At 39.0% G+C, this 124,658-nt stretch overlaps 3 protein-coding genes across 3 annotated transcripts; 2 read left to right on the forward strand and 1 right to left on the reverse strand.

The window, feature by feature from the left end:
- The first annotated feature begins 18,785 nt into the window (after positions 1-18,785).
- On the forward strand, positions 18,786-42,664 carry LOC139313676 (sodium-dependent neutral amino acid transporter B(0)AT1-like). Its single transcript, XM_070939105.1, has 12 exons — positions 18,786-18,987; positions 26,781-26,921; positions 28,609-28,746; positions 30,896-31,077; positions 32,937-33,047; positions 34,733-34,845; positions 36,149-36,277; positions 36,606-36,762; positions 38,046-38,250; positions 38,823-38,982; positions 39,674-39,836; positions 42,452-42,664. The coding sequence occupies exons 1-12, from the start codon at positions 18,786-18,788 to the stop codon at positions 42,662-42,664; spliced, it is 1,914 nt and encodes a 637-aa protein (XP_070795206.1).
- A 12,212-nt stretch (positions 42,665-54,876) lies between these two features.
- Positions 54,877-88,564, forward strand: LOC139313677 (sodium-dependent neutral amino acid transporter B(0)AT3-like). The gene is made up of 12 exons (XM_070939107.1): positions 54,877-55,030; positions 61,972-62,112; positions 64,622-64,759; positions 70,660-70,841; positions 71,252-71,362; positions 74,664-74,776; positions 75,449-75,577; positions 81,431-81,587; positions 83,150-83,354; positions 86,134-86,293; positions 87,586-87,742; positions 88,391-88,564. Exons 1-12 carry the CDS (start codon positions 54,877-54,879, stop codon positions 88,562-88,564), a joined length of 1,821 nt encoding a protein of 606 aa, XP_070795208.1.
- A 1,883-nt stretch (positions 88,565-90,447) lies between these two features.
- TERT (telomerase reverse transcriptase) lies at positions 90,448-120,930 on the reverse strand. The gene is made up of 16 exons (XM_070939108.1): positions 120,694-120,930; positions 117,364-119,239; positions 116,722-116,914; positions 114,510-114,699; positions 111,777-111,959; positions 109,203-109,364; positions 107,299-107,394; positions 104,927-105,012; positions 101,015-101,128; positions 99,196-99,267; positions 98,261-98,449; positions 97,060-97,186; positions 96,750-96,811; positions 94,603-94,727; positions 93,588-93,704; positions 90,448-90,551 (listed from the first exon to the last, which is right to left on the reverse strand). Exons 1-16 carry the CDS (start codon positions 120,928-120,930, stop codon positions 90,448-90,450), a joined length of 3,933 nt encoding a protein of 1,310 aa, XP_070795209.1.
- Between the last annotated feature and the right edge of the window lie 3,728 nt (positions 120,931-124,658).

Below are 124,658 nucleotides of genomic sequence, written 5' to 3' on the forward strand. Positions count from 1 at the left end.
GAATCACACAGCAAATTAGTTCTTTAATCTCAAAACATCAGTATTACAAAAGAGCGAGTGTTCTCAATATGAATACATAAATACATATCTGCATTTATTGCAATGGAATTCCCAGGAATAATTCAAGAAATTGCAGTTGATTATCCAACCCCCATTAATGTTCTTTTGGCACCAGCATTTTTTATGATGCAAGATTTTTAAATCAAGATTCCAATATAATTAGTTATTTCACTCTATGATAACCTGTAATATTTATGATTCATTTTATAATGAAATGAATTTTAGAGGTTATTTTCTGGATTTGCAGGATATCTTAAACAATGAAGTATATAAAAATATGGGACAATTTAAAAATCAATATAGAAATTTGATTCTGTGATATAAACACATCTTTATTGAAACCTTTTCCCTCAAATGTATCCAAGACAAATTTTAGCTTGATAGTATTCATATTCATCTGGATATGTTCTTAGAATTTAAAATGAAACTTAATTTTTAAGGAGTGCATTATGAATAAAAATTATTGAAATGTTCATTCTTTTTTAAGGTATGAATATATTACCTTTTTTCTAGGGGGAGTCTATAAGAATATTTAGTAACATTTTTTGCTCTTTATATTTTTGCAGCTCATATGTGTGTCATATATTATGTATAAATTTGTAATCTATTACTGATTTTATCTTCAAGTATTATGTATATTTTAGGTGAAGGAGACTATAGGGATTTCTATAACTCCGTGAGTATTGCCTCCCAATGTTTGAAAAATAAGATGATTTAAGAAAAAGGTTATGAGTGCCCATTGGAATTCATATCTAAAGCTGTGGTGGTGCAGTGGTTAGAATGCAGTACTATAGGCTACTTCTGCTGCCTGCCAGCTGCTTGCAATTTGGTAGTTCGAGTCTCACCAGGCTCAAAGTTGACTCAGCCTTCCATCCCTCCGAGGTCGGTAAAATGAGGACCCAGGCTGTTGGGGGCAATATGCTGATTCTGAGAGGGCTGTAAAGCACTGTGAAACAGTACATGAATCTAAATGCTATTGCTATTGTTAAATAAAAAGGGGAGAGGAAAGTGTTTATACATGTATCTAAATTATGACTGTGCTTAAAAATAAATTCACTACATCAGAGATGCTGCAAGTCTTAGGTGGATTCCCAAAATTGTCCACAACTTTCTGCCAAATTGTAACTATGGATAAAATTATAACTTTTATATGTCAGAAATAGATAATTGAATATATTGAAATAAAGCAAATGAAGATAATATGATTATTTTATTAAGAAATATTACACATTATATTGAATCAAATTTAGTTTTATTCTGATTTCAGTTACTTTCTTGTTTGACAGTAGCCATGATTGGAAATGTAGACTTCAAACCCTATTCAAATGCCAAATCTGCCTTTCAGACCAAAAGACCTTTGTTCCATTTCAATTAAAAATGATTGTTATTTTTTGAAGCCTTATAAAAATAATGCCTGTAATTCTGTGTCTTGTTGCTCTTAAGTTATTGTTTGAACAACAATTCCACAGTTCTAGACATTGTAAATTCAGAAAAAAGGAACATTTCAAATGTCATGCTCTATATGGCCACTTCATATGTAAATGGATTTATCTTTTGGTGGAACATGATCATATCATATCATTTCCACAGGAATATTGTAATTTCAAGGTAGTCATTTATATACAGATATTTTATTTGATTAATACCATGCATGTGATAAATCTCTGACATACACTTACTTTCTGATGTAACTCTTTTATATATTTGTCTTACTTTGATGTATATATTATTTGAACTGCTTCTAATAGACCTGCATTTTAGTTGCACATTGAGAATAAGCCCCATTGACCCTGTAATGTTCTGGGTTGAAAAGGATCCAAGGTAGGGTTTAGCTTATTCCTGGTTGATTCCAGAAAAGTTTTGTTTTCTTCAAAAACAAAAGATGGCCTGAGGATCAGTAGTAAAGAAGTGAGAATGTAACAGAAGTGTAGCCAGCTTGCAGAACATTCAGTGTGGGATTTCATTTAAAATACTAATAAAGAAAATTCTATTTAGTTCTTCAGATGACTGGATCTAATATATTGCTGAAGCCAAAATATTAACGCTCAAAAGATTTAAAGAGTAGAAGATGTGATTGCCTGTGAACAGAAAACAAACAATTTCCCTAACTGATTAAAGAAAAGAAGCTAAAATATTGTTTCACTAAGGGCTTGATTATAACTCTGAAAGTTGAAGTAGAGGAAATGTTAAAAATATTAACATAGTTTTGTGAAAAGATACATATAGTATTGAGAGCCAGTTTGGTGTAATGGTTAAGGTACCAGACTAGAAACTGTGAGACTCTGAGTCTTGCCTTGAATACAAAGCCAGCTGGATACCATTGAGCCAGTCACTTACTTTCAGCCTTAGGAATAAGGCAATGGCAAACCACTTCTGCAAAACCTTGCCAAGAAAACTGCAAAGATTTGTCCAGGCAGTCTCCAAGAATCAGACATGATTGAAGAAAATTTTGTTTATAGTATTAGTTAGAATGACAATAAAGAGCCAAATTAAAATGTTCTTAAATTCCTTTTTATTCTTTAAGAATGTATATTGTACTAAACAAATAACATCCACTAGGATGACATTTGTTATCTGCTAGCATAGAACTGTGCAGGTGTTCTTTTCTAAAATATACTTTATTTGTAATTAATACATTTGACAATATATTGCATTTTTAAAGACGAAAAAAAGAAGTAAATTTAGAGAGAACATAGACATAGAAAGAGCTACCAAACAGAGAAGACTGGAAGAGATATTAGAAACTTCACATACACAGCACTACATGAACAGGTTGGTAACATGCTTTTTGTCTTCTATTTGCTCTTGAAATGGTATTTAAAAGTCATAATAGATCTATTTAATGGCTATGCTAGGCTGCTAAACTAAAGCATCTTTAGGAACATTGGTTCTCTAACCCTTAGAGTAAAGTAGTTGTAGGGAATTAATAGATGTGGCTTAATTAAGTCAATCCCACATCAGAGTCTCAAACTTTAATGGAAGTATGAGGAATTGCTAACTCCAGGAACAGTCCCAATTATTAATAGCGGGAAAGAATATTACCTCAGGTATCAGGAGTTGAAGAGGTTAATAAGTTTATTTCATCACATAAACACACCCCACTAATTCCCTTCTATAATGGTATGTGGAAAAGGCCTTGGACACTGGCCAAAAGATGCTGCCATGGCAATGGTTAGATAAGAGACAGCATACCCTGCATCTATATAGTAGGTGGGGCTGGAAGTTCAGAAGACACTCTGTACTATTCAAATGCTTAATTTTAGACAGGAAATTCAGTGCATAATATAAATACTTCCATGGTTCAAAGGAAATAAAAGATATTATTTTTTAAACCATTATACAAGAAATCAACAAAGTAGAATTCCACAATTCCTGACTCATTTTAGCAAAAAACAACAACAAAAAACTACAATTGAAATCCCAGGATATCACATATCTTTAAAAAATCTACTCAAACAACTATTCATCAATATAGATTCAAGATTCGGTGTTAGATTCAAAATTCAAGATGAATTCAAGATGCATTCACTTCTTCCTGAAAATATTTATATATATATATAAATATTATATATATTATAGTATATATAGCCTATTAATAATATAGAACAGAGACAATAAAGTGAAAAGCTGAAAAGAAGTATGAGAACCAGAACAAATGAAGACACCAATGTCTAATTTAAAGTAGCAAATTCATATTTAATGTACAGCAAAATGATCACAAACAGAAAGCTCCTCAAGAATACAGTAAAGTGTCTTTTGAATGCTTAAAATGCACACTCGTGATGTGAACGTAGACTTGGTTTTCAGATATTGTTTTGCAAATTTTGATTTGGCAAATATGCATTTTATAAAAGGTATTCCAATGGATGCTTCTTATATTTGATCATTTTATTTATTTATTTATTTATTTATTAAATTTTAAATGTCTTTTTCAGAAATTTAGCTGAAAATGCAATTTTTATGAATACAAGCCAGCCGAATGCTGAATTTGGCAGGACAGCACTTCAAAAAGATATGATGTTTCCAGTGAAGGTATTGCAGAATTGCATAAATCCAGATTTGCTCTGTGAACATTGATATCTATAGAAATATCATCTTTCATCAGAAACTCATTTCTGCACTAGCAATTTCTAACATATTCTAGCCACTGTTTCTCCCCCTACATTTACACTGTAACTTTACTGAGAGTACATAATGAGATTTCATGAAGATACAGCCTGACTAAAGGATTGCCTACAACTATATAGTGGTAGCAATAGCACTTACAGTATATACTGCCCAAAAATGCTTTACAGCACTCTCTGGGTGTTTACAATGTCAGCATTTATCCCAATAATCTGGGTTCTCATTTTACCAATCTTAGAAGGATGGAAGCTCAGTCAACCCTGAGCCCTATCAGGATCGAACTCCAGGCTGTGAGCAGAGTTAGCCTGCAATACTGCATTCTAACCATGGCTCCTATATGTTCTCGCTTCAGTCTTTTCTCTTTACATATGAATTCACATATTTTCCTTATTAGTCACAATTGCAATTTATACATAAACTTCTGTGAAAAACAGGCTGCAAAAAAGGGGATATAAGAACAATCTAAAATTGGGGTTGTATCCGTATTAGAGAAAAATAATAAAATATTTATTTTTTCCCCTCAGAATCAGTCAGAAGAAACCAAGTATTCCTGCTGTAGTTCTCTCATCTCTACCAATGGTTGTAATGTAAAGGCTTTAGGTAACTAAATATGATGGATCCTGATAGGTTCCGGATGGAGCTTGGGCCATTTCCTGAGACCTTGGCTCATGACTCGGCTGAAGACCTAGTGGTGTCCTGGGATAGGATGTCCACTGGTGCTTTAGACCTGGTCGTGCCTTTGTGGCCTCTGACCCGGAGTCGAACCTACCCAGCTCCTTGGTTCTCTGATGAGCTGAGGGGGATGAAACGCCAGAAAAGATGCCTAGAGAGCAGTTGGAGGACCAGCCGTTCCGAATCCGACTGAACACTAGTGAGATCTTATATTAAGACCTACTTAGTGATGATAAAAGCGGCAAAATGTAACTATTTTTCCGCTTTTATTACATCGGCAGATAATCGCCCAGCCGCCTTGTTTAGGGTTACCCGCTCTCTACTCCAGCTGAGAGCCCGGGAAGATCCTCTGCAAGGACGAGCTGAGGATTTTGCACAATATCTGCACGATAAAATTGCTCAGATTTGGGAAGGCTTGGACTCTAACTGGGTTAATTCGGATGAAATGACGAGGGCAGATCTTGAGGACATTATCTGGGATGAGTTTGATACTGTGACTCCTGAGGACGTGGACAGGTTACTGGGGAGGCTGAATGCGACCACATGTTTATTGGACCCGTGCCCTTCCTGGCTAGTGCTGGCTACCCGGGAGGTTACACGTAGCTGGCTCCAGAGAATTATTAAATCTTCTCTGAGCGAGGGATTCTTACCTCCTGCCTTAAAAAAGGCGGTGGTGAGACCCCTCCTTAAGAAGCCCTCTCTGGATCCGGCTGTTTTAGCAAACTACCGTCCAGTCTCCAACCTTCACTTTTTAGCGAAGGTTGTCGAAAGTGTGGTGGCACGACAGCTCCCACAGTACCTGGATGAAGCTGTCTATCTAGACTCGTTCCAGTCCGGCTTCAGGCCTGGATACAGCACAGAAACAGCATTGGTCGCGTTGGTTGATAATCTCTGGAGGGCTCGGGATAAGGGATGTTCCTCTATCCTGGTCCTATTAGATCTCTCAGCGGCTTTTGATACCATTGATCATGGTATGCTGCACCGGTTGGAGGGGCTGGGAGTTGGAGGCACCGTATTACGGTGGTTCTCGTCCTACCTCTCTGACAGGTCGCAGTCTGTGTTGACAGGTGGACAGAGATCGACCTCGAGGCCTCTTACTTGCGGGGTGCCACAGGGGTCAGTCCTCTTGCCTCTCCTGTTCAACATTTATGTGAAGCCGCTGGATGAGATCATCCGTGGTTTTGGGGTGCGATGTCATCTGTACGCTGATGACACTCAGCTGTACATCTCCAACACAAACCACCCCAATGATGCCCTTGAAGTGATGTCCCGGTGCCTTGAGGCCGTACGGGTCTGGATGGGGAGAAACAGGCTTCGACTCAACCCTTCCAAGACTGAGTGGCTGTGGCTGCCGGCGTCTCGGTACAGCCAGTTAGTCCCATCACTAACTATTGGGGATGAGTCATTGACCCCCGCAGAGAAAGCTCGCAATTTAGGCATCCTCCTGGATGCATGACTGTCTTTAGAAGATCATATAACAGCCGTGGCTAGAGGAGCTTTCTATCAGATTCGCCTCATTCGCCAATTGCGTCCCTTTCTAGACCAGGACTCATTACGCACAGTCACTCAAGCCCTCGTCATTTCCCGATTTGACCACTGCAATGCTCTCTACATGGGGCTCCCCTTGAAGTGCACCCGGAAGCTCCAACTGGTCCAGAATGCGGCAGCGCGAGTACTTATAGGAGCAACATGGCGCTCACAAGTAACACCTCTTCTACGCGAGCTGCACTGGCTTCCGGTGGCCTTCCGAGTGTGTTTCAAGGTATTGGTTCTTACCTTTAAAGTGCTCCATGGTTTAGGACCTGAGTACTTACGAGACCACCTGCTGCAACCGATAACCTCCCACCAACCAATACGCTCTCACAGAGTAGGCTTACTCATAATACTATCATTAAAACAATGTCGTCTAGTAGTTCCAAGGGAGAGAGCTTTCTCTGTGCGGGCACCTACTCTTTGGAACAAAATACCCCCTGGAATACGAATAATCCCAGATCTTTGCACTTTCCGACATGCCCTGAAGACCTTTCTGTTTCAACAAGCAGGGCTAGCATAAACATCTAAATTCTATGCCAAGGTTTTAGCAGATACACTAAGTTGACTCAATTTATTATTTACTGTTTATTAAAAAAAAAAAATTATATGTATATGAAATCTTATTCTGTTCACCGCCCTGAGTCCTTCGGGAGAAGGGCGGTATAGAAATTCAATAAATAAATAAATAAATAAATAAATAAATAAATAAATAAATAAATAAATAAACAAACTACAAAGATGCAGGACTGGCATAAACACTGGGAACTTATTTTAACTGAGTAACTGTCCCAATCTTAATTGTAATAATTAATGCTAAACCTTGTGAAAATCCTTATTATTTATAAAACCAAACATGGCATGGTGGTTTAGAGCAGCGGTCACCAATTGCTGGTCCATGGACCATTGGTGGTCCACGAGAAAATTTTGGTGGTCCACAGAAAAATTATTTGCATTTTTAATATTGCACTAAATCAGGGGTCCTCAAACTACAGCCTCTGGGATGGATATGTGCAATGAACGTTCGTGTTGCTGCAGAGTCTCCCCCTTCGGGGTCTTTTTGTGCGGGTTTGAGGGGGGCAGAAATTCTGACTTGGGGTCTGCTTCAGCCTCCTGGTGTGGGGCTTTGGGCGAAGGCTGGAGGGAAGTGTCACTGGTGGCGAAGAGCCGGAGGGCCTTGTTCCAGTGGGACTGCATCATGGCCTGGAACTGGCTGACCATCTCAGCCCACTGAGCCTACAGGCACCGGTACCTGGCCTTGCACTCCCACAGATCTTCCCTATGCTTAGAAAACCTATGCTCGTAGTCCTCAGTGAGGTGCTTCTGCTGAGCCTCCTTCTTGGTCAGATCCAATTTGAACTGAGTTGTTTTGCCAACTCTTTCTCGTGGTGACTGCTTAGCTCCAACAACTGCTTCCTATTGGGGCACTAAGGTGCCTGGGGGGGGCAGGCAAGGAGGGGCTGGGAGGGGAGGGGCGAGTAAAGGCCGGCGAGGCACCCCTTGACTAAGGTGACCAGATTTTAACATTGGTAAAGAGGGACATTGTGGGCGTGGCTTATTTTGTGGGCGTGGCTAGCTGGTCATGTGACTGGGTGGGCGTGGCTAGCTGGTCATGTGACTGGGTGGGCGTGGCTAGCTGGTCATGTGACTGGGTGGGCGTGGCTAGCTGGTCATGTGACCGGGTGGCCATGGCTATGCGTATAGGGTAAGGTGAACAGATTTTAACATTGGTAAGAAGGACACCATTGTGGGCGTGACTTGTTGTGTGGGCGTGGCTTGGAGGCCATGTGACTGGGTGGGCGTGGCTAGCTGGTCATGTGACCGGGTGGCCATGGCTATGTGTATAGGGACTACTCAGAGGGCTGAAAAGTCATTTCTGACAGGTCCTCACACTTTTGACTGGTCCTCACACTTATGACCATCCTCACATTTATGCCCGTGCAGTATTCTTAACAACCATGTCACTCATTTCACAACTGCTTCTCTTCACCATGGTGACAAGATAGGGCAAAAACGTAAAATGTGAGGACAGTCGTAAGTTCGAGGACTGGTCAAAAGTGTGAGGACCAGTCAAAAATAACTTTTTCAGCCCTCTGAGTAGTCCATATGCACAAAAGGACTAACCAGAGGGCTGAAAAAAGTCATTTCTGACAGGTCCTCGCACTTTTGACTGGTCCTCACACTTATGACCATCCTCATATTTATGCCCATGCAGCATTCTTAACAACCATGTCACTCATTTCACAACTGCTTCTCTTCACCATGATGATAAGATAGGGCAAAAATGTAAAATGTGAGGACAGTCGTAAGTTCGAGGACTGGTCAAAAGTGTGAGGACCAGTCAAAAATAACTTTTTCAGCCCTCTGAGTAGTCCATATGCACAAAAGGACTAACCAGAGGGCTGAAAAAAGTCATTTCTGACAGGTCCTCGCACTTTTGACTGGTCCTCACACTTATGACCATCCTCACATTTATGCCCGTGCAGCATTCTTAACAACCATGTCACTCATTTCACAACTGCTTCTCTTCACCATGATGACAAGATAGGGCAAAAATGTAAAATGTGAGGACAGTCATAAGTTCGAGGACTGGTCAAAAGTGTGAGGACCAGTCAAAAATAACTTTTTCAGCCCTCTGAGTAGTCCATATGCATTAAAGGATACAGCAATAGAGAGGGATGAAGGAATGGAAATTAGAGTAGGAGTGAGGGTAAGAGAGGGAGGAAGAGAGGAGGAGAAGGAGAAAGGAAGAGGAAGTAGGGAGGAGAAAAAGAGGGTGGGGGGAAGAGAAAGTAAGAAGGAAAGAAAAGAGAGTGGTGGTAGGTTTGAGGAGAAAGATTGCTGTACAATAAAAAAGATGAAAGGGAAGAAAGCCAACCCCAAGCAAATATAAAGATATTAAGATTAAGAATGAATTGTTAAACTTTAAAGAATAAAAGAGAACAAATATGAATAAATAGCAATAATTAGAATTTAGAAACACACATACAAACATGCAATGTATTTTCTTTGAACAGAATATTTGGCTGGTTCACAAATTTAAACAGCGTTTAGTCATTTCAATTAAATTTACAATTTCTATATTTCCTTTTTGCCATATTTATTCCTCATCTATTTTTTAAAAAAAACAATATTACCCTTCATCCTCATCTCTAATCTTAATCAAATTCAATTTTTCCCTTCTATTCTATATTATACCCCTTCCCATTGTCATCTATTTTTATATCCATCCTCACATTGGTTAATTATGTAATTATGTAATACAGTTGTTTAATACAAATTCAACATTTTAATATAAATCAATTAGTTATATAACTATCTTTTTTGTATATTAATCAATATGAACATGAATATTCCAATTATTTCCATGCAATCCAATTTCTTACAAATCAATTAATTATATTTACCAATAATAATAAACCAAATAATTTCCCCCATATATTCCTCCAAACCACAACTTAACCATTTCTGCTTTCAACACAATATACAATTATTAATAGTATCTCAATTATTACAATTCCCTAGTTAAATAGAGCTTTTTTTCTTTTGTGTTTTAAAATCTTGAACTCTCCTCTTTTGCCCAAAATTTCCCATTGTTTGCAGTTTTGTACCTACCTTTTTTGGTGAGGAAAAAGAAAAAGAAAGAAATCTCTCTCTGCCTCATTTTGTCACGTTGCAGGTTTAGTTTCGCTTTCGCCTTTGTTTTCAGTATAGCTAGGGGGGGGGGAAATCTGCTCCAGGAACTTTTTGCAGCTAATTAACCTAGCGGAAGCTGTTAACAGGGGCTGTTTTTTCTATTTTTGCAGGCATGGGTCTATTCATTTTTTTTTTTTAACACTGATCAGCTGTAGGTCGGCCCTTTGAAGCCCCGCGGCAAGAGTTTAAAGAGTTTTTTTTCCCTCTAGCCATCAGTGGGGATTCAGGAGGCAGAATGAAAAATCGGGACTTTTTTAAAACGCCGCGGGACGCAGGACAAATTGCTCAAAAGCGGGACTGTCCCGCCAAAAGCGGGACGTCTGGTCACCTTACCCTTGACGTGAGTGACATTGAATTGGCCACACCCATCCAGTCACATGTCCACCTAGCCACGCCCACCCATCTGGTCATTAGGTAGATTATATTAGTGGTCTGTGGAATTTAAAATTATGAATTTAGTGATCCCTGAGGTCTGAAAGGTTGGGGACCCCTGGCTTAGAGTACTGGGGGAATCTGGGAACATTGGATTAAAGTTCTTTTCATGCAGCTCATGGGATGCTTTGGCCAGATCAAAATCTCTGAGTACAGCCTACTAAATTACTCAGTAAATTGATATAAAGAATTAAAAACAATGGAATAGTACATCAAATTACTGAGGAGATTAAATCTAAATGTTTGGCTGAGTTCAGCTCTAAATCTGCATAATGTTGCCTGAGTTCAATTTGTCAGATTAAAGTATAAAGGTTTACACATTTATTTTCCTTCCTCAAAGGGAAGCAGAAGACTATATATATTTTAAAAAATGTTTCCTATATAGATTGCTCATTTGTGACAGCTAATATAAATACTGTTTGCGAAAGGATCACAACCATGATAATGCCCTGTAAAATTGTGTAATGTAAAATTGAATTACCCATTCCAGCTGCTCTGGAAGCAGCTTCTGATACAGAAAAGAAATCAGAATAATTTCTGGAAGAAGATCCTTGAAGGGAGCACCCCATAAATACAAACCCCTCTTTTCTCTCTCGTTATCAAATTACTAAGTTGTACAAACTAGCAAGGCATTGATAACCCTACACATTCTTTAGAAAATATCTTTCATATGGTTTTCTTATTTCTTACTTATTAATAGGACAACATACAGAAATTAACAGGACAAAAAATGCAGAGAACTATAAACAAGAGAGACATATGCTAACTTCACAGAACAGATCAGAGCAAAGAATGGAGATGAAAAAGAAAGGATTCTTGGAAAACTTGAAAAGGTATTGTAATTTGTACCACTATGTTATTCCCTTAGAGTAGCCTTGACTAAAAAGATTTATGCATTCATTCATAAACAAGGAAGTAAATAAAAAGCATGAAGACATCTTGATTTTGGGACTGGAAAAGTATAGCAGCCAGTGGCTCTAATAAGATATTTAACTATACCATGGATAATAAGATATGTTAACTCTAAAATCCTTTGAGGCTGATAATTTAATGTTACAGGTTTTTGTGTGTACATGATGATCACAATATTTATAAAAATATTAAAAGAAAAGAATTTCTCCCCAGAAGTTTCCCCCCCAAAATCATTTTAATAATGCAGTGACAGAATATATGGAAAGAGAGCCACACAAGGGTGGGGAACATAAACTGTAAAATGGGTATTCAAAGCCTTTCAATCATTGAGACATTTTTTTAAGACCAACCAAAATAACACAGAGGAGGCTGCAAGTTTTCTAGTTCAATAACACTAATTAGTTAACCCAGTTGTTTAAATGATACAGTTTACACCTGCAAGTCAATCCTGAGATGGAGTTTATGGATGGTATACTGAATTTATGTTAAATGTTGTTAATGCAATATACTTAATCTTTCTTAGAATATTTTTAACATCCACTCCTCTAGAGCAGTGGTCCCCAACCTTTCTGGAACCAGGGACTGGTTTTGTTTAAGAAAAGGGTTTCCATGGACCGGAGGGTGGGGGGAGGAGGACGGTTTCACATGCAACCTAGATCCCGCACATGCAAGATGAAGTTTCACTTGCATGCCCACCTCTTGTGTAACCCAGGTCCTAACAGGCCACGGACCAGTACTAAACCACAGCCTAGGGGGTTGGGGACCCCTGCTGTAGAGGAAGATTAATTTTTTTTTTTAAAAAAAGAAGTTCATAACATGAATAGGCTATAAATTCGTCTCCTCTACAAGAGCATAAAACTTAGTGTTGATTTAATAGTTATGTGATAGACAGGATTATATCTGTATAGTGGGGCAATAATCTTTATGTGTATATTGCAAGTTAAAGAATGAAGATGGGATGTGATTACAGAAGCTTTACAAGTACAAATATTCTTGTATGCAGTAAAACAGGCTGCCTTCTTGGAAATCTTTGTTTTTTTAATGTTGTTGATGATCTGTGTTGAGCAATTCTCTAAATGTGATTTTTTTTGTCCCCTATCAGCGCTCTCTTTTCACTGTTTCTTTAATAAAATTGAAGGCAACAATCAAGCCTTTTGAGTCCCTTGTATAACTGCAAAGATAAGAGATGCCTCTTCAGGAATATAGAAATTCAAAAGAAAGGAGCTTCCTGTTTGACTTAATAGAATTATTTTAAAAACATTAAGATGCTTTAGGATCTCATATATGCATATTATTTATCTTATTATTTTAAATTGAAATGTTTAACATAAAATCAATAACTGAATCATTTAAAGTTTTTATTCAAATTATATTGTTAGTATTAAAATTATTTTAAAAAATAAACATTCAAATTCAGAGTTGCTCATTTTTAAGGACTTCTTGTTGAATTTTCATTGGTATAAACATACTTAAAATCACTGGCCATTCATATTACTCCACCTATACTAAGATATATATACAGTAGTACCTACATATCTGTGACACTCATCTCTTTAGGGATAGGTAACATTAAGCCAAAGGGTACAAAAGAAGTAAGAAATGGTAAGCCAAAGGATGACAAAAAAAGAAAAAGAAAAAAAAAAGATTTACATCAAACCATTTACTGTGCATCTCCATGTGTTTCTTTCATTAGAAAGCGTTTAGGCTTTTGCTACTTCAGTCTATGATGAGACCTCAAGTTCAATTCTGTAGATTTCTGCATGAGAAGTGGTCTTTCATTAGTCCAAGGACTATAATATCAAAGCTCTTTCATATGTTTAGATATATACATTTCTCATGAATGGCAAATGAAGAATCACCATCATATTGCATACATTTATTAAATTTTTTAAAAATCACTGCAAAACAGAGCTACCCTTTTCATCGTTTTACTTTGCTTATTTATTTGGCAGCATTTTTCATTAACCAGAACACTAGTATTTGGTCTTATACTAGGGGATTCAAGTCACAGCCTTTCAAGTCACCTTTGATGGCCATTACAATAATTAGGAAAGAGGAAGTCTGGGTGTGTATGTGTGTGTCTTTTGGCTACGCCCAAAAAAAGCCCTCTCTGAAAGGGTGGCTTAAATCAAGACTTGGGGTACAGCTGCTCTCTGAATGCCCTGCCTGGCTAGTTTCTTAAAGAGACTTATTAATGATTGGCCTTATTGAGATGATTGAGTAGTTGTGCTGCGTCTAGCAGGTACTCCTTTTGTTTGCACCTGGCAATGAGCTAGTGCTCTCCTTTACTTTCTCCTGGTCTCTGTAAGTCTGTCCCCATAGCAATTCTGTGTTTTGAGATGGGGGTACTCCTTCCAAGTTAAGGGACATGTCCTTACTCTTTTATTCTGTTTGTTTATTCTTTTTATTCTTTTATTACTTTAATATTGCTGTGGAATACAAAAATAAGTTGGAGGGCTGGGCACAAGATGAGATTTTGAGATCCCTGACACTTTCATTTCTGAAACTAAGCATTAGTAGATAGTATAGCTACGTAAAGTTTGTGTGTATGTTGTGCTTTGTTGGTCATGCCATGGTCTTAGGAGTAGTATACAGATGAGAGTCATAGCCCAACTAACCCCGAAGTTCTAAGATTAAAAATGCAACTACTTACCATTTACATACATACCAGTGACAAACACACACAGCCTTTAAGCTCCTGCTTCATTGCTTAACTCAGTATTTCTCAAGCTTGGCAATTTTAAGATGCATGGACCAACTCCCAGAATTTCTCAGCCAGTACAGCTGGGGAATTCTGGGAATTGAACTCTCCACATCTCAAAATTGCCAAGACTGAGAACCACTGCCCATACTCTTACTATGGTAATGCAAAAAGGAACCATGAATGCATATACTAGCCATGTTTTTCTATAATTGCTCAACCTCTGACCTATTTTGATAGTTGGCAAGAAGAATTAGTTGTATTAGTTGTATCTTTGGGGAGGGGGCTCATACAACAAGCACTGGCAATTGCTAATTATAGAGATCATTTTCAATGTTTTTTTTATTCTTACAACACTGATTTACTATATATTCCTACCACTTTCAAAACACCACTTTTATTCCGTTCCTCTGTAGATGAGAACTTCTAGGCCACTGCAAATCTGTTTCCTCACAGAATGCTTTCTAATTATCTTTACTTTTAAAAAGTAGCTATGTCATCAGAGCATCTAACATGAGAAAATAAAACATCATCATGGCTAAAAATGGTGATTTAATGATATAAATTAATAGCCTAGTTCTCCAGTAGAGAAGACTCCAATCTTTTTCTTAAGATAGAGATTTATTTTTTAAAAAAAAACCCACTCTGGAATTACTGAAGAATTGTACTGCAATCTTCATTTCAGGGGCGTGCTTGAACCCCCCCCCCCCCCACAAAATAGCCTTTTCTGCTACTTTGTACAGCATAACCAGTTCTTTTCCTATGAGAAGTTCTCTGTTGCTCTCTGCTGGCTCAGGTTATACATTTACAAAGAACAGCAGCATCATGACATCCTGGGAGTAGGAATAATAAAACACTTTATATTCTTTTCCTGGAAAAATACTAAATTTGCAAGTGTTGATCTTTGAAGAAAATGCTTCACCTAAATGAATAATGACATAGTAAGTTCAATATTTTGTGACTTCTAGTCATGAATTAGGCATTAAAGGGTGGCTGGGTGACTTTGGACCAGTCTCTCTGTCTCAGCCCAACCCACCTCACAGGGTTGTTGTTGCAGGAAAAATAGGAGGGAGGAAAGAGTATTGGGTATGATACCACTTGGAGATATTTAAAAATAATAAAGATGCTACGATATAAATAAATAAATAAATTTTGCTAGAAGTGCATATTTTGTAGTCTACATGGAATTCCAATCTGGAGCTTTTGTTGCTGTGATGCAAAATTGGATGCTTAACCCTTAGTTCGTCCAGGAGAAGCCTAATTTGTAATTATGATCATGTCGCGTCCCCCCATTCATTAAATTAGAATTACAGAATTTATACCTTTTCCTTCTATTCCATGCTGCTTTTTTTAAATCAAGTTTTTTTATTTTATATTACATACACATATCAATGTGTGAACGGTGTGATACCTGGGTACCGTACACTACAGTACAGATAAAATAGTATTATTGATCGTACGTAGTTATCACATTCATTCAGCTTATATATTTCTAGTAGTAATACACATCTATATCAAATTATAATCTTTCATTATTTCATATTGTTTAAACATACATAATACTATCACCATTCAGTTTCTAAATCTCCTTATCCTTGCACTTGTCTTATTTTATGAAAATGTGTCTACTAATATTCTCCCTTTCTCTTATTTTTTATTCTAACTTTTATTCATATCACCATTATATTAAAAGACATTCCCTTTGTATTACAATACTATCCTTCATTATTTCATTGTTCAATATTTAAATATACAATTCTAATACCAATCACAATATTATTTAAACATGCAAATTAATTCTATTCATATCTTTATATTCTTCCAATCTATATGATTCCATTATTAATACACCTGTTTATATTAAAATATTTCTTTCATAATTTTATTACTCATTATTTCATTTTATTATTCCACTGCAAATCATCATATTATTTAAATAAACTCAATAATACCATTATTTAATCTCTAATTTCCCCATTTTTTAATACTTAGTTCTTATTCTTTTTTTCCCATATTTCACTCTTCGAATCTATTTATATTAAAATACTATCCTTCACTGTTTCATTATTCAATGTTTCAATATACTATTCTAATGCCAATCATGATATTATTTAAACACACAAAATAACTCTATTCATATTCTTTGCTTTCATTCAATCTATATAATTCTAATATTAATACACATGTTTATATTAAAATATGTTCTTTTCATTATTTAATTGCTTAATGTCTACCAATCACAATGTTATTTAAACTTTCTTAGTAATTCCATCATTCAATCTCTAATTTTCCCATTTTATTATTACTTTTGTTTCATCATCAAGGTAGATATTACTTGTATATATACAAGTAATTCTTCAATCTCTTATTGAACACATTACTATCTGTTCTAATTTCTCCTCCTGCCACCATTATAAAAAAAGGAAAGAAAAAGAATTTTCTTCTTCTTTTTCCTATTTGCCTTCTATCCATCATCTCTTGCCCGCATCAATACTTTAATTCTTATTCTTTTTTTAACTTGCCTCCCATATTCTTCTCTTAAATCTTTATCTCTGTCTGTATCTGTGTCTACATCCTGCCTAGTCAATCTAAGTGTTTCTCCCATCCCTACCCTCTTCCACTGTCTAGCTTTGAAATTATCAGCCCAGACCCCTGTCTCCCTTCCCCAAGTATCTTCTTGCTCTTCCCATTCTCTTCAGATCTCTTAGAATGTTTTCCCCCTGGTTTGATTCATCAAACATTATTAATTTTATTGATGACTCCTCGTTATCTTCTTTTCAATGATTCCTCAATTCTGTTTTTCCCTCTATTCCTTTTGGTAGCTTCTTTCTTTCCAGGGCATCTTGGTCATTGCTCATTGTCCTTTGTATAATGTTTTCCAATTTTTGATCTATCCTATCCATTAATTCCATAATTGCCTTATGTTCTTTCTGTATCATATCCTTTATGCTTTGAAACACTCAGTCCATCTTGTTCAAAGTTCCGCTTGTTTCCTGCTTATGTTGCATCTTATCTTGTTTTAATAAATTCCTCTTTTGGCCAATAGCCCAAGAACCTGAGATTAATCTTCAAAGTATACATTAATCACAGTTCTTTATGTTTCATAAGTAGTCAGTCAATTCCACTTACATAGTCCAGGGAGTTATCCAAGCCTCTTTAAGTCAACTTTATAGATTCAGTCATATAATTTAACACTCAGAGGTCACTTTAATTAAGTGTCTTCCGTGTTCCCACATTTAAATCTCCAGTGGTCATAGGGTAGATGTATATAATCCAGTAAAGTCCTTTAAATGGGTATTCCCAGGCTTGTATACTTTCACCAGCAGGTGGCACTCTCAGCTTAATTTTCAATATTATTACTAAAAAGGTTTTAATTATTTTAAATTGTAATTCAATTATAGAAGCAGTGTTAATTTTTTAAATCCATAATTCCAGCATTTTAAATTGCCTCCCCAATGTCATGACTTCCCAATTTGAGAGTCCAATTTCCTACGTTTTGAAAAAAAAATTTCTCTCTCTTTAATCCTTTCCTTCCGGTCTGGTAGTTTTCTCAAAGTGTTTGATCGCCGCTTTAACAGAAAGTTCTGAGTAAATCCTAGATTTCTCTTTTGGGATAACTTTCAGGTTAAAAAAAGGTCCTCTCACCCAGTTCCACACTGTTCACCAAAATCCGCTCCAGCTCAAAGCTTAGATGGTCATCGGCTGTCCCAGCTTCATGGCAGCCATCTTAGCCTGTCTCTTCTCCATGTTGTGGCTGAGAGGGAAAGTAAGCCCCGAGTCAGGCAGGAGAGCTGCGACTCTCTGAGACCTCTCAGGGCGTTCCTCTTTGCTTCACTGCCCCTCCAAGGCAGCTTTGGCTCTTTTCAGAGCCCACCAATGGGGAGAACTTGGCATGGAAACATGGAGACCCACTTTCTGTGTCTGATCTTGCCGTGACATCAACCAGAAGTCTATTCCATGCTCCTTTTCAATGTGGATACAGCACTTCAGTATTTCTTTCCTGCCTGCTGTCTTGAGTTACATTTGTGAGAATGGAAAATTAGAAAGCAAGATAGTAAAGTGATTTAAAATCAAGAAAGGCAGTCGGGATACACACACACACACACACACACACACTTACACACTCTTTCATACTACTTGCATATTGTGTTATCTATTCTAAGAGCTAATAGAACTGCTAGGACTTCTACATGTCCCAATATTATTTGTGTATATTATACACATTAAAAAAAAGAAATTCAGTCAGGGATGAGATATTGCAGTTTATGAGGTATAATTCTGCTGGAGTAATTTTCTCCTCTCTATCTAGTGTTAACGAGGGTCAGACAGAAAGATGCAAGCAAGAAAAGCAAATCCTATTTAAACATGCTGCTTAATGTACCTTGCAGCAAATTACCCTGTGAATTGCTACTCTTCACAGCTTTGATACCAAGCAATCTCTGTCTTCAGCTGGAGCTTTGGCAGATAAGACATTAATAAGTCTCAGAGTAACCTTGGTTAATCAAATCAGTTGCTGACGCTTCTTTCCTGCCCCAAGACAGCACCAATGCGTTAGTGTCAAAGGTTCACTATAAAGAGTGGAAGCTGGCAGCTAAGACTTCCTTTTTTTGTCTAGCCCAGAACCCGTGGCAGGTTTGTGTAGAAGAACGGTCCAGCCATGGTGAAACTTCAGCTGCCAAATCCTGGTCTGGATTTGAGAATACCTTCTCACAAGGAACTAGAAACAATAGAGGCCACAGAAGCAGACTCAAGACCCAAATGGGACAATAAAGCACAGTACATGCTCACCTGTATCGGGTTTTGTGTAGGCTTGGGCAATGTATGGCGCTTCCCCTATCTCTGCCAGAGCCATGGAGGAGGTATGTTTTTGATCCCTTCAATCCTCAAAATTAACATTGATTTGATGGAAACTAAATACATTTTTGACCATGTATCACTGTGTCTATCACAACTGCAATGATGATGATGATGATGATGATGATGATGATGATGATGATGATGCCAGAGTTTAAGAGGACTTGTTATCCTGTTTCTTGGGAGATTGAGAGATGTAGTTGTAGGAGTTCTCTGAAACTGGCTTTTCATTTGCACCCATCTCATTACCTAACTGTGAGATATCTTCATTGCTATGATCTTGGAGAAGAAAGAGAGAGAAGCAAAATATGGTTTTGTACCATTTTATTTACTGAGAATGAAGTCTGCTAAATTCACTGCATGGGGTTTTATCAGTGACTTTTAACATACAAAGATCCATTCTAGGAATTCTTAGAAAATCAAGAAAGTCAGCCATAACTTTCTTCCAGTTTCTCTCTCTTTCTTCCCCCTCTTTCATTCATGTCTATAAACAGGCAGAAATGTTATTTTGTGACTTGCAAACATGAGAAAATAAAAATTGCTCTGTGAAATTTGTAATCAAGAAGTTATTCATTTTCATCAACAATTGTAGACTATCCCTCTGACATAACATCTTTATTGCATCAAACTACCGGTATGTAATGCTAGAAAGCTTTTATGATCAGTTCCAATATCTTGGGATGAGAGATAACTTTTGATATAATCACTTTATAATATTATTTATAATATTTTAAGACCAATAAATTGAACAAATGAATCTCCTTCTGTACTTCATGAAAAACATTAATAGTGTATCCATATGCTGGAATATTTCTGCTCATTGTGCTTGCTTCATATTTCTTGCCTTTTCAAATCCATTAGTGCTTGGCCAGCTGTTGTACCCTTTCTTTCCATCTGTTTGCAGTTCAATATAACGAAGTTGAATATAGTTTACAGATGGCTCCATAACTACAAATTATTACTATCCCCAACAGTGTCAAAGCCCAGTTGATATAGTGTTTAAAAGCATTGGGCTAGAAACTGAGAGACCATGAATTCTAGTCTTATCTAAGACATGAAGCCAGACAGATCACTTTCTGCCAGTCACTCTTTTTTAGCTCCCAGAAGAAGGCAGTGGCAAGCCACTTCTAAAAAATAGTGCCAAGTAAAATGTAGGAGCTTGTCCATGTAGTCACCAGTAGTCAAGATAACATGAAGGCAGGGAGAACAGCAACCACTGTCTATGGAATGAGATCTTTTCTTTGAAGAAAACAACAGGAGGATGTTAGACTTCTTTCAGATGGCAAACATACCTGTTCTAATAAATTTAGGGGGTATATGTGCTAATCTTAATAATAAATGCACTTTGATTTTTGCAGTCAACATTTTTAATGTGTTTTTGTAATTTTTGTTCTGTTTGGTTTTCAAATTTTGTTCCATCTGAGTACTGAGAAAGGTGGTGAAGTATAAATCAAATAAGTAAGTAAAATATTTGCAAACAAATTAGTACTGATATCAATATAACATGAGTTTTGAGCATTTATTAACATTGAAACTGAATGCTCACTGTTTTGCTTCAATATTATTTTCTGTTTCCAGAGATGGAAAGAATTCTCCTTGCCACTCGTCTCTTCCTTTTTCTTGCTAGATTGGCAAGATATAGATCAGTGGGCTTTCCCAGTTCAACAGGGGACAGAAATCGGATGCCAATTTCAGTCTTTCCGGTAGCTGGCACAGTTTCATGGGAATCACCGTGGGTGTGGCTTAAACCATATAGTTTGGAAAAATTTAGGGTGGGGTGGGGTGGTAGAAAAAGAACCTTGGCAGTAACTTAGCTTTCATTTGATAACTTAACAAAACATCTGAAGCTTTTAAGATTGATTTCGTACAAGTATTTGCTTGCTTTGGTTATGCATATAGAAATTGGCTGCTCCATCATTGAACCAATACGCTCTTATTTCAAACTGTGACCTAGCATTTTGAAAGCTTTCATTCAGGATATCAAGGCATTTTATTTTATTTATTTATTTATTTATGGTTTGCAGTCAGATAAAATTAATGGAATATTTAAAGCGAATTTATGCTATAATTTCTATTTTGAAAAAAATCAGTTCAGAGTAGTTCTGATCAACCTGACATTTGAAGATACAAATAGCCTGAGTTTCCAGGATCTTCATTCGGTGGACTTTGTATGCAGCAGACAACGTTTACTGTGGACTTCATGCCCATTGTGAGCAATTGATATAATTTACAACATTTGCATCATTTTATGTTGCTTGTATAATTGTACTTTTATATCAGTTATATCAATTAACCTCATGCACATTATATATAGGACATTTGTACAGTGCAAATTATCAACAAAAAGCCCATAAACGTTTTCCAGAATTTTGTAAAAATATTTCTTATTTTAACACTGTTCAAACAAGTTAACTTTATATCCCTTTCTTTTGTTTCTAACCATCTTGACCTTTAATTCATCAAGTTCTGTCGTTGGATTGAATCTCCATTCAAACTTACTTTCTCACATCTCAAACATTTCTTCAAGGCTTTAGAAATCTCTTGTAAATCCAGTGATAAATCCTTGCCCAGGTCATTTTTTACCTCTTGGTTTATCATTTGTATTTCTACTCTGGCTGCTGTCTCTGTTTTATAATCCAAAATTCTTCATTTTCTTATATTTTTACATCAGCTGCAATTTATTTAACCTTTCATTTTTGTTGGTCTTTAACTTTTTCCATTTGTTTCCTTTCCTGCCTTTTAGAATTGAGTTTCTAAAGAAATATGGAGTCTTCTTCAAGAAATATATTAATTTGTGCAGAAATTATTGTTGTCAATTTAACTATAAGCATCTCTCTCAAATCTTTAAAAAACCATCTACAGTGTCATAACTTTATCTATCATTTTATAAATTACACTGCTCCTCTTTTGGTTCAAGAATAAACAACACTTCCTTCCTCCCTCCCTCCCTCCCTCCCTCCCTCCCTCCTTCCCTCCTTTCCTTCCTTCCTTCCTTCCTTCCTTCCTTCCTACCTACCTACCTACCTACCTACCTACCTACCGGAAACTGTAGTCATCTCTATTGTCCCATTTCTATAATCACAAAGTCTGAAATTTCTTTCTTTGTTATTTTCAAATTTCAAGGCATCATCTCTTTTTTAATAGATTAAACAGTTTATATTGTTTTGTTTATTTAGTTATTTGAAAAGTTTTAGCAAAAGTCCTAATATTTCAAATTTGTCTGGTTTTAACTCATTTAAAACTTTCTTAAACTCAATTTGTATTTATTGATTTGTCATTTATTTTATATTCTTTGAATTATTTAAATTGTTGGTTATTTTGTCCTCTATTTGGGGTGAAGTTTTACTCACCAGGTAGTTTTTCAAACTAATTGCTTAGGAGACCTCTTTTAACGTTTAAATAATTAGAAATGCAAATGTATTTAGGAAGTGAGTTTAGACATATCCACTGTCCTTGAAGGTTGTTCCACAGGTCAGAATTTGATAGCTTTCCTTGGGTCCCAGGGCTCAGACCCAGGAATCAACCACTGTCTTGTGGTCTTCTTGTGAGGAACAACCATCTGAAGCAAAATTGGGCAATCTCTTATCCTCTCCTTGTCTACCTAGAGAGGTTCTGTTGGACCAGCTCCATTTTTGGTTTGTTGGTCTTAGCCACATCATTGTCTCCACTGCTTTGGAGATGTCTTAGCTTAGCATTCCCCCATCCAACAGTCTTGGCCTTTAATTGCCATCAACTAAGCTAAATACTATCTCCAATGATTTTTTTTTCTGTCAGAAATTAAAAGTAGCATTTTTTGCCTTTTGCCAGCTCAAGTGGTGCTATTTGATTTGCCTGCTGTGCTTCATTTCATTGCAGACAAACACATCCCTTAGTTGCTAGATAGTATCTGTTGTTACAGAAATGCTTGGTCCTTCTAATCACTGTCTTCCGCAGACATTTTTAAATGATGTTACACTTCCCTGACAGTACAGTTAAAAAAAGCTGTTTTCTTAAAAAGGCATTTATTTTTTAAAAAATCTCACAGGTAGAATTGATGAGAATTCGGCTTTCTATCTCAAGTGACCCCAAAAAATTGGTAAAACTGGGAAGCTTCATTTCTTTTCACTGGTCCAAGGAGGATAAAGAAATAGGGGAGTCTATCAATTTAGGAGAAGTGAGACACCAAAACATCAGACCACTGTGATCAACATGGAGAAAAGGACTGAAAAGGAAAGTGGAGAGACTGAGAATGGTTATTTCTCGGCCTTCACTGTAGCTGCTCTGCAGCATTGCATTTCATTGTACTAAGAGTAGAGATGAATTCAGAATACATTCTAACTGAAAAATCAATTTTTAAAGATGTTTAGACCTGACTTAGTAATATTAGTTCTATTATTTTGGTGGAGGATTTAAAACATTTTTTTGTAGACCTCTAAACATGGAATTATTGTCCTCGGGCAGATAAAGTGTGGTCTTAAGCTTCAGGAAATTGATCACTGCTTCCTTATTGGTGTGATATAAAAAGTAGGTATAAAGCCTGTATTAAACACCACTTTTGGAGATTGGCATAATTATTGACCACTGGCTAAAATGATTGAGAAAATGATGATATTTCAGAAGGACTCTGGTTTTATTGAACCATTTCTACTGGGCTTTTAACTGGGATTGAAAACAGTTTGATAAATTATCTATTAAATAATGGAAAGTATGATTATATTAATTTACTTTACTATTCAGAAAGTTTCAGTACCATGACCTCGATACCTTTCAAGAGTGTTTGCTAGGATTCTGCCTTGGTGACATATTCTGGAATAGTTTCATCTTTCCTGTTGGTCTGTTTCTAGTAAGGGTGATTGAGAGAAAAATATTTGATCCCTCTGCCATTTACCACAGAGATCCATCTTGTTTGAATTATAGATGAAATTAGTAATATAAATGACATCCTGCTCTATTGCCTCTAGTGTCAAAGTTTATGGCTTTAAGGACTGATGCATGAATATGTACTCCCAAAATAATGTAAGTGCACTGTTTGGGAATACTTTTTGATCTCAAGTTGTTCCTGGATTCCTTGATGGCAATTGGGGCAAAGATATGCTTGTGCAACTATAACTACTGTGCCATATATGTTTGATCCTGGGCTGATTGGATATCATAACATTTGTTTACACCTTAGCCTTTATTGTTATACAATTTACCTGGAGATACTTTCTTGAAAAGTGTTTGGAAGCTTCTTTCCAATCCTCTGCTCAGGCAGTTTTCCTGCCTGAGCAGGGGGTTAAACTAGAAGACCTCCAAAGTCCCTTCCAAGGCTTCTATTCTATTCTATTCTATTCTATTCTATTCTATTCTATTCTATTCTATTCTATTCTATTCTATTCTATTCTATTCAGGGGTGGGTTCTACTTATCTACTACCGGTTTGCGCAGAAGTGTTTTGATGATGTCAGGGTCAGTGGGCAGAGCCTCCCGCCGGTTTTACTACCGGTTCTATAGAACCAGTGCGAACCGGGGACAACCCACCATTGATTCTATTCCACTCCACTCCACTCCACTCCACTCCACTCCATTCCATTCTTCAACCTTACAAAATGGGGGAGTTAAGTTGCTCACCAGGACAAGAGATTATATTAATCACCATATTAAAAGATCACACTAATGGCAGTTGTTGGTTTTTTGCGCACAAGTTAAGGTGATGGTGACATTACCTTTTAAAACACTAAAAAGATCTCACTACTCTTGGAATATCCTATCCTTTATTAATCTTTTTAGCCATTCAAATATACAAGATAATTTCTTCTAACACTTCCCTGCTTTTAGAGCCCTATTTATTGAACACGTTAGGGAGCACTTTCCCCTATACCATCTGGACTTCATAATTGTTAAGTATTTTAATACCATTTAAATTATTGTTGTGTATTTTAGATGTTGTTTTTGTATGCCTTACGTGTTCATATGAGTAGAAAGGCAGGAGATCAATCAAATGAAATATACTGAATAAATACTAAATAGAAGGTCTTGGGGGTTATTTATATCGTATTTCAGATATTGATGTAGGGACTTAACAAAATAACCTCAATACCCTAAAGGTGATAACTCTGAGATGCAGGTACAACTTGGTCTTATTATTTATTGTCAACCAATTTAACTTCAGTTCTCCGTTTTCTTTCTTCCAAGTTTACCCTATATCAACTAGTTTTATTTCATTCATTTTTACTTTCCCCAAATTGTTTGTTACCCAGATTTTCTATAGAGAACTGAAACAGAAGAAATTCAAAAACAATGCTGAAGAGATACAGTATAATAAAAAGAGGGAGGGCCAGGAAAGGGATGACTGGAAAGGTGAAATAAGTATTCATTGACCTATAATGTTTGATGTTTCTTTTGGTTTTGCCTTTATTTGATAAAATTATTTGAGTTTATCTTCTTTTCTGATATAATATGGTTTCTTTTAAAACAGAAACTTCATCTTTATTTTGATATGATACTGTGCAGTCCTGTGGATTAGATTCTGAAACTGAATTCAAATTCTAAATTAAAAAATGTGAAAGTACAAATGCTTTACCATTGGGAAATCATTAAGATAGCCATTCAATCTTGGAAACAGATTGGATTTAAATGCGATGCAGATAGATACTGTATTCATGCTCCCACATAAAGCATCTCTCCCGAAATAACTCCCATGGCATAGTTCTGATAATTAATAGGATCAGAACAGAGATGGTAAATTAATTTTACCCTTTTCTCTTACCTTAGCTTGAAGAAAAAAAAAATCAAAGCTAATATTTATTTTGCAGGAAAAAAAAATCCATGACAAATGTCATTTTCCTTTGACATTACTAAACAAGATGTTTTCTGGTTAATAGTGCCACTGTGAAGATGAATTAGTAAGCAAGCAGGCACCTTAATCATGAAGCTTTGGAATTATTCTATCATCCAAATAGAGCCATAGCTGCAAACCATAATGTGTAGGTCACAATTATGGCGGCATAGTACTGAGTGTCACCAAGTTCAACTAAAATTTTAAAAAACCAAACAGTTCCTCGAATCACCAAATGGATTTATCCAATGTTCTTGAATGAGAATTTGAGGAATATCAAGGCAAATAATTAAAACAGACATCATATCAAATATATTTTTGGAGGTGGGTGATCAGGAGACATTCCAACGAAGGCTGTATAACATTCTATCTTGACAGTAAAGAATATGTGCATGTTCACTGACATCATGGATCACTCTTCTCCCATTTGCTATATATTTTATAGGACAAGTATACTTGAGAAGAACATATATTCCTTGAGCATAAAGTTGGCTGGAAAAGATAAGATGTGTTCTTCAACCTAATGCATTGCTGAATTTCAGTTCCTACCCTCCCTGCCCCATTCATCTGAAAGGCATTAGATTCAGAAAGAGAAGGAAAACAGGAACAGCTCTCTGGGGGATGCATACTCTACTAAAAAAAGAAGAGAAAAGCAAAAGTCATGTCCTTTTTCTTATGTTTCCCAATCCCACTGACCTATTTCTTGCCTTTTTTTCCTGATTTGTTTCACAGCATATTGAAGTCTTCAGGAGGAATTGAAGGATCCTTTGATTATTACAGTCATGATTGTAGTAGGCTGCATGCATAGATAATGCATCAAATGCTCTTCTAAAGTACCATAGTGATATAGTTTCTTTCAAACTAGAGAAGATTCAGAATAGAATTCACCAGAATTCTGTTTTTCTGCCTCTTTCATTGTCTCTCATGATCAATAAATCCACTCCTGTGCCCATTTTAGGCCAGTTTTATACAAAACAGACTCACTTTGATTGTAATTCCACAGGAGCTTTCATGATCCCTTTCCTCATCTTGCTTGTCCTGGAAGGCATCCCTTTGCTCCATCTTGAATTTGCCATTGGACAGAGACTCAGAAAAGGTAGTGTGGGAGTCTGGAGTTCTATACATCCAACCCTGAAGGGAGTAGGTAAGTTTTGAAAATAATTTGATCCACCAAGTAACAAAGATCTTTTAATCCACTCCAGGGATGGGCTTCAAAAATTTTAGCAAGGGGTTCTCTGCCTGGTTGCTGGGTGGGTGTGGCCATGGTGGGCATGGCCTAGTCGGTCTCCTGCATCACGGGGGGGGGAGTTGCCCTTCCTGGGCTCTGGAGGGCAAAAATTGCCTCCCCAGGCTCCGGAGGCCCTCTGGAGGCCTTTCTGAACTTCTGGTAGGCCCGTTTTTCACCCTCCCTGAGCCTCCGTGTGTGCCCTGCACTTACCTGCATTCAAAATGGGCCGCGTGGGGAATCCTGGGCAGGGTGGGGCAAGGTGAGCAGGGACAGCCAGGAGTGGAATTTGGGAGTTCTCCAAACTGCACAGAATCTTAGTTAGAGGTTTTCCCGAACCTCTGCGAACCCCCAGCAGCCCACCCCTGATCCACTCTTGATATCTAAGCGTCATGGGTGCACCAACTGAAAGGATAGGTGAACTAGAAACTTTAATTGAAACAAGAAAATGAACATTAGAAGAATAATGTTATCAATACAGGATTGGCGAAATACTCAAGGAGAAAAGCTAATCAAACTTATATTGTATTTCAAATGTTATATGTGAGTATGCTTAGTCATCTCTGTATTTTTTCTTGCATGTCAAGGATGAGATATCCTCATCTGTTAAACATTTCCCCAATGTATCTGTTTTTTGTTACTGCACAACGTCCACAGGGTAAAATAGTAATGAAGTTTCCATGACTGTAGATATTATAATTACTGATCTGTTTTTCAAAATAATGGTTTTGACATGGGAAATCATGGATGGAGGAGCAGGTTAAATTATTATAGTTTGGAAAATTATTTTCTATAGTTAATGTACAAAATATTTATTTTTATCTTTGTGGTAAACACTATGTATAATCCTCTTAATTTACAGCAACAGTGCTTTTCTAGCTATTTGAAATATTACATTTCAATTTCAATTTTAACAAAAAAGACGGTTGCTAAATTATAACACCATGATAAATAACATTAAAAAATAACCTGATAGCATTAAAAGTAGAATCTAATCTAAAATTTCCAGGTCATTCACTGAACTGTTTTTATCCTGATTAGCAATGGACAATAAATAAACAAGGGCTTATCACCAACCAGTAATAGTTTTTTTAAATGTTCTCTGGAAATAAATCCACCTAAAATGTTGAATTAAAATAGTTGTATATTTTCCATTTCCAGCAGCTGCTCCATGCTTTTGGCATCGCTAAAATACAGAAAGTGAATATTCAAAGAAAATGCAGTTTTTGATGGGCTAAATTAAACTGCAGTTCCATTTACAGCCTATTGCTGTATTAGTATTCCAATATAATTATTCTGAGACTGCAGCCTGTTTTATGCAATCCAATGAAACATTAGGAAAAACAATTCCATGGAGTCAGTTTTAGAGCACTAAAACCTGTAAACCTGATTACAATGGTGGAAAATATGCTGCATCTTTATTACCCTGCAAACCCATCAAACGACTCGTGTCTCAGCCTCTTTCTATATAGTATAAATTATTTACTAATCAATTCTATGCAAGGAATGGGGCCAAAACGAAACATTCACACAGATTTCTCACAGGTCTTGTTTTTTAAATTGTACTGAATAAGCTCTGCTTAAAGTTTTTCCTCTCTTCCTATAGGAATAGCAGCAATGTTTGTCTCCTTTCTTGTGGGATTATACTATAATACGATTATTGCCTGGGTGATGTGGTATTTCTTCAACTCCTTTCAAGACCCACTGCCCTGGAGCGAATGTCCACTTAATGACAGCAGAACAGGTACAGGCTGTGAATGAAATGCTTACACCAGATGACAATCCATCACGAGCAGGCTTCTCTGGGGAAATAATAATAGGAGAAAATATAATGTATATTTTGTTTCCCCCTCCCCTCCCATAACATTCAAGACTTTTGACCAAATCTGCTGGATTGGTTATACTATCCTATGAAAGACTTGCTATTATAAGTAAAAGTAATCATTCTATTGCTGAATCCTTAGCATGATGGTAATTAAATCTGGACTTTAGTATGTGTCTCGTCTGACACAATGAATAAAGGGACGGATGAATATTGATGCCTACTTAGTATGTATTGGTAATATTTGGGGTAGTGGTTGAAGTTTCTGAAAAATAACTATTATATATGTTCTGAAAGGCATTGCCTTTTTGCAACATAACCCTGAATATATCGACCAAAATCTTTCTGATAAATTTCTACCTGATCTACACTAAGTTGCCGCCTTGCATTTTCAAAGGAAAACTTCAGGAAGAGGCAAGTGATTGATTGCTATAGCACTGTGTTTTTTATAGTTACATAGATAGCGTAATTGAAGGATTATAGCAGTTATCTAAATAAGCTTAGATATTTTTAAAGCACTGACATTGTGCAATTGACAGTACATAGTACATAGTCCTACCAGAGTTATGCCTTTGAAAAGCATTCTGAAAAAAGAGAAAATGGGATTTTCAAGTCTCTTCAAGTGCTTTATTACATCAATTCATATTTGTACATTAACAGCACCATATAAGTCATTTTGTCATTGCCTTCCTTCCTTCTTAATTTTCTATTAAATACTATTCAAAATATGTTGCTCATAGAATGCCCACTCCTTTGAAATATTGATTAATAAGTTAATAACAAACTGGCTAATTCTATTTTTAATATAACTGGTTTAAAATATAACAGTGCAGAAACTTACAAGGCTTGTGCAATATAACAGGAAAGTTACCATCTATGTAAGAGAGAAATATAATTTTCAGATGCTGTCTGACCTCATCTAAAACCACATTTCCCAGCCCCAGCAACTTTAAACTGTATGGACTTCAGCTAAATCCATGTGGTTTAAAGGTGCTGAGGCTCAAAAACACTGAGCCTCATTGAAGCACTGAACCATACAGAAGATACGATTACTTCAATCCATGTAAATATAGATTAATTGAAAGTCACATGATTTGAATAAAGTAATCTGCATAAATGCTTTGACAGCTTTAAAAAAAATCCAAAGTAGCATTCCAGTGTGCATCCCCTTCCATTTCTAAGGGGACACTACAAACATTATTAGCATTATTGAGAATATATTTCAATTGAATACATCCAAAAAACATTGCAGCCAGAAAATGACCGCATGGCATGGTAATTCCCAAATTCTGCCACTATGTAGAAGGTGGCATTTTCCAATTGATAGGAATTAAATACCACCAAATTTCTTCACTCAGGCCATGGTTCAACCAGTGCCATCTAAGACATTGTGCTATCCGAAGTAGACTCAAATAGACTTTGGTGAAAGCTAGAACTTATAGTACTTTACAGGTACTAGACTGCTTCATTGTTCAAACAATATGTTCTGTCTTTATCACAATATTCCTTCATGAAGCAGTTTTTTTATTCTGTCTTCTTCAGTTGAGGGCGAGGCTTAAGAAGGCCACATTAAATGAGTTATATAAAAAATGCAAGGATGATTTTGGTCATTATTTTACAAGATCATAAAATCATGCACATATGTTTTGGAACATAAATGTAAAATGCTCTTCTATGTGCTATAACTTCTTTTTCATAACAGCAAACATCATCTGAAATTATCTGCTAAAGGCAATACATCACCAATATTTTCCTATTCTTAGGCCTTCTTATGTTTTGGAAGACCTTCAGGTCAGGTATAATTTTAGCAAATTGAGTTGAATACTGGCTCTTGAAATGTATGGATTCTCTAATATTTTAAGTACAAAAAAGTAAATGCTTTTCTTTTAAAACTTATGCAGTTGACTTTGTTTAAATTATGAATTGCTCAATAGTCTACAACCCTAATTTTAAATTCAGCTCATCTTAAAATATCTGAATTTATGACTGTTTTCTTTCTTTGCCAATATATGCTGCTGCTTTTAAAAAAAGAAAATCTGGCACAGGTCATTAAATGTCTTCCTGTTTTCAGATGTCGTAGAGGAATGTGCAAAGAGCTCTCCAGTCGATTATTTTTGGTACAGGGAGACCTTAAACATCACCAGTTCTATCGAAGATTCTGGAAGTGTACAATGGTGGCTTTTGCTCTGCTTGATTTGTGCCTGGGCAGTGTTGTATGTGTGCACAATCAGGGGCATTGAAACAACTGGAAAGGTACCTCAATCTTTTTTGCTTAGAGGGGAAAATGCTCTTTATATTTGTGGTTCTTTCTATTGCAAATTATTCCAGAACATCCTTTTTGAGAAAAATCGTATCAAGTAGTCCCTTCACAGCCATTTTCTAGCAGCTTGAGTTTAGAAATTGGAGAACAGCCTAGTTTCAATAGTGGGTGGGAGAGCAATTATTGGAGAAAAATAAGTAGGAAGGGCAAGATGTTCTCCTTGCTGCCTGCCAGATCTCCACTACACATTTTCCCAGTCTCAGCATTCCCTTACCACATAATGTCCAGTTGTGCTCTTAATAAAGACCTGAACATCATAGCACGGGAGCAGCAAACTGCAGAGAAATTGCAGATAATGCTGTGTCAGTGAGCTATTTTGTATATTTATTTATTTATTTATTTATTTATTTATTTATTTATTAGTTCAATTTATATGCCGCCCTCCTCCGAAGACTCAGGGCGGCTTACAATGCACTTATAGCAATAGCCTTCATTCTTTTGTATATACCTGCTTATTAGGGCTTTTGCCCCCCCCATAAGCAGTGTTTCTATAAAGTCAGCTTATTGCCCCAACAATCCGGGTCCTCAATTTACCTACCTCGGAAGGATGGAAGGCTGAGTCAACCTTGAGCCTGGTGAGATTTGAACTCACATTAATTGTAGGCAGCTGACAGCTAAGTGCTACATAACAGCACTTAATCCGCTGCACCACCAAGGCTCTTGATGCATATGATGTTACTTCAGAAAAAAAGTCATTTATGGGGGAGTTGCTTCTATGTCCCGCCTTCCATGATAACTTCTACATAAGTGGGAGAGAAGAAGTTGCTGCTAGACACAATTCCTTTCTTATGTGACCTTATTTACATGATTCTTGTTTTTCATGGTATCTACAAGATGTGAGCCAAACTAGGCAAAGTAGCCACCCCCCACCGCAGAAGTATATTTTATAAATCTGCATTTTGAGAATGACCTGGTTTAAGGACAACCCGTAGTTAAGAACGGAGCCTCCTGTAGTAAAAATAGTGTTAAACACATAATGATTCAAGTTAAATACACAACAGTTCAAATTCATTACACCTGAAAATGCTACTAGTGTATAAATATTTATATACTATTTATACACTATTATACAATGGTACTGTTCTACCTTACACACAGTTTTGACTTAAGGATAGACCTTGAGATTGGAACTCACTCTTAAACTTGGGACTATCTGTAATATGTATGAAATACATTCCTCACTAGATGTTATTGGGAAAAATATTTTCTACACATTTCCATGTATTTTCTTCACTTCAAATTTGAAATATAAAATTTGCAAATATGCCATACTTTCAGATTTAATAGGCATTCTGTCTTAATGGAGATACTATTGCCTTAATGGAGATTCTATTCTATACCTTGCCCATCATTGCTCTGTAGTATTGTTTGTAGTGTTATTGAAGTATTCCACAATACAACTTTATGAAGAAGATTAGACTGTAGGATAGTGGCTCATAGTGACCAAAGGTATATTTCATGTCATAAATCGTTATAAACTAAAGCCAGTTTCTAAAATATTAAACTGAAATAGCAAAGGAAAATAATTCAGCCGAATGATCGAGATGATTATTCTGCAATTATCCAAAAGCAAGTAACCAATTCAAAACCATTCCAACATGTCCAAAAATAGGCCTAAGTATTTAAAGTCTATCAGGACAGAATCATGAGAAGGGTGGTTCTAGAGCTATTGTGAGCACCATTGAAAAGACCACATCTCTTGTATCTTGCAACCTGAAATTATTGGTAAGCCTGCGGACAGTATTTTGTGATTTAGATATTACAATACTTAGTTGTACATATTCTTCCTCAGGCAGTATATGTGACCTCAACCCTTCCATATGTTGTCCTGACCATTTTCCTGATCCGTGGCTTGACTCTGAAAGGAGCTACCAGTGGTATTGTTTTTCTGTTTACACCAGATGTAAGTATTAATTATTTTTGTATTTCAAGAAAATAAAAAGTGTTAGTAAGTTAACATCAAAAGAGCTGTGATAATTCCAATTCTAATACAATTTGCACTGTTTTTCTTATTATTATCAGTCCTTTAAATAAGAGAAATGTTGTAGGTCAATGTTCCCTGGCTTAATGTATTACTGGGACATTTGCATGTTGAAGGAACATCTTTCCTCACTTATGAAGACAGGAGCTTCATCTGTGCAGCTTTTGCTTTGGCAAACTTCAGGCAATTTTTATAAAAGGCAGTTCAGAATTGGAATGCTTTTTCAGTTGACCTAAGAAAATTAATGGATGGAATGTGGTTAATTATTTTGTGATGCTAAGCCTAGCCTGTCTTTCTATGTCAAGTTGCACAGAAATTACAAACAAAAAACCCCACATTATTTTGAACGCTGCAAGAAATCCTATACATGTAATTCATACAATTTCTGAGGTTTTTTTCTAAGTTCTAATAGGAAATAACCATCTGTTGGAATGTGCATGCTGTTATTATTTTATTCTCTCTCTCTCTCCCTCCCTCTCTCTCTCTCTCTCATACACACACACACACACACACACACACACACACACACACACACACACACGTGAATGTGTGAGAAAGAATCAGGATTGTACAAATGCCAACATTTCACACTGCCAAAACTTACATTTCAATAGTACGTCAAAGGAACTTTTAAAAAGGGTTGACAGCAGACTGTCTCCTAGAGAGGGTTGTAAGAGGCGTTGCACGACCCTCCCGAGCTCTGTTTTTGCTGGCAGAGGCATCACAGGCCAGTCCTTCGCTGTTTCCAGAGTGGCCCTGTGGGCCAGATTTAAGCACCTTGTGGGCCCAATCTGGCCCGGGAGCCTTGAGTTTGACACCTCTGCTTTAAACCGTCCTCCTTCTATAAAATAATCTAGGGCTCTAATTTCAGTGTTGCCTCTTCAAGTGATGCTTTCATTGCCAGATAAATCCTGCAACCCTCAGGAATTACTTAATTATGGCCCATCCCTTCATACTATGTCCATCTGCTACAAATGCATGTTAAATCAAAAAATGGAATATGTTTCCAGGAAAGTATTTGCACAGAAATGAAATTATTGGTAAGGTCTAGTATTTGGGGTTTCTAATAATGTCCGTATGTTTATATAAACCCAAAAAAGATGGCAGCTTAGTAGAAATAAACACAACTTGCATATAATTAGTTCAAATTCTGCCATATCTAGCTTTAAAAAAGGGAGGAGAATTAAAGACCTGGGAAAGGCCCTTTTCTCTATCCCTGGAGGACACATTGACAGAAATGGGTGGGAATGGTCAGCAGGCTCATTTTTAAAGGGAAAGTTTATATTGACAAACTTTGGCTTAACCAACTGTGTTTACTGATGCCGGAATGCTTTCCTTTGCCTGTCTGTCCAAACTATGCTGCTTATCCGATATCTACGGGTCATAGATAGATTGGTACCCAACAATCATTTGCTTTTTGATCTTGAGCCATGCTCTAGATAGAATAAGATAGTCCCAATGGTGGGGTGGAGGGCAAGAGATTCCACAAATTCTTGTAAATGAATACATTACATGCTCAAAGGCACCATTTCTATACAATATACTTTTCTCTACAGATGTCCTGTGGCTTAAGTTTTAAAACTGTTTTCCTTCTTCTTTTTCCTCAGGTGGCTGAATTAGCTAACCCTGTCACCTGGCTAGATGCTGGAGCCCAAGTGTTCTATTCTTTTTCTCTTGCCTTTGGTGGCCTCATCTCATTCTCCAGTTATAATTCAGTCCAGTAAGTTGCTATCATGCAAAAAAGGGACTAATACTTTTTTTTTTAATAACATACATTGAGGATGGCTTAGGGATATAATTTGAAAGGATATTTTTGATGAGACAAACAAACAAGGTTCCCAGTCTTATTAATCACAAGAATCTAAGAAACTATGTCTGTTGACCCAAACCAAGAAATTATTTAGAACAGCCTAGAGTTTCCAAGTGGCTGTTTAGAAGAAATCCCAAAGAGTAGGAGAGCCCAATAATGTTCTCCTGTAGAGGTTCTTTAGCAACTGGGATTTGAGACTTCTTGCTCCTGATCCTGATACATATATGCTCCTTTATTACTTTATTTACACATATTTACCAAATCCTTTTTTTAAAGCTATCCATATTTGATATTATTGTTTTCTCCTCTAGTAGCAAATTCTACCCTTTTCATGGATAAAAGCAAATGGGAAGAACTCAGAGAGCTTTTGTTTTGTTCTGCCTTTCTTTCATGACTATTCCACCTGCCCTTGAGTTTAATCCCAAATCTATATGACTTCTTCTTGACCCAGCCCTCAGCTTTGCATAAACTTTTTTATATTTTTATATATATTTTTTGGCTTTAAAAAAATTAGTTCTTATTCTGGTAAAGTGATCCATTTATCAATTCTTTCAATAGACTGGCTCTGCTGGTTGGCTTGGAGCTCCAAAGAGGAGCTTCATGTTGGAGGTGGCTTATAGATTAATATCAGATGGCACCTCCCTCCACTCTATTCTTTCCCGTCTCATCTTTTAATCTGTATTTTGTATTTTGTATTTTACATTTTGTGTCTTAAAGTTTTGAAACGTTCTATTCATATAGTTTTATTTTTTAATATTGTAAACTGTCCAGAGTTACCCTGTGGTAAAATGGGTGACCAATAAATTATAGACAGACGATAGATAAATAGATAGATAGATAGATAGATAGATAGATAGATAGATAGATAAATAAATAGATAAATGATAGATAGAGATAGATAGATAGATAGATAGATCGATAGATGATAGATAGATAGATAGATAGATAGATAGATAGATAGATAGATAGATAGATAGATGATAGATAAATAGATAGATAGATGATAGAGAGAGAGAGAGAGAGAGAGAGAGAGAGAGAGAGATAGATAGATAGATAGATGATAGATAAATAGATGATAGATAAATAGATGATAGATAGATAGATAGATAGATAGATAGATAGATAGATAGGTAGATAGATAGATAGATAGATGCATACTAACACTTGGAAACTATTATGAAAAGTCAGCTGCCTTCCTTGTTTTTGTTTATAGCAATAATTGTGAAAAGGATGCTGTGATCATTTCTGTGATAAATGGCTTCACATCCATTTATGCAGCCACAGTCATATATTCAATCATTGGATTCAGAGCAACAGAAAGATATGATGATTGCTACAGCAGGTAAATTGTGCTTATTTCCTAGTTAATATGTTACTGCTGATTGAAAGAGGGTTGTTAGTCTAACATAACCACCAACTACAGCAACAATTAACAATACAAGTGGTCTGGAATGTTGAAATTGGGGAGGGCTGTCTCTAGTTGTGGGCATCGAAACTTTAAAAATATAGTTCATTGTTCATATTTATTGATTGATTAGACCAAATTGGAACTTTTACCTTCAATCTTGCCCAGTGTCATAAGAGCAATGGCAACTGTGATTATTTGTTTCACTGTGATCCAGATTATAACAGTGAAATTTTTTTGGTCTATTTTCTTTTATCTTTTGCAGAAATATCTTCACTTTGATAAATGCATTTGATTTGCCCGATGGTAACATAACCGAGAACAATTTTCTAGAGATACAAGAATTGTATAACAAGACAAAGCCAGAAATCTTTTCAACCCTGAAATTTGAAACCTGTGACTTGAACGCATTTTTAACTGATGTAAGATGATAATATAGGACTTTATATTATCACTATACTGTATATAGGAATAAATGTATAAATATATATATATTTGCTGGGTTAGAACAATATGAAGAAATGTCACTTAAAACATTCAATTCGCTCCCATAGAGAGGGGCTCCTCTGGGTGCTATCGGCCAAGCAATGTCGGCTGGCGACCCCCAGGGGGAGAGCCTTCTCTGTGGGGGCTCCTGCCCTCTGGAAGGAAATGGCCCCCAAGATGCGGAGGATTCCCGACTTACACACCTTCTGCCGGGCCCTCAAGACACTTTTATTCCAACAAGCGGAGCTGGCCTAATTTTTAAATTTTTAATCGTTAACTCTTAATTTTTAAATGTCCAAAACGGGTAGTTTTATTTTAATTAGATATGGGCCAAATTATTTAATATTTCTTAAATTGTTTTTTAAATTTTATATCTGTGTGTTTTATTCTGGCTGTACACCGCCCTGAGTCCTTCTGGGAGAAGGGCGGTATATAAATTAAATTAATAAAATAAATAAACTGCTTTTTAAAAAATTGATTGAATGAATGAGAACTTTATGATTTTTAAACATAATTTATTGGTTATTTTTTAATCTACTTATGCTTAGAATTTTCAGACATATTTTTCCCAATTCTTTCTTACTCACCAATTTTGCAATAGGTAATTTAAATGTTGCCCCTGTAAACTGCATTTTGCATGGTTAATGCTAATTTAGATAATGCAGACCATGATCCAAATGGGCCTTGTGTGTTCTAAAGATAGAAAGAAAGGATTTAGGTCAAAATAATAAACAAAGCAAACTGGTTTTTCATTTTAGCCAACCTTTGTTAAATGGGGATTAGACTTGAATTAACAAGATTAATAGCAATTTCCATCTACTGTCCAGCTGTGTAAAAAAGATAGAATATTTTTATGCAATGAAGAACATAGGAAGAGCCATGCTGGAGTAGAATGATAACATCTCATATTTTTATTTATACTTCAAGACAAGTCTCCACTGCCAAATCATTTATAACCTAGATAGAACAATGGGAAAGCTAGGTAGGGAAAGAACTAAGCCAGTAAAATAATGAAGTAGACAAAACAATTAGGATGATAATGTTTGTTTGTTTTAACTATTTACAATCCTCTTTGCATCCAGAGGAAGAAAATTATGTAGATTTAAATATCGACTAATTTAATATAGATATAGCACACTAATAAATATATTTGAAAATGAGTACTGTAGTAGCCTAAGGTTTTATATATCTTCTTTCCCTGATTTGAAATCTTATGTAGGGAGTAGAAGGAACTGGTTTAGCATTTATTGTCTTCACTGAAGCCATCACCAAAATGCCCATTTCTCCACTCTGGTCAATCCTCTTCTTTATCATGCTGTTCTGTTTGGGTTTATCATCTATGTTTGGGAATATGGAAGGTGTGCTGGTACCTCTGCAAGATCTCAGAGTTATACCTAAAAAATGGCCTAAAGAAGTTGTTACAGGTAAGTTGAAAATGGTTATATAACTGGGGATGGGGTTGATAATTTGCCCTGGTTGCAACCTGGGGTAGATTGCAGGTCTATGAACACTTTTAAAGAGCTATGAAGTTTAGCTTCAATATGAATAATTAATCATGGTTTTAAAGAGAAGATGGTAATTGCACAGTCAGTTTGATACTTGCTCAGAAACTTAATACAGCAGTAGATTGAGAAAAGAGAAATCAAATAAATTAGCTGTTGAATGCCGCTGACAGATGATGTTGAAATTGTTTCTTTATAGCAATGAATAGTTCACTTTTGCATATTAACTCTTTTGAGATGGATCTTTCTGTCTAAAGGGGTAAAATTCAGAAAGCAGCAACCTTTCAATTTGATGACTGTTCCTTGGTTTTGTGCCTACTCCTAGGGACAAGGGGCTGGGTTTGAAGAGGCGCCTGGATTAGGAAATAATGTGGTTCAACAATGATTAAAAGGACTTGTTCTATGTGCCTATCCCCTTGCTTGAAACATGGAGTGAAATTCATATATTGACAGAATGTCTTAATCCTTCTGCTTTTTTGTTTATTTGTTTACAGGCCTGATTTGTTTGGGATCTTTCTTGATTGCCATTATTTTTGTGCTGAGATCTGGTAACTATTGGTTGGCTCTTTTTGATAGCTTTGCTGGATCCATTCCCTTGTTGATAATAGCCTTTTGTGAGATGTTTTCAGTTGTCTACATATATGGGATAGACAGGTAAGATATAGATGCAAAAAAGCCATATAAAGCATCTTTTTGTTAGGCAATCAATAATTGGGAAGTATCATGATAAGCTTAAGCAAGTCACCTTTCCCCCATCCTTAAAAAAAAGAGAAAATCGGTGATTAAAAAAATTAAGAGAATTTATGTGCATTACTTTTAACCTTTAAAAAGTAAATAAATATTGATCTCTAGTTATTCTAGGCAGAGTACTCCAGAAACTACCAATGTACGTTGTACTGTTTAATGTGGGGTTTTATTTATAACCTTTATGCTTGGGGTTAAATTTCCATAGATAGAATTTGGTTTCTGAATAGTAGTAACCCCACCTGTCCCTTTAAGTTTCCTTTTAGTTAGGACCTGAATATATCTGTTATTATATCTGCAAATTTTTATCATTTCTTAACCCAAGAGATTAGAAAGGTTTCCAACTTCTCAAAATGAGCTGAGAACTGCCCTCGACTAAGGGCTGAATATACAGATACATACAGCACTAGATTTTGCTACAGTCACTGAGCATCATCTGAATGTGTAAACAGTTTCTGTTGAAAATCGCTGCACTTTGTGTGACATGAACAGGTTCTTTTATGGTGATGGCCCATTAACACATGCTAGGTATCAATTAACTAGACTTCATGGGCAACTTGGCTGTCAGACTCATAATTTTCCTTTCTCTTTTCATTACCAGATTTAATGATGACATTAAGTTCATGATTGGGCACAAACCCAATATTTTCTGGCAAGCCACCTGGAGGTTTATTAGCCCCATCATCATGTTAATTATCTTCCTCTTTTACTTTGTGGTGAAAGTTAGTGAAAATTTGGAATACATCACCTGGGACCCTAGTTATGTAAGTATATGTGTATAAGGAAACATGCTCCAAATTGCATCTGATATCAAAAGCTTGTCATTTTTCATGTTTTACTATTTGCTGGAGATTTCTGCAAAGAAAAATAAGCAAAAGAAATGTTTATCCCCAGGAACATGAATTAACTGTTTTAATGTGACTAGTTGCTAGCTGGAAGCAAACGTTTGATGCTTGTACTTTTATTGAAACATGTCTGCATTGCAAGAAAACTCAGTTGTCTTTGTGGGACATCTTAGAAGCATTACAAGAAAGTTTCAAAAAATTGTATGTAGAAATATATGTAACAATAGTTTTGGGAGAAGTTAAAAAATGGAAGAAATGGGAAAAAAAATCTTTTCTCAATTATAAGGTGTTGGTTATCACCCTTAAAGCGCTCCATGGCATAGGACCTAGTTATCTTTGAGACCGCCTGCTGCTACCGAAGGCCTCCCATCGACCTGTGCGCTCCCATAGAGAGGGCCTCCTCGGGGTGCCATCAGCCAAACAATGTAGGCTGGTGACCCCCAGGGGGAGGGCCTTCTCTGTGGGGGCACCTACCCTCTGGAATCAGCTGCCCCCAGAGATAAAGAGAATCCAAGACCTCGGTGCCTTCCGCTGTGCCCTTAAAACCTTCTTTTTCCAGCAAGCCGGGCTGGCCTAACACTTTTTAAATGTTTTAATTGGTTTGTTACTGTTTTTAATTATGGGGCCAAATTTATATATATCTTTTAATGGTATTTTAATATTTGTACTCTATGTTTTTATGTGGCTGTACACCGCCCTGAGTCCTTAGGGAGAAGGCAGTATACAAATTCACAAACAAACAAACAAACAAACAAACAAACAAACAAACAAACAAATGTGACTTGCATGCAAAAGGTCCCAGGTTCAATATTTGGTTTCCTCAATCAAAAGTTTGTGGGAAAAGAACCTTTTCTAAAACCTTAGAATTTTGTTGCCAGCCAGCCAACCAGCCAATAACTTAGCAGGATAGACTAAAGCACAGGTCTCTGCCTGTGGCTGATCCAAATTGACGAATAATTGAGAACAGTTTGAGAAATTTGTATGTATATTTTTAATAGTACTAGTGGTGAAATTCCAGGTTTTTACTACTCTGCTAGATGGTTTTTGTGATATAGACATGTCTTCTCAACCAAGGATCAGCAAATTAACAAAAATATATTCCTCCATAAAACTGTACTTAGTCATACTTGGATGTTTGTTTGATATTTGTATTTCTTTCTGTTCATTGTTTGGCAATGGAGAGAGTAATATAATGTTTCATGTATGAAAGAATAAACTCAGCATAGGACAACTAATCCATTCTGCTTGGGTAATGATTCAGAGGGGCAAAATATAACCCTTGCAGAGATCATTGAGAAAATACAAGAGCTGAAATGTTTACCTTGATCATACTTGATGGATATAAAAAATTCTCTTAAAAGTCAATTTCACATTAATTTCTGTGCAACAGCTGTTCCCCAGCTCAAGATGCAATCATCTGTTTGACCTAAAAAGAATAAATATATGTGTAAAAACTAATTCTTAATTCAATAATCATGTGCCTCCAAGCTTCAAACTTCAATTATAGGCATCCCAATGTTCAGGCTGAGTGAATATTAGATCCATGACTACAGATAATGTCTATGGGCCCTGGAGAAGTTTGTTTGCACTATGCCTGATATGTTGTTGTCTATATTTATTCCCTCCTGCACTGTATGTGAAACTTGACTCAAGATTTTTTCAAAAAGTTTTGAAGATTTTGTTATTAATTCTCTTTCTTTGGTTTAAAAAAGAGATCCTTCTGGTAGTCATTGAAGTTTTTAATGTTTGGACAATGGGGTCATGTTGTTGTTAGTTGCAAAGACCCAACGTTCCTCCAGGTCTTCCTATCCTCTTCCAGCCTTGACTATACGCACTTTTGTCAGAAAAGTGATGTCTCTGCTTTTTAGTATGCCATCTAGATTTGCCATAGCTTTCCTCCCCAGGAGCAAGCGTCTTTTAATTTCTTGGTTGCAGTCCCCATCTGCGGTAATCTTGGAGCTCAGGAAAATAAAATCTGTCACTACCTCCATTTCTTCCCCATCTATTTGCCAGGAATTGAGAGGGCTGGATGCCATGATCTTAGTTTTTGTAATGTTGAGTTTCAAGCCAACTTTTGCACTCTCCTTCTTCACCCGCATCAAGAGGCTCTTTAGTTCCTCTTCACTTTCTGCCATTAGAGTGGTATCATCTGCATATCTGAGGTTGTTGATATTTCTCCTGGCAATCTTAATTCCACCCAAGATGGACAGGTCATAACAGAGAGCTCTGACAAAATGTGATCCATTGGAGAAGGAAATGGCAACCCACTCCAGTATCTTTGCCATGAAAACCCCATGGACAGTACCAAAATAGGGTCATAGTGTGCTTTCAAGTTTCCAAGGAATAGTAAACTATTCCCAGTTCTTGAAATGTACTGTGTGGGTATGTTGTATTCTGCTATATTCAATAATAACATAAGGAATTCTTGCCAAGGAATACATTGTTTATTCAGTGTTTCTAATGTGAATGTATCTAAGATTCTTAATTCTCTGTCTCCCAATTACTTATCTTTTTCTCTTTCTTTTTATCACTAGGAGAACTTCCCAAAATCAAACTCAGTGGGTTATCCTGACTGGATTTATGTCATCATAGTGATCCTTGCAGGAGTGCCTAGCTTGGTTATCCCAGGCTATGCCCTATACAAAGCTCTCCGAAATCATTTCAAGGGAGAAGATCCTGGACCGCGAGATTTGGTCAATGCCATATCAGAAATATCAATAAACGGGGAGCTGAAGAATACAGCATAGCTATCCCCAAAGATTTGGTGTGCAAAGACTTTCAGTGAGAGGTGGTAAAATGTAGATGTTTCCCTGCTTCGATCAGAGTTGTTCCAGAGCCTAAATGGGAACTGATGTATTTTCATTCTAACAGCATTTTCGGCATTAGAAAATGGTTCATACAGATGTCAAAGATGTACTGTTTTCTCTCCCTCTGACCACCACCTTGTAGCACAGATACAACCAGTTTTATGTTTAAATAATATATTATTAAAGAAATTATACTTGCACAAGAAAGTTATTTATTTATTTATTTATTTATTTATTTATTATGCCACCCATCTCCCCTACAAGGTGATTCCTGGCATCTTACAAATGATAGAAACAAGTGAAAAATAGTTAAAATATGAACAGATTAAAACAAACCAACATTAAAATATTATTAAAAACTGCACTAAAAACACACCAAGAGACTGATGGGATGGTGATGAGGTTTTCTTACAGGATCCAATCTGGGTTGACACATTCTGTCAGACATATTCTGGTAGAGAGAAGTTCCCTGAGGATGGGCTCCACCACAAGTCCAAAAGCTCAGAAAACTACACCTCTGGTCCCAGTGACCAACCCAGATTGGATCCTGCAACATTATAAACATATATATTTGCCTTCATTCACAATGAGATCTGCTTATGCTGTCAGCCACCTCCAGCAGTGAGTGGACCCCTCAGGGCTCCAGGCCAACCAACCAGAAAAGCCAGATTTTGATACCTTCTGGAAGGCCAAAAGGGAGGGGCAGCTGTCACCTCTGGTGGTAGAATGTTCCACGGGGATGGAGCCACAGCAGAAAAGGTTCTTCTTCTTGATCCTGCTTGCTTCAATTCCTTAGCAGACGGGATGCATAGCAGACCTCTTCTGCTGGCACAAGAAGAGCAGGCTTGTCTCATTGATAAGAGATGGCTCTTCTGATTACCATGAGCTCATGCCATGTAGGGTTTTAAAGGTAATATACAATACCATGAATTGGATCAGGAAGCAAATTGGCAGCCAATTCAGCTTGTACAATAACGGTGTTATAGGTGCAGTCCTAGGACCTTCCAGAACTGTAAGCACTGCTGCATTCTCTACCAGCTGAAACTTTCAAATACTCTTCAAGGGTAGCCTCGTGTAGAGTGCATTGCAGAAATACAGCTGAGAGATGACTAAGGAATGAATGACCATGTTCAAGGCCTCAGGATCCAGGTAAGGGCACAAAGTTGTGCAAATGCCCTTGTAGCCATGACTGCCACCTGCTCTTCCAGCAGGAGTCATAAGTTCAGAAGGACTTCTCAGTTTGCGCACCAAATTTGTCTGGGTTACTGCAACCCCATCCAGAGTTAATGATGATAAACCACTGGATCCAGAGGTCCCTTGTAGCCCTAGCCACTCCACCTTGCCTATGTTCAACTGAAGACTGTTGTCTCCCATCCAGACACTATACAGCCTCCAGGCACTGAGAAAGGGCAGTCACAGCATCGCTTGGATCACCAGGGATGGAGATGTAGGCTACTATTCAGCATATTGATGATATCTCATCCCATGGTGTTGGATGATCTCACCCAATGGTTTCATGTAGATATTAAAAAAGAGCGGAGAAAGTACTAAGCCCTGTGGCATCCACCAAGTGGTGGATGAGGACTGGACCCCTTGTTCCCTATTAATATCAATTGGGACTGGCCAATCAATGGTTTATTCTTTAAAAAAAAAGTTGTGAAAAATTCAGGAACGGTTTTGTGTATTTCAGCTGCAAAAACTGCTGAACAAAGTCTAGTTCAAGATGTGCCCAAAGTAAGCAAATGCAAATAAACCTTTAGGGTCTGTGGAGGTAGCCTTCTCTTCGCCATGCCTGTGTTTGAATTGCTTGTGTCTCTATGCTAACCATAATTTCTTTGACTTCCATGAGTTGGAACGATAATTTTGATTAGATTTGGAAGCTATTATTCAAAAACCTTTGTTCCCATTTTAATATGGAATAAGATTATGACATCACACTTTTGATATTCTGCAAGATTATCCACATTTATGTTGTTTTTTCTGCAACAGAACTACCTTAAGTTATTCCTGCTGTCAGCATCTCACCACTGGCATAGAGAGGAGAGAGATAAGCCCTGAACTTTTGCCTGCTAAATCCCTTTGAAGGCCGGTCGTCGTGGAAATAAGGAGGGGGGAGACATTCCTGTGAAATGACGAGACAAGAAGTCAGTGGAGTGACTTGGAAGATAGCCAAGGAGAAGCAGATAATTGGGGATCGGAAAGGGAGGGATTGGGGGGCAAAAGGTCAGTCTTGTCCGCATCGAGTCATGATCCGGTTGCTGTGCTCAATTAAAGAGAAGATTTCCTTAAAGATTGGCAGTTTGGAAATTCATTTATTATGAGATAGCATCGAAGTCTGACAGACGGACAAGACTCACAACTTTCCAAGCCAAACTGGCAAACCTCCAGCCCTTCAGCTCCCTACCAGATGTTTGGATGGAGTGGCGGCAAGGTTCCGAAGCCATGGCAGAAAGCCAGCTCTCTACTGAAAGTCTGCTTCAAGTTGCTGTAAACCAGCCCACCCTCTCTACTCCAGCCAGCTTGGATGCGACGGGGTCACCCCCTCCCCCAGCAAAGCTGCAACCCCCCCTTCCCCGCCCCCCACTGCCACAGAATTACCAAGGACAGACGATCGTGCTCCAGCCCAAGAGGAGAAAAAATGATGAACCTTGGTGGACTTTGCCAAAATCTGCAGAAGCTGAATTCCCCTTTCCAGACGCTAAAGGTAAGGGGAAGCCCCTGAGTGAATTGGGAAGGGCGGAATGGTTATGGGATTGGCAGAAGGCCAGACAGCAGAAAACTTCAAAGCTTGAAAGCCCCATGGAGGAGTTAAAGCAAGATTTTGAACATGCTGTCAGCCTGGAAGAGGGTCCATCCTGCAGGCCCAAAGATAGAAGGAGGCCAGCTGACCCTGTTGAACTAAGACACCATAGACGGGGACCCAGCTCCTCCCCTCCCACACCAGAAGGAGAGAAAGTCCCAGTGTGCATCCATGGGTTCCTCCTCTGCCCAGCAAGCATACCAGCCCACGCAAGGCATCACCCCCCCGCCCCCGAATGAGAGATGAGGAAGAAACCCAACGACACCCTAGACAGGCACACAGAGCCCCACTATGGGAGGAGGGGCCACCAAGGGCGGAGCCACCCCGATTCAGAGGGAAATTCGATGGGGATCCAGGCCAGGTAGCGCAGTTCCTCGACACAGCTGAAGTCTATATCGAATGCTATGGGCACCTTTACCCATTCCCCAGAGCCCTAGTCAATGCCATTACAGAAGGGCTGGAGGGAGAAGCAAAGACTTGGTCATCAGCCCTCTACAAGAATAGAGCCCCCCAACTGCAAGACACAGATGATTTCTTGCAACTACTGCGGGCGAGTTTCGAGGAAGCAGGGGAGGATCCATATGTGGAAGACGAACTCAGAAGCCTAATGCAGAGAGGAAAGCCCATCAGGGAGCACATTCGTGAGTTCCGAAGAGTCGTGGGCACCTTGCCTCGCCTACCAGAGCAACTGCTAGTGTATTTTTTCAGAACAAGCCTAGATAAGCGGATCGCTCAAGTGACCGCTTATCGGGACATCCCAAACCGACTCTCCGAATGCTTGCGCATGGCGATGCAAGTGGAAAGGGGACTGCATGCCAATGACATGCTAAAGCAACCAGAGGCCAGGGAAAGATACCAATTGGACCCGAGGCCACATACCAGACGGGGAACCATGGCACTACGGCCTACCCAAAAACCTTTCATTCCGCGGAGCCCAATGAGGTGCTACAGATGTGGAGGAATAGGCCATCTAGCAGCAGCGTGTGGAACCCCGGGCCTGAGGCCAAACCCTAAGCCAAAGGCATGACGGGAACGGGGCCCCAAGCGAGCCACCGATGCGCCACAAAGTCTCCCCCCAGGCACAGAGGTCTTCACCCACCTGACTGAGACAAGGGGAGTCCCGGATGATGGAGACCAATTCCCCGACTCGTATGACAGCGAGGACGAGGGTGAAGACGACCCAATGGTGAGTGGACCCATCCACCCTTTCCTTTTCCCCATACGCCTAACAGCCCCAAAAACAGGTACCCAAGAGACTTTCCAGGCCCTGAGAGATTCAGGCTGCACCAGGTGCCTGATTAATCTACCCACAGTCCTAAAATTGGGGATCCGAGCTAAGAAACTCAACCACCCAATTCGATTTAAGCAAGTTGATGGGACCCTAGTAGGGGGAGCCTATGCCACACACCTGACCGAGCCAGTGAAGCTAGAACTAGGGGATCACTGGGAGATGATACGGTTCATAATAGCCCCCAAGATGGCCGATCCAGTCATACTGGGACTTTCCTGGCTAGACAAGTGGGGTCCAATTATCTGGTGGCAAGAGGGGACCCGCAGATTGAGGATAGCCAAAGGACCCCAACCTCTGCCGTTCCAACCAGAACAAACACCCCCCACACTCGAGCCCCAACGTCTCCCGCCTGAACAAAAGAAGATGGCATCGATGCAAGGGCCCCTCCCGAAGGGCACTGCGAAGCAACTGGGGCCCACATCCAACAGCGCCCATGAAGCAGAGCAGATTCCAAAAGACTACCAAGACCTAGCAGAGGTATTTAGCAAGACCGAGTGTGACGTCCTACCTCCCCACCTCGATGCCGACTGCGCCATCGAAATCATCCCTGGGTGAAACTACCTAAACCTAAATTGGATGCCATGACGCCCCGTGAAATGCAAGAAATGCGAAACTACATAGACAAAAACCTACGAAGGGGTTTCATTGAGCCAGTCAAACCGCGGGTCGCGGCAGCAGTCCTTTTCAAAGAGAAGAAAGATGGCTCTATGCATCTGGTAGTTGACTTCCGGGAGATCAATGCGGTCTGCGTACACAACTTATACCCTCTCCCCCTCATGAAAGACATGCTAGCCCACCTGGCCAAGGGGAAGATTTTCACCAAACTAGACCTCCGCGAAGCCTACTACCGAATGCGCATCAGGGAAGGAGATGAGTGGAAGACAGCATTCAACTGCCCCCTTGGGAAGTTACCAATTCAAGGTGATGCCATTTGGGCTACAGGGAGCCCCAGCCGTGTTCATGTAATTGATAAACGAAGTTCTACATGAGCACCAGTACAAAGGGGTCCTCGTCTACCTAGATGACATTCTCATTTACACAGAGACCATAGACGAACACATACCCCTCGTACGCAAAGTGCTGGAAAAACTGCTGAAAGCGAACCTCTATGTCAAACTGTCAAAATGCGAGTTCCACCGATCGCACCTAGACTATTTAGGTTACCGAGTGTCAAACGAGGGGATAGAGATGGACCCGGCTAAAGTACAATCAGTCCTAGACTGGCGACCCCCTCGCACCCGCAGGCAACTACAAAGCTTCCTGGGGTTCGCGAATTTCTACAGGCAATTCATCCCCTCCTTTGAAAGAATTGCCAAACCTCTGATGGACCTCCTAAAGACAGGAAGTCCGACAACGAAACCCCGCCCGGGACAGCCTCTACAGTGGGACCCGGCCTGCCAACAGGCATTCGAGATACTAAAACAAATGTTTGCAAAAGAACCGATCTTGAAACATCCTGACCCCGAACAACCCTTCGTCATCTAAGCAGATGCCAGCGATGTGGCAATAGGTGCAGTCCTACTCCAAAAGAACAGCCAAGGGGACCTGCAACCTTGTGCCTACACATCCCGCAAACTCACCGACACAGAGAGACGATGGGCGGCGTGGGAAAAAGAAGCGTTCGCAGTGAGATGGGCGCTGTTAACCTGGTGACACCTGCTAGAAGGAGGCCAGACACCATTCGAGGTTTGTACTGACCACAAAAACCTGGAGGCCCTCAAGATTCCATGGAAGTTATCGCCCAGGCAAGTCTGGTGGGCCCAATACTTCAATCGTTTCAACTTCGAGCTGAAGCACATCCCAGGGGGGGAAGAACTTTCTGGCCGACGCCCTCTCCCGAATGCCTCAATACAACAGTAAATGTGAGCAGATAGTGAATCCCATCATCCCTCCTGCCCAAGGAGTGGGCCAAGTAACCACCAGATGGCAGCATCGAGACCAGCAGGGCCAACCCGCCAGTGACCTAACGATGAGGCTCAAGGCAGAAACGTTCCGAGACAATCAACATCTCTTGACAAAGAGAGATGGCTTAGCATGGAGAGGGACGAAACTTTATGTCCCAGAGGCCTTACGCACCTTGGTCCTCAAGAGAAGTCACAATGTCAAACCAGCGGGACATTTTGGCTTCCTAAAGACTCTGTACTTAGCACGGAGACATTTTTGGTGGCCCCACATGAGAAAAGATGTAGATAGCTATGTAAAAAGCTGTACCATCTGTGCCACGATGAAAACCTGACCAGGAAGGCCCCCGGGGCTGCTGCAGCGTGTAGCTGAACCGTCAAGGCCATGGGAGGAGATTGCTATGGACTTCATAGTCGAACTGCCGAGGAGCAGCGGAAGCACAGTGATCTGGACTGTAATAGACTTATTCTCCAAACAGGCACATTTCATACCCTGCAGCGGACTACCCTCAGCCCACCAGTTGGCCGAACTGTTCGTAAAACACATCTACCGCCTGCACGGAGTACCCAGAAGAATCATCTCTGATCGAGGTGTCCAGTTTACAACGAAGTTCTGGAGGGAATTTCTTCGATCCATAGGATCATCCCAAGGCCTCAGCTCGGCGTTTCACCCGAGCACCATTGGGGGGGCAGAGAGGTTGAATGCCATGATAGAGCAATACCTGAGGTTCTACGTGGACTACCAACAATCGAACTGGGCGGACCTCTTATTGTTTGCGGAGGTCGCATATAACAATGCTGTCCACAGTAGTACAGGACTAACCCCATTTAAGATAGTGAGCGGCATCGATTTCGTCCCCATGCCAGAATACCCAAGGGAGCCTCCTTCCTCAGTTACTTTAACCGAATGGATGGCAATGTTGAGAGAAACCTGGGAGAACGTCAAAAGGGCATTAGACAAGGCAGCACGGTCTTATAAGAAACAAGCAGATAAGCACCGAGCTCCCCAGAGGCCGTTCCAAGTAGGGGAGAAGGTCTACCTCTCTACCAAGTATTTAAGACTCAGACTCCCGACCAGAAAACTGGGGCCGAAATTCATAGGACCATTTCCAATAGTAAAAATAATCAACCCAGTCACAGTACAATTGCAGTTACCCCGGTTACTAGGGACGATACACCCAGTTTTTCACAGTAGCCTCCTGAAGCCTGTGGTAGGGTCAACTTTAAGGCCGGTGCCATGTGATCCCCCGGGGCCCTTGATTGTTGGAGGCCAGACCCAGTATGAAGTACAGCGAGTTCTCGATTCGAGGTGGCACAGAGGGCGCCTCCAGTACTTAATTAAGTGGAAGGGTTATCCCTTGTCAGAAGCTTCCTGGGTGAAGAGCACAAATATCCAAGCTGACCGCCTCATAGCTAAATTCCCTGCAGATCACCCAGACAAGCCGGGAGGGGGAGGGGTACACCCTCGGACGGGGTGAGGTACTAAACTTGTTGTTTATCTCACGCAGGCCCCACTGGGAGAGTGAAGGGAGAGGGGCCGGATGTCAGCGTCTCACCGCTGGCATAGAGAGGAGAGAGATAAGCCCTGAACATTTGCCTGCTAAATCCCTTTGAAGGCCGGTCGTCGTGGAAATGAGGAGGGGGGAGACATTCCTGTGAAATAACGAGACAAGAAGTCAGTGGAGTGACTTAGAAGATAGACAATGAGAAGCAGATAATTGGGGATTGGAAAGGGAGGGATTGGGGGGCAAAAGGTCAGTCTTGTCCGCATTGAGTCATGATCCAGTTGCTGTGCTCAATTAAAGAGAAGATTTCCTTAAAGATTGGCAGTTTGGAAATTCATTTATTATGAGATAGCATCGAAGTCTGACACCTGCAGCATCTAAACATATTTCAAATAGGTGAACCTGTAACTTAACTATGGTGAACACTAGAAGATATTTGCTCTGAATTCTGGGGGAAAGGGGGTTATTATTATTTAGCATATGATGAGAACATGACAAAAGAGAAGTAAACATATATACACAATCCTGGGTAATTCTATACAAAACAGGAGTATAGCAGTTGCCTCATAACTGGATGTCTAATTCAACTGTCCAGGAAATTGCGTTGGGTGTTGCTTCATGCGGATCTTCTAGGGAATTAGAAAATGCATGTCGTGAGCACTCTTGCACAATATGTTTAATAATTTGTATATCACACCACAATCGCAACAAAGGAAATATTTCCACACTGATACAGGGACACTTAATTCTGTTCAATTTTGACCAGACAAAGCAAGGCAGGTCAAAAAAAGGTGGTTTGCTAGAGGAATCACTAATAGGCCACAAGAAGGTACCTTGGACAATTTGTCTTTCCAGGCCTTCTCAGGGTTAAACTGGTTAGAAGTTAAGTGAACAACTGTTTTCCAAGTTGGCCTATGGGATTTCAATCTTGTAGTGGGCTGTGCATTGGAGAGAGAGAGAGAAAGAAAAATAATAAATGCTTTCCACATAGTTTCCACAGACCTTAGAGACCCAGTGTTTCTCTTTTCATTATATAGATTAGGACAGCTGTCTTAGATGGCTGATACTGAAGAGAGACAGTAATTATGATCTTTGGAAGGCAGAACTATATGAGCTGATACTGAATCCCCTACACTATCTTGTATGGTAGAATGGAAGCAACTCGTACTGTATTAGATTACAACTCAATTGCTCACACAATTTTTCATTTGTCTGAGAATGTAGTGTTTATGTACTTACTTTGAATGATTGAATGGCTATTGTGGTCTTGTGGCAAACTACTACACTACTACTACTACTACTACTACTACTACTACTACTACTACTACTATTACAGCAACATATCTGCTGATGATACAACATAACAGAGTGGTATAGATTTGCTATTTTCTATAGATATAGAAATCCTCCATGTGAGAGACAACTCTGCCAGTAAGGATCTCTGTTCATGTAGACAAGGTGTACATTGTACCACAAAATTTCTTTTGGGAATAGAATAGAATAGAATAGAATTCTTTATTGGCCAAGTGTGATTGGACACACAAGGAATTTGTCTTTGGTGCCTATGCTGTCAGTGTACATAAAGAAAAATAGAATACATTCATCAAGAATCATAAAATACAAAACTTAGCGATAGTCATAGGTTACTAATAAGCAATCAGGAAACAATCAATATCAAAATAAATTGTAAGGATACAAGCAACAAAGTTACAGTCATGCAGTCATAAGTGGGAGGAGATGGGTGATAGGAACAATGAGAAGATTAATAATAGTGTAGACTTAGCAAATAGTTTGACAGTGTTGAGGGAATTATTTGTTTAGCAGAGTGATGTGTTCGGGAAAAAACTGTTCTGGATTGCAGTGCTCTATAGCGTCGGTTTGAGGATAGGAGTTGAAACAATTTATGTCCAGGATGCGAGGGGTCTGTAAATAGTTTCACAGCCCTCTTTTTGACTTGTGCAGTATACACGTCCTCAATGGAAGGTAGGTTGGTAGTAATTGTTTTTTCTGTAGTTCTAATTATCCTCTGTATCTGTCTTGTTGGGTTGCAGAGCCAAATCAGACAGTTATAGAAGCGGAGATGACAGACTCAATAATTCCTCTGTAGAACTGAATCAGCAGCTTTTTGGGCAGTTTGAGCTTCCTGAGTTGGCACAGAAAGAACATTCTTTGTTGTGCTTTTTTGATGATGTTTTTGATGTTAGGTGTCCATTTTAGGTCTTGAGATATGATAGAACCTAGAAAAAAATAGCTGTACACAAAATTTCTTCTGGGAAAGAAATGGTGAGCTGAAAATGGCTCTTTGAAAAGTGGAGCTGATGACTGTGGTGGAATGAATAGCCATCGAGTCTTTGTAACTCTTCTCCAGACACAGAAAAAGCAGTCTCTGGTGAGTTTTCAGCTGTGAGAGATGAGGGAATAATTATCTTGATAAAACCGTGGCCAGCACCTTTAAAACAACACTAAATTCCACTACTTCCTTTTCTAATCAATTTTGGAAATTGCTTATTAATTGCTTTTTAGTTATTAGGACTTTTGGACTAATACATTTTACAGCACAAGATACGATTCTTGCAATCCTTAATGAAAGAAGTTTAGGGATTTAATTTTTTTCCTGAAATAAACAGCAAAAGGGTGATTAAAACTTTGGTTTTTAGAAAGTTACAGACTAAGGGTCCAGATAGATTTGAAATAAGATTTTGGAATTCATTATAAAGAATCCTTCTCATGCTTTTGTTTTGAATTCTTTATAGTAAGTTGTAGTAAGATAAAACTTAAAAAAAAAGTGGTCACTAGAGGAAAAGAATTAAAGATTACAAATAAAGTAATGAAGCAAAATATTTTATCATTGGTCATATTGAAGTATATTTTTGAACAATGGACCTAGAAATTAATTTTAAGAGTACCTCTATTGATAGACTGTTTAAACGATGTTGTGAAAGAACAAGTTTTATCTGAAATGATTGAGAGTAATTTGAAAATAAATTTAAACATCACAGATACAAGAATGACATGGAAAAAGATGGCCATACAAAAGAAACCAGCTTAATTGCTTTAATAACAAACCAAGATAGTGATTTGGATAATTTTCCTATATTGGATTTACAAAAGAGGCTTGTTAAAGAATTGAAAAATTTTGAGGCAAAAATAAAAATGAAAAGAAATAAAAGTTTTAGGAGATTATTTAAAAGGAGTAAAGATTAAGATTGTTAGAAATAAAAGGAAGGACTATAAAGTTAATTTATTTGCCCAAGCTTAAAATAGATATATTATCATTTCCGGTAACCCTTAATGGACTTCTGCTGACATCAGAACTGAAATAATGAGGTTTTATGGATTTGACTACAGATAAGAGATGGGAAATGAGATCATTGGCTATATTTTAAGAGAAGGCGATGAGTTACTAAAATTGTTTATATTTGTTGTGATAAAGGGGAAAATCTCTTCATATATTTCTTTTTCTTTACTATATTCTTATATTTTCTTCCTAATTTTTTTAAAAAATATATTAATTTTAATGCTGTTGGTAGTAATATACAATAATTTAATAAATTATTGTAATTAAAAATGCTTCCTCATAAGGTTGGCCAAATGTGTGAATTGTAGGATGGCATGGTGGATGGGCATGTGGCAGTCTGGTCTGAAAAGCAGCTTTATTTCTTAAAGCTTTTTTTCCTGCATTCTTTCAGTTCCTAGAGTCATCTGAACTTATCTTCAGTGTTGTCCGTTGGGGTTGAATAGCAGAATCAAATACAGGTATTCCTCGCCTTATGACCACAATTGAGCCCAATATTTCTGTTGCTATGTGAGACATTTCTTTTGCCCCATTTTATGACTTTTCTTTATGACAGTTATTAAGTGAATCTGCTAAGTTGTTAAGTTAGTAACATGATTGTTAAGTGAATCTGGCTTCCCCATTGACTTTGCTTGTCAGAAGATTACAGAAGGTGATCATGATCCAGGGACACTACAACTGTCATAAATATGAGTTAGTTGCCAAGCTTCTGAATTTTGATCAGGTAACCATGGTGATGCTGCAATGATTGTAAGTGTGAAAAATGGTCCTAAATAACTTTTTTCAGTTTTTTCAGGCTGTCAATTTTCAGTGCCGTTGTAAATTTGAGCAGTCACTAAATGAATTCTTTTTAAGTCAAGGATTACTTGTACCAAAAATTAATCCTGATAGATATCCTTATTAAGAAAATGCTTGCGTGGAAATTAAATATTCACATTTAGGGAGTGTGTTTGTATGGGCATACACATATCCACCAAATTAAAATGAACAGAGAAAGCTATGTATATATTTGAAACCACTGTGCAATTATAAAATATTCAAAGTACCTTTATCACATTAGGTTCAGTTGATTTATGGGGACTATTCAAAGTCCACATAAATCAATTTGTCACTTAATAAGCTTAAAGTGATCCCTAGAAAAGAGAACAGAAGCTTTAGTTATCTTCATGTGCCCAAACATTTCTGATGTTTTGTGTGTACATAAATTGCTAAGTACTCTTAGATTCCTTTGGTGTGATGTCAGAGATGGAAAGTTCCACATCCATTGTTCAGAATCTGTCAGGCAAATAATGAGGTTCAAAGATTATGCTGCTATTTACTTCAGAGAAGAAGGTGATAAAGGAAAAATAAGGTGGTGAAGATGTCAAGAGTGTCTCTTGAGGGTATAATCACTGAAGATAACAAAAGGCCACGTTGGGATAATAAAATCCAATACATTTTAAGCTGCATTGGATTTGCTGTAGGCTTTGGAAATATATGGCGTTTTTCCTATTTGTGCCATATTTATGGCGGAGGTAAGAGAAAATTAGACCTAAGATATTCCTACTTATTCTTCCATTATATCTACATGTGTCCTTCAAGCTTCTTCACTAAAAAAAGCCAAATCCATTATTTTAGTCCAATGGATTATAATAATGGAACTGAAAATTAGTCTCTCAAATCTTATAACCCTTTGTGAAGTTTCCAAGGTTAAAAGGCATTGGAGACTAGTCAGTTAAGTATAAGAATGCACGGTATAACTATCAAGAATTTCATGTTAACTGAAGAGAGAGAAATAATGAATAAAAAAAAGGTTTATTTGAGGAAGGGAAATTGTACTGTAGTAGTCTAATTATTAGTAAGATTAAAAAAGCTGAAGTATTAGAAGGCACCACAGTAGCAAGTATCCCATCTATTCTCTGCTTTTCCTTTGCTTTGACATTGGCTTATACCATCTGGGAACTGGCTACGTGTGGTTGTCTACTGTTTCCCTGGAATTTGTATATATTCCCTATTTTCTTTGTGTGAATGTTAGGATGTTTATAGAGGATGAGGGATGTCCCTGCAGAGGACAGGCAGCGGGAGAAAAGTGGAGGCAGCCCAATTCACATGGCCACCACTGTTTCAAGTCCTTTTCCTTTGATCAGATACGGGGTGGTACTTATTTCATCCCTCTTTGCTGGTTATTGCTGCTAAATATCAGTGATATTTACAGGTAAGATCTCTTTATGACTTGATTAAAGATGAGACAATTTACCTGCTAACTGTTACTACTGGTGAGCAAGTTTCAAGACATAGATTTAATCTAGTTTTTTTAAATACAGCATCCACTCAGGTAGGTGTGGGGACTGTGACCTATGAGAATGCATAACCTATACTTCAGAAGCTATGTTTAAATTGGGACAGGCTTTAAAGGCCAGATGTTTATCTAGACTTGGGTCAAAGTGATCTATTGGAATATTTGGTCTTCTGGAAAAAGCTAGCTAAGGAGGCTTGGGTGTGAAATAGGAAAATTGAGGGCCCTGTGACCTTTTACATTTATGCTGAGGATGGCTTATGAGACCCAATGTAAACCTTCATGTGCTAGTGGCATCCATGATTTCTCCACAATCAACTCATGGATAAGGATGGATTTATTGTACTCTAATATGACATTAGATACTTTATTAAGTCAAGACCTGAAATATCATAGTGCAATTCTCTTCATAAGTAAATCCTTTTGCTAGCTGGGTTACCTTAATACTTTAAAAAAATTCCAAAGAGCATGAAGTTAGCACGGGTGATATGGTTAACCATCACCATTTCCACTGCTGATTTTGGTAATATTTTCTAAACCTTTTTTTATTGCAGATCTCAGATAGAACTCAAACAGGAAATTCCTGCACTCTTTAATTCTGGTCTCTCTCCCCCACCCCATTCCTCCTGGGAAAATAAAGATTGTTCAATTCTGTCTTTCAGTGGCTTCAATCTCTCATAGACACTGACCAGTCCTTATGTGAAAATCAAAATCTCAGCTGCTTTTCAGCAAGGTTATAAAGTTCTGTCTGAACTTCCACTGTTCTGCTCTTATCTTTTAATATGTTCATGTGTCAGTAGTGTCAGCAAAGACAGTTATCATTATTTTTTATTCTTCAGTAATCTCCATTTCCCGAGCAATCTTATCTTCCCAGAAAGTAGCTTTTCAGATCTCTTAATGTTCCAGGCAGCATCTGAAGTCATAAAGGTCTCAATAGAAGAGTTTTAGGGGATGCCTTATCTTCCAAGATTAAGGATTCCTTGGGTGGTAATAAAAACTCAATTTCTCTCAATTCCTGCTAGAACTCATTTGACTTCAAAATAGTATATAGTAGAAACAGATTTGCTCTTTTTAAAAATATGTATACCCGTTATGTGCTATGGTATTTAAAATAACTCTGTTGATCATAAATGAGATTGAGTAAAGTGTACATTCCAAAAATAAATCTTAAACTATCTTGTGTTCTTTGGAGAAATAGATTTGTTTTTCTTCAACTGAGGGTTTATTGTCAAAATAACCTTAAAGCTATCCGGATGATTTTCTGTATCTCTTTGATACCATCTGGATGTTGTTTGGAATTGTGCAGAGTTGATAGTCCTATTCTGATTGTGTAACTTTAAAAATGTGATATTTATTTCTGGATGCAGAAATGTGATTTTTAAGTTCAGGGTAGTTTGTAGAAATCATTAAAGCATAACAGAAATTTAAACTGCATTCACTTCTAAAATGAAAAAAAGAAACGTTTAGTAGGGGCACCAAATCTGGACTGCAAAAATCCAGAAGATCATAAGAGGGTAGTAAAACTAGAATTTTCTGATTCTCTTGGCTGCCATGTTCTTGTTATTTGGATTTTTGCAGCCTAATTTAGCGTTTTTAGTAAAAACTAGGATTGGACCATATGAACCATTAAGTTCATATAAAGTTTAACAAATGCTTTTTGTGTTATTTGCATGAAATCACTGATACTAGACCAGGGATGGGTTCTACTTACCTTTACTACCGGTTCGCAACGGGAGCGCATATACACGCTTGCTTCACTTGCAGGAGCGCAGGCGTTTCTGTGCAGGTGCAGAAGCTTCTGCACCTACACGGATTGTCAATTATGACATCTGGGCAGGTGGCCAGAGCCTCCCGCCGCTTAAACTACCGGTTCTAAAGAACCAGACAGAACCGGGAGGAACCCACCACTGAACTAGACATGTATCAGACTAGATTGAAGAAACAGAATTCTTGTTTGTATATCCTTAAAACTATGTGAATTTCTTCTACAAATGGGAGTTCTATAAGATTATGAAAGAGAATGTTTCTGAAAGGAGTAGCATTATTTCTGAAATTAGAAAATGGATGTATTTTCAGTCCAGAGTTGCAGAAATGTATAACAGACTATATACAGGAACCTCAAAAAACTCAGTACAATTATTGATGGTGTTGTGAGAATAATGCTTGGTTTAAATAATAAAAATAATAGTAAATAATGCTTGGCTGTTTGGAGATAGTTGCGACAAAGTATACTTTTATTGTTATGCACCAATTCCAGCGATCACTGAGCTCCTCATTTAAAATACTGCAAAAGAGCCCTGAGCAAAACAAGCAACTAGTTATATATATTTGGTTTGTTGCCCAATAGAAAGGATGACAAAATGAACAATATGACCCTTACACTGGAATGCTTTTGATAAACTTAGTGGAATGACCTCTTGTTACTTTTCAGGCTAATAGGATTCTACTTTTTTAGATTAATATCAGCTTGAACAATAAACAGCTTTGTTTATTGTATCCATATCCTTTCACATTCTACTCAAACTCTGAAGGGAGGATAGCCGTCATTCTCTTCTTGGTCTCCATTCTATGGTTTTAACCCTGAACCACATTTTATTTTTTTTTATTTTTATTTTATTTTTGATTTATATGCCGCCCTTCTCCGGAGACTCAGGGCGGCTTACAATGCGTTAAGCAATAGCCTTCATCCTTTTGTATATTTATACAAAGTCAGCTTATTGCCCCCACAAACCGGGTCCTCAATTTACCTACCTTAGAAAGGATGGAAGGCTGAGTCAACCTTGAGCCTTGGCGAGATTCGATCTTACTTTAATTGCAGACAGCTGGTGTTAAATTACAGTGCTTCTGTCTGTTGAGCTAAACCAGGCTCCTGGTTTAGCTCAATACTTTTTAGTATTTAAACAATAGACCATATTATTTATATGGACTATGAAGAAGCAAGATAGGAAGAGTATTGATGCCTTTGAACTTTGATTTTGGAGAAAACTCTTGAGAATACTGCCGACAGCCAAGATAACAGACAGATGGATAATTGACAAATAAACTCAGAGTCTTCACTCAAGGCGCAAATGACCAGGCTCAAATTATCCTACTTTTGACACTTTATGCAAAGAACCATCTCTCTGAAAAAGGCTCTAATGCTGGGAAAAGTAGAAGGGAAGAGAAGAAGATGACCAGCAACTAAGTGGACAGACTCAGTTACAGCAGTGATGGGTGCATTGTTAGGGGACCTGAAAGATCAGATTAGGGACAGATTGTCATAGAGAAAATCTATCTATGTAGTCACTAGGAATCAAAGACAATTTAATGGTACATAACCAACCTATCAATCTATCTATTTCTAAAGCATAAAAATGAACATAAGAATTAGACTCAAGGCCCGCAGGCCAGATCCGGCCTGTGGGGTGTTTAGATCTGGCCTACAGGGTCACCCTGGAAACAGCAAAGGACTGGCCTCTGGTGCCTCTGCCAGTGAAAACAGAGCTTGAGAGGGCTGCACACGGTTCTCCTGAGCCCCGTTTTTGGCTGTGACGGCCTCCTGCAGCCCTCTGCCAGTGAAAATGGAGCTTGAGAGGGCCTCACGCAGCCCTCCCAAGCTCCTTTGTTGCTGGCAGAGCACTTGGGCCACCACAGGCACCCTGACATGAGTGACGGCAAACTGCCACACCCACCCTAGCCGTGCCCCCCCACCCAAGGTCAAACACAGCCCTGATGTGGCCCTCAATGAAATCGAGTTTGACACCCCTGAATTAGACCATAATGCATGACTCCTTAAGTACAACAGAATGCAGTTTAACAGTAACAGAGTTGGAAGGGACCTTGGAGCTCACCCAGAAGACCTGTACTAGGGATTCGAACCGCCGACCTTTCTGATCGACAAGTTCAGTGTCTTAGCCACTGAGCCACCTAGTCAGATAACAACCATGCATGCAGCTGCCTTCAGAGCTCTAAGTAGCACATTTAGAGCATCATCAGAGATCAAGAACAAGCATCCAGCTGTGGTAAGAAGTGATGGGATAAGAAGAGAGATCCTCAGGAAAACTGATTTCAAATAATGACTCAGCAGAGAAGTAACCTTACAGCAATAACTGTTTCTCAACTCAGCCATTTTACAGGAAGAGGAAACCAAATATATACCATGGTAGGTTTTTTTTTTTTAAAAAAAGAATAAAATATGGTATAGTAAATAGGAATTTTAATTTGCAACAATAACAAACTTTATAGGGCCCAAATCACAAAGCCTTTGGACTGACATGCGAAACATCTTTGCTGTTTTCTTTCTAATAAATAGCAGTGTATTCCACATTTTCTGTTAATCCCAGTTCTACTTCAAATGTACCTAGCATTCAACATTTTCTACTGTTACTGAATAACTCACATGTAAAATTCCTCATTTGTGAGCATTTGTTGCTTTCACTGCCCGGCTCAGATTAGGTGTCCATGAGAATATTTTCATCATCCATTGTTACTGATTGATTTGGCTTTACTGTCTGGATTGAATGGCTGAATGATTTCAGTGATTTATTTTTTTGAAGGACTTTTTCATTTTTGCAAAAGAGAAAGACAAATGCTCATGCGTTTGTATGCTTTGAATCTTAATATGGTGAAATTATTTTAAGGTTGCACTGTACTTTGTGCCTCTCTGTGTTGCTTTTTCAGATTTAAAAACAGCATTTGATTCCATACACTGAGAAAAACTCTGGGGAAAATTAGCAGCCTCAACAGTTGATTGCTTCACCTCAAAGTTAATCAGGTTTTTTAAATATGTACAACACATTATCACACACATCAAGGGTAATAGCAATGGGGACTTAATTGGGCCTTTTCCCACCTATAAGGAGTAAAGGAAGGACATATACTACCCTCTTGCAGATCAAACTTTACATTAATGATATAGTTGAGGTTTTTTGCCAATCTGGACTTTGCACCTCCATTTTTTTGAGAATTGTTCCTAACATATTCTTTTATATGAAAATGATGTAGCCATTTTCTCTTTATCAAGATTGACTACAAAGGTTTCTTGAAGCAAAGATATTTTCATCTACTCTGATAGAGAACAATTCAAAATCAATCACTCAAAGAATGTAGGGTTTATTGCCTTATAAGAGAAAAAAACAGAAGAGAGCTTTTATAATAATCCTGGTATATTTTTTAACAAGAGAGAGATGAGAGATTGATATTATACGATATGCTATATACCATACCAAAAGTCTTCAAACTTTTTAAACAGTGGGCCAATTCACGGTCCCTCAGACTGTTGGGGGGACGGACTATAGTTTGAAAAAACATGAACGAATTCCTATGCACACTGCACACATCTTATTTGTAGTGCAAAAAAACATGAAATAATAATATAATTTCTCTCTCTGTCTCTGTCTCTGTCTCTGTCTCTGTCTCTGTTTCTCTCTCTCTCTGTGTGTGTGTGTGTGTGTGTCTGTATCTCTGTCTCTGTCTCTGTCTCTGTCTCTGTCTCTCTCTGTCTCTGTTTCTCTGTCTCTGTCTCTGTCTCTCTCTCTCTCTCTGTCTCTCTCTCTCTCTCTCTCATTCTGATTCTCCGGCGCCTCATCTCTAGCTGGGTCTTGCTGCCTGACAGATTGCAGCGGGAAACAACGGACAGCTACTTCCGGCATTTGTTGGTGCTGGGCGTGCCTCGGTCACTTGGGGAGACACACGACCTGCTCTCTGCCCCAACACACTGGTCTGACCCATGCCATGGCCGATGCTGCTGCTGTTACCGGGGGCGAGTGGGGCAGGGTTGTATTGTGGATCCGTGTCCTAATGGGCTCCAGGAGGAGTAGTGGACCTTATCTCCCCCATTGTGAAGCACACTAAATTTCACTGTGCTGCGCAAAATGCTGCGAGAGCAGCGGGCAGGTCATGGAGATGACAACAGAAGCAGTTGACTGCGGCTGAGTCAGCCCAGTGTCTCAGGCAGAGAGCAGGTCGCGCATCTTCCTGAGCGACCAAGGCGTGCCCAGCACCAACAAGGGCCAGAAGAAGTGCCTGCGAGACCCAGCAAGAGATGAGGCACCAGGGGCCATAGTTTGAGGACCCTTGCTATATACCATGCTAAACTATACAGTACTGTATACTGTGATACTATGAGCAGTACAACAAAACATGTTAATAAAAAAGTAGACAAAGCTATTGCTTATCTGTGTTTGGCTGTTCTATTTTTAGGTGCATTCTTGATTCCATATGTCATTGCTCTGGTGTTTGAAGGAATCCCAATATTTCATCTTGAACTAGCTATTGGACAGTTCTTGAGGAAAGGCAGCATTGGAGTCTGGAATCATATTTCACCCTATCTAGGAGGAATTGGTAGGTTATGACTTATTTTCAGTGTTGCACATTCCTACAAATGCCTGGGATTCACACTTGGAAAAGAAGAGATGTTGTCATACAAAATTCCCTGCAATAGCAATCTCAAATATGTGAGTGCCAGTGGATTTTGAAATGAAAGCACCCAAAATTAAGACAGCATTGTCTACATACTTAGGGACTTTCTAAGAACCCAGAAATATAGTATAACAATTTACAAATTAAGAGAAAAAGAATATTTAACTTGCTTACCCATTGATAGAAATGGATGCTTTATGAAGTCCTATGCAGTGGTGAAATCTGAACCGGTTTGCTACCGGTTCGCTGGCTGTGCATGCATGTGTGCATGTGTAGTTTGCATCAAACATACGCTGTGTGCCATGCACAGTACACACCAAAAGGAGGCTTGGGAAGGTAAGTAGAACAGTAAGGGGGGGAATCAGCTGTGATGCGCGATCTTGGGAACCTTTTAAAAAACTTTTAAAAAGCATTTTTACTACCGGTTTGGGCGAATAGGTAGTAAATAATGCTTTAAAAAATAAAACAGAGGTTCCGACGATAATAGATGTGCCGCACAATTGTCAGAACCTTTTTAAAAACTTTTTTAAAGCATTTTTTTTACTACCTATACGCCCGAACTGGTAATAAAAAAATGCTTTAAAAAAGTAAAAAAAAAAAAGGGTTCCGATGATCGCTCGTTGCTCAGCTGATCATCAGAACTTTTTAAATACATTTTTTTACTACCGGTTTGGCAAACCAGTAGCATTTTTTACTACCAGTTTGGGCGAATCAGCCCAAACCAGTAGCATTTCACCCCTGGTCCTATGCAGGGGTGGGTTCTACTTACCTTTACTACTGCTCACAATGGGGCCACACGCACTCTCACTTCACTCGTGCACGTGTATGCTCTTCTGTAAATGCGCAGAAGCGTTCTGATGACGTTGGGGTCGGTGGGCGGAGCCTCCCACCAGTTATACTACTGGTTCTATAGAACCAGTGCGAACTGGGGGCAACCCACCACTGGTCCTATGGCTTCCAAAGTGAAGAAGTTTCCTTTCTAATAAATAGTAGTGTGTTCTACATTTTTTGTTAATATCAATTTTACTTCAACTGTACCTAGCATTCATTATTCACTGATTGTGAAAACTATTCTCACATTTTCCAGCAAATATAAGAACTAATACTTCATTATTAGGCGCAGTGGTTAGAGTGCAGTACTTCAGCTACTTCAGCTGACAGCTAGTTCAGCAGATCAGTGGATCAAATCTCTCCGGCTCAAGGTTGACTCAGCCTTCCATCCTTCCGAGATGGGTAAAATGAAGACCCAGATTGTTGGGGGCAATATGCTATTTAATATACTGTCTTTGGTGTAAGCCACCCAGAGTCCTTGGAGAGGACTCTGAATTAAAAAATAATTCAATATTTGCAATTCCCTAATTTTTTCAATTCTGCACCATAACAAAATTAAAATAGCATACTAGGAGAAAGCATTAAAAAATGAAAATGTCATAAAGTTAAGAAAAATGATTTGCAGAAATCATGAAAAGTTGGACATGTGTATATACATATACATATACATATACATATACATATACATATACATATACATATACATATACATATACATATACACATACATACACAGACAGACAGTCACACACACAGCAATGCACACCCAAACAATACTTACTTAAATTAATGTACTTGGATGCACATTATAATCCTGTTAGCATCTTTTTAGATTCCAAACATAAAAAATCCCCTTGTAGTGTTGCTAAAACTTCACTGTTATACTACTATTTTTATTATTGTAATTTTATACATTAATTGTCATCATTACTGCTACTCTTAATTTTTTAAATCTCATTATCTTGTCTGCTATTACACTTTTTAAAAAAACATTTAATAACATATTTTGATACATTTTTATGCCAGCCAGGGAACTATAGTTATTGGGAGGCCTTGAAGCTTAATCCATCAATCATCAAGCAAGAACTGTGTATGATGGCCTAAGCTAGGTTGCTTGCTCTGGTCCCATTAATAGTATTATTTTTGCCTTGAAATCAGGTGAGGAAAAAGTATCTGTGATAGCTCTGCCACTCCTGCAAATCTTTCCTTAATGCTGTACCTGTCAGTGATAACATACCTTTTTACAAGTGTGTCCTGCTTGCCTCATTCCCATGTTGGCCATACCTGTCTGGGCCTAGCAGATCAAAACCAACTTTTCAATAACATCCTTGATTAGAAAGAGACACCTCTAATGAGACTTCTTAAAAGCAGTAACACTGACAAAAGCTAAAATCACAGGACGTTTGCCTCTGCTTTCACTTGAGTAGGGAATGCACAATTTATTTCTACACATTAAGCTCATATACACTTATAATATTACAGTTCTAAAGCTGTTTGCTGGGAACAGGAGTGTGAGTTTGTAATATGCCTTTAGATTTCCCCCCAATTCCTGTTTGTTGGTGCTGCTGTTGATTTCCTGTTTATGTTGCTTGTTCCGTAGGTTATGCTTGCATGATGGCATCATTCATAATCGGCCTGTATTATAATATGATTATTGCCTGGGTGTTGTGGTACCTGGGAAACTCTTTCAAAGTGCCCTTGCCTTGGAGCAACTGCCCGGACGACCCCAGCAAAATGGGTGGGTGTGTTTTCTATATATTTTAACTTTCATTCATTAGCAGCAGAGACATGTTACATGTATCCTTGACATCAACACCATAACTTGCCAGATCTGAAGGAGTCCTGCACTTGTCCTCTCTTGTCTTGACCTGGAACAGCTGTATAGACAAACCCTATCACCATTGCCTCATTCCAAAATGAAGACAAATTCTTACCAGAACGTATAAGAGAAAGCACAAGTCTATGAGGGAGGGGTGGTGTTGGGGAGCAGATTGTGGCTTGGATAAGTAAAAAAAAAAAAATTGGGGGGGGGGGGGCGGAGAATGACACCTGATTCTTTCTTTCACATTACTGTATCAATAGTTTGTGTACGGTGTGTGATTAGCTTAATCAAATATACTTAACCTTGCCTAATAGCTATAATTATTCACTATAAAGTTTGCCGACTCTGTAGTATTAGCACCCAGCATGGTACGCTGATCAATGTAATCAGCAATATTTCCTTAGTGCCTGCTGGGCTTCATGTCCCACTTGATTTAAAAATTAAATTAAATGAGAAATTAAAGCAGCAAGTTAGCAAATAGCAGCAAAAAGCTTTCAGCATTTTCCCATTACTCCCAAATGCTTTTAGATCCATCATAAACCACGGAAGATGTTTTGACAGTTAAAATTGTGGGTACCCACCACCTAGAGTTTGTTTAGAATTGAGCCTGGCTCCCAGAAAAAAAGAAAGATAAAATCAGGGTTTTTTTTTTCAGGTAAAGTCAAAAAGGGCAAGATGACTGTGCAAACAAAGCCCTAGCCCTTTTTTGATGGGGCAGGACTTATATATATATAAAATATATTTATATATAAAATATTTTCTATTTTTACTCTCTGATTATTGGTGTGTGTGTATATATATATATATGGATATTTTGGCAGTTACACCGTGATAGAAAAATTATTATACATTTGTTTTTGATTTTTTTTAACTATAACAAAATGCTCTAATAAAAATTTATATATATAAAAAAGGGGGGGGCAGGATTTCAATCAGATGTTGTAGCTGCTCTCCTGACTTTTTTTTATACCTTTCCTGTAGACACTCTTGGATCAAGGTGGTTGGTAGGTATTATTGGGAGAAGGAAACTAAAGGGAGACAACTTTTGGTAATTGGTCTTTTTGCCAAATTGGTATTTTGGAACTTCTTCATGGCAGCCATCTTTTAAGAATATGACTAAGTGACAAGATTTTTTTCTGGCTGAGTAAATAGCCCCAGAGAAATATGCAACCCCTTCTAGCCCAGTGTATTTGGTGACACTGGAGTTGCAGGAGCGGTACCTGAATGTCAGCAGAGTGGCTGGCCCTCACAGGGGGCATGCCAGGAAGAAGCAGCAGTGGCAGGCCTCCTCACGCAGGCTCCCTCATCCTGGATCCATCCAGGGACTACCTGGGCATGCCAAGCTTGCTCCACGGCTAGGAAAAAGGGTAGCTGAGACTGCGTGCTTTGGGTCACTCCAGTCTTATGAATTTCTAGCTTGAGAAGGTTCAAATGTAAAGGAAGACTAGGCCTGCTGCAATTCACTTGTCCCTCTCTTGAGTTATCCCGCATTGAATTGTCCCAAGTTGTCCCATGGCAAAGTAGCTGCAGAGAATTGTTTTGTGGCAAATTGGCTGGAGTGAGTTGGCTGGGGCAAGTAGCCCTAGATCCAGAAATTGAGCAGCTTTTTACACCTTTCATACTATCCTAGAACAGAAATAGAAATAGGGTTATGGTTGAGGTGTCCCACAGTGCACAATGAATTATTTTTTGCTTTTACTTTTCCCTTTGGTACACATCACATCTTCCAAGGCCTAAAAGGATAGTTTTCATACAGATCCGGCTGAAGAAGACATGCTTCAAATGATTTCTTTAAGCTGACTTCTTTATATTCAAATTTGGGTGAGAGAACTTTTACAGCCCCATCTAAGGAAAGTTTAAAGAGCCATACTCCAATTTGTTCTGAAATTAAAGTGAATAGCATCCCTTGCAATCATGCGACATGTAACAAGAGCATCATTTGCATACATCTCCGCATATCTCGTCAAACATAAGAAAGGGCATCAACTGAAAAAATAATGGCTGTTTTGCATTCCAGCTCAGATGTAAATCTCTGTTCTGACCCAGCCTTAGCAGAAGCAAGAAACAGACTCAACAGACTCCTTGTCATGAAAAACCCCTTTATTTACCTCTTGTGAATTAATTGCATTCACCCACTAAAAAGTCTAGGTATTAGTCCTTCAAGGAGTTAACTGCAGTAAAGACCTTATCAGTTCCTTGCGATAATTGCAAGGCTGTGAGCTCCCAGCCGAAAGGCTGCAAATTAAGTTCTGGCAAGTAGTCTTTGTGGCACGAAACACAATAAACAAAATCTTCAGAAATACGAACTGTTCTCTGCTATGACAGCCACTCCCCTTTCCTTCTATTTATTCCCCAGTCAAGGAAGGGCTATTCAGGGTCTACCAGGTTCTGGTGGTTCTGATCAGTGCTGGAAAACTGATAGCAGACATTTTGAGTAGTTCGGAGAAACGGTAGTAAAATTCTGACTGGCCCCGCCGCCATCTATTCTTTGCCTCCCAAATCCCAGCTGATTGGGAGAAAATGGGGATTTTGCAGTAACCTTCCCCATGCCTGCCATGCCATGCCCACCAAGCCATGCCACACCCCCAAGCCACACCCACAGAATCAGTAGTAAAAAAATGTGAAACCCACCACGTGTGCTTTGCTTCTCGAGTTCACTCCTTGTCCTCCGTTGCTCACCTCTTCTAACTGCTCTGCGCATACATGCATCTGGAACAAGCCCCAGCTGTTCTTTCTTCTCACTCATCTCAGCCTCCAAAGGCAGCTGCCTCTCTGGTAGCTGAGAAATGTCGGATGGCCCTGGCTCTATCTCTGCGTCCAACGCAGAGCATCCATCAGAGTGTCAGCGTCCAAATTATGTTCTCCTCCAGCGCTGACATGAATGAAAGAGGAAGAAGCTTTGTTCTAATGCTGAGATGAACCTTTACCTGACACAGAGCCTTCCCCAGACTACAGCACTGGCCCAAGTTCCTCCCCAACCTCCTCTTCCGCTGGCAGCTGGCGGGCCACAACAATCTCCCTAGATTAAGAGTGTTTTATTCCCGGGTAAGAATGCATAAGATTATAGCTTCTTTAGAGATAGTTAAGCTACAAATTTGCCACATAGGTAATATGGTGGTAAATGTGTCCTTTTTCTTCTTTGGCATATACAAAAACACTGATTGAAGCACATTTTATGAATAGAGATTTGAGATAAATTGATGTTCACACAGGTCACTTTTCTATATGCCTTTTGAGCTGTGAATTCAAGAAAGTTTATTTCCAGATCAGAAGAATGGACCCTTAGACAAAACTAGCAGTAGGCATGGAATCCAACAGTACTGATTTTCTCGGCAATTTTACAGAAGCTTCTAAAGGAAGGCAAACATTTCTGCCCATGTTTTTTTGTCAATTAAATAGAATCTATGAACAAAATATCAAATGTATTTATAATTTGAGCCTCATTGCATATAAAGATAACTAAGAAGCAACCATCCAGCCTGCTTCGCTTCCTAAGATCTATATGGACAATATTCACTTTCTTAAACCTGTTCTTAATAAGGACTCATACTACTTCAAAGGATAGTCCAATAAATTGCTGATCCTATCCATTCACATTATCCATTGTCTTCTACTTCCCTCAACCTTGCCTAATAATTTTGTGGTCCATCATCCATTTGCATCACATATGCAAAGTATATGAGTTCCACTTGCTGACCATATTGTTCTGAGAACAGTCAGCTTTCATTTGCTCTAGGACTAGCTGATATGCTCCTCTTGTAGGCAATGACATTCTGGTACTCTTAGCAACCATTTCTATATTCTTAATTTGAGGGTGTTTATCTTCTTTACCTCATTCTTTCTACCTGTCCAGATTTCACCACCATACATTATCCTTAGACAGACCGTTGCTTAAGTATTCTGATTTTTCCTGTCATTGAAAAGTCATTCTCCTTCATAACCTTATTTAAATTTGTTGTCCTCTTTCTCCCTAAGATTAGTCTTCTCCAACACACTGTCCATTTATTATATGTCTATTATTCTTGAGGCCAAGAAAACAAAACTTCACTGTTTTGAAATCATATATTCACTAAGGGTGCCTTTCTCCTTTTTAATTTTAACATTAATCTGGGTTTGTTTTTTCTTTCCACTTTTTACTGCTGTGATAATCATAAATGTTTATTCTGATCTCTCTCTTACCCTTGTTCAAGCAAGTAATAAACTTCTAGATGCTAATAAAATAGCGAGCCATAAACTGCAGATGGGAGGCAATTGGCTAAGGTGGTTCATTTACCATTGTCAGACTGCCTTTGCCCTAAATTGGCTGTGAAATGATTATGATTCAAGCAACAGGAAAAAGATATATCCTTTCCTATATCAGTCATATTGTTGACAAAATAGGTTTTAAGTGCTGATGCACTGAAGAAGCTCTTTAGAATAGGGGGAAAAAAGAAGAAACAATGCTAAAAGTGCCTGTATCTTGAGGCAGATTAGACTTGGAAACCAAAAGCTATGGATATTAAAACTACTTTTATTACAGAGTTACAGTAACAGAATTTTCCAAGCCTGAAAATGCCCCTCCCCCCGCCTTTATCTACAATTAAAAAAAAAAAAAATCCTAGGGAAAGTCAAGTTTGAGGTGTTTCCTCAAACTAGATTTAAATAAATTAATCTGGACTCAGATTTCTCTTATCTGTTTCTTTGTTGTATCTCTTCCTCATGTAACTCAAGATCATTCTTACATTCCATTACTGTGCCTGTCTGGGTTTTGATATTTGCCATTAGACCACTCAGGAAAATATGTTTGTCACAGGAAATATGTGATGGTACTTAGAAAGTTATGATAAAATGCAGCTCCAACATCTTTTTTTAAAACACAAGTTCTTATAACAACAACTGAACTGCATTGTAGAAAAGAATGTTGGAGAGAGATTCTGCTTGGCACGATGACTAATGAGGGTTTATAAAACGTCATGAATTCAAACCGTTTGAATGGAAGCAGTTGCTTTTCATTACAAATGGTCTCTTTTGACCATTTTGGTTTTGGAGCTAGAAACAGATTTTCAGCAAGGCACACATTCCCAAGTTGATAGAAAAAGCCTGTTGTAAAAGTGAAACTTGTTTTTTGAAGACCTGAAATGGGACATTTTGAATTCAAAACAGTCACTTTCAAATGTTTCTAATTCTAAATGTTTCATTCACATCACTTAGTTGTTGTTGTTGGCATGCTGTGTATAATTAATATATGACTAATATTATATATTCATGGGACGTGGTCGCTCAATGGCTAAGACGCTGAGCTTGTCGATAGAAAGGTCGGCAGTTCAGCGGTTCGAATCCCTAGTGCTGCGTAACAGGGTGAGCTCCCGTTACTTGTCCCAGCTTCTGCCAACCTAGCAGTTTGAAAGCACGTAAAAAATACAAGTAGAAAAATAGGGACCACATTTGGTGGGAAGGTAACAGCATTCCGTGTGCCTTTGGCGATTAGTCATGCTGGCCACATGACCATGGAGACATCTTTGGACAGCGCTGGCTCTTTGGCTTTGAAACGGAGATGAGCACTACCCCCTAGAGTTGGAAACAGCTAGCACATATGTGCAAGGGGAACATTTACCTTTAATATTATATATATGGTGTATTAACTAACCATGTAACTAATATTAGGGAATTTAGTTAACTTAACTCCTCTTAACTTAGAGGAGGCATTCAAAAATATAAAGTACTACCTTCTGCCTACATTGGGGAAAAAAACTGTAAGCACTTCATCTTTGAATTCATGAAGCAATGTGAATGTTTAGTACCTCTAAGAGTCTTATTTCACGTGTCTCTTATTTTAGAGCTCATCAAAGAATGTGAGCTTAGCTCTGAATCCAATTACTTTTGGTACAGATACACACTGAACATCAGCACGGACATCGCACAGACTGGCCCTTTTGTTTGGTGGTTGATTGCATCTTTGGCCAGTTCCTGGATCATTGTTTACCTCTGTACAGTTAAAGGAATTGAAACAAGTGGAAAGGTGAGGAGTGTCTTTTTCCCAGATGGTTTTTGACTAGCCAACTAACCAAATACTAACTGATCCTGACACTGCATAGATTCCTTCTCAGGCATGGTCAGTCACATAACCTCACTGCAATAATTATTATAGTGGGATGTAACTTAAGAGTTTCTGATTTCCCCCATGGAAGGGGGAAAGGGTAGTTCCTCTGCAGCCCATGTTCATTCCCCCAGCGTTCCATTTATTGGATCCACGGCACTTCATTATTTTGTTGTTAAAAAAATTCAGTGGTAAATTATACAGATTTTGGCAGTTTGAGTTGTGTGTTGGCAGAAAGTTGGTCCACGGTGTGAATAACATGGCTGGACTGTGGTGGGAACATTAACTAGGGTGTCTGTAATGATTTCCTTCTGCTTTTCCTCTCTGTGCAGGCAATTTATGTTACAATCCCTTTTCTATATATAACTTTAACTATATTCCTTATTTATGGACTGACTCTTCCAGGAGCTATTCAAGGGATAATTCATCTGTTCACTCCTGATGCAAGTATATTCCCATTGAATTTCTAGCTGCTTTTAAGAGTTAATTATTTTATTGAGCCTGATCTAAACTTCTAGTTCTCTAACAATTTCAGTTTCAGAAAAGAGTTATTCATAATTTTTACCCACTGAAGCTGCTAGAAGCTATGCATAGAGGGGTGGGAACTGGGAAGTATGTGTGGGGTACTCAGAAACTGACACCTGCACAGAGCTCTATGAATATGATCCTCTGTATCTCAGCCACCATCTATAAGTGCTGAACTATGTAATCAGTTTTGTAATTTCTTTGCTTATTATACCTTATTTAGAGAAATTTGGAATTTATTAGTGTTACTAATGTTAACCAATGGTTGACTAGGCACATGGATTGGAAGTAGCACTTAACAGTGAGTGATCCACTAGATAGTGTTGAAGGCCTCATTGATCGCAACTAGTATGATCAGTCATTAGAAATAATAGGAAGATTAGATTTGTAGGGCCATAGATTTCACACTCCAGCATCAGATTTTATATCAGTGGTTCTCAACCTTCCTAATGCCGCGACCCTTTAATACAGTTCCTCATGTTGTGGTGACCCCCAACCAGGGGTGGGTTCTAATTTTTTTTTACTACTGGTTCTGTGGGCGTGGCTTATTTTGTGGGTGTGGCTTGGAGGTCATGTGACTGGGTGGGCGTGGCTAGCTGGTCATGTGACCGGGTGGCCATGGCTATGTGTATAGGGACTACTCAGAGGGCTGAAAAAAGTCATTTCTGACAGGTCCTCACACTTTTGACTGGTTCTCACACTTATGACCATCCTCACATTTATGCCCGTGCAGCATTCTTAACAACCATATCACTCATTTCACAACTGCTTCTTTTCACCATGGTAATAAGATAGGGCAAAAAACGTAAAATGTGAGGATAGTCGTAAATTCGAGATCTGGTCAAAAGTGCGAGGACCAGTCAAAAATAACTTTTTCAACCCTCTGAGTAGTCCATGTGCACAAAAGGACTACCCAGAGGGCTGACAAAAGTGATTTCGGACAGGTCCTCACACTTTTGACCGGTCTTCGCACTTATGACTGGTCATCATTTATGCCCATTGTAGCATTCTTAACAACCATGTCACTCATTTCACAACTGCTTCTCTTCACCATGGTGACAAGATAGGGCAAAAACGTAAAATGTGAGGACAGTCGTAAGTTCGAGGACTGGTCAAAAGTGCTAGGACCAGCCAGAAATAACTTTTTCAGCCCTCTGAGTAGTCCATATGCATAAAAGGATACAGCAATAGAGAGGGATGAAGAAAGGGAAGGGAAATTAGAGTAGGAGTGAGGGTAAGAGAGGGAGGAAGAGAGGAGGAGAAGGAGAAAGGAAGAGGAAGTAGGAAGGAGAAGAAGAGGGGGAGGAAGAGAAAGTAAGAAGGAAAGAAAAGAGAGAGGTGGTAGGTTTGAGGAGAAAGATTGCTGTACAATAAAAAAGATGAAAGGGAAGAAAGCGACCCCAAACAAATATAAAGATATTAAGATAAAGAATGAATTGTTAAACTTTAAAGAATAAAAGAGAACAAATATGAATAAATAACAATAATTAGAAACACACATACAAACATACAATGTATTTTCTTTGAACAGAGTATTTGGCCGGTTCACAAATTTAAACAGTGTTTAGTCATTTCAATTAAATTTACAATTTCTATATTTCCTTTTTGCCATATTTATTCCTCATCTATTTTTGTAAAAAACCAATATTACCCTTCATCCTCATCTCTAATCTTAATCAAATTCAATTTTTCCCTTCTATTCTATATTATACCCCTTCCCATTGTCATCTATTTTTATATCCATGCTCACATTGGTTAATTATGTAATATTACAGTTGTTTAATATAAATTCAACATTTTAATATAAATCAATTAGTTATATAACTACCTTTTTTGTATATTAATTAATATGAACATGAATATTCCAATTATTTCCATGCAATCCAATTTCTTACAAATCAATTAATTATATTTACCAATAATAATAAACCAAATAATTTTCCCCATATATTCCTCCAAATCACAACTTAACCATTTCTGCTTTCAACACAATATACAATTAATAGTATCTCAATTATTACAATTCCCTAGTTAAATAGAGCTTTTTTTCTTTTGTGTTTTAAAATCTTGAACTCTCCTCTTTTTCCCTAAATTTCCCATTGTTTGCACCTACCTTTTTTGGTGAGGAAAAAGAAAAGAAATCTGCCTGCCTAATTTTCCAACATTGCAGCAACAGCAAAGCAGTTTCAGTTTCGTTTTTCAGGATAGCTAGGGGAAAAAAAATCTGCTCCAGCAAGCAGCAAGCCCCGAGCAAAACAGCTGAGAGCAAATCAGCTGAGGGTCGGGAGCCGATCTAATCAAGGGCTAATTAGCCTATGCTGAAGCTCCGCGGGCCAATAAAATTACAAAAAAATACTGAACCACTTGTTATATTGCTGGCTCGCCCGCCCCTCGCCCACCACTATTTATTGGCAATAAATAGTGGTGCGGAGGGGCAGGGCGAGCCAGCAATTTAACAAAGCCCCGCAGCAAGAATTTAAACAGTTGTTTTTTCCTCTAGCCATCAGCTGGGACTCAGGAGGCAGCAATAGATTGGGAGTGGGTGGGGTAAGCGAATGGCCGGCGATCCAACAGAGCAGAGAGTGAGGGTGAGTGAAGGCGTGGGGGGGCGAGAGAGGACTTTGGCGACCCCTGTGAAATAGCCGTTCGACCCTCAAAGGGGTCGTGACCCCCAGGTTGAGAACCGCTGTTTTATATGCTTTCTACAGCAACCTGTTACCTACCTTTATAACTCTTCATTTATTCATTTGCTTCCTAGTTGTGCACCAGATCCCTAACATCATTAGGAAAGCTGTAATTATTTTTTAGCTGATGTTACCTTATATAGGAATTATTCCTTTAATTTTTAGGATCTCACCAATTTATACCTCACCAGTGTTAGAAAGAGAGATAAATCATACACCTACATATACCATATATGGTATATATGGAACACTTAATAAGCATGCTTTTAGTAAATTTATTCATAAATAAGTTCTATAGTCTATTTAATATTTAAGGTTTATTTTTATAAGTAGCTTTAAATTGGGGTGTTGTATCTATAGCATTATAGTAAACCATTTCTTTTATTGATTTTAGAAACATTTGTGATTTTAACTTGAATCTTGTAACCTCTTATAGTAATTACACAAAATGCTGGTCAGGGACATAACATAAAGATGACAGCTAATGGGGTGCATTGTATTTTCTACTTCATTTTTATTTTTAATGTTTTAACAGTTCACAGTGCTAACAAATCCACGTATATGGCTTGATGCAGCCAGCCAGTGTTTCTTCTCCCTTTCTTTAGCACTTGGAGGACATATAGCATTTTCAAGCTACAATCCACAAAAGTAGGTGTAATGTAGTCTAATATTGTATATCTTAACCCAGTGCTCAACATATGGAAATTTTATTTGTGTCAGTAAATTCAAAATCATTTTTTACACCCATAGTAAGTGAAAAGAAAGAATTTAAACAAAGTTAGCTTTTCTTGCTCCTTTGTAGCAACCTGTACATTCAGTGTAAAGTTATCTTATTTTGTTGCCTAAAGAAGGCAACAAGTCCTTTCAAGTAACCCTAAGATTATTTCCAGGAGCAATTGAACATAACTATGTAGCTTTCTTTCTTTTTTTTTTTTTTTGGAAGTGAATGGAATTTTGCTAGTATCTTCTATCATAGTTCTTTTTTTTTTTTTTTTTTTTTTTTTTACTTCTCAGTCTAGCCTAAAGCTCTAACATTTTTTGGTGATTTCCTGATCCTGCTAACTAATACAACTGCTTAACTTCCTGCTTAATTTCTAACTCCAGACAAGGTAGTTCATTACAACCACCTGAGTCGATTGGCCTAATAAAATAAAATGTAAATTTCATCTGCTGCATCTATGAAGTGTATCATAAACTTAAGGATACCTTAGTTCACATTTACAATTAGACCAGTGATTAGAGTTCTGACATAAATGACAATTTTCATACTTAGTACTGCCTGTTGGAAAGTTTAATCTGTTTTATTTCTTTTTCTTCTAGAAATGACTGTCAAAAAGATTCTGTCATAATAGCCACAGCGAACAGTTTAACATCTATATATACCTCAATTGTCATCTTTTCAATTCTTGGGTTCAAAGCAACAATAAGCTACTGGGACTGTTTGGATGGGTAAGCTATTAAAATAATTTAACATTCAATTCTCACTTTAATTTTGCTTTGCATTCCATATTATTTTGTTAGCTTCCATTATGATTTAACTACTTTGAGGAGTGCTACAGAATGGATGAATATAAACCATATAATTTATATAATAGTACATTCCAGTATTTTTAATTCTGGGTAACTTAAAATGTCCCCTTCATGGATTACTGCCTTGTCGTGCAAAGGGGCTTGTGTAGCTCAATGAAGCTATAAGCTATACTGTGCAGGGATACCCAAGATGGGCAGGTCATAGCAGAGAGTTCTGACAAAACGTGATCCACTGGAGAAGGAAATGGCAACCCACTCCAGTATCTTTGCCATGAAAACCCCATGGACAGTACCAAAAGGCAAAAAGATATGATGCCGGAAGATGTGCCCCTCAGGTCGGAAGGTGTCCAATATGTTATTGGGGAAGAGCAGAGGGTTAGTACTAGTAGTGCCAGAAAGAGTGAAGCAACTGGGCCGAAGCCAAAAGGAAGCTCAGCTGTGGATGCATCTGGTGGTGAAAGGAAAGTCCGATGCTGTAAAGATTTTTTCTCCATAGGAACCTGGAATGTAAGATCCATGAATCAAGGACGTCGTCAAACAAGAGATGAAAAGACTGAACTTTTAATTTAATTCAGATGACCATCAGGTATACTACTGTGGGCAAGAATGCCTCAGAAGAAATGGAGTAGCCTCCCTAATCAATAAAAGAGTAGGAAAAGCAATACTGGGATACAATCCCCAAAATTATAGAATGATCTCAGTTCGAATCCAAGGCAAACCATTCAATATCACAGTAGTCCAAGTCTATGCCCCAACCACTGGTGCTGAAGAGGATGAAATTGACTGATTCTATGAAGCCCTACAGCACCTTATAGAATTAACACCAAGAAATGATGTCCTTATCATTATGGGGGATTGGAATGCTAAAGTAGGAAGCCAAAAGATAACTGCAATAACAGGCAAGTTTGGCCTTGGAGTACAAAATGAAGCAGGGCACAGGCTGATAGAAATCTGTCAAGATAATACGATGGTCATAGCAAACGCTCTTTTCCAACAACCCAAGAGATGACTCTATACATGGACATCATCAGACCGTCAACACAGAAATCAGTTTGACTATGTGCTCTGCAGCCAAGGATGGAGAAGCTCTATACAGTCAGCAAAAACAAGACCGGGAGCTGACTGTGGCTCAAATCCCGAGCTTCTCATTACAAAATTTAGACTTAAATTGAAGAAAGTAGGGAAAAGCACTAGGCCACTCAGGTATGAACTAAATCATATCCCTGATGAATGTACAGTAGAGGTGACAAATAGATTTAAAGAATTAGATCTGATAGACAGAGTGCCTGAAGAACTAGGGACAGAGGTTCGCAACATTGTACAAGATGTAGCAACTAAAACCATCCCAAAGAAAAAGAAAGGCAAGAAAGCAAAATGGTTGTCTGAGGAAGCTTTGCAAATAGCTGAGGAAAGAAGGGAAGCGAAAGGTAAGGAGAAAGAGAAAGATGCACCCAATTGAATGCAGAATTCCAGAGAATAGCTAGAAGAGATAAGAGATAAGAATGCATTCTTAAATGAATAGTGCAAAGAAATAAAAGGAAACAATAGAATAGGTAGGACCAGAGATCTCTTCAAGAAAATTGGAGATATGAAGGGAATGTTTCATGCAAAGATGGGTATGATAAAGGGCCAAAATGGCAGGGACCTAACAGAGGCAGAAGAGATTAAGAAGAGGTGGCAAAATTACACAGAAGAACTATACAAGAACTAGCTTAACATCCCTGATAACCACGATGGGGTGGTCACTGACCACTCCATCGCCAAACATCCTAGAACAGGCATCCTCAAACTATGGCCCGAGGGCTGGATACGGCCCACTGACACAATGTTTCCAGCCTGCGCAGTGGTGGGATTCAGCCCTGCCCCCTGCCCTGCCACTCCCCCCACTCCTCGCATTGCTGACTTTTCCTGGCTGATGGGGGCCTGGGGAAGAGCATTTGCAGCATTTCCCCATCCGTTACCAGACCCAACACGTGGCACCCGACCGGGCTTCCCTGAAGCGTCACAGGGGGTTGGGTAGGAAACAGCCACCTCTTCCTGGAATTTGGCTGCAACCCTCCCTCTCCAGTGGCGGAGATGGCTGTTCTCCTTCAGGAGCAGGCAGCCAAGTGGGAGAAGGATGGGCAACCAAGCAGTGGGGGAGTGGGAGAGAAGGCAGGGGCTGTTGCAGCATCCACTCCCTAGCTCGCTCGGTCTCGCCAGCCCCACTTTACCAACAGGTGAATGAGCTCGGAACGGAGATGCAGCAGGGAGGGCTGCAAGGCAGAAGACTGCCATCAGTCCAGGGAAGGGACCACAGGAGGGGCTCTGTCACTTGGGCAGCACCCTGAAAGCGCTGTGGAGCTCATGGAGGTCCATTAGGCCAGTGCCATCACCAAGGCAAAGCGGCCAGCTAGAAAGACTGATTAGAAGAGGTAAAAACATGCCCCTTTCCAGCAGGCAAAAGGTGGCCACCATGTGTGTGGAAAGCTCGATCCTCATCGGCGCTATGGCCGCCCAAGACCAACTGGGATTGCGTTCCTCCCTCCCATTTCTGCTGGGCCTTGGCAACCAGGGCTCCAATGGGGATCTGGCTTTCTCCACTCACGGTGGCCGCAGCCTAGTGGACCTGTGCAAGCTGCTGACAGCCTCGGTGGTGCACGAGGGGAACGTGCTTTTCTAACTGTTCTCTTCGCTTCTTCGGGCTGTGTGGGTCTGCCGAGTGGCGGCGGAGTTGCCACCCAGGAGCTGCCAGGGATATAGACTCCCGATGATGTGCCTCCTTCAATGAGGCTGTTCGTCAAGGAGAGCAGATCTCCACCCTGTCCTGTGAGGCAGCAGTGGTTTTGAGGCACTGCCTGAGTGCCGCAGCTCCTTCAGATGGAGCCCTGAGGCTGCAGTCCCTTCCCCGGACTGAAGGCAGCCTTCTGCCTTGCACCCTCTCCCCGCATCTCCGTTCTGAGCTCGTGCGCCTGTTGGCAAAGTGGGGCTGGCGAGACGAGACGAGAACGAGCTAGGGAGTGGCTGTGAGGGACGGGGGAAGGGATGGCTACCCAGTGGACCAGCGCTGCTGAGCCCCCGTCTTAGGGCTTCCTTGCCATATCCACTCCAAGCAATCCCTGCCCAGTCCAATTCTGCTTCCCAGATGTGTGGAGCCCTTGCCCGAGCCTGTTGCACGTGTTTGGCACGTGTGGAGGAAGCTCAGGCCAGTGAGATTCCAAAAGCAGATTGAGACTGCTGCGATGCGAATGGAATGGGATTCAGCAAGGTTTCTCTTCCCCACCCCCATTTGCTCTTCTAGCATACTTTTCTTGAGCGAGAGAGAGGGAGGGAGGGAGAGAGATGTTGATTGTAACCTCCTTAGGGCTGAGAAGAATTACTGCAAAACTGAGTTTTCTGGACCACTAGACTCGTAAACAACTTAAAAAATGATCTAGTAAAAAGAAAAGTCAAACAAAAGCAAATAAAACACTCCCAGAAAGAAAACAAATTAAAGTTTAATTTGTGTGTATTATTTAATGGACTGCTAAATTGGCAAAATGGACTGCTAAATTGGCCATGCCCACCGAGCCACACCCAGCCACCCACATGTCCACCAAGCCATGCCCACCTAGCCAGTCTGGCCCCCCAACAGTCTAAAGGACCCTGAAGCGGTCCCCTGTTCAAAAAGTTTGAGGACTCCTGCTATATACTGTCGCCCTGCCTATTTAACTTATATGTAGAGCACATCATGAGAAAGGCAGGGCTAGATGAATCAAAAGTTGGAGTTAAGATTGCCGGGAGAAACATCAACAACCTCAGATATGCCGATGATACCACTCTAATGGCAGAAAGCGAAGAGGAACTAAAGAGCCTCTTGATGCTGGTGAAGGAGAGTGCAAAAGTTGGCTTGAAACTCAACATTACAAAAACTAAGATCATGGAATCTGGCCCTCTTAATTCCTGGCAAATAGATGGGGAAGAAATGGAGTGACAGATTTTATTTTCCTGAGCTCCAAGATTACCGCAGATGGGGACTGCAACCAAGAAATTAAAAGACGCTTGATCCTGGGAAGGAAACCTATGGCAAATCTAGACAGCATACTAAAAAGCAGAGACATCACCCTGCCAACAAAAGTGTGTATAGTCAAGGCTATGGTTTTCCCAGTTGCAATGTATGGCTGTGAAAGTTGGACCATAAGAAAGGCTGAGCGCCGAAGAATTGAGGCCTTTGAGCTATGGTGCTGGAGAAGACTCCTGCGAGTCCCTTGGACTGCAAGGCAATCAAACCGGTCAGTCCTAGAGGAGATCAACCCTGACTGCTCTTTAAAAGGCCAGATCCTGAAGATGAAACTCAAATACTTTGGCCACCTAATGAGAAGGAAGGACTCACTGGAGAAGAGCCTAATGTTGGGAAAGATTGAGGGCAAAAGAAGAAGGGGACGGCAGAAAATGAGGTGGCTGGATGGAGTCACTGAAGCAGTTGGCGTGAGCTTAAATGGACTCCAGGGGATGGTAGAGGACAGGAAAGCCTGTCCATGGCCTTCATGGCCTGTCCAAGGCCTGTCCATGGGGTCACAATGGGTCGGACATAACTTCGCAACTAACAACAACTTAAAATGTTAAAACGGCACAGCTGTGATCATCAGAACCTTTTTAAAACTTTTTTTAAAGCATTTTTTTACTACCTATTTGCCTGAACCAGTAGTAAAAAATGCTTTAAAAAGTCATGCCCATCCAGTCACATGACCCCCAACAAGCCACACTCACCAAGCCACGCCCACAGAACCAGTAGCAACAAATTTTACATTTCACCACTACTTGGTTATTACATAAGCGAATGGGACAGCTATGCTAGAGTCACATTTCATTAAAAAGAAATGGCCACTCCAAAAGAATTAGTTCCAGGACAGCAAATACGGCACATGAAACATTTTTTGACTCAACAAAGATATTTTTGCCTCCACTTCACATAAAATTTAGACTATGAAAAATTAATTTTCAGCATTCTCTTCTGGAAATATTCAGCTAAATGGAACTATTATAAAATTAAATATAATCAGATTTCCTTCCTTCCTTCCTTCCTTCCTTCCTTCCTTCCTTCCTTCCTTCCTTCCTTCCTTCCTTCCTTCCTTCCTTCCTCCCTCCCTCCCTCCCTCCCTCCCTTTTCTAATCACCTGATGTTCTGAAATTATTACAGTGTGTGAAACCTTTTTAAACTTTTGTGTGCCTGGAACGGGAAGCAATTATTGTACTTCCCAGGATTTAGAAAATAGACAGCCCAAAACTGTGTTGACTGCGTTTTTTGGGGTGAGTGGGATCAGTGAGCAGCATTCATATCGAATTACTGACTCATATTAACTGTTTAATAACAAGATTTTTTTTACAAGTACTGCTTTCAAGGCACATATCTATTTATCTTCTATTATTTTATTCTCTTATTTCTATTTTTATTTATTCTGTCTTTTATTTCTGTTTCCTAAGTAAATAAAGTTTTGCATGTGTCTCTTTTATGCTTCTTCTGCTATTTTTACCCTTATATTTTTTTTTTATTTCCTATAATACACGGGTTACATGTTGCTTTCCATTCACCATTTCATCAACCTTAGGCAGTTAGGCTAGTGGTAAGGAATCACGATGTGTAATTCAATATTTGGAGTGTCTCCTGTTGCCCACATGTATGCTATGTGGGTGATGCTATTTGGCTATATGTAAGCATGCATACTCAAAGTGATAGCAATTAGGAGCAAAAGTTGGCTTGCTAACCATGGTAGCAATGCAAATAATTCATACCTTTTTGAATTTCCACAACAGTAATATTGAATTACTCACAACTGCATTTCATTTGATGGGACAAAGCATTTCAAGACAGAACTATACACTCTGGCTCGAGTCTCTGCTCCAAGCTGCCCCATCAAGAGTTTCTGCTCTCAAGCTGCAAAAATGTGATCTTCAACATTTTCTTGATAAGGTACGGTAAGCATATTACTGAGAGGTCCTTTTTTCCTATGAAAGAATGCTATGGATTCCTTGTACACGTAGTCCTTGACTTACAACAGTTCATTTAGTGACTGTTCAAAGTTTCAATGGCACTGAATAAGTGAGTTACGACAGTTTTTCACATTTCCGACCATTGCAGCATCCCCATGGTCATGTGTGCAGATGCTTGGCGACTGATTCAAATTTATGACGGTTGCAGCGTTCCAGTCATGTGATCCCCTTTTTGCAACCTTCTGACAAGCAAAGTCAGTGGGGAAGCCAGATTCACTTAACAACCACTTGACTAATTTAACAACTGCAATGATTCACTTAACAATCGTGGCAAGAAAAGTCATAAAATGGGGCAAAATGCACTTAACAAATGTCTCACTTAGCAACAGAAATTTTCAGCTCAATTGTGGTCATAAGTAGAGGATTACCTGTATTGGGATCATTTTTCCCCTCTCTTTTACCTAAGCCGCTTTGTCTGCACTGAGAGCATATTGAGAAGTGTACACCAGCAGTGAGATTCAGAGAGCCACTTTAGCAATGGAAAAGGCTTGGTCAGACCAAGTATTGCTACCAAATTGACCAATTTCCCTTTAGGTGCTATTTTCCATTCAAGACTTTTGTATCAAACTGATGCTGGTATGTATTCATTGGATTTGAATTTTCCTCCAGTATTCCTATGCCGTAAATATCTTAAATTCATGTTCATTGACTGCTTACCTGGATAGCTTTTCTATTTGAGCAACATCCTGTGAAGAATGTGTAATGAGAAAACTGGTATGTTAGGGAAAATGTTTTCAGACTAGCTTTTTTTACATAGCTTTCTGTTTCAAATTAGTTGAGGGTAATTTTAAAGTCACATTCTCCTTCTGTATATTCAAAGAGAAATGTATACAATTTGTTTCTGTGAGAAAAGTGGCTACATGACATGATGAGAAATTGATTTTAAAAAAATCAAATGCCAGGATTGGAATTTTTTTTCTTCATAATAATTTTCATTTTATGAAACTAATTGTTATGAGATTCAGGACAGTTAAAAGACAGCGTTCTTTTTATCCAGTTAAAACGATGTGTTCAAAAAGGCAAATCTGTTCCAAAGGTTCTTATGATACTCTGTAATGCAACCCCGCTTTTTATAGTGATGGTTCTATGGCCATCTTTGCTAGACATACTGAAAATGAAGGGTGGGGCATAGCAACCATGTGAAATGTATTTCTGTTAAAGGTCTTTTATTTACTTAGTTTAGTTCACTTATTTACTTAGTTTACTTATTTATTTCCTGGAAAATAAAATAGTAAACATATCCCCACACTGGTATCTCTAATAACCTCCACTTTTTAAAACTATTTTAAATTAATCTCATTTCGCAAGTTTTAGCTGCTGGGAAGATATCCTTGCCCATGCCTGGATTTTCATTTTCTAGATGGATATGCTAAATTTTAGTCCACATTGATTAACCAGTCAAGACTTGCCTTTGCAAAATAATATTTACAGATGTGTGTGGCCGATCAGATTAATTGCCTATTCCATTTTGAAATTTTGCAGAGTGCTTCTGGGCCTGGCCTGGCCTTTATTGTATTCACTGAAGCTGTAACAAGGATGCCTGGAAGCCAGATGTGGTCAATTCTGTTTTTCCTCATGCTCTTCTGCCTGGGGCTGTCTTCTATGTTTGGACTCATTCAGGGCATCTTAACTCCTTTCATTGAAATTCCTCTTGTGTCAAAATACTTACGCAAAGAAGTTTCTTGTGGTAAGACTGCCTTTGAAAAGAGTTTCAATTTCAACTTTTTTTTCCTTTTTTTTAAAAGTTGCGGACAGTGCTATTGAATATTTACCTGATTACCTAACTATAGCGCTTCAAGGTAGTCCAAGTAAAGTATGGATGGGCCTTTGAAACTACTTCTCCAGGTACCTCATTTGGGTGACAGGGGTTCAACCAAAGCCATTCCCAAGGAAGTTCACTTTCAACTGCCCCATAAGAGTTTCCTTCCCCACTTCATTAGGATATGTGAGTGTGGACATGGGGAGAGAGCGGGAACATCCACGAGTGGATCTGTGATATTAAAATAGCAGCCACAAGTACATGATTCAAGCTCTACTCCTTAGTATATACAGTATACAGTGGGGCAAAAAAGTATTTAGTCAGCCATCAATTGTGCAAGTTCTCCCACTTAAAAAGATGAGAGGGGCCTGTAATTGTCATCATAGGTAGACCTCAACTATGAGAGACAAAATGAGAAAACAAATCCAGACAATCACATTGTCTGATTTGGAAAGAATTTATTTGTAAATTATGGTGGAAAATAAATATTTGGTCAATATCAAAAGTTCATCTCAATACTTAATAATTACTGTTATATATCCTTTGTTGGCAATGACAGAGGTCAAACATTTTCTGTAAGTCTTCACAAGGTTGGCACACACTGTTGCTGGTATGTTGGCCCATTCCTCCATGCAGATCTCTAGAGCAGTGATGTTTTGGGGCTGTCGCTGGGCAACACAGACTTTCAACTCCCTCCAAAGGTTTTCTATGGGGTTGAGATCTGGAGACTGGCTAGGCCACTCCAGGATCTTGAAATGCTTCTTACGAAGCCCTTCGTTGAAATGCTTCAACGAAGCTCCTTCGTTGCCCGGGCGGTGTGTTTGGGATCATTGTCATGCTGAAAGACCCAGCCACGTTTCATCTTCAATGCCCTTGCTGATGGAAGGAGATTTGCACTCAAAATCTCACGATACATGGCCGCGTTCATTCTTTCCTGTACACGGTCAGTCGTCCTGATCCCTTTGCAGAGAAACAGCCCCAAAGCATGATGTTGCCACCCCCATGCTTCACAGTAGGTATGGTGTTCTTTGGATGCAACTCAGCATTCTCTCTCCTCCAAACATGACGAGTTGTGTTTCTACCAATCAGTTCTACTTTGGTTCCACCTGACCATATGACATTCTCCCAATCCTCTTCTGGATCATCAAAATGCTCTCTAGCAAACATCAGATGGGCCCGGACATGTACTGGCTTAAGCATGGGGACACATCTGGCACTGCAGGATCTGAGTCCCTGGCAGCGTAGTGTGTTACTCATGGTAGCCTTTGTTATGTTGGTCCCAGCTCTCTGCAGGTCATTCACTAGGTCCCCCCGTGTGGTTCTGGGATTTTTGCTCACCGTTCTTGTGATCGTTTTGACCCCATGGGGTGAGATCTTGCGTGGAGCCCCAGGGAGATTATCAGTGGTCTTGTATGTCTTCCATTTTCTAATTATTGCTCCCACAGTTGATTTCTTCACACCAAGCTGCTTGCCTATTGCAGATTCAGTCTTCCTAGCCGGGTGCAGGTCTACAATTTTGTTTCTGGTGTCCTTTGACAGCTCTTTGGTCTTCACCATAGTGGAGTTTGGAGTGTGACTGTTTGAGGTTGTGGACAGGTGTCTTTTATACTGATAACAAGTTCAAACAGATGCCATTAATACAGGTAATGAGTGGAGGACAGAGGAACCTCTTAAAGAAGAAGTTACAGGTCTGTGAGAGCCAGAAATCTTGCTTGTTTGTAGGAGACCAAATACTTATTTTCCACCATAATTTGCAAATGAATTCTTTCCAAATCAGACAATGTGATTGTCTGGATTTTTGAGGTCTACCTATGATGACAATTACAAGCCTCTCTCATCTTTTTAAGTGGGAGAACTTGCACAATTGGTGGCTGACTAAATACTTTTTTGCCCCACTGTACATATAAACCATATACATGTCTTTGAGTTAAGTCTTGATTCCTGGCAACTGCCTGGACTAGTCTCTGCTGTCTTCTTGGCAACATTTCAGAAGTGGTTTGCCACTGCCTCCTTCCTAGGTCTGAGAGGGTATGACTGGCCAAAGGTTATCCTCCTGGCTTTGTACCTGAGGCAGGAGTAAAACTCGCAAGCTCCTGATTTCTAGACTGATACCTTAAATACATCAAACTGGTGTGTGTGTGTAGACCAGGGGTGGGTTCTACTTACCTTTACTACTGGTTCGTATCGTGCCCGCGCATGCAGATCGCCTATAATGATGTCTGGGTCAGTGGGCGGAGCCTTCCACCAGTTTTACTACCAGTTCTTGCGAACCGGTCCGAACTGGGGGCAACCCACCACTGGTGTAGACACACACACACACACAAACTCTCCCATATGCATTTAGGCAGAAGCTTTTGGTAAGCTAATATTCATAAATTATACAATGTATAGCAAGATAAATTTTTGTGTACATTGTGATGTTTGCCTTTATTGCTGAGCAAAGTACAACACTAAGTGAAATCAGTAGCAGAAACTCTCATCCATGTTTAACCAACTTTACTCCTGTCCTTAAATATTTAGGAGAAATCTGGGGAGGGTGGAGAACAGCAGGATCTGGGGAAATATTAGCAATATCCATGAAAGAAGAAGTTTGACAGATCTGGTATTATCCATGTGCAAAATTTGGGAATATTTAACTGGTTGAGTCAAAATTGCTCTCTTTTTGCATTTTCATTCACACACAACTACTAAACTTTGTCTTCATTAGGTATTATATGCCTTAGTTCCTTTTTGTTGGGTCTCCTTTTTACTACACGATCAGGAAGTTACTGGATTGAAGTGTTTGATAGCTATGGAGGAAGCATACCGTTGCTGATCATTTCTTTATTTGAATTGTACGGCATTGTACATGTTTATGGACTGAAAAGGTAACGAGGTTCTTGTATGTCCACTTCTTAGTAAGTTCTTCAACTGAGACAGCATGGAATGTAAGAGTGGGAAGACCTCAGCCAGAGAACTTCACTGAGTCATCCTCTCTCAGTCCAACCAACTTTATAAGAATTTTAAGGAAAGTAGGAGCAAAAAGAGCTATGCATTTTACCTTGAGTTCCCAAATGAAAGGCAGGATAAACATCTAGTAAATAAATATTTAACAAAAGCATTCTACTAAGATTATACTTATTTTAGTTGAATAAACTTTTATTGTATTCAGAGGTCTGTATACATGATCTTGGTGAAATTCAGATCAGGTGTATGGTAAATCATCATTAGTATCATGCAAAGAAAAGGCTTAAGCTAAGAATAGATGGCTCTCTTAAGGTTAGTTAAAGAAGACTCTCTGGAAGAATTTGAAGTAAAGGTGTTGTCTTGCAACCACCTAGTGCAATTAACTGTTCATCACTTTAATAAAGCAAAACATTTTCACACTTACGGTGAATTAAGACCCCAGCTTTTCATTCTAGCAATTCTGTTTGCCCCTCAGTCAATAGACTTTAGTCAAGAAGTGACATCATCAAAGCTCAAGGCAGACAACTCCAGCCAGTGGGGAGTAATATTTTAAGTTCCCTTTGTCTATAGCAGGGGTGTCAAAATGGTGGCTCGTGGGCTGGATGTGTCATGTGCAGGTAACCCCCCCCCCCCAGCTCCAGAAAGGCGGTAAACGTCATGAAATGCAAGTTTGACACCCATGGTCTATAGTCTTCTGTAAATTAATGCTCTAAGCAACATTTCCCTTATTTGTATTATGTGCAACATGATTCCTCTTAACAGAAGACAAGTTTCTCCAGGAGCAATTAAATAACATTAGTTTTGAAGATTTGTATCTAATGTGCAATACAACTGAATTTAAATTCATGTAGGTCATCACCTGGTTAGAGCTATGAAGCTTTTAAAATATATACACATATGCACACCCATTCTCGAGAAGTGGTTTCCCTCCTTCCCCTTCAACCATTGATTAAAAAAGCAAGACTGCCATTAAGATTCAATTGTTCAGGCTTCACTGCAGTTTGGTATAAAATGATTTCCATCAAGGTATCTTGTAACTAAAACACTTGGAGGTATATCCAAGACTAAGTTTGTGATGTCATTGTAATAGGCGCCTAAAGATGACTACATCCCTCTTATTGCAAAATAAACAGTGATTACATAAAATTGCTATATTGCAAATTCAGACATTCCATTGGAATTGAATTGTGACTATAAACCAATTTGGCCACAGGTTCTGTGATGATGTGGAATGGATGACTGGAAGGCCAGTACATTTCTACTGGAAAGCATCCTGGCAGTTTTTCAGCCCTGTGCTAATGCTTTCAGTCCTTTTGAGCTTTGTAGCCGTTCAGCGGCCATCAACCTACAATGCATGGAATCCAAGCTATGTATGTTAAACTTTTTACTTAATTTCTAGCAATTATTTTTATGCCACAAAAATAAGGACTGAGTCATCACCATAGTATTGCATAAGGGCACCCCCTCAAATTAATCAGCCAACTCAGATTTAGAAAAAGTTAGCTGTAGATGAAAGGCTAACTACAGTTACAAGATATGTATATCAAATTGGCAACAGATTTCTTCTTTGCTGTGTTGCTTTCATTATAGTTTACCTTCTGGAATTTTTAGTTAGGGTTGTTTTTTGTAAGCTGCTCTGAGATCATTATTATAGTCCGGAAGCTGATAAAGAAATAATGCGTAACGAAGGTATATGTCACATATTTGCTCTGCATTGGCTGGGGGCTGTGCTTTTTTTTAATGAGATACCAATTGAGAATACCTTCTGTATATGGGCTAGGATAGCAAGTATGCGTGCATTTATCACACTAAAATAAGAGTAGCATACCTTCTACATTTGAAGAGCAAGTTGCCTCTTACTATTTATTATTCCATGTCTTGGTAAAAACAATATAAGCGAAGATCTCTTTGCAGGAAAAGCAAGACTCATCCTTTTGAAGGATTGTCAAGCTGTGTAGACCCCCTTTGTACTACTATCATTCAGTTTTAATTTTATGCAATGTATGTTTATCTCACAGGAAGACTTTCCTTCAAAACAATCCAAATCTTATCCACGCTGGGTTTTAGTCATTGGTGCCTTGCTTGTGCTCCTACCGTGCATATTTATTCCAACTGGAACCATTTGCCATTTTAAGGAAGTATTGCTGAAAAAGAAGGAGAAGCATCCATGTGAAAGGACCGAAGGCGACTGATGCTCTGGGATTCTATCAGCCGATTCCAGTGATCCATAGTAAACCAGTAGTTCAGATTATCCACGGAGAAAAAGTATACTAAGGCAATCTATGAAAATTAAGTACACACTGTCTATATAAACCTCTGTAGAATTCTTAGGGAAAGTAGTAAAAGTATTTCAAATAAATACCCTTTATACAGTATTATATTCTGTAATGCTAAAAGTTTTCAAGGAATTGTTTTAAACATTTCTCTCCAGTTTTTAACTGAGAAGACAAACCCTAGATTTACAAAAGAAAAAGTATAATAAAAATGATAGGAAAGAGAAAATATATATATATATAATCAAGTAAATATATTCATACACTGCCAGTTCTTAAAATGACCACTTGGATAGAAACGAATCAGTGGCTGATGGGTTAATTTTTGTGAACTACTTTCTGGGCAGGGCCAAATGAACTAGCGTGGTTTCATGTTCCCTTTTTGTGCTGCAGTTTGGGAGAATGGAAATACCCATCTTGCAAGCTTCCCTTTTTGGTAAAGTTGTGTTGGACACATGAAACATTGAAGAAAAACAGTTTTGTCCCAAACGCCAAACAAAAATACCATTCAAATGTTTTGAATCTTCGATTGAAGCAAAATTCAAAACCTTCTGAAAGTTAATCAAATGAAATAATGTAAATTCAAATCAAGCTCCTTGTTACCTTGTTTTCACTATAGGACCATTAAAAATGGATGTCATGATACTCCTTGTCAACCATCTAACTTACTGGGCAAAAATTAAGAGTCTGAACCTTTGCCCAAACTAGCTTCCTTATATCCAGGGAACATATCTATTATTTGCGGAAAGAAGAGCATGAATTGGAGCTGAATTTTATATGGCAATCTAGCCAGAGCTACAGTACATCAATTACTTTGATATGGATTATTTAGTCCTAGGGACTACTTGTTATGAAGAATGGTACAGTAAACACCAATAGAGTTCTACAACTTCTTTAGCAGTTAACCTAGCAACGGAGCTTCCTATTATGTCAACAGCGTACGAAGAAAGGGGATAATGATTTTGCTGACGTAGTCTTAATGTCAGCAATAAAACTACAGCTTAATCTTGAATCTGTATGCTTGAGTGCATAGCCTCATCTCAGATTTATCTAGCACACTCCAGCAGGGTGATTCATCAGAATTTAAGGGAAGCAACTTGGTTTTGATACTGCTCATTATGTAACATTTAGCATTATTCTGATCAAGATTTAGAGGAAGGAATATAGTTTTTGACAACCATACACTTTAGGCATGACACCAGAAGAGACAGCTGGCTCACCACACTTAGATTACATTAATTTTCTATTAAAGAAAAAAAAAACACCAGTTCCAATTAGATATATTTTTAATTATTTTGTGAAAAACATACTTTGTGATGATGTAAAAACTGTTGCCAAAATTGTTTTAATCTTTCAGTAATCCACAAAATTAAGCCTACAACCTTTTGGGCCAGACAGTTATGCTATACAGGGATGTCAAACTCATGTCTTCACGGCGGCGTCATGTGATATATCGGGACTTTTCCCTTCGCTAAACTGGGCATGGGGTGGCCAGAGCGTGACGTATCTGGTCCGCGGGCCGGGAGTTTAACAGCCTTGTGCTATATCATGCAATGTTCTTGCTTTGAATTACTTATCAAGAACATTCATTTCGAGCTTTCTTTCAAAGGGTGGGGCAAATATTTTACAATTCACCGCCAATAAACACATTGCAAGTTTCACTAGAAGAGGCAAGACAAAGGTTTTTTTAAAAAAACTTATTACACATTCCAGCTCCTTGATAGAAAAAAAAAAAATCTCAAGTGGGCAGACCAATTAAGCAAGTGGAAAGCAAACTTGAAGAAGAAAGTTGCTTTATAGAGCTAATCCAGAATGGCTTTGAAATCTTCATATAATGACGGCTGTATTACTTCAATAAGCAGTTGCATAGTAGTTTTTGGAATTTGGCGAGTCAACTGTAATTTACCTACAAGGAAAGATTAACCAATTACTTCTTTAGTTAGGCCAACAAGTTATTTTGAACAAATGTTCCAGATCATCAAGTACCTGGGCTTTAGAGAAAAGTCCTGAAAAAGTCCTATATAGGTAGTCCTCGACTTACAGCAATTAATTTAGTGACTGTTCAAAGTTACAACAGCACTGAAAAAAGTGACTTATGACCGTTTTTCACACTTACCTTTACAGCATTCCCCATGGTCACATGATCAACATTCAGATGCTTGGCAAGTGGTTCATATTTATGACGGTTGCAATGTCTTGGGGTCATGTGATCAAGCTTTTGTAACCTTCTGATAAGTCAAGTCAATAGGGAAGCCAGATTCACTTAACAACCATGTTACTAATTTAATAAATGCAATGATTGGCTTAATTGTGGCAAGAAAAGTTGTAAAATGGAGCAAACTCATTTAGCAAATGTTTCACTTAGCAATATAAATTTTGGGCTTAATTGTGGTCATAACTCGAGACCTATCTGTAGTCATCTTCCTTCTATAGGGCTAACTATTGATATCTTTGGAAATAATTTGTTTGAATATTTCATAAAAAAATAAAATAAAAAATAATGAATTAAATCACAAAAATTTCCAACAGCCACATGGCTCAACTCTGCTAAGAATAATCAATATCATTCATTCATTCACCCATGCATTCATTCTGTTGTTATTACGTTTAGCATGTGTCTCGCTTGGTTGCAAAGTCCATTTATTTTGCATTGTGCTTGCTTTAATTCATATAATGAAACTATCAATGCATGATGTGCTAAATTTTGGGTTTGAGCCAGTTTGTTTAAGAAGCTGATTTGGGCCGTGTGTGTGTGTACTGTATAAATGAAAGGACTGCTAAATTTTGGTTATGCGTCACCAAATTGTTGTTAATTCTTCATGACCAAATAGATAAATTATCTCCATGATGATCTGTCCCTAACTTGTTCTTTTCAGGTCTTCCAAAAGCTCTACTTACTGCTGTGAATGAGTCTTATCTGTCTTCTGGTCGTCCTCTTCTTCTCTTCCCTTCTACCTTTCCCATGACAACCTTTTCCAGAGAATTAGATCTTTGCAGGATAATTTGAGTCTGGTCCCTTGAATTAGAACTCATTTTTGATGATCTATTACTTTCCACAGTATTCTCAGGAGGCATCTCTAATAACCACAGTTCAAAAATGTCCTGCACCTTTTCAAAGTCCATCTTTATTTTCCATAGGGTGTCACAGAGAATGTCATGATTTACTCAATTCTGATCTTTGTAGGTATACATAGTTCTTGACTAATGACCACAATTGAGCACGTAATTTTGGTCGTAAATTGTTGCAGTTTTACTATGGTCGCTAAGCAAGCCCCTGTGGTTAAGAGAATCACTTGGTCGCTAAGTGAATAACTTAGCAATTTACTAAGTTAGTTAGTAACTGAATGGCTTGCCTCCAAATGTTGTGGGTGCTCCATCACTGGAGGTTTTTAAGAAGAGCTTGTATAGCCATTTGACCAGAATGGTAGAGGGTCTCCTTCTTGAGTAGGTGGGTAGAAGACTTCCAAGGACGCTTCCAACATTGTTATTCTGTATTTGGTCCCAAGTCTAATGGCCCTTTTTTGGCCAAAAATGTCAGTGTTACAAAACACAATCAAATGACTATGGATTTTACAACTGCTCATAAATATAAGCCAGTTGCTAAATGCTGAAAATGCAACTACTGGACTGCGGAGATGGCATGGCAGTCGTAATTTTTGAGGATATTTCTCGACTGCTTGTTCCGTTATAGTTCATTATTGATCCTAAAAGGCGGAAGTCATGCACCACTTTGATATCTTCATTGCCAATTCTAAGGCTGGCTGTTCTACCTCTTGCCATGAGTTTGGTCTATATGTTTATAATTTTAGTCCCATTTTTTCATGGTGCTTCTTGACTTTTAGAGCTTGCAAATACTTTGCATTTTCAAATTTAATTTCAAAAGACATTGTGATGTAATGTAAGGTTTTGGATTAGGAGCAGGAGGCCCAGGTGTTAGTTCTCCCTTGGGCACGGAAGTCACTTGTGAGAACTTGGCCTTAAACTATGATTTCAAAAAAAACACCTCTCTACCTATCTGCCCTGAATAAGTGTGCTGATTATGGTTTATAACTTTCAAGAAGAGGCCTTCCTCTTGCAGTGGATTGATTTGGACTGATAATTTAAAAAAATACATATGCACATACTTTTATTGCAGGGAAAATGCCAGTCATGATGCAGATAACATCTCCCAGTTAAAGAAAAAACATCTAGGTAATATTAACTTTAGATAATAAAAATCTCATTGTTGTACCAACATTCCATTTATAAATGAAACTTAGGACAGAGTTCTCTGTATGTTCACTAAAGGAAAAATAAAATTTTCTTAAAAATTTATACTAATTAACATGGTAACTAGAATTAATTTGACATAGGTTTGCATTTTTAATTGAAAATTAAAATAAGAAAATAATTCTTTTGTATATTGCTAACAGGGTTTTTATTGAAGTGGTATATATAATATTATACTCAATAGCACAATTGGAAATAGAGATAATACTTTGAGAGCATAGTAGCAGTTGATGAGATTACACTGCTTATATAGACTCTATTGAGGTGGACAGATACATTTTCTGATTTGCACAAGCAGATATAATGCTTATGTCAGCCTACCAGTTGTTAGAAGCAACCTGTTATTTGCATCTTAAACTAGATTGAGGCTGAATAAAGAGTTACCCTCTGCTTGTCCCCTATGTTGGCCAAACAATCTACCAAGGAATGGTCGCCACAATTCTGCTAGTTAGTGAAGTTGCAGTAGGTAGGGCGATAAAACTAATTCTAGTCTCCCTCCACAAATGATGTGGAAAGAAGAACTACATCTGACAGGGCTTACAGAAAGATGATATCTAAGGTCCACAATCATGAAACTAATCATCATATTGTACATAAAATGTATTCACACTCTATGTATTCACTTAAAAACATCTAAAAAGTATGAAGAACATCAAAGGAAGGGAATACTTACACTGCCTGAGAGGTCCAAGAAGACACTTGTAAATCACCTTGTGATTTGCCAATTTAATGCTGAAGGCATGATAGGAGAGCCACTGGACTGCTTTGTAAGAAAGTGGAACTGAACTACCTGTTACAAAAAAAGAAAGAAAGAAAGAAAGAAAGAAAGAAAGAAAGAAAGAAAGAAATCCCCCAGCTTATAAATGTATTTTGTGATTCTATACAACTGTTTTTCTATAAAGCATTACTACTTTGGCACTCTTATTGCAGCAAATGAAGGGACCAACCAGATTGACATTTGAATGTGATGCCAGTTATTTCATTTTACCTGGGGGGGGGGGAGCAAAAAACAATAACAACCATGCTGTTGCCACCCCTGTGGGAGAATGATTGGGACCACAGTACACATGGCAGATTTAACTCCTCACTATATGCTGATATCAAAATACATTGTTGTATCCAGCAGTAACCAGTGAGATCTTCCTTTCCAAGCCAAAGTACACCTCACAGAGGAAGCAATCACTTCAGCAGACAAAAAAAGGGCTTAACAGATATTTGATAAGGTTACCTAGCTGGGCAATGAAATGTCTGCAAGCAACCAAGCTTAGAGAGCACTAAGGACTCCAGTTAACTGCACTTCTCTTAATGCTGTAGTCCCACTCTGTATTCTTAGAGGCTATTTGAAGGGAAAGGGGAATAGGAACTTCCAATAATGCAACTTACAGTTTAATTTGCTTTTAAAAAAGGAAAAAAGAGCTATTTTCCTGTAGTGGTTAAGATATTGGTTTAGAAACTAGGAGATTATAAATTCTACACCTACTTTAGGCACAAAGTCAGCTAGAATACCTTGGGCTAGTCAGTCTCTCTCAGCCCAGGAAGAAGTCCATATCAAACCACTTCAGAAATCTTGTCAACATTATTACAGGGACTGACTAGGTAATAGGAGGCATACAAAAACAAACAAAAAACAAAAAAGTCAGCCCGGGGAGCCATTTTAAACAGGGTATCGGGCTCAAAAGATCACCTACCTGCATTTTTAGCTTTTAGAACAGAGAAGCAGCATGAAGCACTATCAGAGATGACCGTCAGGAAGAAATGTGGGTTATTTTTGATGTGGTGATGAAATGGGAGCTGGAGAACACAGGCATGATATCTAGCATGAAAAAAGCCACAGATATTCCTTGCTTATAAGGGTTTCATATGTACCGGGATTTAATGAATTTAGAATTCTGAGGTGGAGTTTGTACTGGATCAAGTCAAAGAACTGCATGTGAGGGGGTGGCTTTAAGGCCAGCACATATACGGACTCTTAAGGGACTCCCTACTGCTTGGGAACTGTTCTCCATAAACTCTTGAACTGAATAGTAACACAACAGAGTGAGAAGAAAGCACCAAACTTCTCCTTCCATTTGGCCTTGACCAAAGGGTATGTTCCATAATTCTGATAAGCAAATGTTTGCAGAGAGGGGAGAGAGGGAGGAAAAAATGAATAAACCCTTGCAAGAGAAAAGATTTGTTCAATTGTAAAGTCATTAAAGGATTATCAGTACTTAAGAAAGTGAAGATGGGAATTCTAATGCAGTAAGCAAGGGCAAGGCAGGAAGATGCAGGTCAAAGCCCAGACAGATTTTATCCACACACAATGTTCCAGAGGCAAAACTAGTTAATAAATTACATGCTTACCCTCTGCTTTTCGACAGCAGAAGGCATGAGGAGTGGGGGTGGAGAGCAGCTGCATATTCAGTTGTTTGAACTGACATAAACTGACATCAGTTTTAATCTAAGAATGATGCAGATGCATTCCTAATAACATTTACTTAACCAAGAAAGCTCCAAATGCCTATATTGCCCACAATGAAGTGCAGGCAAACTTGCACAATAGCAGTTCTGAGGAAGCCTTCTGTATTTTGCCATCACTACATGCTGCTATGCCTTTCTAACTGCCCCCGTTTTTTTCCAACTAAACTGATCTGTTTAGACTCAAAGATTTTCCAGGTAATGAAACCAAACTCATGTCCACTTAAGTTTCTTTTTTTTAAATTTGATTTATATGCCGCCCTTCTCCGGAGATTCAGGGCGGCTTACAATGCGTTAAGCAATAGCCTTCATACTTTTGTATATTTATACAAAGTCAGCTTATTGCCCCCACAAACTGAGTCCTCAATTTACCCACCTTAGAAAGGATGGAAGGCTGAGTCGACCTTGAGCCTGGGAAGAATTGAACTCGCAGTAATTGCAGGCAGCTGGATGTTAAATGCTGCCTTAGGAGGCATTAGCTTCCTACGCCACTCAGGCGCCTCTTTATTTTACAACAGTTTGCTTTTTTGCACTGGCAGATTTCTTGGTGAAAATTTATTGTGAATATTTGAAAAAAAAAAAACTGTTACCACAGACATAGAAGAAAAAGCATTTTCTAGTAAAACTCTGGATCAGAGGAACAAGGGACAGCTCAAACATTTTCCAGAGAACAGATCACTACTAGGATTTGGTCTAAAGGAAATTGTAAAGTTAAATCTCTTATTTATAGATGGCCAGGTTAAAGGTAAAAGTTTGGGGAAGAAGTAGACACTGTGAAAGCTGTTCCGTTGGTGGTTTATTTGTGTGAGGTGGGGGATAAATTTACAAAGGAAAAATGGTTGTAGGAAACAGGTAAGTGTGTACTTTAAAGAGCATATACTTGAGGAAACATAGGAAGTACTTTCAAGTAATTGGGAGCTCTGGAACTAAAGGCAGTTCATCCCTTTTAGAAAAATCACTATATAAAATTATCTTATAGAACAGGCAAGTACTATTTGTGGGACTCATAAATCATTAAAGCATCTCCCCAATCTCCAGATGAATGGACAATAATATCAGTAATTACCATAAAAAAAAAAAATCCGAGAACTGCCAATTCTATCTGTATTATAACTGCAGCATTAGAAAGCATTATCAGGAGGAATATGGGTCAATACTGGAAGTTAATAATGAAGGCTGTCCAGATAATGCAGATCCTTTTGGAGAGTATGGTAATATATTGCAATGTTTATTATGCTAGATGTATTCAAAACACTGCATTAAAGGGCCAGAGCCCAGCACATTCAAAAGCAACTTTGAGGAAGTGTAGTATGACATCTTCCTAGCCCACATCACATTCCAATGGCAATTAACAGGGCTTTAAAGTTACCATGCTTACCTGTAGGCCTGCAGTAGTAGTATCTTGTAAATATTAATGCATACTGTCCTAAGGCTATTGATCTAAATTTGGAACATGGAAAATAGGAAAGAGATATAATAAAATGTTTCTCCAGTGCAAACAAATAGGCATTAAATCAAATTAAATCAAAATGGTAGATTGAGGGATATAAAGTATCTTATATAGTGATGCCAAGGTAACTGGAATGACATCAGTTTCTGGTTCAAGTCAATTGTGGTAGCACTAAATATCTAGATCACTGTGCATATAATGCACTTTTTAGGCATCCCTGAATTGTGCATTCTCTTACCTGTAAATCTATGAATAAAGGATGACATTTTAGCTGCAAGACTGCAAGCAATTTGTTTCTCATGTTCACACCAGCTTTTCTAGTAGAGTTGAAAGATAGGCTAGACCTGATAGATGTATAAGCATAACTGCAGTGAAATAAGTGGAAAAGGAGATCAATATAATTTAGGCATCATTATAGCTAATTAGATTTTTTTTTTCCTATTACAAGAATATATTTGGCTTTTACAAAATTCAAAACATGGATATTTGAAATAATGGCCATGTAGAGAAACATTAGATTCTTCAAAACTAGAAGGTAATAATATCTTAAGCATTTTGATAGCAAGCTATAACTTTAAGAGAACTGGCTAATTATTTGTAATATTATATAGATAGTTCTGAACTTATGGAGATCACTTCGAGTTTCCCTGAATTTAGGATTGTTGTTGGGTTATCTGCCTCATCCTCTTATTGCACAAATTCCTAGATATGGTTTCTAGTCACTCTTCAAACTGTTACAGCTCAAACAACTTACCTATCAGTGTTGTCATCTTGATGGTGCAATTCAGATTAAAAAATATAAAATCTTGCAACCTGCTGAATGGTCAACTCTATTAATTCAAATGATTCCTTCACAGAAATCTGAAATATTCCATTATTAGTTCTCCACAAATTAGTCTATTTATCAAAAAATGCACTCTTACCGACTATGTGATAAGACATTTTTTGTGCCAGCCAGATTTAATCTGCAAACACAGCAAGGATTTAAGTTTTATATCAGTCAGAATGAATCAATTTCAGGTTATAGATGATGTTTGAAAGCTTACTTTTTGTTTCTAATAATGTATATTACTTAGGCTATCAAGTTATTTTAGTTGATTCATTATCTATTGCTTAATTTATATAGATTAATCTGTGTATTAGGAAACATATTTTGGGGGGATAATGTGGTTCTAAATGATTTTAAATTTAACAAAAGTCAAATGCACAACTGACTATTTCCACTATGATTTTATATTTCGTATTCTAACTAACTTGCCACAATCAGCTTTTGAGAATAAGCAAATATGCCCTTTACCTATGTGCCATTATTTAATTTAACTTTGCCCACTAAATTTTGCGTCATTGATTCAGCCATTAAATCTTTGTTTTAAAGATACTCACTGATTAAAGCATTCAGTCTTAATATTAATGCAATGACTATTCCTGAATATACATACCTGGAGTAATCACAATAAATTTCAAGAGTCTGTGTATTAATTAATAATCCACACCATGGGATAACACAATGAGCTGGTAATTGTTTGAACTCCAAGCAACCTGGAACATTTTCATCCACCGGAAAATTCACCACAGTCTTAGATGGATTTATAACAAAGCCATACTCTGGAATGCCTTTGGCTAGAGTCCTAAGTAAATGAAAATACACATTCTGAATTGCTACCTGAAAATATATGCATCATGTGCTCCACTACAATAATTAACTGCACATATACATATGATAAATTCCTCCAAATACGTTGTCAGCTATATAGTCTCTCAAAAAATGGCATCTCCCTGTTGTATTCAAAATGCATCCCCAGAATTTTAATATTGTTAGAGGCGATAGCTGGGAAAGCTGCTGTAGGTCAGAGGTAGGTTAGGTTTTGATGTCAAATATTAGAATTACTAATTTTAAGCAAGATAGCAATAACCCTAAAATATAAGAACTTTATAACCTCCTCTGCCCCCCCCCTCTCAGTTAGCCTTTCTTCAGTTATGTGAATTTAACCACTTCTATTTGTTTTCTCTCTTATTTTATAAAGTCTATTTTGGTTTTGCTAAGCATGAAAGGTGCAAGGACTGATCGCTATATTTAGAATCAATGTACCAGCAGGATCATAACCCATTCTTTTCAAGGATATCATTGCTACCTCAATGGGACTTAATTGAAAGTTTCATTCAGTTTATCTCCTCTGCATATATTCTAAAGAAAGCATATATTTAAAAGAAGGCATTTTAATTACACTTTTATGGAATGCCATATCCATGTAGGAAAAAGAAGAGTAGAACAGGACAAGGTAGGAATGTTTTCATTCCTTTGTGCACAAAAACTTAAAACTCAAGGATAGATGATTAAATCACTCATTAAAAATAGTATATTTCATTGTCATACCTCAGAAATGTTTTTGCTTGTTCTAAATGAGGTGTAACAAGCAGAAAATCATCCGTTAAACGCATCAGTACTCTGTAATGTTAAAAAAAGTTAATATCTTGGTCTTGGGTACATTTAAATTTTAAAGAATGAATGCACTGCTCATAGTCTTCATTTTTCAATTACTTGAGGTAAAGGTAATATACATATTATCACTATTACATATTCTATTATCCAAATCTGCAATATAAAAAAATGTACCAGTGCTATAAATTAACCTTTCACCCATACATAAAATTGGCACACACACAAAAAACCGGGATTGTAATTTCTCATCATCCATCACAATGATGGATGAATCCAATTTCTGTGTTTAATTCCCTATGATGAGAAGGTGATTGGACTTGAATCTGGGCAGAGGAATAATTTGGGGCAAAAAAAACCTAACTCAAGCTTTTCTGACAACTTAAGTAAGGATAATAGGATATGCTTCGGTTTTTGCAGACCTTCTCCATACCATCTGCCAGACCTCAGCAACAAGCTAAAGATAAAAATAAAGACATCCTTGGATCAAATGTGGCTTAAATTGTATGTGTCCACATAATCTTCCTGGCAGCAAAAGTGCTTTGTCACTGCCTTTCTCCCAGATGGTTTTCAGACTTTTCAATTCAGGCTATGCCTTCAGAATTTCTGGTAGCCTCTCATCCAAGCATTAGCCAGCAGTATAATAATTATTACCTATAATAAAAAACTTCCTAAATATCTTGCCAATACCTTAATTTTGCCAGAAATCCTGATACACTGCAAGCAAATCAGATAAACTTTTACTCTACACACGTCTAAGAAAGGTTGTATTAAGAACGCTTATCCCAGCACATGCATAGAAGGGAAAATGCCACCCTCCCCAAAGTCTCAAAATAATTTAGTTTTGGGTCAAAGTGGGAGAAGAGGATACAGTCATTGTTGGCTCTTGCACAACTTTATACAGTGGTCCACATATAGCCAAAAGTAGGTGCCCTCGATGTGTTTTAATGGCCTGGAGTAACATGTCAATATTTACTTGTAAGAAAGACACAAATGTAGGATGTGCTTATTGCTTGATCCAGAAAGACTTGACCAAGTGATGGTCTTTTATTTCATTTCATGCTGCGCTTTTGAAGAAAGAAACTCTGCATTCTTATGTGCGTACCAGAGAATCTGGTTTGACATTGCTTATAGCAAAAGATGATAACCTTTTATTCCTTCATATTCTGAAATGGATTCTGGAAGGAGTATTTTGCCAGAAATGCCATTATTTTTATGAAGTGCTAGCAAAAGAGACTTTTGTCAGATTCCTGGAGACTGCTTGAAATGCAGCTTTGAAAATAGTTTACATTCTGATGCAGATACATATGGTTATTGGAGAGGTGGTAGTAGTGGCATGTGTCATTACATAACACAAGTGAGGCAAATTAGTGACATCATGCAATTGACACAATATGATTTGCATAAATTTGATTTCACAGTGACACAGGAAACATTATAGCTTCAACCTATATAGAGTCTTCCTATGTTTCAAGTTGGCTAGTTTGCCTACTGTTTCTCAATTTACATCTGTTGGATTATAATTTGATAGACAGAATTGGAGCAGGGATGGGCTCTGATCTCCAATATGCTTGGCAGACATGCAGGGGAAAATAATGCTGGGTAATCCTTCCATCTCCTTTTGTCCTTAATTGGAAGTTTATGCTGGGCTTTATGTTATTATCTAAGTAATGAATGATACTTAACTTTTATAAAGATTCTAGCACAAGAGAGTTTGGTCCTTTGGTAACGGCTAATATGCAGAATAACACCTTACCCATCCTTTTGCACATTGCACAGTAACTTATTCTCCATGTCTCCATAGCAGAGGTTGCAAAGCAGAGTTGATAAAATGGAGCCCTGGGGAATTCCACAACGCTGCACATAGTACCTGAGAAATGCCAAGAACCGAAAGCCTGCTGTCATTAAGAACTCAAATCTGGTAGCAAAACAAAGTTACTTGTAATAAGGCTGATCATTTTACTGCAATAAGGAAGTATTTTCTGATGGGCAAATTGTGTATCATATGAGAAACATATGACATTGACAATGATTTCCCTGTAAATAGAGTGAGTAAATGGGACTTGAGCTGGAATCTTGATGCAAGGGACAGATAATAGGCTTTTCTTTATTTCTTTATTTTTTTTATTGCACTTTTTCTCTTTACATATCTGTTACATTTTTAACAGATCTGTGACATTCATACAACTAGAATCAATATTCAATACATTGTATACATTCTATTTCTAAAAGTTATATTCCTTTATGTACATTTCCATTCCTTATTTCTATTATCTATCCATTCATACCATTTTCCCCATACCGCATAATATTCCGGGTCATCCTTTCCCTTTAACTCTAATGTGAGTTTGTCCATTTCCTTGCAATCAAATATTTTTTGAATTACTAATCCCTCTGGTGGTATACGATCTTTCTTCCAATACTGTGCAAAAGCAATCCTTGCTGCTGTTAATATATGTAGCATCTAATATTTTATCTTTCTATTATATTTCGCCCAAAATATCCCCAGGAGAAACAATTCCGGTTTAAGTTCTATTTGACACTTAGTTAAATCCTGCAGCCATTCCTGTATCTTCATCCAATATCTTTTCGCTTCGGGACATGACCACCATGAGTGAAAGAAGGTACCTTGTTTCTGTTTGCATTTCCAACATTTTGGATTTAAATTTGGATACATCTTGGCCAGCCTCACTGGCGCTAAATGCCAATGATAAAACATCTTATATTGGTTTTCCTTATAGGCCACAAATAGGCTTTTCTATTAGGACAAGATTGTCCCAAAATTCTGTTGGATAGCAAAATGCAGAATTCTGAACCAGTGTATTGATCCATCTGCTCAACATTCCCTCAAGTAAGCACCTATTTGTCTCTCTCCACCTTGCAATAAAGATTCACACTGGTATCTCATGGGCTTCTCCCTAACTACTTCCTCTCTTTACCTTGAACTACACATGCAGTAGCATGAAACAGAATATTTCTGACATAGCTGAATAGACAACTTACCTAACTATACTTTTAAGTTTGTGGATCATGAAAATATTGTTAAAATCTTCTGCAGAAGATGCATTCAAAACGCTGCAGCGAGGTCTAACTATCTGATGGATTTGGTCTATTTGTATTTAAAATATACCTTAGTATATGGGACAACAGTAAATATTTCACTTCCCACTTGCAGATACATTCCACACCACCAATCAGGATAATTTTCCTAGGCTGGGGGAAGAGCATGGGGGCGGCAGAATAACTGTCTATTTAATGAAGAGAGAGGAAGAGAAATAAATTTAAAGGGCTTTTGGGGAAGGGACAGCAAATTGAAGCTAGCTCTGCAAAAGTGGAGCCAATGACCATGGTAAAGACCAAGAACCAGTGAGCAGACCAGTTCTTTGGAACCTCTTGGAGGAAGATATGAGATCACCCACATGTGCTTGAGGCAGCTGCTCCTCATCAGAAGACCACAGAACAGTGGTTTTCTGCAGATCTGAATTTACATATATCTTACAACCGTGACAGAACATTTTAAAGGACCTTAAATTCACAAATCCCACTTTCTAATCAGTTTTGGAAACTATCTATTAACTATCTTAAAGCTACTACAGATCCTCAGAATTACAAGTTTGAGAAATCTTCATTGGGTGAATTTATCTTCAACTCTGAACAAAAGAAGGATTACAAATTTAAGAAGCAAAAGAATTTGAAATAAATAGCAAAGAAGTTGAGTAAGATTTTGATCTTGGAAATATATGAACGGATTAAGGATCCAGATAAATTTGGGTTATTGACCTTTACCCTAAGATTTTGCAACTAACTATAAATAATAAATAACTTCTCATGGGGAACAGGCTTATTTTGGCTATCCTGGCTATTACAAGTCATAATAAAAGATAAGTGAAGATTTTAGAAATTGGATAGTAGAATGGCCTAAAGCAGAAGAAAAAAACATATAAACGCTGGAATTTACAAAATGACATCAATTATTATAACATCAAAAATATTAAAGAATCTAGTTATGCCAATAGGGAATATTAATAACAATAACTTCTCAGCCAAAATATTCTGCAATATACTCTAAGTCTTTGCAAGATTTTTTGGTGGTTTAACAACAGTCAGTCACCATCTAATATTAGACAAAGATTTCAGGAAAGGAGGTAGGGTGGAAGGAAATGGAAGAAAAGATCTTGAAAAGTATTTTCAGAAGACTTTGCCTGCATAAATGTTTTTCAAGTTTTCTAAGGAAAAACAACATGCACTGCTTAATTGCCTTCTCAAAGATGATACTATTTCATATGGTTCAATAAATTGCATATGCTGTTAAGTCCATAAACTTTTTTGGGAAAGCCTTTGAGGCACTACATGGGAGCTGCATAAACAGACAGAGCAGGGCATGGATATAAGAACCGATATAATTGACATTAGTATGTCAAGAAGAAAATGTAGATAAGCCAGTGGTATGTTTGGAAGTATTTCTTCTTTCACGTTTGTAAGTTGATTTCCCAATACGTCTGCCACCATTTGAATAAGCGTATTCATCCCTATCCCCAGTGCTTAGATGCTCCTCTTTGTCCAGTTTACGTAAATTCATTCCTGCCCTCTAATCTCTGTCTCATCTCCTAAATGCTCTATGTTTGCCCTCTACTATATCCTAACCTATGTTTTAGATAAATTGGTTCTTCTCCAATCAACTCCTTTTTTAAAAAAAATTAGTAATGGAATGAATATATACATTTCAGGACATATCTGAACGAATTCAAGAGGAAAAGCTGGCTGGCTAAGCACAGAGTGCTCTGAGGTCAGAATCAGTTTAAATCCTGGCAGATGTTCTGGCTTCTATCCTCAAGAGGGTTAAGAATGAGCTTTAGAAGAAAGGATTATTTGAAAATCACAGAGCAAAATGAATTGAAAATGAAAGGACTTGGGGAAAAAAAGAAACAAAATGAAGAGCAAAATAATAAAATGCCTGTATGTCACCAAGAAAAATAATCATTGTTGCTTTACACACCATCAAAAGTGGCAAGAATAGTAATTGCTAAAGAAAAAATCAGCAACAACAGTCTAAATAGTTCTGTTAATCTCCAAAAAAGAAGACACCAAAGCCTTTAGTCTGTGTTTGAACTTCATAGCCCACTGAGAGTTTTGCAACCTTTGACAATAGCTTCATTCCCTCAATTGTACAATGGGAATGAAATAATTAACATATCTGACAAGAGATAAGCAGGTCAAGAAGATAAATGTTGCCAATTCAGCTTCTGCACACAGCCTAGTGAAGAAATCCGAAGTTCCTTAAGGTCATAAATTCTCCAACCTAGGTTCCTTAGTTTTGAAAATGGTGAGTTAGAACCATAGAATTTGTCACCAACTAACCATTTTAAAAAGTGCAGGCACAAATTCATGGCAAATCAATGGCTCCTCTCCAAGATGATTATATAATATTTCTTGTAATAAAGGCAGCAGGGCTTTCAGTAATAATTGCTAAAGAATATGGGTGGGAGGATTTTCAGATGCTCAGTCTGTGGCTCTCAGGGGCCACCTAGTGGGCCATTGTGGGAAAAAGTGAAAGGGTTTGGGGCCCTTACCCAACTGGGTTCTCTTTAAACTCCTGCCCCAATTAAAACCCAATCAAAAGCAAGTTGCCAGGTGAAACATTCTTATAAAGTTTAGAATAAACATGTACCTGTCCTTAATCTTCAGGATATTATTATGGATCAACTGCAAGAAAAACTCACGAAGGCTAGAACTGCTTTCCTTCAGAAAAACATTCTGCAGTAACAAAAGGAAAAAGCAAATATAAAAACAGCCCAGGTAAAATATTCTTAAATGAGACTTGTGCATTTTGGGGTTGCCAAATCAGTAAATTAAGTGAAGAAATCCCTTCCTCCTACTTTGCAATTAATTACTGTCCCTTGATAATTATCGCCTACTTTATTAGGAAGGAAGGGGGAGGGGAATGTAATTGCAAAAGACATAAATCATCTTCTGATGTGATAACAAGAAGCAAACCAAATTAGGCAAAACATCCATACATATCCATGTAACTCAGGATCATAATATTAGCCCAACTATAGTTTTCAACATGGATTATTTGCAATATGTATATTTAAAGGTCCAGTATGTGGGGGTACTACATGAAAGAAAAAATTTGTTTAAAAATTAAAAATACTTATGATCATACTCTATAATCGACAATCGACCATGGTACCATGCTGCAGCGGTTGAGGGGGTTAGGAATTGGAGGCACCATGTTACGGTGGTTCTCCTCCTACCTTTCCGACCGCTCGCAGTTTGTGTTGGCAGGGGGGCAGAGGTCGACCTCGAGGCGCCTCGCTTGGGGGGTGCTGCAGGGGTTGGTCCTCTCGCCCCTTCTGTTCAACATTTATGTGAAGCCGTTGGGTGAGATCATCCGTGGTTTTGGGGTGAGAGTCCACCAGTACGCTGATGACACCCAGCTGTACATGTACATCTCCACCCCCACCCCAAACCACCCCAATGATGCCCTTGCCGTGATGTCCCGCTGCCTGGAGGCCGTGCGGGTCTAGATGGGGAGAAATAGGCTCAAACTCAACCCTTCCAAGACTGAGTGGCTGTGGCTTCCGGCGTCCCGGTATAGTCAGCTGGTGCCATCGCTAACTATTGGGGGTGAATCTTTGCCCCCCACAGAGAGGACTCGCAATCTGGGTGTCCTCCTGGACTCACGGCTGTCTTTAGAAGAGCATATGACGGCCGTAGCCGGGGGGGGCTTTTTATCAGGTTCGCCTGATCCGCCAGTTGCGTCTCTTTCTGGACCAGGACGCCTTGCGCACGGTCACTCACGCCCTCGTCACCTCCCGTCTGGACTACAGTAATGCTCTCTACATGGGGCTCCCCTTGAAGAGCACTCAGAGGCTCCAACTGGTCCAGAATGCGGCCGCGCAGGTGGTTATGGACGCACCTCGTTACGCCCATGTAACACCTCTCCTGCGCAAGCTGCACTGGCTCCCAGTGGTCTTCCGAGTGCAATTCAAGGTGTTGGTTACCACCTTTAAAGTGCATAGGACCAGGGTATTTATGGGACCACCTTCTGCCAACAACAGCCTCCCACCGACCAGTTCGCTCCCACAGAGAGGGACTCCTCAGGGTACCGTCGGCCAAGTTATGTCGGCTGGTGACACCCAGGAGGAGAGCCTTCTCTGTCGGAGCTCCTGCCCTTTGGAATGAATTGCCCCCGGACATTCGTAACATCTCTGACCTCCGGGTCTTCCGCTGTGCCCTCAAGACCCTACTGTTCCGACAGGCGGGGCTGTCTAACTGAATGATTTTAAATTGGGTTTTAATTTTGGGTTTTAAAATTCGGCCAAAACTATTTAATGATTTTAATTATTTTTAACCATGATATCTGTATATTTATGTTTTAATTCTGGCTGTACACCGCCCCGAGTCCTTCGGGAGAAGGGCAGTATATAAATAAAATATAATATAATAATAATAATAATAATAATAATAATAATAATAATAATAATAATAATAATAATAATAATAATAAAATAAGGTTAAATAACCTATAATAAAATAAGGATATCCATCAAAAGGACGCTGTATGTTACTACCATCTAGTGGCAGTAATTGGCAATAACATCCAATCAGCTATACTCAAAGGTAAATTCCAATAAACATATGTATGTACACTGTCAATTGAAAGGGAATTGATAGAATACTTGAATGGGCCCCATTTGAGACTATATAAATGTGCAGTTCAAAAGGTATAAATTTTACATATGCAAATGTTAAGGTTTCTTATAAATTTCCGTTTGACATTTGGAATAACTTTGACATCTTGATACCCATTAAGATATATTGAAGCATTAAAGCAAGACAGTTGAGTTGAACTTTGAGCCAGGTTTGTAACTGTTTAACATTTTAAGATACAGTGAGAGGCAGCTTTCAGATTTGCAACCAAGTTTTCTCAGGACCAGTGTTTAAATTGAAAAGCTCTCTGAGAGTTTGCTGAAAAACAGGCAGATGTTTGTAAATTCTTTTTTTCAAAAATATAAATTCTAGCTGTAAAATTACCTGTTCAATGATTATAGCATTTCTCAGCGAAGTGCTCTGTTGAAGATGAGATACAAACTGTTTCATTCCATCTATAAACTCATTGTAAGTTGAGACCTATAAAAACATTCAAATTAAGTTATTTTAACTTCAGAAAAGACTATAACATATAAGGTAAAACAGGAAAGGGTAAGATAACTGAGTAAAAAATTATCAATAATTTTCAGACATAGAAATTAATATTCAAAAGACTTCTCTGATAATGCCCATGATTAAAAACATAACTGGGGTGAAAACGGACTGGCCATTTAGTTTATATCAAACAGAATGAAAAAAAGCTCTCTTTAAAACCTATCTAAAAAGTATAATGAACATCACTGGATGTTAAAGAACATTAATAGTTTGGAGTCCATAAAATGGCTATACTGTTCTTATAGCCCATAAAATGGCTGCTTTCTCCCAGAGACTGTACTGTATACCTTTATTCGTTTAATTGCTTTAATGTTTGTAATTTGTATGGCTATTGGGGGGGGGGGGGGGTTAATTGTAAACTTTCCAGTCATGAATGTATAAATTGAAATATATAAAATTAATAAACAAACAAACCAAAAGCCATTCTGTATGAACACCATGATAGAAATTACATTTATTTTCAAAATATCAAATTAAAAAGGAAAAAAAAGACATTAAAATGTTAAATAATTGCAAAAATCATATTTAAAGCCCACATCCAGGAATAAATTATTTAGCCTAATTGATGCTACTACTTGTAGAAATTAGGATATAGGATACATAAATTCTGGTGGCAAAAAACTAGAAGTGAACCTAACTTTAAATATAAATATGAGGATATATAAATATCTATGGGAAAACCTTCTCACCAATACTCTTTTTTAGCACTGTTTCATTTTGCTTCAAGCTGAACATTTGCAGAAAGAAGTAACACAAAAGATATACAGAAAAAGAAAGCTAATGCTTACTGTAAGAACCACACAGAAAATATGTTGCTTTAATTAAATTTGGCTGATAGAACAAGGAATAATTTTATTAAAAGTCTCTCCCTAAGCAGCATGGCTTGTGAAATTGGACCAGACAGTAAGAGATCTACAAAAAGGATTAAGTGAAAAGTTCTTCACAAATTGCCTCAGTGAATGTCATTATACTTTTCTGGGAAATCCATCAAAAGATCCCCTTTCTGCTGGCTTTATTCAAGATCAAAAAGTTACTGTAGCTCTTATCTTCTGCAAAAGTTGAACATAAAAGAAAACTCACTTCTTTCTTCTGCAGAGCAAGAGGAAAGGGCAGGTGGTTTCCGTCAGCATTTGCAAAAGCCTGTTGCATATAAGGAAAACCACTGCAGTGGTAGTTGTGACCACAATGGCCAGACCAAAATCCATATAAAACTCCAAGGGTAATTATCATGTTGTGATTTATCTAGTACAGGATGTACAGATTCTGTAAGGATCACAGATAGTACTAGTAATCTCTCGAGGACCACCTTCTTTGAGCTCTCAGGTGAACAGAGCAATCTTTTTCTCATCAGGAACGCCTAATTCTTTGGGGAACTTAGTTTTCAGTTCCCTGGAAAAATTCCAGCTTGTGAAGAATGAAATCCTTTTCATCCCATTAGCTGTTCAAGAGGTCAGAAACCCAAAGGAAAATGGACTATATTAAGATTGCCAAAGAAAAGTCCCAGAATTTCCCTTCCCACAATTTTGATCAAACATTGGTTAACAGTGACACAGAAATACCTCTTCTTCATGACTCTGCAGTTGGGCTAGAGGAAAATGTGAACAGTGTTGAAAATTGCAGGGAGAGTATCAAAATACCACAGAGTTTGAGTTGCATTATGTGACCTAGCACATTTAAAGAAACCAGCTTTACTTTTTTTTAGTAATAATGGGGAACTCTCGTGTCTCTCTTACATGTCTTCTGTAATATTTCTTTATACATCCATTTCCAGTCCTCATGATTGCTGCATAGCGTCGTATGCTGTAAGTGGTGTTCCTGTCGGGTGCAAGAGCCTGTAAAATCACTTCTACCAGTTTATCATGGGGAAGAGTGTCGTAAGCGCCTGTGACATCAGCCTGGAAAAGAAACGGAGGCAATTTCTTAACTTTCAAGTTTCAAATGTCACTCAAAACAAATGTGATAACATTAGAAGAGTATTCACTCACAAAAAGTTGATGAATTGTGCAATTGTCATGGTTTTCAAATAACATCAGTGTACATAGTGGCCAAACACTTATAATTCTTCATAAAAAAAGGAAAGTAACAAAAAGCAAATTTTCATTTTATGTATTCAATTTCTATAGCACCCCAACTCAACCAAGTGATTCTGGGCGGATTTGGTTTGGTTATATGTAATTGTACATCTCCACCCCAGGCCACCCCAACGATGCCCTTGAAGTGATGTCCCAGTGCCTGGAGGCCGTGCGGGCCTGGATGGGGAGAAACAGGCTCCGACTCAACCCCTCCAAGACCGAGTGGCTGTGGCTTCCAGCGTCCCGATATAGCCAGCTGACGCCATCGCTGGCTATTGGGGGCGAATCACTCGCCCCCACGGAGAGGGCTCGCAACTTGGGCGTCCTCCTGGACGCACGGCTGTCTTTAGAAGATCATTTGACGGCCGTGGCCAGGGGGGCTTTTTATCAGGTTCGCCTGATACGCCAGCTGCGCCCCTTTCTAGATCGGGACTCTCTACGCACAGTCACTCAGGCACTAGTCATTTCCCGCCTGGACTACTGCAACGCTCTCTACATGGGGCTCCCCCTGGGGTGCACCCGGAGGCTCCAGCTGGTCCAGAACGCGGCCGCGCGGGGGATTATGGGGGCGACGAGGCGCTCCCATGTGACACCTCTCCTGCGCGAGCTGCACTGGCTCCCAGTGGTCTTCCGGGTGCGCTTCAAGGTGTTGGTGACCACCTTTAAAGCGCTCCATGGCTTAGGGCCAGGGTACTTACGAGACCGCCTTCTGCCACCAATAGCCTCCCACCGGCCAGTACGCTCGCACAAAGTGGGCCTCCTCAGGGTGCCGTCCGCCAGACAATGTCGGCTGGCGACCCCCAGGGGGAGAGCCTTCTCTGTGGCGGCGCCCACCCTCTGGAACAACCTTCCCCCAGAGTTACGTATAATAACAGACCTCCGGATTTTTCGTCGGGCCCTGAAAACCTATTTATTTCAACAAGCTGGGCTGGCCTGAGTTAAATTTTAAATTGATTTTAAATTGGGTTATCTTAATTTCGGCCAAAACATTTAATTATTTTAATATTGTTCTTAAATTTTGTATGCTTTGTTTTTATCTTGGCTGTGCACCGCCCTGAGTCCTATTTGGAGAAGGGCGGTATAGAAATTTAATAAATAATAATAATAAATAATAAATAATTATGCTCACTTTCAGTAAAGAATGGAGATAAACTTTCCCTCCAAAAACCCTTCATTATTGTATTTTGTTTTCAGAAAGGCTGAACAAAGTTACGAGCTGAGTACAGGGAGAGGAATGATATGCCCTTGTTGTTACTGATCTCTGATTCCAACAAAAACTATTTGTCTGACGGTATATCTGCCTATAAATGTCCTGGCTTTGAGACAGAATGTAAAGCTTTCAAGCATTTTTGTGGAATTTGTACAAAACAGATATATTTGCTAGAGAATGTGGAAAAGGGCAGGACAAATTTTAGGCTCTAGGACCTTTTCTTTTTTCTGGAACCGTGAAGAACAATTAAATCTAGAGGTAAATTATCATCTAAGGAACAAGAATATATTCTACAAAATAGAAATTGGATAACATAATTTCTGTGAACTAGGAAGATTGAATTTTCCTTAGGGATGAAGAGGAAATGTGTTTGATTTCATTGCTATCTTGATGAAAACCCATGTTTTTCTGAGAATCCCCTTAATTCTACACTCCTGTGTATGTCTACGGTCACCAAGACCATTTTCCATCAACAGGTTCTGATATGTCTGAAAAGTTCACATATTAATGGGAAACTATTATTAGAGCCCATGTTGACTTGGATTCCCCCAAGAATCAACATATGGCAGGATGAGAATTAATTTCCAATTATTCATATGTACAACATGTTGCCTTTATCCACAGAATGTTAGTTGCCAATCCTTTGTCCAACTGTAGCACTGTTTGATGCAGCCTTGTTGTTCTTTGCTTTGCTCTTCTTTCTAAGCTTCCTGGTTTATCTGGACTGTGACCCTGCAATTGCTCCATTATCTCCTATGTTGATTCACTTCAGATAAGTAGCTCTAGAGCTAATTGTCGTGAAGCCTCAAAGAGTTGGGAAGGAAGTTCTTTTTGACCTGTCTTTTAGACCACCTTAACAGGAGATGAACTTTTCTGATCAATTCCATTGCTCTAGTAACCAAGAATAAAATACTCCAGGCTTCCAAGAAACAAGACTACATCCTTAACAAAAGAAAAATGCTGAATTTTATCAAAAAGGAAGCCCATTCACCAAGTGAACGACAGCTTCTATTTTTTGAATATACCTTCACAAAGTAGAATTTAGGCATTTCAGCATACGATTTCAAAACCTTTGAAACAAATTTCTTCCACATTATGTAAATGTCATCTTTTCCAAACACAGTTGAGCCAAGTAAAACAGGGTTCTTCAATCGTTCATAATTAAGAACACTAAATAAATTTTTAAGCCGCCCATTGAAATGTTGAGCCTAAAAAAGAACGAAAGAAAAACAATTAATTTCAGCAATATTAAGTGCTTCTCTCATGGCAAAACATGAGAGCATAAATTATTCAATGTTAGAAAAGAAGTAAAGAGGCTTTAAGAAGCTTTCTTAATGAGTTGTTGGAAAGGGCACAGGAAGAAAGAAAAAAAGAGTTACAAGCATGTAATTAAGGAGCAAATGTGATGGGTGCATTGTGCAAGTACATGAAGAAGCTGAAGTCTGTGTGAAAGAGAAACCATCTGGGTCACAAGAAATCACTCTTAACTAATACAACATTGAACCTACTTTTGAAAGATTAAAAAGGAGATTTATTTTTCAGGGACATTCATTAAACATTTCCTGCATAAAGAGGTATACACTGATGGTATTCGGATAATGCTCTACTGAAAGGTGTCTCAGCAGCACCTGGTTAAGCTTGTCTAAGGATGGACTCTAAGAAGGGCTGATCTGGTTAGTATCTGGATAAATATCCTCCGTGGAATAACCAAATGTGCAGGTTAAACTAGAAAATTAAAAATAAAAATCTCTCCGAAAGGGTTGGTGGCTACCTTCTTCTTCTTCTGCAAAAATACAGAAGAAAAAAAGAAGACCAATTATAGATGTATCATTAAATCACCAGGAGTTGAGCTTGATTTGAAAAAAAAAAAATCTTTTATTGAAAGATTATACAGGGGATTGACATGGCCAGAAGTATGCCATCTGCAACTGTTCTTGGAACCAGATGATTTGGCTTCTTTCATTTTTGGATCATAACCTGCTTGTGTGTTTGGGGGGGGGGAGGGTTGCTTTGTATTTTACTGGTTAGATGTAACATTATTCTTTGAAAGTATTTAATGGGCTTGTTTTAAATTATTTTAAGCCACAAGTGTTATATGTTTGGGCAAGTACAAAATGATTGTCTAATTAATAAATCCTTTACCTCATGAAAATTAAGGATGAATAGCAGAGAATACACATCTTGGGATTTCAGAAAAGCACATTTTAATCAATCAATGAAATTACAAAGAATCTGAGGGCAAGATGAATGAATGAGAAGTCCAAAATGTCTAAACTCAACTGAATGAATAAAAGGGAACACAACGTCACTCAAGACAAGTAAAGCCAAGTACTCGGTTCTATAAGCAGTGTAACGAAAGCCACAAGTTGCCAGGTGAAATTGACAAACAATGCAAGGATCAAGTTGGGCTTAAAGGAAAAACAAGGGAAACAATAGACACCTTAGTCGAGATGACATGTTAATAAACTGTCAGCTCCCCAGTGCAATCATTTAAAAATAGGACTGGGGTGAATAAGGATTTCATTTCAAAACTGAGAAGCATTTTATAAGAAGTATGTTACCTTAAGAAAAGGCTGGATGAATTGCAGTTCAAGTGCCAAAAGTATTTTCAGAGATGCTCTAACGTAATATTTCAGTTGCCCTATTATTTCAGTTAGCACATTGCCAACATCCTGGATAAATGTCAAATCAAGTGGCTTCATAATTTATTGAAAAGTGTACACATGGAACGCTCATCCCTAATGCTTCATTAAAGTGAAGAGTTTGATAAGAATACCGATTTTATTTGGTGGATTTCTGCCTAGCATTTTTAATCATTTTGGGAATAGGCAAGAGAAGCATATTTTTATTAAATATGTAGACATGAAACTGGGAGAAGTAACGAATAACATTCAAAGTTATCCTCATGGAAAAGACACTGGTCTTAAATTAAAAAAAGTTATTCAACAAAGAAAAATATTGAATTCAGGATTTAAGCAAAATAATAAAGACTAAATGTAAAAGAAATGCAGAGAGAATGTATACGAAAAGGATGCTTGATCATAAGCAGAATGGAAATCAGCAACCTGAGGATTCTCCTACAGAATAAAATAAAAAACCCTGCAATTGTAAGATGTATTAGTATCAGGGTGGATTTGATTTAAATTGGGTTGATTTAAATCACAATGTAAATCATGATTTAAATCACTAGTAAAAAGGCTTGATTTAAATCAACTCGATTTAAATCATAATTTTTAAAGAGCAACTGTCATCTCTGCTACTCCTTTGACCCACTGTTGACTCACCGATAGTCCCAGTGTTGCAGAATATACAGCCTCATGCTACATAACTAAGCTCCATTTCATGCTGAATAAATTAAATTATTTATTTATGTATCTTAAATAGAAAACTATCTTAAGATAGATTTCTACCCCAAAAGTTTTTTATTAAAATAAATTCGATAAAAATCAAAAAAATCCGATTTAAATAAAAAAAATCGGATTTTTTTTGATTTTTTTTTACAAAAATCATTGATTTTTATCCACCCTGATTAGTATGATACTTAATATAAAGTAATAGTTTGATCATTTTATAAAAATGAGATCCTAACAGGAACACAATGCTTAATTCTGAATAATATATTTTGAAGATTTAAACAAATTGGAACAGATTTAGAGAAGAGAACAATCAAAGTGTACAAATACGTATCTCAAGCCCCTGCCTCCCAAGTACATGAATTTGGTTGATGTAATGTTGAATTAACTCAATAAATTAAGGACCTTTTTGCCTCTGCTGTTTCTGCAAAATGTTTCTGCTCCGACCACATCATGCAGCTTGACCACAGGTCTCAACCCATTTGGTTTGGGGATGAATCGGAGTTTTGATGCCAGGGGGACACACTCTCTGTGCTGCAAATGTTCAATATCTTCCTTTGATAAAGGATGAAGCTGCACTTTGGCCAGATGGCTCCTAAAATGGAAGTTGGCAGTACTTTAAAATGTACACACAGGCTGTCATTTACTTGTAAGATTTAGCGACCACTCAACTTCAAAACACCTCTAGGTTGTCTACACTAAAAATAGGATACAGTAGAATTCTATGATTAAACGACATCTAAATTTCATGTCTATTTTAAGGTATAATGTTCTAACTACTAACTACCAATAAAAAATTTCAGAAAGTGGCACCATCTGGCCAACCTCCTCTTCGTTTAGAATACAAGCAGTCTCAGGCCTGGTTAATACATGGATCAGTAAGGCTTAACTGGAAAGGGAAAATAACCCAGGAGGAAATGACAGAATACTGCCAAGGAAACTAAGTGGATATGTCTATAATCATCTAAAGTCAAGTTCTGACTTCAAGGCAACTTCACATTTACATCCCACAAGAAATGCTGAATCAAGCTCCACAAAAATGCATGATACTGTTCATATGGCTCTGGAAAGCAATTCAGATGAAGAGAATTACAATCTGAGGAAAATTCCTCTGACTGAGAAGAACCATATTGGCATAAAGTCCTTCCCACCACCCAATGGTGGGTTGCCCCCGGTTCGCACCGGTTCTATAGAACCGGTAGTAAAAATGGCGGGAGGCTCTGCCCACCAAACTGTCACCAAAATATGCGCGCAGCCCCATTGCAAACAGGTAGTAAAGCTAAGTAGAACCCACCCATGCCACCACCCCAAATAGGCTCCAATGACAGAAGACAGCTGGGAGGTATTTGGGTAGCAAAAGTAGCTTTTCCCTTCATGGATCCTAAGCTCCTGGCAGCAGTTGTTCAAAGCACGTGCAGATGAGCTGAATCTCCTCTGCTTTCTAATCCCAAATCAGAGAAGTTGTCTACGATGTGAAGATGGCCTTCAAGTCAGAATTAACAATGGAACAGCAACTGTCCAGTTTTAGCGCCAAGAGCATCCAACCATAGGTATTGGAAAAAGTAGGGATAAGAAATCTGATTTAATATCCTACCTGCTTGGGTGCTTTAGATGACAACCCATGTGACTTTTTGTCAGGTTCGCCTGATCCGCCAGTTGCGGCTCTTTCTTGATCGGGATTCCCTGTGCACAGTCACTCATGCCCTCGTCACCTCTCGCCTGGACTACTGCAACGCTCTCTACATGGGGCTCCCCTTGAGGGATACCCGGAGGCTCCAACTGGTCCAGAATGCGGCCGCGCGGGTAGTTACGGGAGCTGCATGGCGCTCCCATATAACACCTCTCCTGCGTGAGCTGCACTGGCTCCCAGTGGTCTTCCGGGTGCGCTTCAAGGTGATGGTTATCACCTTTAAAGCGCTCCATGGCATAGAACCTAGATATCTTCAAGACCGCCTGCTGCTACCGACGACCTCCCATCGACCTGTGCGCTCCCAGAGAGGGCCTCCTCGGGGTGCCTTCAGCCAGACAATGTAGGCTGGTGACCCCCAGGGGGAGGGCCTTCTCTGTGGGGGCACCTACCCTCTGGAACCAGCTGCCCCCAGAGATAAGGAGAATCCAAGACCTTGGTGCCTTCCGCCGTGACCTTAAAACTTTCTACTGCCCTGAGTCCTTAGGGAGAAGGGCGGTATATAAATTTGATATAAAATAAATAAAATAAAATAAAATATACAGAAGGGAGGGCATCTTAGGCTTTGAAAAATACCTCAAACCAACCACCATGCTCCATTTAAGGTGAAATGAAGACTAGCTTTGGATAGGGCTCCTTTACCCATGAAGTGAGACATATGAGGCCTGCCAGATCTCTATGGAAAGTCAATTTATGCAGTGCAGAGCTGGGCTTCCTATTTCCTGCCTTGCCCAGCAGCAGTCACCTTTAGCAGTCCAGCATCCTCCCACCCGGAAGGAAGCAGGGAGCAAGTACAGCATAGCCACCCTTCACAAGATAGACAGGCTGACCAGGTGACCTAGATTAGGTCTGTAGAGCAGAATCCCCCACCCTTAGCGTAAAGGGAATAGCTTTCTTTGCACTTTTGAACTTCTGATTTCCTAATAATACCTGATTCCAATGCTCTGTAGTTTGCTCCAAACAGCCTTTCGGAAGTAAAAAAGTAAATTTTTTTGAAATGCTGTCTCTGTGATATAGAAGAAAGATCGGAGGAGCTCTGAAACATAGCAGTCCATCAGCCAGTACAGGAATTTAGACATCAGCTCTTCCCGAAAGCGATGTTCAGAGGCAGGAACAGAATGGCCTGTAGAAAGGAGAATCCAGATTTAGTGACAATCAATAAGATTTCTGTTCTTGCAAGAAGCATCTATTCACGTTATCTTCACAACCAATATAAAGGTTAAGTTAAAGATATGACAGATAAAATGATGCAAACCATTATGTAATGACCGTGAAATGTCTAATGCAAATGTTTTTACAGTGTAACAATGCTGCATTATAAATCAAAGATGTAAATGTATGTACACTTCTCTCCAATGCATGCACTAAATCTTAATAATAGGAACATCAATTTCTTCTGGCAAAGAGGTCATAATCTGAAAAAAAAATCTGCCTTTTCAAACAAGCAGGTAGTCTAATAAAATGTGTCCTATTTACAAGACCAATTTACACCTATAATTAAGAATGTGAAAATAACATTTGAAGATAGTTTCAAAAATAAAAGTGATATCCTGAGGATATCACTGTTAATACCTTTGGTGAGACGAAGCCAAGCACAATCACTGACCCTCATTTTCCATGTCAATTCCTCCAAAGAAAACATGGCAAACTTCCCCAAGGAAATAAACTTCTTCACATTTCTGTAGAAGCGGCACTTGTTGTGGTTTGAACCCCAAAGCGCAGGAGGCACCACTCTCTCTAAGCATCCCCTCACAAAAGTATATACTTGCCAGGTACTGCTATATTGCTTTAGCAACGCTATGAAATCAGAACTGGAGGAATCTTGGAAGACCTTCTCTTTATCTTTTTTTTCAAATAAATCAGTTCTTTCAGAGCTTCTGCTTGAAGCACCAGTCTCTGGAAATGGGTTCAATGCACTTGACCTGCTTGAGATGCAACCTTCTACTGGATTATCCTGCTGCCTCTTTGATGAAATTTGCTCTACTTGGTGATCATTTTGTTTGAAACTTTGCTCTCCTAGGCTTATCGTATCTGGTTCAGAAACTGAAATGGGACAATTCCTTTTTAATATTGCTTGATAAGGACATTTTGCATGATTCTGTAAGAGTTCTTGGAACACACTTCTCATCTGCCAATAGCGTTTCGGAAGTCTCTTCTTTTTCTTGGGACCACTTTGAACACTAGAACTGCTAGGCTGCTTCAGAATCTTACTGCTGAAGAACACTTGTTCTACTAAGCGGCGTCCTCCTGCTGGATGGCCCTTCAAGTGATTTAATACAAACGACTTAGGTAAACACTCTTTCAAACGCTGATAGGAATATAAGAGAGAATGTCTCTCAATATGCACTACAGGAATGCTATTGTAAGACTTCCTGACAGATTTAGATGAGTGAATTCCAAGGTCTTTTTCTGGTAAAACCATTTTTGCAAGCCCCAGGTGCACAGAACTAATATCAGAGGTTCTAGTTACCAGCTTTGGCAGTTTAGCATTGCATGTTGGTTGCACATTGGATTCACAAAATGGTTTACTTATACTATCTTGCTTTTCACATACCAAAGCCCCTTGATTGTCATTAGTTGCAGTAGGTACCCCAGATATTTGTACTCCACCATTCTGAGTAACGGAGTTCATAAGAGTTAATCCTTTTGAACATGATTGTATACATACTCTAGAAGCCTCAGGTTTATCACAATCTAAAATCAACTGATTTTGTTTTTTTCTAGAATCTGGGTTTCTTGCGGTTTTTTCTACATTGTCCTCCTTTATCATTATTTTTATTTTCTTGGCATTAATATCACACTGGCCTGTCCACTTTCTTTTTAAACACTGTGTTCTTAATGATGGGCTAAGAGAGGGCTTTTGTTGCTTTTCTATGTGTTCACCAGTTCTCATAATTTGCTTTTTCTTTGTAGGGTTTTGGCCAGAAGCACTTTGAGCTACTGTAGACCGCTGACTGTTGTGTTGTTGTGTTTTGTTCCATTTCTGCCTTTCAGAATTCCATTTCTTCCACTTTGTTTTTCTGGGATACCACCTACAAGACTGAAACCTTTTACGGAGATAAGTTGTTAGGATACAAGGTGAAGGACCATGAATCTTCTGTCTAAGAAACTTTGGAGGCCATGTTACATTTCTTGAAGCAAGCTTATAGATGGGTTCTCCACAAATTTGGTAACAGCAATTAGGAGGCACAAGGAGAAAGAGAGCACAATGCTCTAATATATACATCATGATGTCATCCCCAACTCTGTTTAGAATGATCTCCCAGAGCACATTCTGTCGAATAGTTTCTGTTGAATGATTAGGCATGTAGCTACCAATATTTGGCATACAGGGCAACCGGCAATTATTTTCATCCAATAGGGTATAACCAAATGTCAACACATTCTTTTTCTTCTTTTGACAAATTCTCTGAATGATTCGTGTAAGGACATCATCCTGACAGGAAACCTGCAAAATAGCAAAAAAAGTACCATCTTTCTAGCAAAATTTTGAATAAATCACAAATGGCATTAATTATGTAGAACTGAATAGAAATACAAGGGGAAAAATCTTACTTTATTCAACATACCAGTGGATAGCTGATATGTTGAATGCACACATATAATGAACAAAAATATTTCCACCAAATATCTCAATGAAAATACAACTTGAGCATTTCCTAATGCCTGCATATACACACTTTTTTCACTTAAAGCAGGAAGCAATATCTCAGTCAGATAAGCTTAGCTATAGAGCTGGACGCTGGCATGGCAACCTTGAATTCTACAAGCATACATTGAAGTCTTGGTACTCCTGGTAGCAAATAAAAATGGGCAAGAGCTCCTTAAAACATTTCTAATCGTAATTGTATCTAGAGTTTAATAAAAACTGAGAAAAGTAGCTCATTTATACTTATCAAAATGTAGGATTACAATACCTGTACGGATTTGGACACATTGTCCGTGACTGGAAGAACTGTAAGAAACTATAGGAAGCCCTATAATGAAACTAGTGAAAAAAAAGGGGGTAACCGCAAGCTATTACCTCCCTCCTGAAAGGCTTTGAACCTCACAGGAATAAATAAAATAAATAAATAATTTTATTTCTATACCTCCCTTCTCCCGAAGGACTCAGGGCGGTGTACAGCCTATTAAAAGCACAAAGACAGACATCAATTAAAAATAATTAAAATTATTAAATAATTTCGGCTCAAATTTAAAACCCCCAAAATTTAAAACACCAATTTAAAATCATTACATTGATAGCCCAGCCTGGCGGAACAGCAAGGTCTTGAGGGCACAGCGAAATACACTGAGGTTGGAGATCTTACACATTTCCGGGAACAGTTCATTCCACAGGGAAGGGGCTCCTACAGAGAAGGCCCTTCCCCTGGGTGTCGCCAGCCGACATAACTTGGCCGATGGCACCCTGAGGAGACCCTCTCTGTGGGAGCGGGCTGGCCGGTGGGAGGCTATTGGTGGCAGAAGCCGGTCTCGAAGGTACCCGGGTCTTATGCCATGGAGCGCTTTAAAGGTGGTGACCAACACCTTGAATCGCATCCAAAATAGAATATCCAAAGATGTTCTATTCAAGAAACAAAGAAATATTAGAGGCTCCCAATCTCCTTTATTGGTAAAACAGTGCAGCCTACAATAGGCAGAAGGAGAAAGCCCACTTCAAGCAGCGAGGAGGAATGGAAAGAGCAAACTGTGCAGTAACCATAACACATATTAGGAATTTCTCGAGGGAAGCCCTTTCTGCATTTCCCGCAGACAAAACTTGACTGGCCCTTGGAACACAGCGGGTACCTACCAAGTGGCGAAATAGGTTATCATACCCCAAAACAAGCTTTCTGAGGAGAGGCGGGGGAGCCCGGTAGGACACAAAGTAATCCGGGTCAAACGCAAAACCTGCTCACTTACCTGCTGGACGCCGAAATAGGCAGGGAGGGCCTTGCACGTAGCCAGCCGCCCCACCAGGCACTGGGCGACCAGGCTACAGTAGCTCCCGGGATCCCCGTCCTGCACGAGTGGCTGCAGTTGGTCCTTTGCAAGAGTTCGCATCTGCAAGCGCCGCACAAAGACTTCCAGCGGCAGCACTTCCGCGTAAAAGCTGTGCAGCAGCCCTCGCACAGCTCTCCATCGCCGGGATCGGTCCATGCAAGCACCGAACGAAGCGATGCACAGAGGCTGAGAGAGAGAGAGAAAGAGAGCGAGAGCGCGCGTTTTCCATGGTCCACTGAAACCCGACTCGCCTCCCTTATTCGCTCTTCAAAGTGCCAGAAGCCACGCCCTTTAAGGCAGCCCGGGAAAAGTTTCCGCTGGGTTTCTGTGTTTGTGTGCGACCATTTCTTTCTCTATCGCAGTGGTGGTTTTGTGGGGCGCCGCGTGGGTTACGTACACCCTGAATCCCAGCATTTCAGAGTTCCTGCAACGTGCTATGTTAAGTCTACAGAAAATCTACGACAGATAGGAATATAGGGACTCACGTCCCAGGGCACCAAATTAAGGAAAGGGCGAGTGCATAGGAGTAGATGAAGTGGGATGGGCTGATGCTGATACAGGTAGTCCTCGATTTACAACGGTTTCATTTAGTGACGGTTCGAAGTTACATCACTGAAAAAAGTGGCTTAAGACTGTTTTTCACACAACCCTTGCAGCATCCCCATGGTCATGTGATCAAAATTGGCATACTTGGCAACTGGGACATATTTATGACGGTTGCGGTGTCCTAGGGTCATGGGATCACCTTTGGCAACCTTCTGGCAAGCAAAGCCAGTGGGGGAAGACAGATTCATTTAACAACCGTGTTACTAATGAAGGGAAACAATAATAAGGATATAATAAATAATGCTAGGATATGATATACTGGTATACTAGATTCTGTAATCATTAGGTTCTTGTAATACACATATGCCTTTGTATTTGTATCACATATATTATGCCTTTATATTTGTATCTCCTGTAACAAACATATTCTGTTATTAGGCCTGTAATGTATCTGGTATTTGTCAAACATATGTCCCTGCCATTTGACCTGAACCCATATTAATCTTCTCCCTGTTTTTTTCTTGTGCCATCTAAGAGCATGGTACTATCTCAGTCTTAATTTATGTTGATCTGGATAGACTCCTACTTTCCAGGGCCAGGGGGCCTAAGTGGCCAATTGAGTAAACAAAGAAATGCTCAAGATGACTAATTGGGAAGTTTCTATTCCCCCTTGCAGGGCAACAAGGAATGCACGGGCCTGGATTGGGAGGCCAGAGTTGGGTACTAAGCTGACGTCTCTGAGGGTATAAAAGGGCGCCATACCTTCCCCAAGGTGTGGCTATCTCCTCGCATGCATTGTATCTGTATGTTCTGGATATAGTTCCACCCAGTATTTTGTTTTTGGCCATAAATAAAATCTGTTTTTTTGCAAGCCTCGTCTTGAGTTTCTCTCTTTGGCATTCTGGTGACTCAAGTGTATTTTGGGACCTTACACTAACTTAACTGCAGTGATTCACTTAACAACTGTGGCAAGAAAAGTTGTAAAATGGAGCAAATTCACTTAATGGTCTCACTAAGCAACATAAATTTTGGACTCAATTGTCATAAATCAAGGACTACCTGTAGTGAAATATTCTTAAGTTTGCTCAAAACAATCTGGAGGATGAGATCAGAGGAGTCACCGAGCATGTGCCAAACAGGACCAGCAAACAAGATATCTTGTGAAGTTTCTGTCCGAAATCTGATATTCATTGACTATCTGTTGAGAAGAGAAAGGTAGTGGAGGCTACATAGTGTGAGTGGGTGTAAGACAGCTGCTTAGATTCGAAAGAAAGCAAAATAAATAGTGCCATGATTCATATTTAGTGATAACTCAGAAATGACCCAACGTCCAACTAATTTCTATCTGGGAATCCAGGTAAGGAGTCTAGAGAGCATTTGGAGGACTAGTCAATCCGATTCCGACCGGACACAGGTGAGGTCTTATATCAAGACCTACCTAGTGGCGATAAAAGCGGCAAAGTCTAACCACTTTTCCGCTCTTATCGCATCTGCAGAGAACCGCCCAGCCGCCTTGTTTAGGGTGACCCACTCCCTCCTCCGGGGGGGGAGTGCGGGAAGATCCCTTGCAGGGTCGCGCTGAGGATTTTGTGCAATTCCTGCATGATAAAGTCGCTCGGATTCGGGATGGCTTGGACTCCGACTGGATGAGTCCACGGGAGGAGACGAGGGCAGGTCTTGAGAATGTTACCTGGGAGGAGTTTGATCCTGTGACTCCCGAGGATGTGGACAGGGTTCTGGGTAAGATTAGTGCCGCCACGTGTTTATTGGACCCGTGTCCCTCCTGGTTGGTGCTGGCCTCCCGGGAGGTTACACGAGGCTGGCTCCAGGGGATTATAAGTGCTTCTCTGAGTGAGGGTGCCTTTCCTGCCGCCTTGAAAGAGGCGGTAGTGAGGCCCCTCCTCAAGAAGCCTTCCCTGGACCCGGCTGAATTAGCCAACTATCGTCCAGTCTCCAACCTTCGTTTTGTGGCGAAGGTTGTTGAGAGCATGGTGGCACGACAACTTCCCCGGCACCTGGATGAAGCTATCTATCTAGACCCGTACCAGTCGGGCTTCAGGCAGGGGTACAGCACTGAAACGGCATTGGTCGCGTTGGTGGATGATCTCTGGAGGGCTCGGGACAGGGGCTGCTCCTCTGTCCTAGTCCTATTAGACCTCTCGGCGGCTTTTGATACCATCGACCATGGTATCATGCTGCAGCGGTTGAGGGGGTTAGGAATAGGGGGCACCGTTTTGCGGTGGTTCTCCTCCTTCCTCTCCGACCGCTCGCAGTTTGTGTTGGCAGGGGGACAGAGGTCGACCTCGAGGCATCTCGCATGGGGAGTGCCGCAAGGGTCGGTCCTCTCGCCTCTCCTGTTCAACATTTATGTGAAGCCGCTGGGTGAGATCATCCGTGGTTTCGGGGTGAAGTGTCATCTGTACGCTGACGATACTCAGCTGTACATCTCCACCCCAGACCACCCCAACGATGCCCTTGATGTGATGTCCCGCTGCCTGGAGGCCGTGCGGGCCTGGATGGGGAGGAACAGGCTCAGACTCAACCCCTCCAAGACCGAGTGGCTGTGGCTTCCGGCGCCCCGATATAGTCAGCAGGTGCCATCGCTGGCTATTGGAGGTGAATCTTTGCCCCCCACAGAGAGGGCTCGCAATCTGGGTGTCCTCCTGGACGCACGGCTGTCTTTAGAAGAGCACATGACGGCCGTGGCCAGGGGGGCCTTTTATCAGGTTCGCCTGATTCGCCAGTTGCAGCCCTTTCTGGATCGGGACGCCTTGCGCACGGTCACTCACGCCCTTGTCACCTCCCGGTTGGACTATTGTAATGCTCTCTACATGGGGCTCCCCTTGAAGAGCACTCGGAGGCTCCAACTGGTCCAGAATGCGGCCGCGCGGGTGGTTATGGGTGCAACCCATTGCGCCCACGTGACACCCCTCCTGCGCGAGCTGCACTGGCTCCCAGTGGTCTTCCGGGTGCGATTCAAGGTGTTGGTTACCACCTTTAAAGCGCTCCATGGCATAGGACCCGGGTACCTTCGAGACCGACTTCTGCCACCAATAGCCTCCCACCGACCAGTCCGCTCCCACAGAGAGGGTCTCCTCCGGGTGCCATCAGCCAAGTTATGTCGGCTGGCGACACCCAGGGGGAGGGCCTTCTCTGTGGGAGCCCCAGCCCTGTGGAATGAACTGCCCCCCGAAATACGAAAGATTTCCGACCTCCGGGTGTTTCGCTGCGCTCTGAAGACCCTGTTGTTCCGCCAGGCAGGGCTATTAACATAACGTTTTAAATTGGGGTATTTTAAATTTCTGGGATTTTAATTGGAGCCTAATTATTTAATGATT

The sequence above is a fragment of the Pituophis catenifer genome, unplaced genomic scaffold (assembly GCF_029215685.1).
Source record: "Pituophis catenifer annectens isolate HBS135680 unplaced genomic scaffold, rPitCat1.0.hap2 SCAF_3, whole genome shotgun sequence".
Taxonomy (NCBI): domain Eukaryota; kingdom Metazoa; phylum Chordata; class Lepidosauria; order Squamata; family Colubridae; genus Pituophis; species Pituophis catenifer.

Coding starts and splice junctions, on each gene's coding strand:
- LOC139313677 (XM_070939107.1), top strand. CDS start 54,877: ATGTCAAGAGTGTCTCTTGAGGGTATAATCACTGAAGATAACAAAAGG. Junction 81,588..83,149: donor TTCAACATTTTCTTGATAAG/GTACGGTAAGCA, acceptor GAAATTTTGCAG/AGTGCTTCTGGGCCTGGCCT. Junction 86,294..87,585: donor CATGTTTATGGACTGAAAAG/GTAACGAGGTTC, acceptor ATTTGGCCACAG/GTTCTGTGATGATGTGGAAT.
- TERT (XM_070939108.1), bottom strand. CDS start 120,930: ATGGACCGATCCCGGCGATGGAGAGCTGTGCGAGGGCTGCTGCACAGC. Junction 107,395..109,202: donor AGAAATATTACAGAAGACAT/GTAAGAGAGACA, acceptor ATGTTTTTATAG/GTCTCAACTTACAATGAGTT. Junction 105,013..107,298: donor ATGCTATAATCATTGAACAG/GTAATTTTACAG, acceptor TTGTTACTGCAG/AATGTTTTTCTGAAGGAAAG.
- LOC139313676 (XM_070939105.1), top strand. CDS start 18,786: ATGGTGAAACTTCAGCTGCCAAATCCTGGTCTGGATTTGAGAATACCT. Junction 26,922..28,608: donor TCCAACCCTGAAGGGAGTAG/GTAAGTTTTGAA, acceptor CTCTTCCTATAG/GAATAGCAGCAATGTTTGTC. Junction 31,078..32,936: donor GCATTGAAACAACTGGAAAG/GTACCTCAATCT, acceptor ATTCTTCCTCAG/GCAGTATATGTGACCTCAAC.